Source organism: Amphiura filiformis, chromosome 11, assembly GCF_039555335.1.
Source record: "Amphiura filiformis chromosome 11, Afil_fr2py, whole genome shotgun sequence".
NCBI lineage: Eukaryota > Metazoa > Echinodermata > Ophiuroidea > Amphilepidida > Amphiuridae > Amphiura > Amphiura filiformis.
The window spans coordinates 67,159,579-67,303,757 of record NC_092638.1 but is presented as its reverse complement, the minus strand read 5'-3'; the positions used below and the strand labels follow the sequence as shown (position 1 = coordinate 67,303,757).

General features: G+C 37.4%; 4 protein-coding genes across 4 annotated transcripts; 2 read left to right on the top strand and 2 right to left on the bottom strand.

Annotated features, from left to right (window-relative positions):
• Nucleotides 1-19,483: 19,483 nt before the first annotated feature.
• Nucleotides 19,484-40,647, top strand: LOC140163880 (death-associated protein kinase dapk-1-like). The gene is made up of 10 exons (XM_072187195.1): nucleotides 19,484-19,579; nucleotides 19,923-19,973; nucleotides 28,424-28,627; nucleotides 35,826-35,937; nucleotides 36,172-36,332; nucleotides 37,023-37,202; nucleotides 37,473-38,612; nucleotides 38,765-38,807; nucleotides 39,025-39,407; nucleotides 39,937-40,647. The coding sequence occupies exons 1-10, from the start codon at nucleotides 19,484-19,486 to the stop codon at nucleotides 40,537-40,539; spliced, it is 2,973 nt and encodes a 990-aa protein (XP_072043296.1). The 3' UTR covers nucleotides 40,540-40,647.
• A 16,777-nt stretch (nucleotides 40,648-57,424) lies between these two features.
• Nucleotides 57,425-57,838, bottom strand: LOC140163879 (uncharacterized). The gene has a single exon (XM_072187194.1). The coding sequence runs from the start codon at nucleotides 57,836-57,838 to the stop codon at nucleotides 57,425-57,427; it is 414 nt and encodes a 137-aa protein (XP_072043295.1).
• An 8,211-nt stretch (nucleotides 57,839-66,049) lies between these two features.
• LOC140165176 (uncharacterized) lies at nucleotides 66,050-103,056 on the bottom strand. Its single transcript, XM_072188618.1, is given in 23 exon segments — nucleotides 66,050-69,334; nucleotides 70,834-71,581; nucleotides 76,106-76,481; nucleotides 77,390-77,857; nucleotides 80,192-80,260; nucleotides 80,541-80,896; nucleotides 82,249-82,471; nucleotides 83,283-83,386; nucleotides 84,894-85,042; nucleotides 85,570-85,724; nucleotides 85,726-85,772; nucleotides 86,955-87,117; nucleotides 88,646-88,862; nucleotides 89,830-89,942; nucleotides 90,847-90,958; nucleotides 93,205-93,395; nucleotides 94,266-94,358; nucleotides 94,966-95,091; nucleotides 98,005-98,170; nucleotides 99,273-99,398; nucleotides 100,819-101,003; nucleotides 102,086-102,252; nucleotides 102,991-103,056. Coding segments are annotated over 22 exon segments (4,374 nt in total). The 5' UTR covers nucleotides 102,146-102,252; nucleotides 102,991-103,056; the 3' UTR covers nucleotides 66,050-69,207.
• A 5,985-nt stretch (nucleotides 103,057-109,041) lies between these two features.
• Nucleotides 109,042-142,551, top strand: LOC140165175 (uncharacterized). The gene is given in 17 exon segments (XM_072188617.1): nucleotides 109,042-109,453; nucleotides 112,429-112,588; nucleotides 115,259-115,282; nucleotides 119,826-119,927; nucleotides 119,930-119,997; nucleotides 121,040-121,147; nucleotides 122,034-122,127; nucleotides 123,512-123,561; nucleotides 124,155-124,322; nucleotides 125,300-125,415; nucleotides 125,853-125,931; nucleotides 126,160-126,255; nucleotides 126,735-126,977; nucleotides 128,673-128,758; nucleotides 130,330-130,365; nucleotides 134,538-134,570; nucleotides 138,754-142,551. Coding segments are annotated over 16 exon segments (1,617 nt in total). The 5' UTR covers nucleotides 109,042-109,297; the 3' UTR covers nucleotides 134,569-134,570; nucleotides 138,754-142,551.
• Nucleotides 142,552-144,179: the final 1,628 nt, after the last annotated feature.

Sequence of the window (144,179 nt, the reverse complement as noted above, 5' to 3'; positions counted from 1 at the left end):
ACTTGTGTATTGGCTAAATTTACAATCCAGTACGACTGTTTTGATGACATATATTGCACGCCTAGGATGTCTTTAGGATCAATGCGCTTGGATGAAGCATTGACTGCGGCTAAAAGAGCGGATGCTACTTCACACTCGTTCGCCCGTATTGAGCGGTGAGATTCTATACGGATCCACAGCGATACGTCACGCAGATTGCCTGTTGTATCGGGTGCTTTGTTTATGTCACTGGTCGGCGCCATCTTTAAATACACAGGTTGAAACGTGATATGGCGTATAGAGAAACTTTGTAGAATGTTCACAAATAGGGTTAACTTACAGTTAATCAACGTGTCCAATTTGTTCTTGGATGTTAAATCCTTTAGATAGCAGCAGTAAAATTCACAAAAATAATATCACAATCAGTAAATTTCAAGAATTTCTATCCACAGGAAAAATCATACGTCTGAATAATGTGATGCGCCCTCAATTCCCCTCGATGACGTCCTTGGTATTTTTTCTGGACCCCTCACAACTTCGATTTATTCATCAACTACGTCAGCACCTATCACGATTCCATCAAATTCACCCATGAAATTTCCGACACCAGCCTATCCTTTTTGGACCTCAAGCTACACATACAAGGGGACTCTATCAACACCACACTCTGATTCTCATAACTTCCTCAGATTTGACTCCAGTCACCCACCAGCCTGTAAAAAATCCATCCCATACAGCCAACTTCTCAGGGCCAAACGCATCCGCAGTGAACAGAAAGACTTCGACAACGCTGCTGAAGATGGTTGGCTTCTTTGAGAAACGTGGTTACCCAGCAGACATCACTCAGTCTGCCTTCCAACGTGTTAAAGAAATTAATAGGAACCATGCTTTGCAGAAATCCGGGGAGAACAAATCCAATCGCACCCCTTTAGTTCTCACATATCACCCAAGAAACATCCCCATCCGTAACATTATCTTCAAAAATTTCAAGACTCTCCAATCTGGTCCCACCACGACGGAGATCTTCAAGGATCCGACCGTCACTGCTTTCAGAAGAGCTCGTAACATTTCGAACCATCTTGTTAGAGCATCTCATCCCCTCTCCCCAACACCGGACACTACCAGCATCGGCACATGTCGCTGCAACACTTGCAATTATGTCACCATGGAATCATACCATCAAATTCAGGGTCCCTCCGGACACTTCAACATAACCAACCATTTCACTTGTACTTCTTGTAATCTAGTTTATATCATTATCTGCACCCGTTGTAATATCCTCTATGTCGGGGAAACCTGCAGAAGACTCGCTGACCGCTTCACTGAACACCTGCGGTCAATCAAATGCAATTTTGATGGTTTTCCTGTAGCGCGGCATTTTAACCCCCCATGTACCATCAACGACATTAAGGTAACCGCTGCCATCAAAGCCAGCGGAAACAACAAGGAGCGCATCATGGCAGAACATAGCTCATTTTCAAGCTCGGCACTGGTCAGCCTGGTGGCTTAAACAGCAAAGGATGTTTTCTTCTCCTTTTTGCTTGGTTTGTTCTTTCTTTATCTCATTATGTTAGTGTTTGGTCATTACCAATGGGTTTTTTTTCTTCCCTTTGTTCATGGCCTCACACATTTTTTTGCTTGCTTCTGTAAAGTATCATTGCATTTACTCACACTTGTAAAAGGTTAGACCCGAAACGTCATGTAATTTAATGTATTTTACATTATTATCAGGCGCTGTGCCAAACATTGTATACCCAACTATCGACCATAAAATAACCAGCGTCAACTACTCAACGCATACCGGCACAAAACAAAATTTAAGTTAAAAAAACCACACCAGCCGGAGTTGCTTAGGCCGCGCTACTTAAAACGCGCAAATCGCGTGCGAAAACGCCACAATTGCTGACGCTCGGACCGCGCGCGCAAAAACCATAAATAAACGCCGACGCTCACAGGAATTAACTTTATTTTTAGAAGTTTGTTATTATACAAATACAACATGTTCCATTGAGGGAAGTATTCAAACTACTGGTCCCTCGGTGTTGGATGATTTGACTACTTCCACACGCGTCAGCGGAGGGAAGTAGTCAAATCATCCAACACCGAGGGACCAGTAGTTTGAATACTTCCCCGAAATGGAACACGTTGTATTTGTTTTACTATACCTCATAAATATTTTCACTATCATGGTAAATTCGTAAACAAAAGTCATAGCACACACCAGTCAACATGCCGACCGGCGTGGTAAATAAGCTTAATATTTTGCTTACCTGATATTATTGGAGGTTTTCTGTTCAATCAGTTTGCATTTTGAACTATATTATTCTAATTTTCTTTTTAACATTCCATAAATAACATTTTGTTTTATAAAACATCAAATTCGCGTGTTATTATCCATCGTTCATACATACTCGCTATATAACGGCGCGCGTGATTGGTCGAGAGCCGGGCATAAACAGCGTTTATGCCCGGTGGCCCGGATGTGCGATCTCGGGGTAAAGAAAACGAAGGAAATTCATCGTTTTTATGATGTTCCTTGTTATCTTTTGTCATTATTTTGATGAAATAAGAATCACAAAATGTTCTGGTATGTATGAACGGGGTTCATTCATATATTTTCATGACTAAACGGTTGTTTATGCCCTCGGGCCGCAAGCGGCCCCTCGGGCATAAACAACCGTTTAGTCATGAAAATATATGAATGAACCCCTAAGTAATCTCGGCAAACTAACTGCAGCCGACGCCATTTTCACGATAAACGCATCTGCAGAATCGCCGTTGTGTAGCATAATGCTACGTCTGAAATTTAGAAATTTGTTATTGATCACTCCCTGATGAGAGGAGGTGTAAAAACCTCCTCGAAACAATGTTGTAGGAGACATAATAAATTTGTGTAAACAATACCATGAACTTGTATTAGCATCTTTTACTTCTTGATCGCTCCTATTTATAATTATATAGTTGAGCACTATTTTTGAAGAAGATTCGACCTAAAGTATTTGTATAAAACGCTCCATCTGTATTGACGTCGAGCACTCTACCGAAGATTCTTCAACATGGATAGTACATCGTTCAACTACTCGATGAAGAACATTCCCTGTGCAAGCCAAGGAAACTATTTACGAAGACTGATTGAAAAAACTGAAACACTAATTCATAACATGCGCTGGAGAGCTTTCTTCTATCTGCACCCAGAAGTTAACGTGAGTACGAAGGAAACATACGGGTTTAACTCCAGTAAAACGCCTCCTGCCATAAACGAGATGCGTGCATTTCAAAACAGAATGACGCACTTAATCCAGAACATTGAATTCGATAATCCAATGACTTCCAGCAACAATTAAAGAATGACATCAAGCAGATCAACGAAGAGCCAAAGTTGATAATAAAAGCGGACAAAACTACGAACTTTTACAAAATGACACCGAACGACTACAAAACACTCGTTGATAAAAACATCCAGAAAGCGTATAAGAAAAGTTCAAGCGAACAAGTCAATCAAATAAACAGAGAAGCGAAGAAAATCGCCAAAGAACTCGACCGTTGCACAACGCGAATCTTTCATCACGCTAAAGGATCATAAACCCAACTTCGCAAACGCACCTACATGCCGTCTAATCAACCCCTGCAAGTCAGAACTAGGAAAGGTAAGCAAACTAATCACAAAGAGGATTGTCAAACAAACTGTGGAAGCAACTCAAGCAAATCTATGGAGAAACACCAATGCTGTGCTTAAATGGTTTAACGAAATCCCCGACAAACAAAACTCTGCGTTCATCTGTTTCGACATCGTCGAGCTTTATCATTCTATCACAGAGAAACTCTTAAACGACGCATTAGATTTTGCATCACAATTCGCGGAGATCACACCACTAGACAGGAGAACAATCATACGCCAAACAAACACTTCTCTTCAACCAAAATGCAGAACCATGGGTAAAAAAAATAACACACAATTTGATATCACCATGGGCTCATATGACGGAGCGGAATGCTGCGAATTACCCAGCAAACACAAAACGTTTTCGACATCATTCGCAAAAGGTTATAAAAGTTGTCAGAAAAAGTTTAAATGTCGGGTTATATAAAGGGTACATTAATGGTATAAAACGTTTTCATAACATTAAATAACATTTATTGGTAATTTACTGCACAGCAAACACAAATGTTTTACAGAAAACATTTAAATGTCGGGTTATATAAATGGTATTAAAACGTTTTAATAACATTCCAAAAACATTTTTGAAAACTTGGTACAAATCATTCTAAGCGGAATGTTATTTTGGGGTTGAAAAAATATTTTGCAAAAAATGTTTGCCCAAAATATTTACAATAACGTTTTTAAAATGTTTTCACGACCTTTATATACCCGACATTTAAATGTTATTAAAACGTTTTATAAAAAACATTTTAAGAACATTTCTGTGTTTGCTGGGTGCAAATACTTTAACATAATGTTATTCAAGTGTTGACAAAATATTTGGCCAAAAATGTTTGCAAAAATAGTTTACAATGACATTTCGAAAACGTTTTTTTAAATTGTTGTAGTGTGTTTTCATACAAAACGTTTTTTAAAACGATTTCATGACCTCTATATAACCCGACATTTTAATGTTATTAAAACGTTTTTACCTAAACCAAAAGCCAAAATATAACTTATTTAAAACGTTTTTTGTGTTTGCTGGGTAGTAGTAGTGTATCTGCTATCCCAACTTAAATCCCACTATGGCAGCGCAATTGGCTTATACAGAGACGATGGTCTGGCGGTATTCCACCAACCACCAAACACCGTGGAAAAAATCAAGAAGATATGTGAAATCTTCAAAGACAATGGACTGGGTATAACTAGAGAAGCAAATAAGAAAATCGTTAACTACAGAGTGTCCCAGAATGATTTATACCGTGTTTGAGAAAAAATATTAAAAATATATAGTCAACAGTGTATCTAATTTTAATAAGTGCAATACAATGACACACATGTCTCCTACTTATTCTGTGACTTTCATATAATAGCTTGATTCGTTTCGGCGTGACATTGATATTACTGAAAATGGATGAAAACGGCATGTGTGTAATTTACAGCGCAAATGCATCATAACACGTGGATCCTTTATCAACATCGTCCAGCGGGTTTGCACCGCTCAGTCCGACACGCCGCTAGTCCGACACGCCGCTAGTCCGAGAACGCAAATTCCCTATATACTTAGAGGTGCGTCAATATGACTTCAGATATTAAGGTTGAAAAACATACTTTTCATGCGATTTTGACCACAATTTTTACCAAAACATGTCAGAGGATATAACTTCCTCAAGGATCTTCCGCAGTAAATTTTAATCTTCTCCGTTACGTAGCTGTGGGTTTGCTAATATACCGTGGACATAAATACATGCTGTGACACTAAGAACGAACCGTCTCTATACTTTTATGACAAATCTATCTCTGCCGGCATTTCAAATGATGAAACTCACACGCCGCAATAATTGTCTACAAAACCGACGCCAAAGAAAGAATAGTATAAGGTCACCCGTGCGTAACAAATCCTTTATTCCATACAAGTATTGCTTCGTAACATCATAAATAATCGATAGATATCGACTTTTTAGCAGAAGTAGGAACAGGACACAACAAATATACCTGCATAACATTTTCCAAATAATTTTGTGCTGAACGGTTAGTAATTTTACAGGTTTTCAAAATAGGTTGTTTTGTCAAAACTTGGAATTCACCATTTTTACGCAATATCCTGTAACTTCTATTAGAAACGTCCAATTCCTAAAATCTAAAATTCCTAAGAAAGCTAAATATAAATTATGTAGATCTTAAAAATGAAAACAATACTACCAATAGTAAGGCTCTTCATACGTAGAAAAATTCAACTTTCCCGGTATAAATCACTCTGGGACACTCTGTACTTAGACGTTACACTTGATCTCAACCGCGAAACTCATAGGCCGTTCCTCAAACCAGGCAACGTACCCACATATGTCAACTTTAAAAAGTAGCCACCCACCGAGCGTCATCCGCGCAATACCCGAGGGAATTAACCGCAGGTTGTCTGATATTTCGTCCAACGAAAGAGAATTCAAAGAAACAACCCAAGTGTACCAGGATGCCTTGAAAAGAAGCGGATACGACGACAAGTTGGAATTTAAACCAAAAGCCGAGAAACCGAAAGCTCAAAACAGAAAAAGGAACATCACCTGGTTCAACCCACCCTTTGACTTCACCGTAAAAACAAACGTCGGTCGTCAGTTTCTGAAAATCGTGAACGAAAGCTTCCCAAAAGGCCACGTTCTCCAACAGATATTCAACAAGAATACACTTAAATTATCATACAGCTGCATGCCTAGCATTAAATCATCCATTGACGCTCATAACAAAAATATAACTAAAGTGCCAGAAACCGACGACAACGAGCCTTGCAATTGCCGAATAAAGAACGAGTGTCCGCTGGACGGGCAATGTAGAACACCAAATATCATATATCAGGCAACCGTAAAGACCAATCACAGTGACGAAACCTACGTGGGACTAAGCACAGATTTTAAGCTCAGATATGCAAACCACAATCAATCTTTCAAAAAATCGGCACAGAAGCGTCAAACTGAACTGTCTAAGTATATCTGGAATCTAAAGGACAAAGACACAAACTTCATTATTAAATGGAAACTACTGCGACAAGCCCGGCCATATTCTAACATCACCAGACTGCCATTAGTTGTATTTTGATAAGGAATTCCTTGTAACACACACAGAGCCTTCTTCACATGTAACCATCCCTCCTCCCAATTGTTGCCGCAAATGCGTGTGTTTTTGACCAAATTAACCTCGACACATTACACCTTGACGGTGCATATTAACCTTAGTGGTATTTGTCACACATAGGGCGATTCAGATAAATGCTGTAAGATTCTTCTGGATGCCGGTGCTGAAATCCATATTTTGCAAAGCAACCAAAAATATTGCATTACTCCATGGTCTAATAAATAACAAGTTTTCTTGTGACATACAGGGCAAGACTCCTTTACAAAGTGTCGGATGGAAGTGCTCCCAGATACTTCTGGATGCCACCGACAAAGTAAGTATCTCATACTTATACTTATATTTACTTTACTTATTTGCAAATTGTGTCCCTATTTTGGCAGATTAAGCCTAGCTTTGAAGTTCGTTTGCTTATAATAGGCGAAAAAAATAAGACTGATATAGAATGATGTATACGCTGTTGGGCGTAGCATTTACGATAGTGGTGCGTTGCGTAATTCGTGACTGGCGCACACTTATTTGAGTTGGGACTTTATTGACGTGCGCAATATTAAAAATCGAATAATGATTATAAGCCGAACAGACTCTCGTTGCATAGCAGATATAGGTATCTTCACACTATGGATTTGCCATCAAACTGCCACCCACAGGGTTAGACTCTGAGACAGACCAGAACAGAGAAGCACGTCGGAAGTTTCGGCAGATGTTCAAGTGAATGGCTTTCCCCGTTGCTGGCTGGTAGTCACCAAGTACTAATAATAATCACAACAAAAAAGTGCGATTTTAGTACTTCAATACAATTCTCAACACCGGAATTACCAAGATTATCAAACGCAATACTTATACTACAGGCTGATAACACAACCAAGAGGATTTTCCCTTGTCTCCTAAACGTGGAGACACCACAGTGGATGCATGGCGTGAAGAGCTACTACGCATGCCCAACGGAACTCCGTCGTCAAGACAATAAAATACAAAAGAAATTTCTCGACACTTTGTTACATGTTTCGTTGTTTTACGCCGAACAGTCGAAATCACGGGATTATCGAAATTCCGGGATTTTGGCGATAAACCTGCCAAAAACCCGGGATTTCGGCAGAAATTTGTTGCCGATTTCGGCAGCTCCGAAATCACAGGATTGCCACCTCAACCCTAATCCTAACCATAACTTACCCTTACACTAACCCTAACCTTACCTAAATCCTAACCCTAGCTCAAGCCCCAAAGAAATCCCTGGATTTAGGTATCCCGTGATTTTGGCATTACACATGCCCCGAATTGGAAACGGCCATTTTGTTACACCATGATGAATTGTTTCGCGATCGGGGCCGAGGGACTCATGCTAGAACTATTAGAGGCGTTTGTACTTTAGACTACCCAACACAGCATCTGTTTCAAACGACCATGTACGTCTCCACCTTTTTCCACATTTGGAAAGAAAGTGAAAAGAATCACTTTTATGTAAATGTTATTGTATGGGTCATAAACGGTAAATGTGTTTCCTAGCAGGTTGCCGTGAGCAGAGTTTCAGGTCCATACAGGAGAGCGAATTTACTAAACGATGACTACGGTTTGTTGGAAGCGGCATACGGTGGTAATGAAGATGAAGTTAGACAGTATGTAACACGAGGAGCCAATGTTAACGTGCAATGCATTTCGGTAAGCAAAATATTTTTTGTATGGAAGGAAGGTTTTTATTACAAACTCTAATGGTAACCCGCAGGTCAAATTGCTAGAATTGTACATTAAACACACCTAAACAGACACAATGCAATTTGCAGGCAGCAGCTTAATCAGCGCCAATATTGCAACATTGAAACAAACAACTGTACAAACATATTCCTAAAAAGTCTAAGCGTGTAAAAGCTGCACCAACACCTTGGTTAAACAAAGATATTAAGAAGAATATGCCAAAAAGGGATTATTTACATCGCAAAGCTGTGAGAAGTAATACTAGTTCTGATTGGGAAGAATATAAGCAGTGTAGAAATGAGGTTACATCAATGATTCGTAAAGCAAAAGAAACTTATTGTAAGCAAAGTGTGTCCCAAAATGCTGGTGATTCTAAGAAGATGTGGAAAGCGCTTAACGATATTTTGCCTCACAAAGCTTCTCCTAGTCCCTCATCAATTACTATTGATGACGAGGTGTGTACAAGTTTTAATGATATTGCTAATGGTTTTAATAAGTACTTTACAGGTGTTGCTGCTAAACTTGTTGATAGCAATGGTACTATTTACAATTATGATGAATCTGTGTATGTTCAAGATAAACCAATTGGCGATTGCTCTAAACCCGTACTTGATTTACCATCTATTTCAAGTGAATTTATTTGTAGAGAAATTGACCTCATGAGTGAGAAAAAGGCCACTGGTCTTGATGACATTGGTAGCAAAATTTTAAAATTGGCCAAACCTGCTATTTTGAGCAGCCTTGTGTATATTATGAATTTGTCTTTGAGAACAGGTGTGTTTCCCGATTTATGGAAAGAAGCTAAAGTAGTTCCTCTTCACAAAGGTGGTGATATGTCAATTAACAACTTCAGGCCAATTGCCATCCTTCCTGTCGTGAGCAAAATAATTGAAAAGGCTGTTCATAAACATTTGTATGATTATTTAAGTGAAAACAATACAAAGTACACAAAGATGGTCCACCAGAATTTAAAATTGTGATTGTGTGATTACTTTGTATGTGCATTTGTTGTGATATATTGTACCAATCATATTTTACTTTCAATTAAAGACTTAGATTTTGTTAGCTTAAACAAACAGTGCATTTGTGTTGCGCATTAGTGTGAATTTGGGTCTTATAATTATACTGACTACCTCATAATATCTGTTGGCTGACTTAGTGCGTTATTTGACTTCATCCGTCATTCCGGATAATGTTAAATGTTCGGCAAATGTTTTATCTATTCACAATGATCATTGAATTAAATTATATTATATTGTGGGGCCGTAGTGGTCAGCGGCAACCTGTATAGTGTGCTGAGGCTTGTTGATCAACGTCTAGGCATTGTGCCTGTGTGTAGTGCACTATAAATTACTGCGCCTTTTTTTCCCTTAAATTCCATCCTTTGGCCAGTAAGATAAGCTGAGTATATTTGATTATTTCGGTAAAATAATAAAGCAAAGAAAAGTTGTGCTTCTTACAACTAACGTTTCTTGTTGGCTATTTATTGGTCCGATAGCATTAGTTACATGTACATGGCAGATATTGATAATGGAGAGCGACCTTGGTGTTTTTCTATTCTCCCAGGGCCGGACTCCTTTACATCGTGCTGCATTCACTGGTTCAGGCAAATGCTGTAAAATACTTCTGAATGCTGGTGCTAGAGTCAATGTATTAGATGAGAATGTAAGTATATAAAATATTGTAATTTATCACCGGTTAAGTGGCATTTAGATGTTTTAATAACTAATTCTTCGGACCCACAAAACATAAATGGAATAATGTTACCAATTCATAGTCAGTGGGAATATTCTAGTTCGTAGACAAATAAAGTCTTTAGAAAATGCACGAGAACAGGTGTCGTCTATCAGGCCGTAGACGTCCCCCGTCATAATTAGTATTTATAACGCGTAACACTTCTCCTTCCGCTTCTGTTCCACTGCTTTCCCAGCATCGTGGATCTTTTTCCTCTAAGTGACACGGTCACTGGCTTTCCTCTCCCATGTTTCAACATCCGAGACAGCTGTCTTCAGATGATGCTTCAATAACATCTCTATACCAAATAATTGCACATTAGGAATACCTAAAACTTAAATAAGATCATGGGGATTACGCAGAACAGACCAGCTGTTAAAAAAGGGTTTAATTTGACAATTGAGGGGTCATATGAGCAGAGCAGCTGCTAAAAAGAAGATGATTCTAAATATTTCAAATAACAGATATTACGCTGAGCAGATCAGCCGCTACATAAAGTTTGAAATAACAGATAACAGTGAGGGAACAAACAACTTAACACAAGATATATTCGAAATGAAAAAAAAAAAAACTGGAAGGATAATGGTGGTAACTGAAATAATGTTTTAAAAGGTTAGTCACGTATGACATGATGCTATCCTGGAACCTTATTGTTATGCACCTGAAGTTCTTGAATTTTTCCTACATTTCTAAGGGTCATGACAGAACCATATTCAGCTGGCGGAAATCAGGTGGAGAACTTGTCTTTGTGGTAAAATCTCCTTCCGACTGTGGAGTGAATCCAGCTCAAGATCTGCTAGAGTTGGAGTAAGGTCATGAAGACATGTATGTACTCTTTGCCTTGGATGTGCTTACAAACATGCATCTGGATGTTCTCCATCTGAGTAAGGCTGTTGGTCCTAGCATGAATTTAGTTACATGTACATGGTAGATATTGATATTGATGAGCGACCTTGGTGTTTTTCTATTCTTCTAGGGCCAGACTGCTTTACATCGTGCGGCAATAAATGGTTCAGGCAAATGCTGCAATATACTTCTGAATGCTGGTGCTAGAGTCAATTTATTAGATGATAATGTAAGTATATAATATACTGTGATTTATCACCGGTTTAGTGGCATTTTTAAATGCTTTACATTTCGAAAAAATAACACATTTTTCGGACCTAAAAAACATGAATGTAATAATATTACCAAATCAAAATTTTGAATGGTACTTAAAGCAATAATGTGCGATTTGCTCACAGCGACGCCCTCAATTTCGCTCAAAATTGTGCTTTTGCACTATTGTAATGACCAACCTATGTACTTAAATACTTAAATACCATGTGAATGAGACTAAGCATGAGAGTTATTATAATAAACCCGGGATCCCTGTTTTATTCGCAAACCATCATAATATGAGATTATAATAATAATAATAATATTTATTTCTTATATAGCGCAATTACATCAAAAGAACTCAAGGCGCTTTACAAAACATGACATTAAAAGCACATACATTTGTAAAATATGAGAACAATATTTGAATTTACAATTTTAAAACATACAAATAGTTTGAGGAAACCAAAATATTAAAAACCAGTTTGAAAAAGACAAGCAAGATATTGCACAGCATGAGCCTAAAAAGGCAAGATCGAACAAAATGCAATTGACTGTGAAATATACATTATAAAACGACAAATAGCAAACAATACACACAATACATATTGCACAACATAAATGCAACAGCAAATTCGAGATCAAGAAAAACAAGAAGCCATGCAACATGCATTATGCAAAAATTAAATAAGAGAAATGTTACCGCAATACGCATTCACAAGTAAACACAGCGCACGGAAACAAAAAACCCTTGGAATGCGATTGCAATTACATTTCACAAAATCATACAACAAGATATATGAACAATATTTAAATTTACGATCTTACAATATATATATTGCACAGATTATCAAGCCCAAGCATCAAGCTCAGTTGAACAGAATCATTTAAACTATTCGTGCATTACCGCATATGCGGCTTTAGGTTATACCTATTTTATAAGTCCTTACGTAAAGCTATATTCTTTGGAAATTTCCCCACTATTTACGCATTGAAACTGAGTTGCAAAAAGACACTTGATATGTAAGGGTCGTATGATATATCATGTTCGCACTATATACCAACGTGGAAAATCCCATCAACTATAATTCACAGACTGTACTGATGCATAAAGTGACATTATTGGTGTACAGGAGCGCCGCCTTAATGCACCCAATCAAACTGAACAGCTATGGTCAGACTACAGAAACGGGGTACTTGTATATATCTCAGCTACATACAGGAGCCTGGGAAGTGTTGGATTACTCATGTCGAAACACATCTATATACAAGTGTCTGCAAAGTGTTCAAGTTATCAGCAGTACAATCCTAACAGCAATGTTCTTTGGAAATCCAGTGTTAACCATCGTGTATGCTCTATTAGAGTGCTCTCCCATCTCAGACAAAGGAGTTCTATTCTTCCCTGTTCGATCATTTGGATCAAGTCAAAAGACATAACATCCAACTAGTCCTTGGAGATTACAACACCAGAATTGAGCTTGATAACCACACTTCTCACCCAGCAGTCATAGGACGCAACTACTTATATGAAAACACCAATGATAATGGCGAATGTCTAGTCAACATGTGCGAAGAGTCCTGCACAAATGAGTTTGCTCCAAAGTAAGTCACTTTTCCAGACATGGCTTCACTCCACTGGCTTCACACACCAGCTTGACCACATCTTGATCAATAGTAAGTGGGTCAAGTCTCTGCAGAACTGCCTGCATTCAACTCTGTCTTACTTGACTCAGACCATCGCATTGTTACCAGTCTCGGCACCAGCAAAGGAAAGCCATGCAGGGGGCTAAAGTTCGACTTTAAAAATTTGCAATATCCTGCCATAAGAGAGAAGTATCTGCTGGTGTTATCCATCAAATTTGGAGCCCTGGAGAGTGCTAGCACTTCAACAGTTTCAGAACGGTATTTACTAATAATATGATACCTAACAGTCCTGATGAACTTATTCAAGTTGACCCTCAAGCTGTCAAGGGGGCATGACAGCTTGAAACCACCGTTAAAGAAGAGGCTTCAATTGTTGTTTGAACGCGCGGAATGCCAACACGGGTGTAGAATGAGACTATGGCACTTACAGATGACAGAGATGAGGCCAAAAAGAGGTATTACATACCAAAATCGCCCCAGCTGGACCATCTGAAGATAGCTGATGATGTATGAGACAACACTACTACATGGAAAATCATCCATAACCTCTCCGGAAAAGACAAAGTATTAGAGTTAAGAAGAGAGATGTAACGGTACTGGGCAGTGATACAGTGATACTACTGGCAGAATGAAGTGAATATTTCAGTGCCTTGCTAAGGAGTGGGTTCAAAACTCGACCGCCAGGATGGCGGTTGAACTGCGTGCCATTATTTAGAACAACAGAAACCGGCTTCAATCGGTCGGAGCCGTCCGAAATTGGCGGTCGACAACGATAATGACCTTCCATCGGAACTACTTTGCTGCAAAAGACTTGCCCATCTCCACTGATCCACCTTCAAGCGATGAGACAAGAAAAGTCATCATTGATTATGCAGATACTGCTAAAGCACTACAAGTAGGAGGTGATTAGATTTTAAATTTAAAAGTTCTGTTTTCAAGAAAGGTGATCCTTCTCTTATGACTAATTACCGGGGAATCACTCTTATGCCAATAGCTGCAAAAGACTGCTAACCAGAATTCGACCAGTTGTTGATCCAACATTGAGGAAAAACCAGCCCGGCTTCCGTCCAGGATGCAGCTGTGCATGGCAGATACGCATCCTTCGAAGGATTATGGAGGTATTTATAAACCACCAACTTCATCTTGCTGCCACTTTCATCGACTCCATCAATACAAAGTACATGATATCAAATTGTGATCCCCTACCCACACTTTAAGAACTTTCAAGTTTATGGCAGCCTAATCAAATATGTGTCCTACTTTAAATTATCTGAGATCCATAGTAGCATCTCGCACAAGTGATCTAAAACGACGCAAGGCACTGGCTAGAAGGCAGGAGGTGATACTTTCTGGAAGCTGGAACAGTTGTGGAGGAGCCCCTCTATACTTATCACCACTAAAGTGAGTTTGTGTGACACATCCTGTGTCATCATGGTCATGGGTCATGGGTTGTCTCTGCCGATATGCAAAGTATAATAATGCTTTTGCTACCTCCTGTTAACATATTAAGCGCACAGACTGTGTCACCAATGCATGTTTCAACCAGACCAAATAATATCTCTGGCCAAGGACCGCAAAAGTTGAAAGAAACTTTTTATTTTACTAACTATGTTTTTCAGTATTTCGTTTTACTAATTTGATATTAAAGTAATAGTTTTTAAAGTATTACAATTTATTGACGTAATTAATCTCGTTGTAGGGCGAATCTTCTCTTCACAAAGTATGCAGGCAATATGGCAACTTTGCGGATGTCGGAATGATAACTGCCTTCATTAAGGCAGGAGGTGATATTTTCATCAAAAACAAGGTACAGAATATACTATAATTGTACATTACATTACATTACATTACATTACATTACATTACATTACATTACATTACATTACATTACATTAAATTACAACCAGCATTATGCGCCGCTCTCATAATAGCATAAGGCTCAGAGCGTATACAAAATTTAGCACCCATGAATTAACTAAAGTCGTCCCTTCGCTCTTTGGATGTCATTGGGGTAAGATACCCGACAATATGTCCTCCATGGCTCCCCAGCTATCTGGGGAACGTGCATTATTATATCTTTACATCAAAAAGTGCAAAAGCCGATCAAATATCCATACATTCTCCTTTATAATTTTAATCTGTATATATTTCGCAATATTGTATATTATACAGCCTGTCTCAAAAAAAAGTGTGCAAGTAAAAAGCGCCCTCTCTGGCAATTAGAAAATACCGTTGTAAAATAATGCTTACATTAACGTCAAGGGTATTCTTAGCTCTCAAATGCCGTTTGTTCTGTTCAATTTGCTTGTTTTAATCTCGAGATATGTTTAATTAAAGACAAAAGGGTAAAATTAAAATTGTGCCACTTTTACTAGGGAAGAGGGCTTTACATGTAGTAGTGATAGCATCAAGTTTATCAAGAGTTCAAGGAATGATGAATCTCTTTTTCCACTTAAAAGAGATTAAAAGATAAATAAATATTTCACATTCTGGTGTAAAAAAAAGGATTTCACATTCTGCTGTTCTGCATGTGCATGTCAATGATTTTATCATGGTAAATACTGTTCTCTTAGTCACTTAAGGCATGTTAAAAGACAAACAAATATTGCGCACTTATGAATGTTATAGGTTAATGAACGCGTTATTACTTGTTGGGAGATATATTCGACAACATGATGCACGCATGCTGATGTTGATGCGTCTAATGCATGCGCCCCGAAAGGGGGAGTGCATTAGACGCATCAACATCAGCTATCATTGATTTACATGTACAGCTCTCTTCCTTAGTAAAAGTGGCACAATTGCGATTTTACCCTTTCGTTGTTAAATAAACATATCTCGAAATTGGAACAAGCAAGATGTAAGCATTATGTCACAACGGTATTTTCTAGTTGCCAAAGAGGGCGCTTTTCACTTGCACAATTTTTTTTTGAGACAGGCTGTAGTTTTAAATCGTCTCATTAAGTTGTGAGTTTAATATCATGTGTATTCTACATATGATTTACAATGTTGTTTTTAAAACTGAATTGTATTTTATATCTGTAGTTTAAAATGATCTTCCAGTCCTGGGAGTTTTTAATGTAGATCTTTTTAATTATATTTTCCTACTTTGTATTCGTGTGCAATACCTTTATTTATTAATCCATTAATCTATTGTGGGTGTGCATGAACATACGGATCAGTGGAAGAACAACTGGTATTAATGAATGAATGAATTGAAATCCAGGATTCGGTAGGGCTCCTTCATCACATGCTCTCATATAAGAAGGTCCAATGTCAATCTCCCACCCAAAGCCCCATTTTTAACATATTTCTCTCACCGAAAGACCCTTACTTTGAAAGTTCCAGCCTTATACATGTATTGAGTTCATATATCATCTGATTTCAACTTTACAAATAAAACCAATCCTTGTGTATTCAAATGCGGGACAACGATCTCATGGTATTTTTGAAAAATTATAATCAACATATATGTTACCAGATAAAAATAATTAAAACTTTTTAGAACAACTGTCACGCTGACACTGTACGATTAATGTCGGACACGTTTAACAGTTTATTCCTTCTTTTTTTTTGTTCTTTCTTTCTTGCCCTTTTCTTCTTTGTCGTTAATTCTTTCTTCATTTTTCTTTCATTTTTCTTTCTTCAATAATTTATGTTTATTTAGGATGGTTACACACCAGTAGATCGGCTTTTAAATCCAAGAATAAGAAGATTGGTCACGCAAGAATATGAGGTAAGATTCTTTAAATGAAAGAAAGACATGAAAAGCAAATGACACGACAAAATAAGTGAAATAAATCAAATTATTGAAATTAGTTGATTTACAAAATGTCATTTTTGGTGGGCCGCATGTACACCCTATAGAAGTATGTGCTTACTAACTAAATGGGCATATCTTGAAATGCCACGATGGTATACCCCGCCGAGTGGCGTCAAATGAAGGTGAAAAGGGTACAATACAATAAAAAAAAAACACATATGGTTCTACTCCTAATACTTTTACAGTTAAGTACATTTAACTACTCCCCTCCCATGGCAAAAGATGTAAATGAGTAAAGTAAGGAGAGTTAAGTCCTTCGGGTGTCTATGTATGCGTTGTATTGTGAAGTGGGCCATTAAAACAAAGTGACTATAGCCTGAACTTGTTCAGTTGACATGAGTCTTGGAATATAACAGTGGCCACAGATTAGTAGCATAATGTGATATTTGATACGCAAGTAATATCTCACATATTGGGGTAATATGCTGTATAGAATTTGTTCCTTTAATACTACTTCAGCTCTAAGTTGTCAGTTTGACGATTAATATTAGGAGCTATTAGGAAAATGATAAAATTGTAATTGATACTAATCAAGTTACTTAATATTAATGCTGTTCAATTTTAAATTAATAATTAAAAAAGAATAAGTGAAGTGTGCACTTATCTCGGTCCACCAGTTTGCGGTGCAATAACCGCTCTTGTTTGTAAACTTATTTGGAGCCACAGTGTTTCTATGCAGTAATGTCTTTGTTATTATGTGTTTCTGTAACTGGAATGTTAAAGGTGAACCTCATTGAAAATAAAGTTATATATCAATGGAAAGCTTGTGATGCCAGGAAGCAGAAAAGAATATTTTTTATTTGCCTAACGTACCAGGATAGACATAATCTCCATGCAAAGATTGGATATTGGCACCCCCCCCCCTAAATTACAAAACGAAATCGTTCAAATTGGGCGCTTTCGATGATGACGTCAGCACGGGGACACACAATTACTTCCGGGTTTGATTGTAAACACAATGTCCATGCATTACTGTGGCATGCATCGGGCCAATGCACGAACTCAGTCATTGTCAACTTACTTTACATGAAAAATATCTTCAATAAAATAAGAATAACATGAAGGAAACATCATGATCAAATCAAGAATGAAGTTCCTGGATAAGTGTGTGGATTAAAAAATGGGAAAAGTGCTGGCCGGGGTGATTTGGGATAGGCCAAGCCATCCACGATATGCAGGGAATATTACAGTAAAGCACGAAGAGCGAAGATTCGCCGAAGAACCGGAATGAAAACAGAAAAAAAAAAATAACTGCTAGTGCTACCAGTTCAGATCGTCACACCAAGTTGAGATGAACTTATCAGAATGAGAAAATGAAGGAATAAAATAAGGTACATGTACGGGATTTTTTAATTATTTCTTAACTTTACAACAGGTCATTTATGATAGGCGAACTCGTAGATACATACGGGGTAATGACTATGACTGAGTCTCAGTCGCCGAGTGTTCCGTATCCGCGACTGTACGTACTGTACTAGCAGACAAAATGACCGATTTGATATTCACATTCTGATATTTCCAACTTATTGCTACTTCATCAGCAAAATTTATACCTGTAAATGTTCCAAATATAAGGGACCGATTGATCAAATCTGCTGAAACACGGCGCAAACTTGTGCTACCGGAGAGACGAAGCGAGTCGCTGTGTTTGCCCACCTTGATCGGCGCGGCTGCCTGTAATTTCTTCAGCAGTAATTTACGCATAACGCATCGTGTTCGGTAATCCATAAAACATGAATGTTTCACTTTTTCAGTACACTGATTGTAGTATCATTAAAAGAATCGTGACACAAGTGACAATATTTTAATTTTATTCAGATTTCAGAATTCCATCAAATAACGGTCTACTAAGCCTAAATTGTATTTATTTTATAATAAAGTATCTGTTTCTTTCAATCGTGATTGTGTGGAAAGAATGTACCGGGAGAATGTATTACCGCAATGCGCTAAATATGAAAACCTTTATGGGCTGGATTTGATGAAATCGGCGGTTTTTTTTATTAATTTATATTTACTACAAGACGATATTTAAAAAAATCAGATATTTTAAAATGAATCAAGAATAGGGAATGTCACAAACAAGTTATTTAATTTGTTATTCGATCATGTTTATTCAGTCCATGACATGAACGGTATACGGTAGCAGCAATCATTTGCGCATGGAATTGACCCCAGCGCGAAATTCAAACTCAATTACCCAGTTATACCCAGCCAGTTATGACTAATTTTGTCAAAAATGTACGGAACATTTTCGTGTTGACAATAATTCTATTATTTCTAATATATATAGAAGGAATCAGCAACTTGAAGATTCCTCTCATTTCAAGCTCATTATTGTGAAAATCAGACTTGCCGGGCAGCTTGCAAAGTACAGGAAGCAAGTCTCGTTTACATGTTTCCGAGTAGGATCACGTGACGGCGAACCCTGAGCTTACGTCACGAGCATTCTCAAGGTCAAAGACGATTGATTTGGGTGCTTTTCGGGCGCATTAAAAACGACCAAAAATTCATTCATTTTTTTAATTTTTCAGCTTTATTGGCCATCAAAAAAATCGGAAAAAATTATTTTTAATATCCTGATATCATAAGCTTTCCATTGATATATAATTTTATTTTCAATGAGGTTCACCTTTAATGGGTAATTGATTTCAACATTTCAAGTGTATTTAAACCAATTACATATATACCAACTTTTATACCAAGCAATATTTTTTTCTTTTCAACAGAGAATATCAATCCAACGTAAACTAATGGCAAAGGGAAACCGCCCTGTTGATGTTGTTAAAGTTTTCCTCTGTGGGGATCCATCTGCTGGTAAAACCACAATTAAAAACACCCTTACCAAGGTGTGTTATTATGATTTGATTTATTATTTCATATATTTTCAAATATAATAAGAGCTTCTGTTAAGTTATTTATGCAGACGAAATAGACAATGGAATGCAAGTTATAGAATCAATTTATGTTGGTAGAGTTTAAAACTATACACACAACTAAAATTGTTCACTTACGTGAGCTTTCGACACGATAACTCTGTGTCTTTTTCAAACTGATGGAATTGGGTTATTGATCTTTGTTGTCACATGACAAGCTGGCGATGTCATGTGACAGATGAGATCAGGTTCGAAATTTTTTGTTTGAGAAATTTAAGAAGCTTTCATGACAACCTTGATTTTTTTCCACTTACAGAAACTGTCCATAGTTACACAAATCAAAGGCATTTTAGACAGTGCACAGAGGGTAAGATATTGTCATCTATAATTAATTACTGAGTTTAGCAAATTGGTGAGGCTAAAAACTTTTTACATTATTTTGGAAAACGGACTTTTGCGATGCGAAGAACAAGGTCGTGCGCACTTCAATAGAACGTCGAATTTGTCAAGATAAGCATATTCAGTGTTCAAAGGGTGACTGTTTTTATAGAGAACCTATTGTCAACAGGAACAGATGGTTAAGAAAATAAAATGGATGACTTTTCAGCAATGCAGGTGCAAGTCTGGTAAGGCAAAGGCCTACATTTATTCAACTATTGAAGGCCTACATTTACCCAACTAAGGAATTGTGTATTTAATTATAAACCCTGCTCAGACCCTGGGTCCAAGAGGGTTTGTCTGATATTTGGTCACTCATACAGGAGTAGCTGACAGGTAATCTGTGTCTGAAAAACAGCGGCTTTTTTCGACGGGAATAAGCAAACTATGATGCAATTTTATCAGTTTCGCCGTCGAGCAATGATTAAAGGAGGAAAGAGGAAAAGTGATCCCGCCCGGGAATCTGTGTCTGTGCAAAATGTTTAGGCCTATGTTGAACGAAAGTGTCCTACAAAATTGTAAATTTATTTTGATTGTTCTGAGACTGCACTTCAAATTGCCATGCATCAGGTGAAATTGCACCGCAACTTTCAATACTTTTAAATTAACTCAAACACTGAAGTTGCACCTGACCTTTTCAATTATAATTCTAAATGACAATATCCTCTCACCTCACTAATCACATTAAATAGAACATTAAAAAGAATTATACAAAATACCAGTACTGCAAAAGACAGTGACCGCGAAAGACGGTGACCGCGAAAGACAGGTGACTGCTAGTACTAATAAATGATATAATGCCATGTCATGTGTCCAATAGTATCAAACAGTATAGCCTATGCAATACTTCAGTCATATCATAGTCATCTAACATTTGTGATGTACCCTGTATAATCCTATGTCATGAGAAGTGTGAGACAAGGGGAAGTTACCTTTATAATCATGCAATAGTTTGTTTATTAAGATTTTTGTGGAAAACCCATATGATAGCAATAACAACATCATTTTCAGGACTATTTATGTCAAGCGGAAAACCCCTAGAGATTTTAAAACGAAATGACATGATGGGAAAGACCCACAGGAAGTGATGTAAGGTGAAATGTTAATGTCTATTATTAGAACATTGGGAAAATCCAAGATTTGCTACAAAACATCATGTTTACAATAATTCTAGGCAGACCTGTATCAATATGATTATAATGTGAATGAATGTAAGAGAGCAATGTCAACCAGTGAAAATCAGGATACTCAAAGAGTATTACTGAGTGTGGCTATGGAGATCATGAGGTTTCCTACAGTGCTATTTAAAACAGCCTCTGAGCGATGAAGATGGATGGATGTTTTCACCGACAAGCTGGAAGTATGGTTATTTCAAAGCTACGAAAATGGACCAAAGTAAGACATAGGGTCTTCTGCGGATTGTGTTGGACTTTATTGAAAAAAAAAAAAACTTGGTTAAATTTTATGATTGCCAAATCCATAAAATACTCACTAATTTTAGACTTTCGCCATCTCGGCTGATGGCTTCTTCAGAAATGACCATTGGGATCCACTTTTCCCGCGGTTTTGGCCGCTGCTTCCGGTGATTTTCTCATCTCTCGGAGGCTTGGTTCTTATAAGTGGATCGTATACATGGTCTAGAGAGTAGCTGCCGATGTCCCTGTTGACTGTTTTGTCCCCCCCGCCTTCTAATCCAAATCGCTTCTCTGATGAGTCTTGTTTGCTGGTTCCCGTCTTTTTCAAGTAGCTTAGGCTCCTCCCAATTGATGACATGGTTCTCAATTGCAATGTGGTCGGTTATGGCAGATTTGTTTAATTCCGAAGTTGATACAGTTCTATTTTTTCTGGTGTATTTTCTGTTTGCGACTTTTTCCGCATCTTTCTGGTGCTCTTTTAGTCTAACTCCGAAAGGACGACCTGTCTCACCAATGTACGACTTGTCGCACCCTTTGCAGCCTATCTCGTAGACCACCCCACTAGTCTTGATGGTATCCACTTTGTCCTTTGGGTGTACTAAAGGTCTTTTGAGTGTGTTGTGTGGTTTCATGGCTACTGATATTTTGTGCTTGCGAAATATTCTCTGCAGTTTTTCTGATAACCCTTCCACATATGGAATTACCACCATTCCTTTCGTTTCAGCCTCCTGTGTGGTGTTCTTCTGTTCTCCTTTGCTCTTTTCCAACTCCGCTTTGCCTTCAACCTGTTGTTTTTGCCTTGTCGAATGCCCACTTTGGATATCCACAATTGGTGACTGCCTTTTCGATTCTACTTTCTTCTTCCTTCTTATCTTCGTCCTCCATCACGATGGAATGCATTCTGTCAAGTAATGTTCTGATGACGCCTATTTTTTGATGAAGTGGGTGTTGTGAATCGAAATTCAAGTACTGGTCGGTATGTGTTTTCTTTCTATATACCAGAAGCTTAACTGTTCCATCTTCCTTTCTCACAATCAGTGTGTCCAGGAACGGGATCTTGCCATCGCACTCTTCCTCATAGGTAAACTTGATGTTTCCTGTCGTGTCTACCGTGTTTAGGTGCTCAGTTAGTTGTTCTGTAGTGTCTTTCTTTATAATTTCCAGGACATCATCGACGTAACGACGCACAGTGGGCCACGGCGGAATCAAAGTGTGCCAAAATTCAAAATAGGTGAAAGTGGAATTTCTAATTTTTTTCAGTCGTTTAAGAAAGAAAACATTCTGAAGTATATTGTTTGGCCCATAATTTATGTTTCGATGGATTCCATAAGTGTCGTTCAGTCATGAATTTGACCCAAAAGTGTAATATTTTCTCTTAAAATGGTAAAAGTGTGAATTTTGAAAACAACTAATGTAACGTTAGTAAATGAGAAACTGTTGTCTTGCAACTGTGCATATGTCATACCTAATAGTAGTCAAACCAAATCATTAAAGTCAAAATATAAATAATTGTATTAATCAGGAGAAATGAGGGGGCTAATTTGGTGAAATACGGTAAAAATGTGCATTTTTGGGAAAAAATAGAAATTTAGTTTGGATTCCTGTCGATTCCTGTACAAAGATTAATTTTATCATTTGCAGACAAGTCTTAGAACTATGTTGATGGCAATTTTGTTTGCAAATATTTGCCAGCCTGCATTCCAGGTTTCATCCAATGTACCCTATTTGCTCACTTATCAGCTGATTTTGATGGATAGCGTACGGGTTTATCGTGTCATGTGCATAGCGCCCTCATATTGCTTACATACCCTGGGGAATTTGCGGTTTTCACTACAACTATGCCCTAAGATCATTGATCAAGATAATTGAAGCAAAATAATATCATCATTATCAAGAACATTATTTATGCTGCTTAAATCCATCATACCATGTATGTATGTATGCTTTACGCATTAACCATAGAATTGAACTTCCAGATAGCATTTAAATAGGCCTATACATTCAATGTGAAAACTCTTTGCTAAAACACACACAGTTTGGATTAGTTTTGTGACTTTTTTAATCATGATAATGATATCATAAAACAATTTGATGAAAGTAGCTCGATATCACAGTTTTATGAAAAACCCTGAGCTTTGTGCTGTTATTAAGGACATGTGATAAAGTTGTGGTCGTTTCTTTTTTAAATTATGAATATCAGGGAATTAGAGTAGGCCTATTCTGACCTCATTAGCCTTTTGATTGAATCGTACATTCATGTATTATACATGCACATTTTTGTTCTGCTTTGAACATTCATATAAATTATATAATTTATGAAAGAAATTCAAGACACAAAAACCCCGTGGTCTGCCAATTTTAAACGTAACATCTAGATTTGGTATAACGTCTACTTAAAAAAAATCTAATTCACATTTCAGTATTGGGCATAGCGAACGACAAAATTACATGCCCTAACTGTATCATCGCTGATCATTTGTTTATACTGCAGAATTACAAATTGAATCATATTAGCCTACATCATTTTAGTGTCGTTTGTGATGGTGTTGAGGGTTAATAAGTTGTAATATCTGGGGTGGGGGTCTCCCATTGACGTATGTGCTTGCCTTTTGGGGTGCCTTTTCGCCAATTTTGGTAAAGCGATGGATGGGTTTTTACCACAGACGAAAGCGCCCAGTATCATTGTGTATTTTGAGAAACATATTGATAAAAGCACCCAATTTGGGCAAAATTTGTTGCATTTTCAAGGAAATTGGTATATTGATGGGTTGCAAAATAGGGCCAAAATTACGTTTAAAGACAATGGCGACGTTTTGAAGTCCGGCAGGAAGAATGGCATACAAATTTTGGAAGAGAAATCAACCCCCAACATTTATTTAGTTTGGCTGGTTGTTTGTTTCCTTATATGTGACCGTACAGCACGAATGAGCCGTAAATGTCCTCAATTGCATTCTGAGTTACAGTGTAAAATGGGCATGAAGGTCGCATTCATAGGTACCTCAATTTGGTGCTACGTGTACCTCATTTAATGAGATACACGTAGCACCAAATTGAAATACCTATGAATATGACCTTCATGCCCATTTTACACTGTAACTCAGAATACAATTGAGGACATTTACGGCTCATTCGTGCTGTACGGTCACATATTAAGGGTGGGTATGAGCGTTTGAACAGTATTTATTGTGGGACATTTGAGCACATCAGACCTATCGAATTGCATTCTGAATACGAAGAATGTCCTTCTGATATCAAATAATTTTGATTTTTGAAATTCGCAATGTAATACACATTTTATGGCAAATCATTAAAATTGATATTTTTGATATTTAACAGTACTCAAAGTTAACTTTATAAATCTGATGATTACTTAAAGTGTATGTAGGTGGGATGAAAAGCCGACGATCAATATATGGATATTTTTTTCCAAAAACACCAAACAAAATTAGGTCTTTTTGGGAAAAAATCCATATCTTCAATATGAAAGGTCAACATTTTCAATTGACCGTCGGCTTTTCCTCCCAGCTACATACACTTTAAGAATATATCATTAGATTTATATAATTTACTTCGAGGACTGTTATATATCAAAATTTGAAAAATATCAAATTTTTATAATTTGTCATAAAATTTGTATTATATTGTGATTTTCAAAAATGAAAATTATTTGATATCAGAAGACATGCTTCGTATTCAGAATGCAATTCGATAGGTCTGAGGTGCTCTCATGTCCCACAAAAATACTGTCGAAACTCAATAAACGCTCATTCTAGATCCCTTAAACAATTAAAATGTCAACGTTTTATTGATGTCATACGTACTAGAAAATGCCATTTTTAAGTCTAACATGCAAAGTCCAATTAAATTACCTTTATCAATTTCATTGTACCAGTCTTCAGTAATATTAATTAGAGCAGAACATGTAGAGTGAGATGGTCTGAAACCTGATTGATTAATATTGATTAGTCCATTATCATTTAAATAATTGTAAAATTGATCAAAAACTGCCTTTTCTGCGATCTTAGATATAACAACAAGAATTGAATTTGGCCTATAATTACTGGGGTCACTTGGATCCCCTGTCTTATACACAGGAATAACTTTAGCTCTTTTCCAGCAAGTGGGAAACTTACAGGTTGTGAAAGAATGATTAATTAGGTGAGTAATAATTGGTGTAATAATAGCAGCAGATAATTTCAACAATTTACATGGTATGTTGTGCAAACCAGTGGCTTTGTCATCAGATAACATTGTTAAGTGATTGAATACATACTCATAATTTACTTGGACAAAGTCAAATGAAGGACCATCAGTATTGTCTAGATTCTTGTATATGTTGTCCCAAAAATTATTATCATCTATTTCACTGGCAAGTTTTGGACCTATTTCTGAGAAGAATTTATTTAATTCATCTGCTTTATCTTTAGAATCAGTCACAGGACCATTTTTTGAATCAATGATGGGTATTTTAGTATCCTTATTTTTACTAGATGGAACAACATGTCTAAGATGCTGCCATGTCTTTTTAATGTCATTTTATGTTTATTGAAACCTTGTTTTAAAAACTCTTTCTTTCTATCCTTTATGGCTTTATTAGTATTATTTCTATTTTTAAAAAAAAGCAGCGCCAGGAGATAAATGTTTGGAGAAAGCAGCACCATTTTTGTGTGAGGATACGCAAGGATATTTATAAGTGCAAGTGTACAAAGGACTTCGCCGATTTTCGCAGGACAAGTGAATAAGGATATATATATTAGCCGTCCAGAACATTGCAAGAACTTTATAATCACCAACAAGAAGACTGCTGGCTAAGTACTGAGTAGTTAGAATAAAACTGTAATTGTGTGATTATATTGTGTATGCAATTGTTGTTATAATTACCAATCATATTTAACTTTCAATTAAAGACTTAGATTTTGTTAGCTTAATCAAACAGTGTATTTGTGTTGTGCATTCGTGTGAGTTCGGATAAAAGGTGATTTTGGCCTTGAGTCCAGTACGACTCGTAACACATTACTGCTTCCCTTCTTAAATGTGATGTTTTGATAGCATGACTATGTGCCCTTGCATATGTGTGGGCGTTGGGGTGTATGGGTGGAGGTCTAGCGTTTGTAATCACTTTCAAACGGGGACGTAGAGTAAGTGTGATAGATTTTAACCGGGAACCAAGGACAACAACGGCATGAGATCACATCACTTTATTATCAATATACACGGTGCAAGCTGATTCAAAAAGAAGTAAACTCATGTTTGAGGGGCTGTAACCATAGGCGTAGATCCCGGGGATAAATTCCCCCTCCCAATATTTGGCCAGGGGGATAGTCCATACAATCACCCTCCCCCCTGTTGACACCTGTATGTGGGTTTCTGACCAAATTAATCTCATATTTGGCCATTTTAGCCCCAAAATAGCAATAATTTTGCGCTTTGCGCGAATTTATTCCACTTGTGCATTATATTTCATCAGTTTAGCTTCAATGTGGCAAAAATTTCGCGCGCTTCCCGCGCATTTACACAATAAACTTATTCTGTCGCCAAAGGGTGCTGGCTTCACTATACTCCTCAATCTCCCATCCCCCAATGTAAAAAAGAAATCTACGCCACTGGCTGTAACTACAGATCTATGCGGAATCCGCAGTAAATGAAAATATCTTGGAAAAGAACAATTCTAAATGTCTCAAATAAGACAAGAATTGTTGTAATTCACAGCAAACCCAAGTTATATTTATTTAAATAAAACCGCCCATTTTTGTAGGCCTACCTACATGACCTAGGGTATTGATTGGTAAGGAATAAGGATATGACACCTCTGGATTATTTCTTATGGGGTTCCAGGTATATTATCAAGGCCAACAGCCAAGTCGTGAAGCATTAAAGGAACACTCCGGCAATCACAACATTATGCCTTATATGTTAGAAACACAATTATCAAGCACGAATCACATGGTTTTGTTTAAAACAAACTCATGACCATAAAAACGAATAAAAACAGCCGGCTCTCAACCCGCGATATTCAAAATTCCCGTGCCGAAATTGCCTGTGGCAATGACTTCATAGTTATTGTGCTCAATTGTCGTCAGACTTCATTGTGCAATGACGTCTCAGGTGTAGACTAAATCCTTCAGTCTTTCAACAACTACGCACGGTCATCGGGTTGTGATGTTGCTTGATAATTATTTTTCTAACATAGGCATAATGTTGTGATTGTCGGAGTGTTCTTTAAAGGCAGCGCATACAGAACGCAGTAACATGCCTTCGCCTCACGAGGAGCACAATCAATCACAGGAGGGAAAGGGCAAGGAGCTTTATAACTAAAAATCAGGTACAGTAATATCCACAATAGGTATATACATTCCAAGCGGAATCATCCTTTTTCAGCAATCGCTGAAACCTATATATGCAGTTCCGGGCGATCTGTAAAAAAGAGCGTGAGTTTAAATGACTATGAACTCGGGTCACCGAAACAAATGTTTATACCGTAAAAACTCGATAGTTAGTATATGTGCTTACTATCGAGCGCTTTTGAAAACAAGAAATTGTACCAAAGACCCGCGCTTTATCAACTTGGCTAATGAAGTTAAGACACACATTTGCCGGTTTACTTGTTCGTATTATAACTATGTGCATCGATTTTTTGCTCAAAACCCTTTACACTTTTGTGGCGGGGCTCTTCATGTTTACATGTTTTAAAAGCGCTCGATAGTAAGGACATATGCTAACTATCGAGTTTATACGGTATTGGTGTCAGACCTTTTATAATGATACAATAATTAGCCCGCCAATAATGTCTTGAATTTTAGCCTTTATTTGTTAAACTGCGATTTTTACTTTTGAGAAATTAATAAATTTATCGAAAAACTTGTCGGAAAACGCTATACTTTATTGCTCCCATTCCTTTACGTGTTAGACTATCGTGCCCTGGAAAAAAAATAACCCCCTATTTATAATTTTACATTTCAAACAGGAAGACGACGACGATGACTACGAATACGAACGTACACCAGGAATTGACGTCAGCAAAAAAACGGTGGAAGGTGCAGGATCATTTATCTTCTGGGACTGCGCTGGGCAGCTGGAATATTTTGTCACTCATGGCATGTTTATGGGCTCGGCGCAGTCCATATTCGTCGTGATGTACGATATTCCGGAATTGCTAGCTGGCAATATGGTAATATAGTGGTAGATCATGAGTAGTAATATAGCCTTTAGGGCCTACTTAATATTCATGAGGTCCAAGGTCAAAGGTCAACCGGAAGTGGTCAAAGGTCAACCGGAAATACCGCCATTTTGAAAGGTCAACGGAAGTGCCGCCATTTTGAAAATTCAAAAATAATTCCAAAAAAATTTCAAAAAAAAAAAAAATCAAAACAAAAATTTCAAAAAAAAATTTCACAAACAAAATTTCAAAAAAATTTTTGGCAAAAAATTTTCACAAAAAAAGGTTTTCCCCCAAAACAAAAACAAAAATACAAAAAAATTTCAAAACGTGAATTTTTTCCTAATTTAAAACGTATCTACCGTTCTATGGAACGTGTCGGGGAAATGACTCAGGGAAATGAGTCAATGAGCTGTGGAAATGAGTCGATGAGCATGTCAATGAGTAAAATGAGCAGGGAATGAGCAACAAAATGAGTCAATGGGTAGGATTAAGAACAAACGAGTATTTACTAGTCAAGTGATATAGAACCGAATAAACCGGTTAGAACCGGTTCTCCTCTCTCCTCCCACCACCACCAAATATACAAAAAAAAATGCACAAATGCGTCACGTTTAAAATCGGTGTTTCTAGGAAAAAAAAAAAAACCCTGAGGATAATTTTGGGTCAAAGGTCACTACCAGGTCAAAGTTCACTTTTTAAAAAATTTTGTAATTTTTTTTTTGGGGGGGAAACATTTTTTTGTGAAAATTTTTTGCCAAAAATTTTTTTTGCAATTTCTTTTGTGAATTTTTTTTTTGAATTTTTTTTGCAATTTTCTTTTGAATTTTTTTTTAATTTTCAAAATGGCGGTATTTCTGGTTGACCTTTCAAAATGGCGGCATTTCCGGTTGACCTTTCAAAATGGCGGCACTTCCGGTTGACCTTTCAAACTGGCGGTATTTCCGGTTGACCTTTGACCACTTCCGGTTGACCTTTGACATTGGTTGACCTTTGACCTCATGAATATTAAGTAGGCCCTAAAGGCTATATTACTACTATCATGTTCTTCATGATATATAAAAGAAAAGTATTTTGATATTTAACTACAATCCCGGTCATAATTGTTCGAACACTTTAAGGGGGCGCAGCACTAATTCAGCGCCCCATAGGATAACGTGTGATTTCGGCCTACTTCAAGTGCCATTTCTGGCGTCCCTGCAATACTTGGCAAAATAAATTTGGTATCAAATTAAAGCTCTGTTTCTCCAGATTCCAAAACTTTTGTCGGCATATATCGATGACCATTGACTTTTTTCGCTAATTTGCGGTGCAAAAAAAAAGAGCTAAAAATATACTAAACTCACCACTCACATTTCAAAATCGGGTTTTCTCTTAATCCGCCACAGAGAATTGCTTTTGAGATCAATTGTCCAGTTTTTATCTGCATGTTATCATTAAAGACACTTGTCGAATTCATATGAGCCGATATTGAGTGATTTAAAGTGAACATGTCGGTAGATATGGTCCCTACAATCTCATATTCACTATGGACTATATTAGCCGAATTTCGTTCTTACATAAAATGCGGAGTGATTTAGTGTTGCGCCCTCTTATAAGGTGTTAAAAGTTTTCAAAATCCACATTTATTACTCATTAAGTAAACTAGAGACAATTTGAAGCTCAACACCGAAGATTTCATGTCTCTGCGACATTCCGTTCAAGAGAAATGATGTTTTAAAGATCAGTGCCGAAATGCCGAAAATCGAATATTTCGACTTTTCCTCCAATATGCGAAAGTTTATACAAAACTCTCAAAATTAGTGACAGACGACAATTTGAGCACGTCTTTGAACCAAGATTAATTTCTTTTCTAGATTATCAGTGTTGCCATTTTCTTTTGGAAATCATTTATTACTGAGTCTCAAGTATAAATACCCCCCGTTCCAGTGGTAACAATTTCGATCTTTTTGCGTAGGCCTACTGAATATTCAGCAAAACGGCTTCATGCAGATTAACAATGTCTTTTAACCTTAAAATCCATTTATGAGCCTTTTTGAGGATTTTTGGACGCATTTCTAGACTTTGAAGGCGCCTACTCGGCCAATAAAATGTTTTTTCCAATAATTTTCATGAGGATGACTTTTTGTAATCTTTGTTTATCATCATGATGGAAATAGAACACATTTTGTGAAGCGCGTCTCTTATTTTGCGCGAAGAATGAAAAAGGAACGCGTTCATAATGACGGCCGTTACAAGGTGTTAAAAGTTTTCAAAATCCACATTTATTACTCATTAAGTAAACTAGAGACAATTTGAAGCTCAACACCGAAGATTTCATGTCTCTGCGACATTCCGTTCAAGAGAAATGATGTTTTAAAGATCAGTGCCGAAATGCCGAAAATCGAATATTTCGACTTTTCCTCCAATATGCGAAAGTTTATACAAAACTCTCAAAATTAGTGACAGACGACAATTTGAGCACGTCTTTGAACCAAGATTAATTTCTTTTCTAGATTATCAGTGTTGCCATTTTCTTTTGGAAATCATTTATTACTGAGTCTCAAGTATAAATACCCCCCCCGTTCCAGTGGTCACAATTTCGATCTTTTTGCGTAGGCCTACTGAATATTCAGCAAAACGGCTTCATGCAGATTAACAATGTCTTTTAACCTTAAAATCCATTTATGAGCCTTTTTGAGGATTTTTGGACGCATTTCTAGACTTTGAAGGCGCCTACTCGGCCAATAAAATGTTTTTTTCCAATAATTTTCATGAGGATGACTTTTTGTAATCTTTGTTTATCATCATGATGGAAATAGAACACATTTTGTGAAGCGCGTCTCTTATTTTGCGCGAAGAATGAAAAAGGAACGCGTTCATAATGACGGCCGTTACAAGGGGGCGCAGCACTAATTCAGCGCCCCATAGGATAACGTGTGATTTCGGCCTACTTCAAGTGCCATTTCTGGCGTCCCTGCAATACTTGGCAAAATAAATTTGGTATCAAATTAAAGCTCTGTTTCTCCAGATTCCAAAACTTTTGTCGGCATATATCGATGACCATTGACTTTTTTCGCTAATTTGCGGTGCAAAAAAACAGAGCTAAATATATACTAAACTCACCACTCACATTTCAAAATCGGGTTTTCTCTTAATCCGCCACAGAGAATTGCTTTTGAGATCAATTGTCCAGTTTTTATCTGCATGTTATCATTAAAGACACTTGTCGAATTCATATGAGCCGATATTGAGTGATTTAAAGTGAACATGTCGGTAGATATGGTCCCTACAATCTCATATTCACTATGGACTATATTAGCCGAATTTCGTTCTTACATAAAATGCGGAGTGATTTAGTGTTGCGCCCTAGGTGTTAAAAGTTTTCAAAATCCACATTTATTACTCATTAAGTAAACTAGAGACAATTTGAAGCTCAACACCGAAGATTTCATGTCTCTGCGACATTCCGTTCAAGAGAAATGATGTTTTAAAGATCGGTGCCGAAATGCCGAAAATCGAATATTTCGACTTTTCCTCCAATATGCGAAAGTTTATACAAAACTCTCAAAATTAGTGACAGACGACAATTTGAGCACGTCTTTGAACCAAGATTAATTTCTTTTCTAGATTATCAGTGTTGCCATTTTCTTTTGGAAATCATTTATTACTGAGTCTCAAGTATAAATACCCCCCCGTTCCAGTGGTAACAATTTCGATCTTTTTGCGTAGGCCTACTGAATATTCAGCAAAACGGCTTCATGCAGATTAACAATGTCTTTTAACCTTAAAATCCATTTATGAGCCTTTTTTTGATTTTTTGACGCATTTCTAGACTTTGAAGGCGCCTACTCGGCCAATAAAATGTTTTTTTTCCAATAATTTTCATGAGGATGACTTTTTGTAATCTTTGTTTATCATCATGATGGAAATAGAACACATTTTGTGAAGCGCGTCTCTTATTTTGCGCGAAGAATGAAAAAGGAACGCGTTCATAATGACGGTCGTTACAAGGGGGCGCAGCACTAATTCAGCGCCCCATAGGATAACATGTGATTTCGGCCTACTTCAAGTGCCATTTCTGGCGTCCCTGCAATACTTGGCAAAATAAATTTGGTATCAAATTAAAGCTCTGTTTCTCCAGATTCCAAAACTTTTGTCGGCATATATCGATGACCATTGACTTTTTTCGCTAATTTGCGGTGCAAAAAAAAAGAGCTAAAAATATACTAAACTCACCACTCACATTTCAAAATCGGGTTTTCTTAATCCGCCACAGAGAATTGCTTTTGAGATCAATTGTCCAGTTTTTATCTGCATGTTATCATTAAAGACACTTGTCGAATTCATATGAGCCGATATTGAGTGATTTAAAGTGAACATGTCGGTAGATATGGTCCCTACAATCTCATATTCACTATGGACTATATTAGCCGAATTTCGTTCTTACATAAAATGCGGAGTGATTTAGTGTTGCGCCCTCTTAACATGAGTACTTCAATTAATCCCCCCCCCCCTTCCCCAGATCAATGTTGGTATATAGTTGTTTTTTGTTTTTGGTCATGCATCCCTAGAGACATCCAACATTGATTGGTGGGGAAGGGGAGGGTTGTAGCAGAGGGCTGACAGTAAATTTCGCTGATCCCTCCTGTTCTTTTCTATGTCGATTTAACACACGATACTGGGCTGATAACATGGACCATTGACCCTTTTCAAATATTAGGGGAATGTATACTCCAGTTTCCCCTACCCACCCGGTTTTCATGACACGTGTAGGTGGTACTTTTTTTAACTAAAAAAACTCATTTAAAACTGAAGGCCTAATTGTTTTGGGACAAGTACTGCTCATGGTGCACATTGCAGTTTCTGAGATCACCGATCTTGCTTAGTAGGTTGGATTAGTAATTGATTTGACCAGGCAACATTATATACAACATGATGAACATATTGATTGTCTTCAACCATCTCCAGCATCAGAGGACAAATTGTCCTTTACAATAAAGATCGTACCGCTCTAGTAACATACTGCTACCAAAGTAACATCCATATTAGAAACATTCCTTTGAATCAACTGTGACTCATTAACCATTTATCCACTTAACACATGTTCAAGGTTTCATCCATGCCTTTCGTGGGGAACCAAACATCCAGGACATATCCTGGAACGGCAAAGTGATGCATACGCAAAATCGCTGTTCTGAATCGCTGTTGGTACCATTCCATCGGCCCTGCTAAAATTGAGAACATTAAAAATGATCAATCTTTGGAAATGTATATTATAGAAGTTAAAGCCATATTATAACATTTCTGTAAAAATAGATTGGTACTTATTTTCCATAAAATGTTATAAAAATAGCTTTTACAGTCAGATATGTCCCCTTTTAATCTTGAGCCGAACAAGTGAGGTAAAGCATAGAAAATTGGAATTTACTACTAGCGCCCATGCATGTTACTCCCGCGGTTGTAATACGTTACGATCCTCGGGGTGTGTGTGTGTGTGTATCCCGCACGCCGTGTACGTACTGTGCATACGTGTTCGACTAATATTTCCATCGTAATAATAAAACGCCGGTTCCATCGTTTTATTCAAAATCTCGGATTTTGACATAACTATAGCACCAAAAGTCTTGCATAGTATTTTTAGTACATTACAATCGTGTAAAAACCAGAATTTAAAAAAAATTTGAGGGCGTTCTCCTCAGCAAATGTTATAATATGGCTTTAATGTGCAATATTTTATTTACAATACTTTTATGTCCTAAAACAAATCATATAGCCATGAAAACTGGTATTTACAGCTACAGGGTGAGTCAAAAAAACTGCAATAGAGTAAAGAATCAATATTTATGTAAGAACCAAGTCGAACTTCCCCAATATGGAAAAATTTTATAAATGCTACTCAATGGCCACCTTCTGTGAAAATATGAAGTTGATCGCGACTACCGTTTAATTTTTATGAGTCCTTTTGTTGCGATACACAATTTCGTTATTTGTCCACGAGGTATCATGTATTTTGAATGAGAACACACAGTGCACGTTAAAGACAACAGATCTGAAACTGACTTTAACTTAAATAAGGTTGATTTTTGCGTTATTTTAATTTCTTTTTCTGTTTAAACAAACTTTCTAACCTCACTCGACTCCAACTCCAGTTTTCTTAATCCCAATATGTCCAACTTACTGGATATTTTGAAATTCACTCCACTTCAATTTGTGCGCATTTCATTTTGACATTTGAAAAACCCGCCTACAAATTTGTATCTTTTTAATAGAGAATAAACATCTTTAAAGTAAAGGTAAAATGAAAATAACAACAATTCTATTACCTCCACGACCCATTATTCAAAATCGCGCACTGTGATTTGTTGAAACGCGTCACGTGAGAGCCCATTATTCTGCAATAATGGGTCAAGCGCCGTAACACATTCTACGCACAGCATTACGCTTGGTTATGCGTGCAATATTTCCGCGATACGCGCTGTCACTTACGCGTACGCGCTCCACCTTGAAGTAAACAACTTGAAATATTTGTGCCAAAAAATGATATTTTCTCTTTAAATCGCACTATTTTCTGGTAACAGCTTACGGTAAATGCTAATTCCTTGTTTTTTTCACACCAGGTCACTGATGGATATACCATATATAAAATGTTTTAAAACCTAAAATGTTCAACTCGGTTCTTAAATAAAAATGGATTCTTTTCTCTATTACACTTTTTTGACTCACCCTGTATTTGGCTTTATGACAATGCCCAACCGCTGCACATAAAGTTGTATGCGGGGTCGAGTAGGCCTACGCATTCAAATAATGATAAACCATATAGCACATAATCATTAATTTTGGGTTTTTTATGCAGAAATTGCTCATCTTCCTATGGATATGGACTGTAAACTTTGCATATAAGCTATAAATAGTCATTTTCTGTCATATTTAAATTTGCAGATCTTTTTTTTTTTTTTTTTTGTCTTTGTACATTTTGTCAAATTTTGCTCAGCCTTGAAGCCATCTCCGATTTGGAAAAAAAATCTGGCTACTCCATTGACAATTCAACTTTACGGGATGCATACCAACTTGGAAATACTATACGTATAACCGACTTACCATTTAAAAAATGTTTAATTTATTTCCAAAACTTCCTTTTTATTGACTTTTTGACACGTTGGTATCTATACTTTCCATATTAATGTTTTATAACACCTTTTATAAATAGCTTACTATCTATGTGTTTCAGTCCACAAGGAAATTCTGGCTGCCGTTTATCAAAGCCACCAGGGAGCCAAACGAACCGTCTAAAATTATTCTTGTCGGAACACATCTGGACAAGATCCAGGACAAGAGAAGTGGTAAGAAGTTCGAATTAAAATGGATTATGATAAACCTTACGACAAAACATTTTTATTTCACACGAACAGCATAAATATTTACTTTTGTTACGCCTTGTCGCCGTTGTTGGGTAAAGTGTTACGATATCATGATATTAAAGATATTTCATGAGCACAACATCAGATAAATTATTTTACTTTATGAAGATCAACTGGTGACAATAATTATTCTTGGGTATTCAATAACTTTCGCAGCATTACAAGCAGCCAAGAAACTATTGAGGCAGTCACAGGACATGTTTTCTAGTAGTTTGACGATTGATGATGAATTGATCTTGGTGGACGCGAGAGACAAGACCTGTGGCGGAATGGAACAATTAAAATCTGCTCTAAAAAAACGAGGTCAAGAAATCATTGTAAGTTTGACATAAATTTTCTTTTTGGGACAGGAAGAGACTAATGTTGGTTTCATACTATCATGCTTGTCGCTGAGTGGCGCGACGCACGCGCATTGCAAACAAGTGGACACGATCAAGGCTTGTCAAGCACGTCGGTTGTCATCGCCAATTGGGGTTATCCTCGGTTGGGGTAAATGCGAGTGGGATGTGTATGGGGTGTGTTTGTGTGTGTAAGAGAAATACTACGCGGTTGAAAAATCAAGATCGGTGGAGTAAGCTCAGTAAACAATCTAGAAAATTCATTTACTCGTGTACGTTTCAGCAAACACTATTGCCTTTGTCAACACTTTTAAGTCAATTAAAATTGATGATGCGTGATTGCTATTGCCAACCGACGCTAGATATATCTCCAGCGCAGGTCTTGGTGTTGCCAGTTGATATTCTGTCTGGGTATTTTCTTGATCCCAGTTTTAGAAACTTGTTTGCTGAAATGTACGCATGTAATTTCATTTTCTGGATCAGATCCAACGAAATTTGTTTAGTGACAAACACTACATGTAACTCACAGCTGTGACCAAAACCAAAATATATAATTTCTTGTGTAATGCTGGTTGCAGCCTTATATAATTTCCAGTGAGATAATATAATAATTTGTGTGACTTCATTTGCTGATATCTATTTAGTTGTGGTCGTGTCATTAATTTCCAGGGGAAAGAAAAGCTGCCAAAACTTTGTGACAAGATGCAAAAGCTAATAAAGCCATGGCGTAAGGAACAGGTCCCAGTAATCGACTGGAATACATATAGGAAGAGAGTAAAAAAAAGTTATGAAGGAATGGACGAGGACACGCTGTGTGCAGTCACAACCTATATGCATAATATGGGGGATGTAAGTATTATTGTAGCTTAGTCAGGGACTGGGAAACTGATTACTACCCGCAAGCTACCAACAGGTGTAGGTGTATTATACACCTACACCTGTAATAGCATGGTAAAAAATGAGCGAGATGGTTTGCGCGCCTTTGCTAATTGTAGCTATTTGCTAATTGTAGTCCAATTGATGGCATCATTTTGTACATTATATTGGACTCTTATGTTGACTTAATATATATAAATTGTTTAAGTTTGATTTAATTATGTCGTATTTTTTCTTTTACAGGTTTACTGGGCAAAATTTGAGGGAAAACCTGATCAGATAATACTGAATACTCAATGGTTTACAACTGAAATCATCGGCATGGCTTTCGCAGGTGATCAATTTGCTGGTCAGTTGAAGACCTTGCTACCAAACCAGTCATTCTATTCACTAGCTGAACTTAGAGAGTTCTTCACAGACAAAATGAATACCACGCAGCTTCTAGATCTACTCAAACATATGGATCTCGTCCATGAAACGGAAGATGGAAGCTACCTTCTGCCAGGCAAGCTACCATTGAGCGGTAAAGAAGTAACATGGAATGCTCGGGAAATCCACGCGGTGAAAGGCATCAGCATCACATGCGCTGAAGAGATTGATATATTCAATCCAAGCGTGTTTCCGTGCATCCAGAAGAAGCTTCTGGACGAGCGAAAAGGATCTACTGTTGTATCTCGCACGGCCGTAAGGTGTACACTCGACGCAATGGACATTTTTGTTCAACTTGCAAAGCACAAAGAAGCAATTAATGTGGCTGTCATGTGTCAAGACGAAAGGTCGGTAGCAGCTGCACACACCGGTCTTCAACAAACCATCGAATTAATAGAAGCTGAGGTTTATTACAAATCTGTTGGAACCAATCTGCAAAAATGTTATATCAGTCACGCCGCCCTTCGCCAAAGTGAAAATCTTGAAGCTGTTTGGAGCTTTACAGAAGAAAGCCTTATAGCAGCCGAGGAAGCAGATGGTTTTGTAAGAAAGGATGCAAGTACCAGGCCTGAGAATATCGCTGATATCTTTATTCAAGGATATGACGCTACCATCTTAAGAATGGTGGGCCCCAAATGTCGCTACGCGTGGCTTCCAGTGGATGCAGCGAAGAGGTGTTTTAATCGCTTAGATGTCGTCCATAAATGGAGAGAAGACTACCGAAGCGTTGCCAGATTACTAGGCATCCCAGACTTTGAAATGGCGCAGATACTCGATCAAAGTAAAAGTCAGTGTCAATCTGTGACTATCAACCTCATCAAGGAATGGTGTGAGAAGAAAAAGAAGAAGATGACAGTTGGAATGTTGAGGACATTGGTGAGTCGTCTAAGTCTGGAAGATAATTCTGATGCATTGAAAGCCATTGACGAAGTGATTGAGGCTTATCCAGGAAAGGTAAGTAATACTTTCCATTCAAGCAATACGTTCCATTCAAGATTCTCCGCAATGCTAAAGTGAGAACAAAAAATACAGCGAAGGAAATCTTATTGTAAGCTATCTCCACACTGATTCAATCTTTTCCTTCGGATTTCATTCTTTCCTTTCAGAATATCAGGAGTGTTGACGAATCAGAAGTAGCAATTGACTTTGGTTAGTATAATAGATTTCATACTGTATATAGATATTTACACACTTCTATCTTTTTATTTCATCTCGTTGGACAAGTAAACTATGTTTGAAATACGATTTGATAAAAAAAATCTTGACAAACAATGAATTTACTTACAAGGGTAATATTACGTTATAGTGCAATACTTTGAATAGATTGGCTTCCTTATATTTCATTCTTCTATGTATCCTGCTCTAGGCATTTCAGACTACCTAGTGACATGGAGACGAGTTCTTAAACGTAATTGGGGCATCCTAGTGGCTGACGTAGATCCCAGCAATCTGACTTCACATCTTTTGTGTCTACCATTGAGAGATCGCAAACTCATGGAAAACACCGAGTCAAAAGATGTTAAACAGCGAATGGAGAATGTTGAGATGCTACTGCTATTTCTACTTCAAAGAGAAGAAGAAGACTGGCCAGCTGATCTCTTGACTGGTTTGAAAGAGACAGATCAAGCCCCTCTCGCTCAAACATTGCAGAATTCGTACCAGATTGTTGACATAGAAGAACGGAGGAATAGGGAAGAAAGAAAAAAGAAAAACCGACAAATGTCTACAATGGAATATGAGACATCAGAGGTGATTTTTACCTACGTTTTAGAGATTCTCCCTGAAGTTTACATAATTATACTTTCTCATATTTGGTGTGTGAGGTGCGTGGGATGTGGATGGTGTGTGCATGTGTGTGTGGTGTAATAGTCAGCGGCTCCAGGGATTTTGCCTCCAGTCCCCAAAACCACGACGATCATGACTTTGTAAAGAGATCTCATCCAAAGTAGTACGTATAATGCTGCATGAGGTTTGCACTCAAAGTTAACTATTTCAGAATATGTTTAATCAAAATATTTGTGTATATGGCAAAAACTCTATATAAGCGAAAGCGGGCTTTTAGTACATGCAATATTTAAAGTGTAATGAAAAATTCCTTCGCCATCAGCATTTGCGAACTGGGGGCTTGTCAACTAATGACAATTCCTTTAAGTAGCAAATAATGTGGCACTTTGTAAATTGTGCGCTGGATGCTTAAATGATCTCGGGAACGAAACTCTACATTATATTTTAGCATCAATATTACAAAGTATTGTTTTTCATTATTTGATTAAAACAGATTCTAGGAACAGCAGCGAGGACTACAAGGAAAATGACAGGAGGTACAGCAGCAGAAGGTGACATGTTGGCAACAACAAGAGGAAGAGCAGCAGCAGGAGCCACGTCGGCAATCGAAACAGGACCACCGGTTGTTTTATCAGCAACATCAACAGGTGCAACGGCAGCAAGCGGAGTCACATCACCAAGAATAGCTACTGCAGCACAAGGAGCTACGTTGACAACAACAACGCGAGCAACGGCAACAGTGGGAGCCACGTCGGCAACATCAACAGGTGCAACGGCATCAGTAGGAGCAACATCAGCAATAGTAGCTACACCATCACAAGGAGCTACATTGACAGCAACAACGGGAGCAACGGCAACAGTAGGAGCCACGTCGATAACATCAACAGGTGCAACGGCAGCAGTAGGAACATCATCAGCAATAGTATCTACGCCACCACAAGGAGCTACATTGACAACAACGGGAGCAACGGCAACAGTGGGAGCCACGTCGGTAACATCAACAGTTGCAACGGCAGCAGGAGGAACCACACCAGTAACAGGAGCTACCGCAGCAAAAGGAGCTACATTGACATCAAAGGAGCAACGGCAACAATAGGGGCCACGTCGGTAACATCAATAGGTGCGACGGCAGCAGGACGAACCACATCAGCAACAGGAGCTACGGTAGCACAAGGAGCTACATTGACAACAACGGGAGCAACGGCAACAGTGGGAGCCACGTCGGCAATATCAACAGTTGCAACGGCAGCAGGAGGAGCCACATTGGCAAAAGCAACAGGAGCTACGACAGCAAAAGGTACCAAATATCGTTATTCGGCAGAGTGACGAATGCGCATACATTTATGTGCATTACTTTTATGTTCTAAACAATTAAGCCATGAAAACGTTTATTTACAGAAATCCAAAAAATGGATACAGATATGGACTGTGATCTTGACATATAGGTTATAAATAATAATTTCTTGTCATATGAAACAAATCTGGTGGAAATCGTTTCTAAGATTTGAAAGCAGAAAACACAATCTTGGTCAATATTTGTGTGCATAATTTTCTTGGATTTTCCAGTTTCTCTAAGTAGTAGCATAAATAATAATTACTTGACGACCAAGTAAAATCAATACAATGTTAAAGTGATATGTTTGGCTTATACTATTTTTTAAATTGTATAACTGTTTTTACAACATGTATGTCCCTTTAATCCATTATGTCTCTTTCCTGTTTCAGATGTCCTTAGACCTGACAGCGCAAATTACGTAAAGGCGTGTGAAGCCATTCACGCTCTGTGCTACCAAAGTCTTGATACTATTCAAGAAAGTGTGAAAACATGGCACAAGACCATGAAGACTCAACAGCATCCAATGAAACCATGCCTTGGGACAGCCAAATGCCTACCAAACAAGAAACCAACACCAAAATCGGGAGCGTGCAAACCTTGCATTGATTGGACCAATGTTGTAGAAACCATGTGCTTTCCACCTGGAAAAGGCGGGGTCCAGTGGAGGAATGTGAATGTGCCGTTATTCCACGAATACCCTGTGGAAGTAGCCAAGGGTTTCATTTTCATTATACCCCATGGTCAGGTCTGTACGGCGTTTAATCATTTTGACATCGGAGGCATTCTGAAGCTGATGATGGCGTTTGGGAATTATCACAACAGGGACCAAGCGTGTTATGAAAAATTACAGAAGGTAGTCTTTTAAGTCTGTGTCAATTAAGAATTAAGATAAACATTACATTAAGAACATTAACGATTTTAAATTGTTCAAACAGTCTGTCAAACTGATTTTAGCTGATCAAGTGTCCATTTGATTTTTAGAGTTTGAGCTGGTCTCACATAACTGCTTTTTACGTCCTTCGTGCATTCGTTGTCTCTCAGAGGATGATTTAAGGAAGCCCCATCATGCACTGTAAAAGTGTTATCACTAGTGTTTCAACTGCCACTTTACTTTTCAAATCCCATTGAACTCTGTGAAAGAGATGTTGTTTTAGAATTGCCTGTGTGTCATTATTACGTGGTCGATTTCAGATCTAAAGTGATGTATGCATGAAGGATAATTCACGCCTTCTGTAGATAACATAAATTGTGAAATCGACCAACTTTTAGAAGGTGTTTTTATTGTAAATATATCTGTCCAAATTCAAATTTAACCATGCACGTGCGTATGCAGTGGGCGGGCAGTGGTGTCATGTTCACTCACACAGCTGTGCTAACCGCAAGACTTGCTGGGAAGTGCTTTTAAGAATCATCCTCTGGTTGTCTCTATTCTTGGATTCTGGGAAGTGCTTTTAAAAATCATCCTCTGGTTGTCTCTATTCTTGGATTCGTTGTCTCTATTCTTGTTTTTGTATGGCATTTTGTCCTATGTTTTCTCTTGCTTGTAAAGGACCCGAATGGAATTACGCTTTTTCCAAGGCTTTTTTGGCTTTTCTTGGTACTTGAGTTAATTTGTAATTTCGTTATACTTCATGTTCTGCAATTTTAATGTGGTAACTATAGTGTAGTTTGTATTTTCTATGTGATTCTTAAAGTACCAAATAAAATAAAATAAAATCGGGATCCCTTGAACTGAAGACTTAACTTACTATATCAACAAACAAACAAAATCTGTTTTCTGTAATCTAAGTATCCATTTGGGTACTAGTATATCAATGTTATTTAATAAATTAAATATTTGCATTTGGGAATAATGTACTTTTCTCAAATTGTTAGATACTGGATATCCGTAACAATCTGTCCCATAAGAAAGTGAAGGACAACATGTGCATCTCGGACCAGGAACTTAATACATGCTTCGATGCTATAGAGAATCTCGTCGTATCGTTAAGGGTTCACCAACCACATCTAAAGGCAGATGCTATCACATCATGCCTTAAAAATGTAAGACCATTTAAATTATGCACTTGTAAACGCATCCCAAAACGAAAGTATCAAGTTTGATTTTGGTCCATAAGTCAAAGATGGGGTCTTAAAAAAGATCTACCAAAACTAAGTTATAGATGACTTCATTCCGCTCAGTTTGATACCTCATTAGTCCAAATCGATGTAGAATTGATGACACAATGGCCTTTTAAATGCAATCACCTCAAGTTAAAAGGTTGCAGTAATACCCTATTTTTGGGATGCATTTATTTTCTTCTAATGTGTTGTTGTACCTGTCATTGCATTTATTTATGTCAAAACACTAGGAGCAGGGGCACAGTTCTTAAACCCCAATACATTTGTACATTCATTGAATGACCTTTGAAAATTTGGGTACAAAAACTCATACTCTGCAACTTGAGGTCAAATTTTGCACTATGATTATGTAATTGAGATTATTAGACTATGCCATTGGGATGAGGCTAATTGTGGTCCATAGTGTAAGCGATGAGCTAATCATTTCCACTGTTTATGTTTACTTGCTTGGTTTATTGTTATTAACGAGATTTAATGAGTACGTTTTACAAAGGTGATGTTGTTACTGCCCTCTTTACAACATAACTCAAGAACCGCAGCACCTATAGGCCTGTGATATTTGAATTCTTCTTCACTCTCGCTATGAAATGATCAATGCAATGTTGGCCAAAGCTCACTACTATTCGCCAGATGCCGTGAACTACCAAATTGCAACAGTTTAAAAATAGTTAGATTAGGTTATAAATCTTTGCAACTGGACTTTTTGTTGACTACAGTATCACGTCATATCTCCGACTCATCATCAGGCCTAGTGATGTGAATTGGCTCTGTGTTATTGTGTTAAAAATAGTTACTAACCTTAAAAAAGTGCAAAGTATTCGACCACAAATTATTGACAAAACAAGCAATAATCAGATAATTGTTTTCCCCTTTGTGACCTTTTATGCTCAGAACTCAACAAACAATCTAAGACCACTATACGGGGTGTACAACAAGTAATATTTATGCGTCTCACTTTGTAACCTCTGGTATAACAATGGCCCCATTTTGGTATAAAAATTTCGTTTTTGTGTTAAAATTTCGGATAAATCTGGGCCTTAGGTATAAAATGGGTAATATTTTCTTGGGGAAATTATGTTAAAATTTCGCATAAATCTAGGTCTTAGATATAAAATGGGTAATATTTTCTTGGGGAAATGGTGTTAAAATTTTGCATAAATCTGGGCCGTATGCACCAGAACCAAATTGGATCGATCTTTGGACGACCGTCGATGCTGCTTCGATGCTTGTAATTAATGGACTATCAACTAATTAATTAATTAATTAATTAATTTGTTAATAATAAGGATCGACCAAGAATCGGTGGTCGATCGAAAGAATGAACTAATTTGGTTCTATTGCCTTAGGTATAAAAATTTCGAATTCTGGGAGCACGTCGAAACAAATCTGACTTTAAAGAACCTTTGAGCGGTTTGTGATTTTGACCATGTGCAATATTTTGACATTGGCATATATGGAGTGCCCCATCCCATAATTAAAATTGTAAAAGCATGCAACCGTCTTTTGTACCACCCAAAAAGCGATAATCATCAAAGAACCAAGTACCAATAATGTGACAACTTTCAGCAGCATTTATAATCACCAATAATCACCGTTTGTTTGTAAATCTATACCAGATACGACGAACTGATGTCACAACCGCGATGTTGGATAGATCACTTGGTCGACTTTCCGATAGTTTGGAACAAGCATTAGATGAAGGATTGAAAGAGAGCGAGTCAAGGATAGTGAATGCTCTTTCTGACCAATTAGAGGAAATAAAGCAAGGAGTAACGACTATTCAGGAGATGTTAACGAAGATGTTAACAGGTTCACAATAACATACGAAAAGGTGATATTTATTGGAAAAACAATGCAAATGGATATATTAAGAAAATTGGTTTCTTTGCCGAGGTTGGTCCATACGGGTCACACGCTTAATTCCATGGAACATACATGGTCAAGACCTATGAAGAGGACGTTCTTGCAAACCCCAATTTGGTCGTCAAATTCCAGTGATACCAAAATAAGCAGAAACATTACCCACTTATTGCTCTTTATTTTAGAATCAAAATAAGCAAGTACAAACCTTTATTACACGTGTATGTCTTAAGCACTACTTGGATGTTATGTTTTCTTTTAATTCATTTTAAACTATATAGAATGCTAGGAGCAACAGGAAGGGCAGCGACATTCGGAGCCACGTCTGCAGCAGACACCAGGGCAACAAAAGGATCCAGATGGGCAACACAAGACAGAACTAAGACAGTAGAAAGAGCCAGCCAAACAAAAGCAGCAGGCAGCAGAAAGAGCCACGTCGGTGACAGTAATAGAAGAATTCACATGTGAACAGCAACAAGGGCAGCATAAGAATCTATAACGGTAACAGTAGCAAGAGCAACGGCGGCAGAACGATTCACATATACATTCATCGTGTTGTCTTATTTATTTGTTAATTCTAACAGAATCCATCTGAAACTAAACATCTACTTCTCTGGTTTATTTGCTCGAGTCAGGGTTTCACAAACACCTTGTGTTTCACTAAGCATTGAAATTTACTTCTTTTAGTACACGGTATAAATAATATGTCTAGGGACTTTCGTATACTGACTAATAGCAAAATATTATAAACTGTTCCTTTATAATCCCGTGGAGTGCCTCACGCGATTCGCCTAGTGATGAACATAGATTACTATGAACCGTTCCTTTACAATCCCGTGTAGTACCTCACGCGATTCGGCTAGTGATGAACGTAGATTACTATGAACCGTTCCTTTACAATCCCGAGTAGTACCTTACGCGATTCGCCTTGTGATGAACGTAGATTACTATGAACTGTTCCTTTACAATAGCGTGTAGTGCCTCACGCGATTCGCAGAGTGATGAACGTAGATTATTATCCCGTGTAGTTCCTCACGCGATTCGCCGAGTGATGAACGTAGATTACTATAAACCCCGTATAAAACGTTCCTTTATAATCTCGTGTAGTGCCTCGCGCGATTAGATAAGTGATGAACGTAGATTACTATAAACCGTTCCTTTATAAACACCAGATTAAAAAGGAACGGTTTATGGTAGGCCCTAATCTACGTTCAAGTGTAAGGGGTGCTCGCTTCAGGCCTTCCGGCTTTTGCATCTGTACTCTTGGTGTAAAGATGGTCCACTTGGGATGGAACATGTTAAAGATGACTCACTCTAACCATTTGACATTGTGCATGAAACGTGTCAAAGGTAAAGTCGTCGCGGTCAAAAGAGGTCATAATGAAGTCAAATTGTAAATGTTGTTTACCTTCGGCAGACTTGGCGAATGTGAATTTTCTATATGAAGAAGATATGGTCAAGACATGGTCAATGGAGATTAAAATACCGAATGAGTCATGGGTATTATGAAGCGCCAAGAGCAGATGTCTAAGCAAGAGCATAGGGGCACGCTATCATCCATTACCAAAGATGTCTCAGAAGAGCACCTACTTTCCTCCTTATATGGAATGGCAAAACAAGGTAGCTTCCTCGGATGGGAAACAGCCATGTACATGGACACAAGATGGAATGGTCTCCTCTACTCCTGGTCACCTGTGATGCTGAAATTTTACCTCAACTCAATCCAAGACACACTACCCTCACCTGCCAACTTGAAGACTTGGAACAAACACCCACTAGGTCAGTGTATTCTTTGTGGCTACAACTGCTGCACAATGCTGCATATATTCAACTGCTGCCGGTACTCTCTTAGAACAGGCCGTTACAACTGGAGACATGACATGGTACTCCGAGAGACAGTCCACCAACTAGTTCCTGCTGTTTTAAAAGCTAGATGTGGGACAGTAGGCGACGGAGATCAACAGAAAGTCACCGGCATTTCATTCAGAACTGAGACCGGAACTAAGTACAGAAATGTAGCATGGCACAGAACCCAGAAAGACAACATCATCCAAAGCTGTGAGGACTGGCAAGTAGTGTGGGATGAAGACAATCGCCCAGCTATGTTCCCTCCAGAGATATTGACAACATAGAAAAGGCCAGACATAACTGTCTACTCACCATCAGACAAGCAAGGCATCATATAATTGAACTCACAGTACCTGCTGAGGAGAACTTAGCACAGGCCAACCTAAGAAAGAAAATTAAGTATGAAGATCTAATCCAGGAAGGACAAGCAGCAGGATGGGAACTGAAATACTTCCCAGTAGAGGTGGGATCAAGAGGATTCACAAACAACCCACTTCGAACCTGCTTCAAGTTCTTTGTCCTAACAAACAAAGAAACCAAAAAGGCACTGGATACTGTGGCGAGAACAGCATTAAGAGCAACATACACTATATGGCTTGCACGCAACAACAGACACTTTGGAAACTGGGAATCGTCCGTATAATGCCACCACTCGACCTACCTGAAGTTGAATAAATGCCCAAGCTATACTTCCCTATATATGACCAGGATCATGTGACCAGCCTAACATAAAAAGCACAGAAAAAGGATGTAAATCAGCGGCATGGATGGCTTGCAGCATGTCAACTCTTACCAAGCTGTTCCAACTTCGAATCTTTGCTGTAACCGTGGAGTCAGTGCTGGTTTATGGATGTGAAGCTAGGACAATCACACCTAAACTTACGAAAGAGCTGGATGGCTGCTAAACCCGCATGCTAAGAACTGTTCTGAATGTGCATTGGAAGGAGCATATAACAAATGCAGACCTACATGGAGATCTTCCAAACACATGCCACGAGATCAGGTAAAGAAGAATCCTGTTTGCTGGCCATTGTTCCTGAAGTGAGTAGCCCGCATAAAAAATGGTAACGAAGCGCGAGAGGCGGAAACTTGGAAGACTCATCCTGACCTAAATACACATTCTGAAAGATGACACTAGACTGGAGACAGCAGACGTCAGGACTGCAATGGAGAACAGAAAATTGTGGAAAGCCATCACAGTTCGAGGACACTATTCGAATTAAGCAAGTAAGCAAGCTGAAATGAAGACACACGTAATAGAGTTGATATCGCAAAAGGTTTATCAAGAGTTTTCAGAAAGTACAAGCAAGAGAACCTCTGAAGTCTTTCATTATGGTGACCCGATGTTCAGTGAAATTAAGAGCAATAACTTCCGAAATGCCGATGTGAAGGTCAAGCCTAACGCAACGACAGGTAACACCACTCGAAAGTATGGTATGGAACTCTAAATGTACGCAGATGACACTCTCATTTATGCTTCCATCTGCCCAGCTACACCACCCAGTGGCGTTATTCATGCTGTTTGTAGAATTGCAGCTTCTATCGCAAACGTTCATGTCATGGTAGCCAATTATTGTCTCAAGTTGATTGTTGAATAAGGAGAAGACGGATGTGTTGATACTTGGATTTCGAGCACAACTTGCCAAGATTAATCTTTCCAGTGTGAATGTTGCTGGTGTTGATGTCACCATTAAATCAAAAATCTGGGTGTCATTTTTGACACTGGTATGACAATGTCGACTCAAGTACCTAGTGTGGTAAAAACTGTCAACTTTCATCTTGTGAACATTGGACGTGCGCCAAATGTTTTCACTGAAGATGCCACTAAAATGGCTATTCATTCATTGGTGACATCCCGCCTTGACTAATTCTATAGCCTGTTAGTCGGAATAAACAATAACCTGCAGAACAAGCTTCAAAATGTCCAGCGCACATCAACAAGTTAGACTCATTTTCAAGAACGCAAGTTTGATTCCATAACTTCAGAACTCAAAAATGAACTCCACTGGCGTCCTATCACACAACGCATTGATTACAAAATTCTGACACTTGTTTATACAGCACTTCACAAACAAACTCCATCTGACATCATTGATATGCTTCAAATTCGAGTTACTCAAAGGCAGCTTAGATCATCATGCTCAGATGGCACCTCTCTTGTTGAGCCCACAACTCAGCGCAGCGTGTTTCTTTTCGTGATCGAGCTTTTGCTGCATTATACTCCCAGATTGCTGAATAGACTCCCAGGTCAAATAAAAAATTGTACTTTTGAACAATTCAAGAAGCTCCAGGATCCTTATCAGCTGTAGTTTTTGAGCTGTGAGCGCCGTTGAACATTTTGTCATTTTTATGTAAGGACTTTGGGGCTGGACATAAATGCAACTGATTGATTGATTGATTGATTGATTGATTGATTGATTGATTGATTGATTGATTGATTGTACGGGGACATTATCGTGCATGTTGGCACCAATCACGTCTGAAATGGTTTCGATACTGATTCCATCACTACATGAATGGAAGCGATCATAACATCTGCAATGGTGAAGGCTCCGACTACTTAAGTTCATATCTCAGCAGTTTATACTGAATGAAAACCTCACGGCACTCTCCAACCGGCTAGACTGTGGATCCATTGATCTGACTCCAGGGGATCACTTTACCAAATGGCACTGTAGACACGTCTATATTGGCAGATAATATACATTTAAACAAGAATGGATCGAAATGGACGAAACTGTTAACAGAATTTGTAAATAGTTTAATAAAAAATTGTTCAGATCAGATATGAGAAATACCAGTGTCGGAAGTCACAAATCACCAACATATTAACGATGGTGTGTCTGAATTTGAAGTCATGTTTCTCAATATTGTAAATAGCCATTCTTCACTAAAGAGGAAACGGGTGCGTCATCCAAAAGTCCTCCCGCTGGCTGACGAAGGATATTCTCATAGAAATGCTCAAGCGCGATACGCTCAAAAAACGTACAAGTGCGACGAATTCTCTTCATATATGGAAGGATTTTCGCAATTTAAGAAACAAGGTTAATGGTCGAATGTAAGTGCATACGTGCTGGTGATAAGCAATTTCTGATGTTTTTTTAGACTTTTTTTCATATAATACCATTAACCTTTTTCTAAAACTTTAAACTGCCTTTCAGCACAAGTTCAACTAATCTTGAGTTTTCGATGTGTGACACACATTTTCATCAGATGAAATCCTGTGATGGATTTGCCCTTTTGTTGACAATTGGCGACTTTTGGTCGAACGAGGGCTTTGTATAAGGTTTGAATTGACTTGCCCACCTGATATAACACCCTCATTCGACCAAAAGTCGCCAATGGTCACCAAAAGGGCAAATCCATCACAGCATCATAGGACTGACTTCTTCTGATTAAATGTGTGTCACACATCGAAAATTCAAAGTTAGTTGATCCTGTGCTGAAAGTGAGTTTAAAGTTTTAGAAAAAGTAAAAACGGGTGCGTTAACATCAAAAGACTCAAAGAAGGTGTAGAGCAATATTAGACATACAGGGTGTCCCCAAAAAAAGAGGCCCCTCATTGCGCCCTCTTTTTTTCCTATTTCTGAAACGTTGATCAAATATATTTTGGTATGTAAAGAAACCTTAAGTTGTTAGCTTTAATAAACCAAAACAATTATATCAATCGGGTCACAACTTTTGAAGATATGTTCTTTTAAAGAAATGTACCCATTTTTCACTCTGTCCACAGAGAAGGTTTGGCTTCTTCACAGATTGAAAGGAGTACACATACCGTGCATGAATATCAAACATTCCTCAATGATAACTTTATGAAATAACTTTATTTATGGAATGGGCTTTACCGGTGGGTTCATGGGCAATGGATTTTGTTAATAGTGTCATTAATTTGTAGGTAAAATGGATACCGAATGGGACTTTTTTTGCTTTACTTGCGATTACTTATTTTTTCTTGGTTATTTATGCCTTTTTGTTTTATTATGTTTCTTACTTTCTTACTTTGTTGTTTCTTGTTTTCTTTTTTTATTTACAATATACGTCATTTCTCTTTTTAGGATAAAAGGTAGCCCTAACAGGCTGTTTGGTTTGTCTTTGGTTCTTCTCAAGTGAGTTTACTGTGCTGCTCTGCTCTCTACAGGTTTCAGCCCTGGTCCTCATTGCATCATGTGTTGCGTACCATCTTTGTGCGCCGGATACTTGCGAATGCATTCAGTAATACGTTTGCGAAGATCTTGGATTTTGCCACAAAGGAAAAAATCAAGTGGTGTGAGGTCTGGTGATCGTGCAGGCCACTCCACAGCATGAGCCATCCCATTCACTATGTTTGCTATCCGTGGACAGAGTGAAAAACGGGCACTTTTATTCAAAAGGGCATATCTTCAAAAGTTGTGAGCCGATTGAAATAATTGTTTTGGTTTATTAAAGCTAACGATTAAAGGTTTCTTTAAATACCAAAATATATTTAATCAACTTTTCAGAAATAGGAGAAAAAGAGGGCGCAATGAGGGGCCTCTTTTTTTTGGGACACCCTGTATTATAACATAGCTGATAAAATCCCGTGTGTTAATGTGAATGCCAATTATTCGGAGGCTCAAGAATGTAAAGTTAACTTTTACTTCAAATGTGTCGATGTAGAATTTTTAAATTCTAAAATTTGAAAATTTAATAAGAAGGCAACAGATGTTGATTAAATCACATCAAAGTTGTAGAAATTGTGTGCCAATGTGATTGTTGCACCTTTAATGTACCTCTCTCTTATTACAGGTTTATATCCAAATCAATGGAAGGAAGCCAGAATATGTCCAATTTTTTAAAGATGGTGAATTTGAGAAAACTAGAAAACAAATGTGTATCATACATGCCGGGTATATACATACATGCTGGATTTCACATGCTCAATAGACACGAAGAGGGTGAATTTGGGATCAACTTTTATACATAATTCGTTATGAATTCGGCAGAGTGACGAATCGAGAATTTTGAGCAAATTGAGTTTTTGTGTGCTTATGATTATGTTTCATGTTATCTTTTATTTCCACCAAAAATTAATGGTAAATCTTACTCACCGACGTAGTCATTGAAATTTTGATTTGGACGAATCGCGCCTAAGTGCGATAAATGAATTCGGCAGAGAGACGAATCGTATACTTATCTGTACAAATCATGTTGATTTATAGTGTTGTATAGCGGCAAATCCCGAATTTTCTATATCACATGTCCTATACTAATATATTTGGTACCAACATATAGCTGTAGGTATCTTCTATCCAGTGATACAAAAATAAGTACAAACATTCCCCACATGATATTGCTGTGGTTTAATAATGTGAGTGCGTGCCCGTTAAATTTGTAAATCATACACAAAATATAGGCCAATATTGTTATTTTTGCTTTAAAATCCTCGAGTATTTGCTAAATATTACAGGGATGGCTATTTATAACTTAATAGCAAGTTAAGTCTACATACCCTTAGGACAACCAGTAATTTCTACACAAAAGCCCCAAATCAAGAAATGCGTGCTATGGTTTACACGTTGTTGAATGCGTATTCGCCCTCTCTCTGCGCAGTGGTAGAGACATTTTGGATACAGCATAAAGCCGAATAGTTGTTAAAACGCGTTTTGAGAGATATATCGATTATTTCAGAACATGCAAGTATTGCCAATAATTCGTGTACATTCACTTCTATAATATACATTTCAAGTGAGTGCTCACGAATGTTCAAAATTTTTAGAAGGACCAATGGAATGGTACCAAGATTTTCAAACGCCGTTTACTCAACACAGCAATTTTGCGTATTCGGCACTCTGCCGTGTTCATAACGAAATTATTATGATAATAGCCCTATCTATATGCAACAATTTCCCATGATTGACTCAATTTGGTCAAAGTATGGACTTGGGCGGGTTTTGTATTCATGTATTCAATTACTGCCTATTTCTATTTTGTCTAAAATAATTAAGCGACCGTATTCGATCAATTGAATCCCTTCCTTGATTCACAGTCCATGTCACATGATAGCCAATCAGGGTTTAGGCCAAAGTTCTCAACATCACCTGCTCTGTTGGATATTACTGAAGAATGGCTGAATGATATTGACAAAGGTGAATGATTATGTGATGCGATCAAGCAAAATCAGTCTCGGAAAACTCAGAAATATTGACTTAGTGATATAGCCAAACGAAGGAAATATTTCCTTTTGATTTCTTTTATTTTGGAAACTCTTTAATTGCTCATATCTTTGGAACTGGTTGTTCAATTGCAATGGGGTTTTCTGCCAAATGCAGCTTTGTAAATGTTTTTACTATCTTATAATAATCTGAAACTTAAATATTTCCGAGTTGCGACTGATTTTGCTTGATCGCATCACATATTGGTATGGTATTGTTGGGTTTACATAAAACATTTGATACAGTCAATCACGCTATTAATTAATTGGTTTAAGAGGTATTAAAATGACAGAAACCATGTTACTACCACCAATAGTGTGAGATCTGACGAGTAAAATGTATATGCGGTATCCCGCAAGGGTCTATCTTAGGGCCATAGTTTCAGTTATTTTGTATATTAATGATCTTCTTAACTATGCCTTTTGTGGTAAGGTCAATATGTAAGCTGAATACAGCAATATTCGTCTAGTGTAAATGTCTTTGTTAGTACAACTAATGGTACTAGGAAATGTTGATAATTGGTTATCCAAGAATAAATCAAGTCTTGATGTAGATAAAACCCAATTTTATGCTCATTGGAACTCGTCAAAAACTTGCATGCGTATCTGATCAAGAACTTAATATTGATATCAAGGGTACTCGTATCAAAAGAGCTAATCATTGTAAACACTTAGGTGTTGTAGTACGTAGGCTAGATGAAAAACTACCCTGGAGCAACCATGTTGAACATGTAAGGAAAAAGGTATTAACAGAACTAAACTATTTAAGCAAACCCGCATAAAATTATTGGTACCCATCAATTATGATGTTTATTGAAAAGACTGGATCTTCCTAATGCAACATTGGATACTCTTGATATGGTCAGAAAGTATAGTTTATGACTTGTTGTACAATTAATGTACAAAGTATTTGGATCTTATGTTGAATCTTGATGTGTCAGACTCATCCATTATCAATGAAAACTAATGGGTACCAATCATTTTGATACAGCCTGTATGTAATCCCTACACACACTCAAATAACTCAATCAATGCTCTACATGACTATAATAACTTGCTCCTCATTTTGATTATTGCAATGTTGTTTGGGAGATGTAATAAAATTCTCAACAATAAGCTTCAGCTTCAGTGCAGCAAAAATAATAACTGATCCAAATCGTTATGGGTCAAGTACACAGGCTTTAATAAATGATCTAAACTGGAAAAACCTTGATGATAAATTGTACATCATTGAGGCAGTTACTAAATTCCTCAGAAAAGTTTGGAAACTTTCCAAAACGGCTATATATCAGAAATATTTGAAATCTATTTCCATATTATTTCATATTAATACAAACATGCTTCTTTTCTGTTAAAAATGACACCAAATTTGTGACCGTAACTTATTCCATGGTTGAGTAACTGGAAAGACATTAAGGTCTCAAAAAATGTGCCAAATCTGCCATTGTCTGCGCCATTTGTATCAGTAAACATGAGTAAGGAATATCACACTGTTTCATTTAAACAATTGCCACTTACCTAAAACCAGTAACGAGTAGAGAGCCCATACGTGTTCACAACAGCATGACATCTTCTTCTCACGCTTCTTATTAAACCTGGCCACACGCTCCTGAGGGATGGCATTCCACTCTTCAAGTAAGATCTGTCTTAAACCAGCCAAGGTGGTTTGATCTGTCACTCTGGTGCGCACAGCCCGACCAATTAAGTTGGGGTCCCAGAGATGTTCTATAGGATAAGTCGGGGTTATTGGCTGGCCTCTCCATTCTTTGAATTCCTTCTTCTTGCAGGAAGTCATTTACAACTCTTTCCCTGTGTGGTCGAGCGTTATCATCTTGTAGAACAGCGTTCGGTCTAAGGTTTGGCAGAAATGGGACTGCGACTGGCTGAAGGATGTCATCTCGATACTTTATTGCATTGGGATTTCCGTTGACTACTACCAGTCTGGTCTTTCCTGTCATCGATATTCCCGCCCATATCATCACGCTTCCACCACCATAGGCTGTTACTTAGTCAATGCAGCAATATGTAAAACGTTCGCCACGTCTTCTCCACACTCTCACTCGGCCATCCAGCTTCCTCAAAGTTCCAACCGCGGTGTTGACAGCACCAGCGAAGACGGACAAGACGATGAGGTGGAGTCATTTTAGGATTCCTGGCAGGCTTGCGAGCTCGGAGATCAGATTCATGAAACCTATTGCGAATAGTCTGGTTGCGTGCCTTGCTTACCAAGCTTTGGTACTTATAGTCTACGGTTTCGAGGTACTGCCAGCCTTATGAACCGGTCTTCTGCAGCCGTTGATTTTCTTGGGCGGCCACTTCTGGGTCTGTCTTTGATATTTCCGGTCTGCCGTAACTTGGCTTTTAGCTTGGAGATCATGCTGCGGGAAACTCCAAAAGTTGCCGCAACTTGATTCTGACCAATAGTTCGAGCCTTATCCAGATCTGATAATCGAACCATGGTTGATTAGAACTTTCTTGGTTAGCAAATGTTCTCAGTACAGATCCAAATAAGTAAACTTAGGTACTCACTAGAAATATTTCGATTCCTATCAGGAATCTTGTTCACTCTGGTTTGGTGAGTGGTGGTGTTTCTAGTTGTTATCGGCAATCTTTGTGACTGATCTTGATGACGTCACATGGGTTGCTTGCCGATTGATGATCTGATCGTAGATTCGATCAATTCTGTACGCACCCTCGTCCTTGTTCATGGTGGTGTTGCCTCTGCTTCTAATCCAGATGGCCTCTTTGAGCCAACGGGTTGTTTTGTTAGCCTCTTGGTCGATGACTTTGGCCTCCTCCCACCCAATCCCGTGATTATTTGTTGCTGTGTGTTCAGCTATGGCTGATTTGTAAGTTTCTGTGGTTGACGCTTTCCTCTGTGCTCTGGTGAAAGTTTTCTCACTAGCTTTATCTGCTTCCGACTTATGTTCTTTTAGCCTGGTAGACAAAAGGCGACCTGTTTCCCCTATATATGTTTTGGGCAGCTCTTACACGAAATTTCATAAACCGCCTCGGCTGTCTGGAGCGGCTCTCGCTTGTCCTTAGGGTGTACAAGAGCCTTGCGGATGGTGGAATGTGGTTTTAACGATGTTGCGAAACAATGTTTTTTTGAAAATTCTTGATACCCGTTCAGATAGGCCCTGGTAGACAAAAGGCGACCTGTTTCCCCTATATATGTTTTTGGGCAGCTCTTACACGAAATTTCATAAACCGCCTCGGCTGCCTGGAGCGGCTCTCGCTTGTCCTTTTGGGTGTACAAGAGCCGTTCAGATAGGCCTTCTACATATGGAAGCACAACGAGGCCTTTACTTTTGTCTTTACTGTCGCTAGGTTTGGTTTTCTTTGTAAAGAAACTGAACAAAAAGGTGTTGTTCAACGATGTATTTAATATAAAATAATTCACTGACGTTTCGTACAAAAGTACTTTATCAAAGTGATGAAATAGAGAATGTCTGCGAGCGCGGAAAACAAATATGAGAAACGCGATGTTAAAAGGTGCGTACTAGAAATGGCGCAACACGCAAATTAAAGCAGCGCGAGCATACGCGATCGCAGACAAACTCTAGATATTAAATGAAATGCAAAGAAAGAGGAAGAGAGAGAGATGAAAATGAAGGAAGAAAGTAAAGAATGAAAAAGAAAGAGAAAAGAAAGAAAGGAGGAAAGAAAAGAAAAAAAAAGAGAAGAAAGAAATAAAGAAAGGAAAGAATGAAAGTAGGCCTATGAAAGAAAGAAAATAAGATAAGAAAGAAAGAAAGAAAGAAAGAAAGAAAAAGAAAGAAAGAAAGAAAGGAGGAAAAGGAAAAGAGAAGAAAGAAATAAAGAAAGGAAAAGAACTAAAAAGGAAAGGAAATAAAGAAAGTTTAGTTTTCTCATTTTCTTTCTTTCCTTTCTTCTTTCTTTCTCTCCTTCTTCCTTTTCTTCTTTCTTTCTTTCATCCTTTCTTTCGTTTTTCTTTCTTTCTTTCAAAGGCCTACTTTCTTTATTTCCTTTCCTTTTTAGTTCTTTTTCCTTTCTTTATTTCTTTCTTCTCTTTTCCTTTTCCTCCCTTTCTTTCTTTCTTTCTTTTTCTTTCTTTCTTTCTTATCTTATTTTCTTTCTTTCATTGGCCTACTTTCATTCTTTCCTTTTCTTTTTTCTTTCTTTATTTCTTTCTTCTCTTTTTCCTTCCTTTCTTTCCTCCTTTCTTTCTTTCTTTTCTCTTTCTTTTTCATTCTTTACTTTCTTCCTTCATTTTCATCTCTCTCTCTTCCTCTTTCTTTGCATTTCATTTAATATCTAGAGTTTGTCTGCGATCGCGTATGCTCGAGCTGCTTTAATTTGCGTGTTGCGCCATTTCTAGTACGCACCTTTTAACATCGCGTTTCTCATATTTGTTTTCCGCGCTCGCAGACATTCTCTATTTCATCACTTTGATAAAGTACTTTTGTACGAAACGTCAGTGAATTATTTTATATTAAATACATCGTTGAACAACACCTTTTTGTTCAGTTTCTTTACAATTTTTACCATGCGATGTAACGTGGGACTCTTAACGTTTTTGGTTTTCTTTGGCTTTGGGAGATCTTTTTCCCCGACAACTTTCTTGATTGACCACTGAGGGTAACCACATTGACTAAGTACCTGCTCTATATGGCTCTTTTCTTTCTAGCGATCAGTTTCTTCAGAAACAATTATTGCATCTTTCCTATCAATGAGGGTCCTCACGATACCTAATTTATGGTGTAACGGATGGGGCGATTGGAATTGCAAGTACTGGTCCGTGTGCGTTGGTTGTCTATAAATGCACAATTTGAAGGACCCGCCATCTTTCTTGGTAATTAAGGTGTCTAAGAAAGGGATACTATTGTCCGATTCTTCTTCATACGTAAATTTTATTTTATTTGTAGGATCAACTTGGTTCAAATGTGTAGTCAGATTCTCCGCTTTTCCTTTCTTGATCACCTCTACATATCTCTTCCAGACTCTGGGTTTGCAGTTGTCGGAAGCTGTGGTTATGGCTTCATTCTCGAACCATTCCATGAATAGATTGGCCGCTATGGGACTTAGAGGACTGCCCATTGCATTACCTTTCTTTTGCTGGACAATTTTACCTTTTGATGTGAAATAAGTGGTGGTGAGAATTAATTCAATTAACTCCATCAAGTCGTCGACGCTGAGGAGAGTCCTTTTTTTCAAATATTTCTAGTGAGTACATAAGTTTACTTATTTGGATCTGTACTGAGAACATTTGCTAACCAGTGATTTATGAACGATCCTGATGAATTTGTTCAGAGTAGAACTTTCTTGCAAATGACCACCATGAAGAGGTGACCAGCAAGAGAAATTGAATTGCTTTGGTCCATTTCGATCCACCTGTACAACTTTTCATTCATTCTTTTATTCATGCATTAACCCACTCATTCATTCATTCATTCAAATCAATGAGAGATGAGCGCAGACATTCGGTCATTTCAAATATTGAGTTTTAGTTTTGGTCACGTGGTTTCCTATTATCCTGCCTAATGTGCATATCGCATGACGGAAGATCAATATGATAGGAAGCTGGTTTAAATTGACTTTTATTCAATTTGTTTATTAATGAGAAATGAGAAGAGTTAAAGGGCGAGGGAGAAGAGAGAGAGAGAGAGAGAGAGGAGAGAGGGAAAAGAGGGGCGTGTGTGTGTGGGGGGGTGTGCGTAGGCTGATGGCTAATTTGCCTATTATTATCAAAACAGTGGGCAATTATTTGGTCATTGTTTCCTTTTGTTGTGGATTATCAGAGGTTGCCAGATGTACAAAATTTAAGGAAGCATGTATTCAACATTAGATTTTACAACTTTTTTGAGACATTCCGGGGGAAGATACGGTACTTGTATCTAGGTGTAATATAAGCAATAAAATGCATTTTTTTAAATGGTCATTACTTTCTTTTGTCATGGTAGGGCAGTGTGTGGGGGTGTAAAGCTTCCAGCATACTTTCCTGCCGCTTGCCGCTGCGGCAAGCGGCAGGGCGTTTCAACCAATGACAAGCCTTGATTGTGTTTGTTTGTCTGCAATACGCGTGCGCCACGCCGCTCAGCGGCAAGCGGCAGGGTAGTATGAAACCAGCATAAGGGGAGGGAGAATGAGAAACAGGGGTAGAGAGCATTGGAAGTTGGAAGGAAAAGGAGGGGGAGAGGAGAGCTCAATAGTGGAGTGGAATAGTGGGGGAGAGTCGATATCGAGTGTGGGGAGGCGGGAGAGGAGGTTATATAGCTGGTGAGAGGGGAACCTAGTTAAAGAGGTATGGGTTGTGCTTTCCGGGGACAATAAACTACATTTCGTACAAACAAAGCCCCTTCCCCCTCAATATACGTGCATGATTTCTAGGCCTTGTAGAACTCGGGGTGTAATTATACGATGATATGAATGTATGCCACCTACGACAGAGAGTATCAACTACCGCCCGTGGTGATAGATATCCGATAATAATTAAATCAGCACAATAGGCCATTATATACCCTACACTGTGTCCTCCCAGTACAATAGTGTTATGATTGCAGACCAGATCTGCTCCACTTTTTAATCCCTTGATTTTGGTTTCTGAACAAATGAGAAACCAAAACTTATAATTTGAAATGAGGGAGTGGTCAGTTTGGCACATTTTCTTTAAGACCTGTCTTTCAAAGAAAGTTAAAATTATACTCAGCCGTGGAATTATGTTATCGTCACAAATGAGGTGTCATTGTTGACATGAAACAATGTTTTCACTGATATGGAGATAGATTTTAAAAATTTCTGATACACAGCCGTTTTTGAAATTTTCTTAACATTTTTGAGGAGTTTATGTTTACGATTGTAAATGAACTGGTTCAAATGTTTGCCAAGAAAGACGGTATGTCACGAGGGATGGTAATGATCTGTTCATGGATAAACAAAATCCTGATATAAAACTAAGGAATTATCTTGATACACATCTTAAAAGTACTGATGATCTCATCTGATTTAAACATCGCTACCAATCAATTTGTTAAGTTAATTTTGTTAAGGATGATGTGCAACATGTGTAATGTGTTAACAAATTTGTATACTTTCGTGCAATTTCAGCCGTACTTATTAATACTATAGCTTGTTTGTACAAAGTTTTACTTTGAAATTAACTATTTTGTACATATCTTTGAACAGGTCCATTAGGAATGTTGATTTCAACTGTGAAATTTGTTCGTTGTGAACAATTCCTACTAAAAACGAAGGTGATTTACTCACGTTTTAGTGACGCAAACCACTAGTGCAGTGGTGAAACGTCACTAAAACTTGAGTAAGTCACCTTCGTTTTTAGTTTGAATTGTTCACAATGTTCAAAATTTACAGTGTTTTTACAGTCTTGTATTTTATGATCAATGATCATAGTGATTATTCTTACTGAGTTGTTTTAGATTTTATATGTTTGTTAACATTTATTCACTTTTTTCTGGACAGGGGCTGTGCAATAATTATGAGCCCTGGGGGAGGGTAAAATTGGGGGGAGGTTGGCGAGGGGGGGCAAACAAGTTTTTGCCAGCCTAGGGGGTGGCGTGGGGCAAGCGATTTTTGGCACATATTCACGGGGCGCTTTTTAGATATACGAGCTTATTGATTGAATTTGGTCTAAGGAGTGTGAAAATAATATTTTCATTTTTACTAAATTGCATATTTTCATTAATTGTAGTTTATCTGTTTATGTACAGTAGTATACAGGTCTGTAGGGACGTTTTTGAATATTCATGAATATTAATGAGGTATGCGTGGCCAATTAGCATATATGAGTATCAATGGGGCGTGGCTAATTAGCATATATGAATATTAATGAGGTGAGCGTGGCTAATTGTTCAAAAAAATTCAAAAACAAATTTTAAAACAAATTTTAAAAACAAATTTAAACTAGATATATTGCATCCTTAAAAGGCTGCGAAGTCTAGCCGTGACCTTGAAATGACCTCTGATGACCTTGAAATGACCTTCAACACGTTTTGCATCATATCCACATAACATATACTAATTTTCATTCAAATTGAACAAACTTTGCTATTTGACCCTTTTGACCTTTGGTTGACCTCTGGTGACCTTGAAATGACCTCCACAATATTTAGCATCATATCAAGATCACATATACTAATTTTCATTTAAATTGGACAAACTTTAGAATTTTACCCTTTTGACCCCAAAACAGACCCTCCTCCATGTTTAAGCCAAATCTGATTACAATCGTATATGAACATAATGCTAGAGCCCTTTTGGCATTATTCTTATGATCACAGCACTTAATATGCAGAAAATATTGAATTTTAAAGTGATTTTCAGTAATCAACAATTTTTGTCCCCTGTATGACCTTGAACTCAAAATCTGTGAGGACCCCATAGACACCAGATAATGTCAATGAATATGTGTCAGTCGCATCTCCGCACCATAGAATCTGTAGGAAAAGAAGCATTTTGAAGGTATTTGGTTATGTACCGAAATACCCCTTAATGACCTTTTGACCCCAAATCTGTGAGGACCCCATAGGCCCGGCTATAGCCAAGGTCAATGTATAAATCTCATTACTGTACCACGTAATCTGTAGGAGAAGAAGCATTTTTGGTAAACATCACATTTTTAGCCAAAATTACTCATGCGTGACGTTTGACCCCAAATGGGTCATGTCAAATTTAAAGGCTGGGGTAGTGGAGCTTGTGCCCAAGTTTGGTCATAATCGGTCAAATAATGAAGGAGCTAGAGCAAATTAGGTTAAATGTTGACAGAAGAAGAAGAAGAAAGAAATCGCCCAAAAACAGGAGTCTAGCCGCCGCTCGGCTAGACTAAAAAATCAAAAACAAAAACAAAATTTCAAAAAAAAAAATTCAAGAGGACATGGCTTAATATTAGTATAGATAAATATGAATAAGCGAATGTGAATAAAACACCATTTTGAATCTTTTTACCTTTATTAAAAGAAATTTTCCTGCTCAATGACTCATTTCAGTGCTCATTTACTCCTTTAGATGCGACTCATTCTTTACTTATTTACATGCTCGTTGACTCACTTCACTGCTCATCGACTTATTTTACATGTTCATTGACTCATTTCACTGCTCATTCGCTCATTTCCCTGCTCACTTTACATGCTCATTGACTCATGTCCCTGCTCATTGACTCATCTTACATGCTCATTGACTCATTTCCATGCTCATTTGCTTATTTCAATGCTCATTTTACTGCGCATTGACTCATTTCCATGCTCATTCACTCATTTTACATGCTAATTGACTCATTTCACTGCTAATTGACTCATTTCACTGCTCATTGACTCATTTCCCTGCTCATTCGCTCATTTCCCTGCTCATTCACTCATTTTACATGCTAATTGACTCATTTCCATGCTCTTTCGTTCATTTCACTGCTAATTGACTCATTTCACTGCTCATTTACTCATTTCACTGCTCACGGACTCATTTCCCTTAATGAAGGTAAAAACAAGAAAATTTGACTTCATGATTCAAAATGGCAGTATTTCATACATCCATACCAAAAGGATGCACTTGTCGTCTGCTACCTGTGTTTCATATCACATAATAACTGGAAGTAAATACCAGACTCATTTCAAGTGGAGGTCACTTCAAATCATCCGCAAGTCACATGGCTTATTAATACAAAGAACATTACATAACCATGTTACTTGGGGATGATTTGAAGTGACCTCCACTTGAGATAAGTCTGGTATTTATTCCTAGCTAGTATGTGAAATGAGGCACATGTAGCAGCTGACAAGTGCATCATTTTGATATGGATGTACACCTATACTAATTAGCCACATCCTTGTGATTTTTTTTTTAACATTTTTTTTTTTTTGAATTTTTTTTTCTGAAATTTTTTGAACGATAAGCCACATCAACCTCTAAAATAGTCATATATGCTAATTAGCCATGTCCTCATTAATATTCATACAGTGTACAAATTATTGCCGGGGAAAAATGTCCAAATAGCGTGCCAAAAATTGCTTGCCGCCCCTCTCGGCCTGCCAAAAAATCTTTGCCCCTCCCACAAGTTATCGTAAGTTGTTTTAAAGCGGTCGCAAGAGAGCATGACCTAGTGGTGTTTACACACAAATATTGTCACAAATAAAGCTGACACACAACACACAAGAGGAATAGCATTGGTTCTATAAAAGAGATCCAAAAGCTGTCACTTTCACCTCACATGAATGATTTTTCTTGATGAAGTTTTGAGAAAACCATCAAAACTTGGTTGTGAGATGAAATATTATTGGCCTAACCTCAAGAACAGCAAGACCTATGGAAATATAAATGCAATTATTGACTTCCAATTGTCTATCTTTTTCACCCATCCGGTCAACATTTGTATAAGGTTTTAAAATAGTGAAATTTTAATGTGTTTATGGCTCCTGCCATATGGCTTGCCTTAAGGGTAGACGAGGTATTGTTGGTCGAAGCAACCTAAAAATCGATTTTCGTTATCTAGATCCATATATTATTGAAAATTAACACCTTCATGTTTTGCAAAAGTTCATTCTACAAATCGTATACTCTGCAAACGTGCTTAATTTATTGTTGTTAATTAGTTATGTACGTTTTACAAAAGTGTTGTTGTTTCAGCCCTCTTCACAACGTAACTCAAGAACCGCAGCACCTATAAAAGTGTATCTGTGATATTTTAATTCTTCTACATGCTCGCTATGAATTGAGCAATGCAATTTTTTACTGCCAAAGCTCACTACCATTAAATAAGATGATGTGAACTACCAAATCACAACAGTTTAAAATAATTAATAACCTTAAGCGAATATGTAAACAATTCTTATCAAACCGATTTTAATCTGTTTGTTAAGAATTGTTTACATACATTTAAAAAAAAATTAATCTGAATTAAATCTTAAAGATTGAAATTCAAATCAACTAATCCATGCCACGATTTGAAATTTCTTACTCTAATTTAAAACATGATGCTGGGTAACATTATTTATATAGCAACATGGATGCAGGGGCGTAGCCAGCTTTTTTGATCAGAGGGGGCAAAATAAAATTTCAGGGGCACAGCTGAAAAAAATGGCAGTTGCAACATGTTTTTGAGCTCCCCAAAATTTTGAATTTGACACTATTTTTGCCCATGATCGAGATGAAAATGGTTATATTGTGACAATGTGCGCAAAAATTTTGCATTTTACACTATTTTGGCCCATGAATGGGGTGAATTTTGATGGAAAAAGGGCTCCTTGCCCTTGCCCTTTTTCTTTTCCTTTGCCCTTTGGTCAGAGGGCAGGCACTTTTTCTTTCATTTTTTATCAGGGGCAGTTTGCCCCCCCCCTACATCCCCCTGCATCCCCCCTGGCTACACTACTGCATGGATGTTGATACGTCCTATGAGTTTTCTATTGATTTTCTGTGATACCTATAACCAAGGTACAGAAATGTCCCAGATAGACGTTATTTTATTACAAAAAGAGTATGAACTGACCTTGTGTACTTTTGTTAATATGTGGACAAAATACATTGAAAATGAATATGATAATATTTTTGTATCTATTTTGTATATTAGTTGTATATATTTGAGAAATTATGATATGGGCATGTGACGTCTTAGCACTCTGGGCCATCGCATTACAAAGTAATGCTGGGCAGAAGTTACAATGGTTAGAGAGGTGTTCATAAATAGCTTGGTTGGGTGGACAATATGAGGGGGATCCATGATCCAGGCGCCGAGTGGCATGATAGAGCCGGCAACTTGTAAAATTCCCCGGCCGTATGGCATTTTCCATATACTCGGTTAGTTTTGTGGTGTTCATTATCGAACCCCAACGGTTTTAGCTTGTATTTATATTATTTATTAACATAGGTCTATTTGGTTGTGATATTTCAGCGTTTTAAAATTTCAAAATAATCCTATCAATTACACGGTTGACGATGAAAATTTACTGAATTTAGAGAATGCACAGCGACCACCACCTGCCATGATCCAAAAGAGGGATCAAAATGGAAGAAGGGGATACTTTTATACATAAAATCATGTGAGAATTCATAGAGGGACACAAAAATGGACCAAAGAAAAAGGAAATCGCATTTTTAGACCTTGTTAACGTTATTAAAGGGCAAGTTGGATCAAAACAAATTTGGTAAAAAGGCTCAAACGTTTCCAACACCCCAACAAATTATTTGTGAACACTCCCTGGCCTATCAATTTCTGTTAACTTCTATTATGGCTTCCATTACAAAGCCAAACTTGCCTTAAATGCCTATGCAGTATGCATGCGCTAGAGAGCCAGAAGTTTATTTATCGAAGTACAGTACTTCTGGAAAGAAAAAAGCAAGGTACACCAACTTGGCGTGGGGAACAAGTAAAATACAGACTAGACAGTATTTTACTTGTTCCCCCCATGTCAAGTTGGTGTACCTTGCTTTTTTCTTTCCAGTTGTTCATATATTCAAGGTATCCTCGTGTATCATTTATTGATCCTTGATGTGTTTTGTGTCCTCGTCCGTTGGATTCACCATTACCTACTTTTACAGTACTTCCTCAATTTATATTATTATTTTGTATTACAATGAAATAAACAAACTTCAGGTATCATAAATATGAAATACAGTGTTTGTGTCAGTCTCTTGTATCTTTCTGTCAGGCTTCACCAATATTTGTCTGGGTTTGGCCCTACTAGGACGGTAGGACCATAGTGTTTCTACTAGGAACCATCCTAGTGTGTTTCCAAATGAGAATTAACCCATGGCACCCACGGCCCATCCCCACTCAAAATATGTCCTTTACCGACGGCAGTCACTTGCCGTGCCCTGTAATGAAGTTGCCGTCGATGCCCCAGCCCTGCAACTTATAATCATCTATCAGATTATTTGTGTGTGTTTTCTTCGCTTTTGAGAATTTGCCTTGGTGCCCTTCTCAAATTTGCCTCAAAATCCAAGGCAATTATCAACTTGCCCTAAAAAAGCTGCTGTGCCCCTTCAGATCCTTAATTCAAGGGCTGTTCACAGGACACCTTTTTTTGTTCCTCACTTGTCTTTGAGTGTGCTATTGCAGGTGAAATCCATACACACCCTGTTGTAGACATGACATTAATTTCCTACACAGGCGCTGTAGATTTCAAATAAAGACACCCTTTATAAATCCAAAAAAATTTTTAAATTTTATTCAGGTAACCCCACTTGAAATTCACACTCCCAAGGGGGATAAAAAAGCAAAAATCTTGATTTATTTTTCACTTGATTTTTGTTCCTTTAGGGAAGTATTGTGACAGGACTGCAGGGTTAAAAAATGAAGCAAGACTGCAATTACTTTAACTGTTCATGTTTATTATGCAAACATGAAAAAAAAAGTATGAGGTGTTTATAAATATATTTTAACAACTTTGAACATGATACAAATGTGACATGATATGATCCATTTGACCAACCTGCTCAAAAGACTAGAGGCAATTGTGAAAATTGGGCTATTCCAGTTGAAATCCATACACCCCGTATGGAAGTCATAATCCTAACCCTCCAAACAGGGGAGGTAGATTTCAAATGGAGCCACTCAATCAGGCAACCCCATTTGAAATTTATAGGGGGTGTATGGATTTCAACTGGAATAGCCCAATTGAGCTATATTAGGCTATTCCAGTTGAAATCTATACACCCCCTATGAAAGACATGACCTTAATCTTCCACATAAGGAGTATGAATTTCAAATAGGCTTACTGGAATCATTGACTCCTTTTGAAATATACACCCCTCTGTGGGAGATGAAAGTCACATTTTCAATAGAGGGTGTATGGATTTCAACTGGAATAGCCCCTTGGATCAGATCATGTCAGCAATAGCCACTTCTGTTGGCTTCACACACAGTAAATATTAAGGCCAATAACAAAAGTTTGTCTCAACATCACACATGCATAGCATCTGAAATTCACATTTGTGATGCGATCAAGCAAAATCAGTAGGAACTCGGAAATATTGATTTTGAGATATAGCCAAACAAAGGAAAAATTTCCTTTTGTTTCCTATTGTTTGGGAAACTCTTCAGTTGCTCATACCTTTGGAACTGGTTGTTCAATTTAAATAGGGTTTTCTGCAAAATGCAGCTTAGTAAATGTTTTTTACTATCATATAAGAAACTGAAAATTTATTATTGGCGAGTTCCGACTGATTTTGCTTGATCGCATCACATTAAAGTGCATTTCATTTTTTGTTTTTTAATGTTTCTGGCTTTGTTTTGATAAATAATATGCACACTACTTAGTACTTAGGTTTCAGGCAAAAGTTGAAAAGACAAAATAATATTTGTGGCCTCATTTTTTTAAGTTACTAAATAAACAATGATCTACATAATAAAGTACTAAGCTACTTTCTTCATCTTTCATCTTTTCATGTTTTTCCCACAAAATGATAAAATAAGTTATCATATGATAATTATGCTCCATTTTATTTTGAGTTGACCTATTAAGGTAAAATGAAAGAAAATATCCATATCTTTCCAGCTCCATGATTGTGAAAACATGTATCAGCAAATGTGATTGGCTTATTTAATCTCAGGATCCAAGGATTTTAAAAAATCTCAAGTTTGGGAATAGCCCAATTTGGCCTCACACATGAGCATATTGTGTTTGGAATCTTACACTTTTTTGGTTGAAAATGACTGAAATTATTTCAACTGTTGAATTTGGTATGAATTTCAAATGGATTAGCAACTTGTTATCATAAACTCATTGGTACAAATGGCCTGCCTCTAAAGAATTCTTTTGATTGGTTACTCAAAATTATTATGCCATATAATGAACCAATCACAGACAAGATAAGAAGGGTAAGGAGACCTGAAGTGATCTGAAAGCTCTATTTTGATTGATTACTCAGATGGATGTATCATGTATTGAGCCAATCAGAGACATGGTAAGAAAAGTCAGTAGAGCTGAAGGGGATTAAGCTTAATATTACTAAGAGATCTAAAAGCTACATGGGATATTACCAACACAAAACAAAAGAACAAACTGAATATCATAAACAAATATAAAATTAAAAGTCTAATCTCTACTGAACTGAACAATATTGAACTTGCTACTTTGTATACCATATGCGGATTCTTAGGAATGCATTAACGATCAGGTTTTATGGAAATTTTCAGAATTTCATTTTTATCTGTAACTTTTAATGAAACAAAGACAGGCATTTTTGCAAAGAAATATCACATGGAATACAACTTGTATAGGAAAAATAAACCCAATTTTTGAGCAAATTTTTTACACAACCATAATAGGTTACCACCCAGTCCAAATCAAAGCTGACAAAATACTCTGTTTTTTAAATGATGCTTCATGGGCAAAATATCCCACAATTCCTAAAAATGAAAAAAAAAAACAGTAGATTTTGACTAATTCAGTCCATATTTTAAAATGAAGTCCAAAATAGTGACTAGAATTTTGGCTCTAAATCAACAATATGTGGTTTTTATAATTAGTTACTGTGTTTTGGGACTTTGGGACATTATTAGCAAATTACGAAGACACAGTACCTTGAAATGATAGTTAACCTGATTTGTCAATCTTGAATAGGCACTATAAATCATCTGCAGTGCACAAAATAATACAAGTCCTCTGGCCAACAGTCTGTGAAAATCACAGCAAGGCTACTGATACTGCAGGCCTGTGAAATAGACACTAAATCATCTGCAGTGCATTAACTTCCATAACATTGCATCGACCCTTGACATCTGTCATGTCCTTCTCAGCTGAGCTTTGGATACAAAGTTCTATTTAACCTGTTTAGTCAGATTGAGTACATGTAGATACCAAGCCCTTAAGGTGGTACTACACCCCTTGATAAATTTGTGACTATTTTTGCATTTTCTCCAAAAATAATAACACACTGGTAACAAAAGTTTTGTGTATTATAGGGGCAAAGAATCCAGTTACTACACTGGAATATCAGTGACTCAAGACAAGCGATGCGTTATTTGTGATAAGAAAAGGGTACCACTAGAATGTACAAAATGTACCTCATTTCTCAACATATTTAATGAATCACTTGTCTTGAATCACTGACATTTCAGTGAAGTAATTGGATTCCTTGCCCCTATTAATATACATAAGTTTTGTTACCAGTGTGTAGTTATTTTTTTGAGAAAAATGCAAAATTAATCACAAAATTGATCAGGGGTGTAGTACCATCTTAAATCATCAAACCTTTTAATGACCTTTGACATCTGCCAATCATCTTCTGTCAAAGTTATCATATAAACAGGTTTAACCTGAGACATCATGTAACCTGTAACCCTTAAATTCTCTAGCTTTGTATCGACCTTTTACATTCATCAAATCCTTAGCATTTGCAGAGATTTTGGTAGAAACTGAGAATTCTTATTTGTAGGGTTAACTTGATGTAAATCTTGTGATATCAAGTCACATGTGACCTCTAACCTCTTACTGACTGACTTCTGACATCTGTTAAGCGTCTTCTCATTTACTAAGCTTTTGGTACAAGTTCAGAGTTCTCATTTGTAGTGCCTTATCTGTTTTATTAATCTTTAGCGCTCGTAGGAAACATTCCAAGGCTTTGGCTTCATCTCCATTGCTTAAGTGTATTCTGAAAACAAGAAAAAGAACAATTTTGATTGGTTACAAAACGGGTATATCATGTATTAAGGGTATACGAAGTATTGTTGGTCGAAGCAGCCAAAAAAAATTATTTTCATGATCTGAATCAATATATTATTGAAAAATAACGCTTTGACGTTTTGCAGAAGTTCATTCTACAAATCATATACTTTGAAAACTTTATTGTTTCTCACTTTTGTTTCTCACGCTTTTCTAGCAACGAGCCAGAAGGCTTTTCCAAAGCGTACATGGTAATTATAGCATACATTTGACAGGCGTAGCACACACAGATTGCACTTTGCGGGTAGGACCTCGTTTTGCGAAGTCTGTGCGAACGGGGAATTGATGATCAATCCAGGTCACAATTATGGCTTAGTTTATATTCACACACTCCTAGATAGTGATAACCAATCAGAACAAATGTTATACGAGGTGTGCATGGCGCACTCTCCTCAACTGTTGAAACTGTGGACAACTATGAAATTCAGTTGAATTTTACAATTTAGCCGCTAAGTATTGAAAGCTTTTTCTATGAATTTTGGATGAAAATTGTTGCAGCGGGAATGGAAAAAACTGTTGAATATGGTTGGGATTCAACAATGCCTGTAGGTCAAACAAATTTTTGCCAGCTTTTAATTTTGTTTTTCTCCAAGCAACTATGTAAAGAGTGAAAATAAAATTGTTGTGAATATTCTGCTATTCCAGTTGGAACTCCATACACCTGTGAAAGACATTACCTTAATCATCCACACAGGGGTGTAGATTTCAAAAAGAGTCACCCATTCAGGTAATCTCACTTGAAACTCCCAGTGTGGAAGATTGTAAGGTCATATTCCATAGGGGGTGTACTGATTTCAACTAGATAACCCATTTTGGAGCAGACGACACTGAATGGGTGATTCCATTTGATATTAACACTCCCTGTGTGGACGATAAGGTCATGTCTTCCATAGGGGTGTATGGATTTCAACTGAAATATCCCATTTTAGAGCAGACAACACTGAATGGGTGATTCCATTTGATATTAACACTCCCTGTGTGGACGATAAGGTCATGTCTTCCATAGGGGTGTATGGATTTCAACTGAAATATCCCATTTTAGAGCAGACAACACTGAATGGATGATTCCATTTGATATTAACACTCCCTGTGTGGATGATAAGGTCATGTCTTCCATAAGGGATGACATGAATTTCAACAATGATGTATGAATTTCAACAATGATGTATGAATTTCAACTGGAATAGCCCATTTTGGAGCAGACAACATTAAATGAGTGATTCCATTTGAATTCAAACTCCCTGTGTGCAAGATAAAGGTCATGTCTTCCATAGGGGGTGTATGGATTTCAACTGAAATAACCCATTTTGGAGCAGACAACACTGAATGGGTGATTCCATTTGAAATTCACACTCCCTGTGAGGAAGCTTAATGTCATGTCATCCATAGAGGGTGTATGGATTTCAAATGGAATAGCAGTATACTTACTGTCCTTTCTTGACAAGCTGGGAGTACTCATCGTCACCATCATCATCCTCTTCTTCATCATCACCTTCTTCTTCTTCTTCATCAACATAATCTTCATCCTCCTCCTCCTCTTGGTAAGAATCCTCCTCTGAACTCAAAGTCATGCTCTGTTCATCCTCCTCCGCTCTGTTTTCCTCAATCTCCTCATCTTGATAGTCCTCCACATCTTCACCATGTCCTTTTGATCCCTCTGCATCATCCATTTCATCACTATCCTCCTCGCCATTTTCTTCCACATCATCTTGGCTGTCCTCGATTGTCATGTCTGCTCCTGCACTATGTCCATGTGTTTTTTCTTCCAATCCCTCTCCATCATCAGTTTCATCACTATACACACTCCCATCTATTGTTGCGTCACGTTCCAAATCAACCTCTTCATTAAAGTCTTCTTCATTCTTTGACCACGCCACGGTGTCATTTGCTTCCAAGTCTGTCTGTTTTTCATCGCAATCTCTTGCGCTCGCTAATCTTTGAGCACCAACATGTTTAGACAAGGCACTGGAAGAATCATCAAATTTGTACTGCAGCATCTCCCGTGGCGTGGGGATTTTCACAGAGCTGTCATCAACTGAATATGTTGGCATTTTTCTGCGTGAGTCTGTTAGGTAGGAGCCATGTACCGATTCAATTATTCCTGTTGGTTCTTTCTCAATGCTGTCATCACTTGCTTCATCTTCTGATTCCCCAATGACTAGGTCTTCTGATTCATCTAAAAAAACGGACAACATTTTCTTTTAAAAATTCAGAAATTTAAGAAATGTAAATTTTCATGACCATATTTGGAATCAGCATGAGAAATGCATTAAAATGAGTACAAACAAGCCTAGTTTTGGTTCAGTGGTTCTTGAGATAGCTCTTGATATTTTGGGCAAAAATAATAACCCACAAATATGTTAAAATGAAGAAATTTCTTATGTATTTTATTATATAAGTTACCAACAACCGCAGACATGCAAACTTTGAAATCCAGATTTCCGTACTCAGAAGAACAAAAATCCGGATTTTGCACCCTAAAACCGTATTTTTTAAATATGTACCTTTTGCATACCTGCCAACCCCAGAAACCCCAATAGTAGATCACATAATTGCGAAGGAGCACTTGTGCGACCAAGCATGTAACGGCCGGGGTCCAGGGGCCCACCTTACGAATTTGCAATCAAATTTGGCAATACCAAAGAACCATTCCATCAAAGTAATAAATCAATACAGAAAGATGCTTCCTTTACGAGTTATCACTCATTGAAAGTACTACTTTGCTATACTTTACATGGAAAGCAGCTTAAAGTCATCATATTTCCTTAATTACATGACTGATCAAGCTGATTTTCGGATATACGAGGGGCAGTCAGTATGTTTTAAGAGTGGACTCGTGACGTCATTTGTGGATTGTTTTCATGGCATTTCTCAATGATTACATAAACACTGTACCTTTGTCTTTCAAACAACACATGCAAAAATTATATCATACACATGATTACGTAACAGCATTAGCATAAAATCAATATACTAGGGACACTGCCAAATCACGCAAAAAGGCGGGCCTTTTAAATTACAGCAAAGACACATGTTTACAATGTCCGAGAACAGAAAAAGTACAAGGGGCATAAGGCTAGTTTTTGGCAGGAATAAACACTAGGTCCTCAGTTTGCAGTTGGTAAAATATGAAACTTGTCATTAAACTGTGGTGGAAATGGGACGTCTGGAAACTTCAACAACTTTAGGGCTTGAATGGAAGCAAAATTATTCTGCAAAAATGGCGTTAATGAAAAAGCAGTTATTTCAAATGACATTAATTATCTCCAAAATGAAACAGACTAAAATATAATGACTGGTCACGTGTGAGAGCTAGTACTCAGTGCGATGATAACTGGTGCAAATCAAACAATAATCTCGCATGCGTGGGTAGGATGACCGATACAACATGGTGGAAATGCACAAAAATGGCAAAATTCCATGTAAATAGTGCCCAAAATATTACAAAATGCTATGAAAATTTTAATTTAAATATTTATGTGAATTTTTATGGATGATCTCAACCTGAAATGAACAGAAGTTTTAAAAATAAATTTCTTATTAAAACGATGGCCTCTCTCTCTGTACCACTACTTTTTGTATAAATGTAACAATGGTAGAATAACAGTTATATTTTAATCACGGATTCAAATATTTTCTAGGGAGACTCACGTTTTAATTTTTGGAGATTAGTCAACAGAACTGGCCAAAAAAATTTAATTTCCACGTTTGCTATTTTTTTCAATATCAAGATTTGTATAGAAAGAAAAGCCTTGTTTTTGTCAAAAATAAGACATATTTGACCATGCATTTTAAACAAACTAAAACCTTTACAGCCCAACAAACATGGTTTAATGAACTGGTAGTTTGTGTTCTATTACTGTTCCAAAAGGCAGCATTCTCCATTCTTTAATTCCCGAGAAAATGTAAAAAATACAACAATACCTCATTTCAGCCTCTTATTTCCCTTATCAAAAACGACTCAATTTCACCAGTGACTCTAGACCATTGATTTTATGCTAATGCTGTTACGTAATCATGTGTGTGATATAATTTTTGCATGTGTTGTTTGAAAGACAAAGGTACAGTGTTTATGTAATCATTGAGAAATGCCATGAAAACAATCCACATATGACGTCACGAGTCCACTCTTAAAACATACTGACTGCCCCTCGTATGTGATGCACAGTTGAAAATTAATTATTAAAAGATTTGGTGACCTCAGTCGACCTTTGACCTTATATGTGTCCTTTGACCTCACGAAATTGGATAACGTATGTAGACCAAACAAATTGATATATTTCTGGAAACATGGTTGGGTTTTGTTACTTCTAATGTTGTTAGAAGCATGCTTTGTTAACACTTTCCAGTTCAGAAAATCATTGATCATCATCATCATCATCATCATCATGTTTTCAAAAAAAAAAATAAACAGTTTAATGCCAATGTCAATTAGAAGACTCTACTTGGTATAGCAGTTGTCTATGCATGGTTAAAGAAAAATATTAAAAATATTAATGTGCCACTGGGTGCACCATTGAGAAAACAAAGTCGGAAAGCATGAAGCTTCTTGCAGGTTTATTCTTTTGCAGACCTAAATAGTTAACTAAATACCTCCAGAAGACATAGCATGTTTAGCAGTTATTATTATTTCGAAAACCATCTTGTTGGCCTATAAATATTTCTTTAAAATGTGCATTCATGGTGCGAAAGTCGGAAGTAAAAGGAGGTCGGAAACCTTGTAGGCTTGTTCTTTTGCACCAATAGAGCTAAATAGTTAACTAAATACCTTCAGAAGACATAGCATTAGGTGGTTAATAAAAAATATAAATGTGCATGAAAAATCTGCAAGTCAGAAGAAAATTATTTCGGAAACCATCTTGTAGGCCTATTAAATAATTTCTTTAATGTGCATGCATGGTGCGAAAGTCAGAAGTAAAAGGAGGTTGGAAACCTTCTTGTATGCTTATTCTTTTGCACCAAAAGAGCTCAATAGTTAACTAAATACTTTCAGAAGACATAGCATTAGGTGGTTAAGAAAAAATATTAATGTGCATGAAAAATCTGCAAGTCAGAAGAAAACTATTTCGAAACCATCTTGTAGGCCTATTAAATATTTCTTTAATGTGCATGCATGATGCGAAAGTCGGAAGTAAAAGGAGGTCGGAAACCTTCTTGTATGCTTATTCTTTTGCACCAAAAGAGCTCAATAGTTAACTAAATACTTTCAGAAGACATAGCATTAGGTGGTTAAGAAAAAATATTAATGTGCATGAAAAATCTGCAAGTCAGAAGAAAACTATTTCGAAACCATCTTGTAGGCCTATTAAATATTTCTTTAATGTGCATGCATGATGCGAAAGTCGGAAGTAAAAGGAGGTCGGAAACCTTCTTGTATGCTTATTCTTTTGCACCAAAAGAGCTCAATAGTTAACTAAATACTTTCAGAAGACATAGCATTAGGTGGTTAAGAAAAAATATTAATGTGCATGAAAAATCTGCAAGTCAGAAGAAAACTATTTCGGAAACCATCTTGTAGGCCTATTAAATATTTCTTTAATGTGCATGCATGATGCGAAAGTCGGAAGTAAAAGGAGGTCGGAAACCTTCTTGTATGCTTATTCTTTTGCACCAAAAGAGCTAAATACCTTCAGAAGACATTTCATTAGGTGGTTAATAACAAATATTAATGTGAATGAAAAATCAGAAGAAAATTATTTCGGAAAGCATCTTGTAGGCCTATTAAATAATAATTTTTTAATGTGCATGCATCATCGAAAGTCGAGAGAAAAACGATCCAGGCAACCAATTTAACAGACCAAGAAAGTGGTCAAATGATACCAGTAATTCAGTCGGTAGTCTAATCTTGCAGCTGTTTATTTTTTAGACACAACATTTTATTATTTTGGTCAAAATTCTGGAATAGTTCCGTATTTTTTGGGGGGTGACCATACTACCGTATTTTTCATGTTTTACCATACAAAATACGGTGAAACCGTACTAGTTGGCATGTCTGCAACCGTGAATTTAACCTCACAAAATTGTCAGTGATACTTGAAACCGCAAAAATATCTGCACGCAAAAATATTGGCGTATACAGTAGTAACTGGTACCTAAATTTTCTTACAGTCTGTACGTGATGAATCCGACAAATTGGTTTATTTTATGTCAACATTGGGATCTCATTATTGTGGCATGTCAACACCAACAACATAATCCATTCTTTTTACCTTGTGTTTTTTGTTTATTTGTGCATTTTAGCCACTCTATAACTTTGAACAGATTTTTAGCTCTCATACTGTGAAAGTTGACATATCTTGCTATCAGAAGATATCTTAACACTTCCCACAATGCATTTCTTCCCTGTACTGATTTATTTTTCAGTGCAACATGGGTTGTTAGGTTACCGACAAAAATACCTCAATTATAATGAAGGACAGAGATAAAAAGACTAATTCACGTCTGAAATTCTGACAATTAGACAGGAAATGCCGCAATGCGCATTGACGTCAGACGCGAACTAGTCTTTTTTATCCGTCTTTCATTATAACAGAGCTCATCCAATCTTGCAATTGAGGTATTTCTACATGTAGTCACTATCGACCCATATTGCACTAAACACCAATCAGTACAGGGAAGAAAAACATTATGGGAAGTGTAAGATATCTTCTCTGTCCCACTACAGTATATTCATACAACTATAAGAAGTCCAGTTTCTCACCTAAGTCTTGTACGCGCAGTGCCCTACTTTTCCCACCTCCACATCTCCATGGCAACGACTCATCCCCATCCTCTTCATCCTCCACATACTTCCGTTTCTCATCACTGGATGACATACTTTCATCTGATTTCCTCTTCTTTCTAGTCTCTGACTCGTCACTGAATACTGACACATCTGTCATAGGGCTTTCCTCTACCAAGACTTTGTGTCTCTCAAGATGAGGGCTTGAGACAGAGCCTACAGAATCGTTCATTGTGCTTAGAAGGGATGAAGGATGGCGCTTTTTAGCTTTGGATTCAGCGAAAGGTGATGGAGCTGCACTGCTAGATGATTTTCTTGCATTTTTCTTTGGCGTGGGGATGTGGAGATCCAGATCCTGTAAAAAAAAAAGAATTATACCATGTATCAGTCTTAGCCAGAAGTCAGAAACCACCCGTCCAAGCAGATAACAAAATTTGACCCTGAAATAGAAAACAACTTGTCTATACCCATGGAAGGGTCATTTGGGTCAAATATGTCCTGATTTGGCCTTTACATGTCATTCTGAATTAATCTCAAGTTCATATAACCTTAAAATCATCTGTTTTAGAGCTATCATATCTGTAAAATCCATTAAATCCACCCGTCTAAAATTAGATTAGACCGTCTTAAAGACAGGGTGGACGCATGGCTGGCTAAGACCTTGCCATGTATATACACGAATCCGACTTGACACATTTCAACACCTACATCATAGCCATAGCTGGGGGCCATCCATCCATTTTACGCGACGCCAGTATCACAGGCGTGCAGCGTTTACCACTCTGGTGACGTGGCACAAGTGCTACACACTCCGATGTGCTCACGATAGTGGCCCCCAGCTATGGCCAACTTAATCCTGACCATCGCTTGGCTCGTCGGATTCGTCTATACTATGATCAGCTCGTAATAGAGAAGAATTATTAGGCATTATATGTTCAGGGCAGCTATTGCAGATAGGGCCTTCTGGCACTAACTCCTCCAAACTAATTACATAGCTGCCAGGTGTCATAAATTTAAATTTTGTATAATATAGAATGCAGAAATTATGAAATTGCTATAGCCCAGCTATTACAGATAGGATGTTCTGGCACTAATCCATCGATATGTGATTATGCATATTGCACTACTTTATGTTCACATTTTTTGTGGATTTTTTTTGGGGGAGGGATTCACACCGATCGGAATGGTGGCCAGAGATCCTATTTCATCTTGAGAATGAATTTGTGGTTCTAGAAATTGTAATCAGTAAAATAACCAACTCACGTCACACACATCAAGTGTGTCAGCCTTAGCCAAGTCTTCCATTGACAAATTAACAAGATCATCTTCTAGCTTCATGGCTTTCATGGACACATTCATTACATCTTCTTCTGGCAATTCACCCCGATTGATGCTGGTCTCCAAACTCTGGTCAGCAACCTCAACCTCCTCCATGGAGCTTTCTTCTACATCTTGATTATCTACACTTGTCTCTAGAGATTGATCAGCAACCTCCACTTCTTCTGTGGAGCTCTCTGTCTCCGCAATGTCTCTATTGTGGAGACTGTAGTCTCCATTGTGATGACTTTTGTCTCCATTGTGGAGACTAGTTTCCAGTGACTCATCCGTCACTTCAACATCTTCTAAGGAGCTCTCTGATTTGTTCAAGGTTGGATGGCAGGCACTTGTTTCAAGTGATTGGTCTGCAACTTCAACTTCTTCCAGTGAGCTCTCAACTTGGTTTGGACTCTCCTTAGAAATAAAACAAAAGAGAAAAATATGGTAAGAGTGTGTGTTGAGAGAGAGAGGTAGGTATGAGAGAGTGGGGGTGATAACAAGAGGGAGACAGAGAAATCTAGAGGGACTGAAACAGAGGAAGAGTGAAAGAAATGGGGGAGAGATAGTGGGAGAGGGGCAAGGGGTGAAAGGAGAGAGAAAGAGATTGAGAGTAAGGGGAGAGATGGAGGGGTGAGTGAGGAAGAGGAGAGATGGAGGGGGAGAGTGAGATAGGGAGAGAGAGAGAGGGTGGGAGGTTGAGGGGAGAGATAGAGGGGTGGAAGGGTGAGGGGAGAGAGAGTGAGAGGGAGAATGTGAGGGAGAGAAACAGAGAGAAAAACAGTGCGAGTGATAGAGTGGGGAGAAAAAGAGAGACGTGGGCATTTCAATGATAATGTGTGGAGATGGGGGCTAAATAAATCAAAAATTCATCATTGGACCGGTTCATAGCATGATTGTATCATAATTGCCGATGAAAATGAACTGTGTTCTGTGTGTACAAAATTTGTTGTTGTATCATGTTTACTCAATACTCAATTAATGGATTTGGTAATTGCCGTGGTGTGTGTGTATAACCAAAAGTGAACACAAAATCACGAGCTGCTGACCATGTGAACGCTCTCATCATTCCGATTTACAATACCGTCATAATCGAGAAATTACAATACGATGACGAAACAATACTAGTGTGGACTGTAACTGGGTCTTTGTCTACATTTAATATTATTTTAACGACTCCTTTAGCTTGACCACATCACAAATAGTTTTAGAAGAGAATATCAGGCCTGTGAAAAGGCTTTCAAAAAAAGAAGCGGAAAATTTACCAACCAGTGGGTTTCGAAAAAAATCGGAAAATTTACCTACCAAACTACAGTACAAATTCAATACTATTCCGCTGCGATTTCACCAGCAATAAATTGAAGAATATAAGCTTCCATTTCATGGCCTAAATGTGAGTGTCGCTCGACAAAATTACATTTTATGCTAGCCATGATGTATCTTCTCTTAATTCCATATAACTTTTATGAAATCAAATGTGAAACTTCCGATGGATGGTTCGGATTGAAAATCGCTTACGAACAATCACATATTTCGTATTTCCCCACAGGTACCACGACAACATTTTTAACTCATTCCGATGGGCGCAGTTCCCAAACAAACATATTACACAATGAGTAAGAACGAGGAATCAAAGAATATCGCGATGATGTTATGACCTGCGTTTCATGACCCGGGTATGGGCCGGGTTCATGACCTTTCAAGCATCGTTAATCTCATTTCCCAGTTGTTTTTATTGCGACACACATGTAATGCTATCAGAAGTACACAGACACACTTTTGATTTTTGAAAAGCGGAAATTGAAATCGGTCAGAAAAATGAAAAAAGCGGATTTCCGCTCTGTAGCGGAGATTTCACAGGCCTGGAATATGTCAACCTCAATATATTTTTTAAGTGCAATCTGGGATTATATGACATCAATCTAGATGATTATGTAGTTTTTAATGGTATTAACAAAAACCTTCCCACCACCAGATTTTCCTCTGATCCTCTGTTGCTGATAAATCAGTTTTCTAAAACAGAGTGCCACAAGATGGGGTTTTTCAGCGTATGGTGCCCATTTGGAACCAGCTCCCTAGTATTATCAGATGCACAAATTCTGTTGCTTCATTTAAGCAATAAGTTTTGGAGTTTTACCACTCCAATTTTGCTCTCAAGTTTGATGCAACTTGTGTTCGCACTTGGACCTCTTTTTGTAATTGTCCAAATTGCAGGCAAACGTAACTTATCCTGCATTTTACCCCCTCTAATTTATTTTTACCTTCCCTTCTTTTTGGATTTGGTGAGGTGGTCTTAGAGGTGCCTGGCACCTGTTCGCTCCAGCCATTCACTGGAGTTTTTAAGAAAATTTTGTTCCTTTTATGATATTGTGTAATTTTTGATGTAACTTATGTGCAATATGTGACATGATCAAGGGGGATAAGTCACATGTCAGCCCTGGATGAAAATGAGTTTTACACATTTTTCTAAAGAGGACATTAAGAGCTTTTAGAAACTGAAAACCCCATGTTGATACGACTTTTCTTTGTGAAGTTATGTCAATTTATCAATCGCTGAAAACAATATAAAACAAAAGAATTTAAACACTTTCTTTGCCAATATCTCAAAATCAATATTAGCGACATCCGACTCATTTCCCTTGATCGTGTCACATATTATATTTTGTAATTCTGTGCCAGTGATAAAGTGTAATAAATAAATAAAATAAATGAATAAAAAAAAATATAATGTTTTGCCCTGAATGCCTATACCTCACTGTCTTCAGCCAATACGTCTTCAAGAAAACTGCTCTCATTCAAGTTGGATTGGTCCTGCTCTTCCTGGCAAACATAAAAAACAACTAGATTAGTAAATTATGTGGTGTGTATAATGTGGCCACTCCAGGTTCTAGCATCACAATGCTGGTCTCGGGGGAAATAGAAATTGGGGAAAACAAAACCCGAATATCCCTTGTTTTTTTTCTTTTAATTTTCCCATATATGCAGAGTTCAATTTACCTAATTTTGCATCACAAAATACTCCTCATTTTTGATTAATTGCGACTCAATTCTATAACTCAAAGTATAACAATGTGATGTAAATATTTAGCATTTTGCTTACCTCACGCATCAGCATTTGTTCTTGTTGTAACTGCTGCTGTTGCTGAAACTGCTGTTGTTGCTGTAACTGCTGTTGTTGCTGTAACTGCTGCTGTTGCTGTAACTGCTGTTGTTGCTGTAACTGCTGCTGTTGCTGTAACTGCTGCTGCTGTTGCCGTGCTTTGTTCTCTTCCATTAGCCGCATATTGAGCTCAATTTCTTCCTGTGATAAATTACTAATCATATCTTGTAGGAAGCTATCATGGTTGCTCACATCAGTGGCAGAGTTGCTCTCATTAATTGAACTACTTCTGGGTCCAGAGTTGTTTTGTTCTTCAAAACTGTCTTCATATTCATCAAGGTCAACTACTTCTGGGGCTGGAAGGGTGAAATCAGATAAATTAAAGCATGTCAATTCCTGTTCATAATATTCAAGATTTATTATTCTCTCTCAATTTGAACTACTTCTGGGTCTGGAGTTGTTCTGTTCTTCAAAACTGTCTTCGTATTCATCAAGGTCAACTACTTCAGGTGCTGGAAGCACAGCAGCTGAAGGGAGTATCCCATTATGCTTTGCGGTTCCATAATAGAATTGACTGTGCTATAGAAAATGTACACAAAATCCCTCACTTCAACTTTAAATAACTTGTTTAAATCAGGGAAGCTTAGACTTTTGTTTGCAAAAATCTGACCCCTAAAGTATTGTGAAACTATCCATAGCTCTCAATATCTAAGCGGCTCTTGTTTATATTTTGTATACATTTGCTATGGGGCATGCAGATATACTGCAATGCATGATGGGATACTCCTTTCAGCTGCTGTGTGCTAGAAGGGTGAAATCAGATAAATGACATGTAACATTTTGCTTTCAAAATGCTAGACACTTAGAGATGAAATCAAAACTCGACCGTCGGTTGACCGGTTTTGATTTTATCCCTTAGTAGCATGTCTATCGTGTGTATTAAGAGCTTCTTAAGATTTTGCTCCACTGAAATCATTTGCGAATGTTATGTAATCTATTTGCTTTGTGCACAAAAATTTAATGTAGTGACAACTCTGGGTGCAATTCGCCGATCACACAGTCATCACAAAACAAGTTTCTACCTGCAAAGTGCATGCTGTGCAAACACCAAACGCATGCTGTGCAAACACCCAACGCATGCTTTAATTACTGCCTACATTACGCTTTGCAAAACCTTCTGGTGCGACTCCATTTCTTGTGGTCCATGAGCATGGTTGTGGGTCAAAATCTGCACCTTAACCTTCTCCACACAGGTAGACTACAGACGACAAATTCCAAATTGTCATTAATAATTCAAAAATTTCATAATTGTACAGTTTCATAACCATATGTGGAATCAGTATGAAAAATTCATTAAAATGAGTACAAACAAGCCCAGTATTGGATCAGGGATTCTTGCGAAAACTTGCGAGGACTTTTAATGATGAAGCCTATAGATGAGTTGACTTGTGACGTCATTGCCTGGCAGTATGAGCGCGCATCATCACAATTTCCATTGTTTTTATGCCTGGCAGTACAATGCGTGCACATCATATTTTGTTCAGGGCCTGTGGTTTTAAAACTCCTGCCACATCACAATAAGACTATGTGAACAGTGTAGTGGTTGTATGCAGTTCACTCAAACATATCAATATACCAGTCCCTTGCCTTTGTTGATAAACACTGAGGTCAACTCATCTATAGCCAGCACACAGAACTTTAAGCTTACCATTAGGAGGTGGAATGTATCCATGATCATTCCATCTTGGTCTCTGCTGAGGTAGATCAACATCATGGCCTTGTTTAGCTGCTGCCTGCATCAACTGCTCTCTGTCTGTGTACAGGGTATGTCTCTTATTGCTGCCATCATCACCTGCGTCTTCTCTCTGATTTTCTCTCAATTTGTTGGTCAGCGCAGACTCTGCTGCTACAAGTTCCTTAGCTCTGTTTACCTGGAGAGTTGGGAGGGAAACAGACAGAAATAGTCATAATTTTATTTGTACTTTGTTTAACTCATAATAGGCAAAATTATTCGGCTTTTGTTACTGCACACCCCAACTTACGCTTGAGTTAAATTACAGTCAACAGCCTTGTTAAGGTGGAATATGAGGATATTTCTTGAAATTAGTAACTGCTCTGATAATGTTTTATATTAATTGAGTAAGGCAAAGTACACTGACTAGTATGCCTTTTGTTTGAAGTAAATCGGCTATACAATTTTCATAAAATAATTTATATTTTCTTTGTATCTTATTGTTTTTATCAATAATCAATGTAGTTTATGAGATAAAATGGCTGAAAAGGCTCATTAATACTAACTTTTTACCAATATTTTCTCAAAATCAATGCATAAATGTTCATTGTACTTTTATTTTGAATGTTTTCTAGTAGTATCTTTGAAAAGACCGGTATTCAATCTATGATTGCAGACATACACAGGTGATGAGTACAACCTGCTTGTAGTGCAGCATATATTCAAAATTGTTTAAACCTATTGCTATGGTAGTTAATCCAATTTATTACGTCACTTCGCCAGCATATTCCACATACCCTTTGTTGTATGCTCCATGGTCTACAACAGCTTCCTTGGAAAACAACAAAATATCAAGAGCCACTGAACCAATACTAGGTTTGTTTGTACTCATTTTAATGCATTTTTCATGGTGATTCCAAATATGGTCATGAAATTTCTTGAATTTTGAAAAAAATTGAAACTTGTTGTCTGCAGTCGACACCCACGTGGAGGGAGTTAATTCCACATACCCTTTGTTGTATATAGTCTTCTGCCTCTTCTATATCGTCTGCTCCGTGGTCTACAACAGCTTCCTTGGAGAACATCAAATCATGGTCACTGATCCCAAAGATTTATGTGCAGTGCAAAAAAAATTGGATGATAATTTGAAAGTCATTTTACAGGCAAAATAAATTGCAATTTTGACATGAAAAAATAGGGCTTTTCATACAAAAAGCAATTTATTCAGGAGTTTTCTATTTTACTTATGACATAACCACGCATGAGACTCCTAAAAAATTGAAAAAAGAAAACCAACAAACTGAAAATGTGTATGAAATTAGGCAAAAAGTACCGAAAACAGGCTGAAATTAAATAAAGAAATTTGACTTTAAAAAAAATGAATTCAGTTTTAAAACTGAAAATTGTTCTCAATTGCCTGCATATCAAGAGAACAGTTTAGAGCCAAAATCTAAATTCCATGACTTTTCCATGATTTTTGTCATTTTTTTAATTCTCTGGAATTCTGTGACCTAAAACACCATTCAAAGTCTTGTCATGAATATTGTCAATTTTTAAAATTACCCATTGTCATAGAAATTTGTCAATTTTATACTTTATATGACAAAATGTCTGTGACCAAAATCAAAGTTTCAAACTATGTTTTTGTGACGAATGAATAGCGTGGCCATTAACACACAAGTACACTTATTGATGTTTATATCTCAAAGCATAACTGTTTTATTTCTGAAGATAAAGCTTTACACATTTCGATGGCGTATTTAAAATCTTCTTCGAACACCTCAGTGAGGTGTTTACTGAGTCAAGTTGTAGATTAGACTGAAGAGAAGAGGAATATCTCTCCATATACATACAAATGAAGGAACAATCAGATAATTAATCTTATCCAATAGGAAGCTTCTTAACAGTGATTGGTACTAAACTTTCCTGACCAATCACAAACTTCCAAGTAGGTTTAGATATCAACTTTTAACCAATCATATGGCTGGTATGATTCAGATCACCAATAAAGTGGGTGGTGTCCCTTGAGCCTATCTGAATCTTGGAAAGGGGAAAGCTTGGCCAAGAAGAGGACTAATTACTAATATTTGGACATGTTATTTCCTTGGCCAAAACTACATTTATGATTAGTTAGTCAGATTAGCCAGAAATCAGGATCGAAATGACCATTACTTTTGAACATACCATCTGTCGTGGCGGACATGGTCATTTTAGGAATGTATCTCCTCACTTTAATGTGTGAGAAGTTCCACTTTCTCACCCCTGAATTTTAACTCTGTACAAGGGTGAGCTTTTTAACTTTCTCTTTGAATCCTTTTATATTATATATTTATAATTGAAACAAAAATCTACTTTAAACATGAACACATTATAGAGAGTTAACAAGATATAAGTAACGTATATAGTTATTTCCTCAATTAGGGATCATACTATGTCACAGTTTTATCAAATTTGATATTGTACAATGGGCTTCAATATAAGAACTCAAGAACCAATACTGGGCTTGTTTGTACTCATTTTAATGAATTTTTCATGCCGATTCCAAATATGGTAATGAAAATTTACAATATCAAGATAATTTGTGAGAGTGTTAAAATCCCATGCGAATCCTGCAAACTTACCAAGTGAGTACAAGAAGGCAATGTGTTCATCTAGTTCAACATCAGTTTTTCTCTGTGCAGCGTGCATCTGCTCCAGCTGCCGTTGTGTTGTTGAAGACTTGGGGTTATCTAAAGTAAACAACTCTTTCAATTCTCCTTTGGTGAAATACCTGGTGGAAAGGATAGGGAATAAAAGATTATTTTGCCATATCACTAGGGATTATTATGAAGGGCAGCTAGAACGAGTTGGTTTTATGAATTAGTCATGAAATAATAATCAAATGGGCTTATTTATGATTGTTGATCATTGGTAGAGTCAATAGATAAAAAATATTTTAAACAGGAATCTCTGGAAGTTTCAAGTCTTGATTAAAGTCTGCACCCACCTGTATTGATTTCTGTATGGGTTCTTAGCTGCAGCAGTCTGGGAAATTTTACATTATGCAAATATGATGTTTCATTCAGGCTCTTAGAAAATTATAAGGGATCAAAATTTTAATATCAAGAGCCTAATATAGGGCCCGTAAATATACAATATTTGTGAGGGGCCCACAAAATTTGTCAGGGTCTTGAAAGTGCTGGCTTATTTCAACCCCTGTTCTACACTCAATAGGGCCCTTAAATATTTGTGAGGACCCACAAAATTTGTCAGGGCCTTGAAAGTGCTGGCTTATTTCAACCCCTGTTCTACACTCACCTGTATGGATTCTTAGCAGCAGCAGTGCATCCAACTGTCTGTTTGTTGATAGATTCTTTGAAGATCTGCCGTCTATAGATCTTCTCTTCCACCGCATCAGCATACGTAATCAGCCGGTGAGCGACAACAGATTCTTTCTGACCGATCCTGTAGATCGCGATCTACTGCCTGGTTGTCTGTAGCTGGGTTCCAGCTTGGATCAACTGTAACCATGGCAACAACAAGGCAGAATTAAGTATCAGTACAATAAAAATATAATGGGATTATGAGTTCAGCGTGCTATGAATAGGCTTGAACATGCAAAGTCCCAAGTTTAAAGACATTTTCTTAAAATATCAAATGCCATCTTAGGAACCACTGAACCAATACTGGGCTTGTTTGTACTCATTTTTATGCATTTTTCATGCTGATTCCAAATATGGTCATGAATATTCACAATTTTGAAATTTCTGAATTTTTGTAATTTGTTTGAAATTTGTTATGTCTTTAGCAATGACTTCAGTTCACATCCCCTAGGGAGATAGCACTACATATTTGAGAGGTCAAGAGATCAATTGATAGACGACAGACCAGGGATTCTCCAGTAGATTTGCTCACGAGCCACAGAGGGCCAAAATTATTAGTGTTTGAGGGCCAAATACACCTTAGTTTGCTATGTTTACTGTACATTTCTGAGCTGTTCAAGGGCCAACCACAATTGGTCAGTGGGCCGGATCTGGTTCATATGCTGCCTATTGAAAACCCTTGCAATAGATCAACTGCTGCGCTCATTCGTCAACCTTCTGGATTGATGACTGAGCAAATTACATGAAAAAAAAGTGACAGACTTTTGCAACCAATTTCTGGTTGCACCGAGACTGCGCAGTTGTGTCAAAATTGAACTTTTCACTGAGTTTGTTTGTTGTTTTTAGAACTTCAGAGCATGATCTTGTCACAGCGGTGCGGTACAGCAACATAGTACACAGGCACCGCTAGTCAGTCGCACTATAGCCCACAACCAAAGTCGCATTGAATATTTTCAAAAGTCCACCACGATGTGAAGTTATTCAGTCGTCACTATGATTACGAAGCATAACACAGTACATGCGCAGCGTTGACGGCTGATGGAATTAGTCTATGCGATCCACCACAAAATGGGCTGTAATGTCTGCATATTCACTTTTTGAGATATTGAACAGGCACCTTTTCCTCAAAATAAGTTTAAAATTGATATATTACATGTCCCTGTTGCTTGTTTGCAAAGAAGTAAAGAACCAGTAAAAAAGTTGGAAAATTCTTAGTTTTCTACTTTTTTTTAGAGGTACAATGGACCATAATCTCAACACAAGCTTTGCCGACATTATGACAGCCCACTTGTGGTGGACGATCACATATTGCCTACTTACATATGACCACCCTGTCTGCACCAGTCAATGTTAGACCTACTCCCCCAACTTGAGTAGTGAGAAGAAAGACAGTATAAGAGCGGTTCTTCTGGAAACTATTAATCCTTTGCTGCCGGTCATCCAATTTAGAAATTGTGCCGTCTAGCCGAAGAAACTTGTAATTCTGTTATAAAATAAAGCAATAAGAGACTGCTGAAGTTGGTGCTACATTTATTATTTCCTCTGCCTCAAACAAAGTTCACTTCCCAACTTCACCTTCCCCTGAGGTTTTCTATACTCTGATCAGCTCGTAATAGGCGGGACTCATAACATCATGGATTGATATAGAATGGTGTACAAACAGCTTGGCGCACTACCTTGGCGATTAACGCTTTGCCTATTGCTTGACTGACGCGCGCTTTTGTGAATTTACGCAGGCGCATGTTGGGACTTTATTGACACATGCAGTAACAAAAACCAAATAATTTTTGCCCATTACAAACTGATCATAGTACATCTAATCATGATCGGGCTATTCCAGTTAAATCCTAGATCTATTCTTAGGTGAAGTTTATCCAGACAATTCACCTAGGATCTAAGCAAGACATAATTTAATTATCTTCACCTGGACTTTCATGTCTACTTTAATAGGCTGCTCGGACATTCCTCACATAGCCTGGTCTGGAGTTTTCTCGTACTTTCTGGATTTTGTTGGATTCTAGTGATATTAATTGTTGACACTTACATCACTAGTACAGGAACCTATATGTTGATATTTTTTATTGGGTGTGTTAATAAATAGGAGATTTATGTTGAAGAAACAGGTAAGCCAATGAATTCCAGAGGTCAAGATTTTTTCAAACACATTATTTGCTGGTTTGTCATAATATTTAGTGTACATATTCGTACACTTCTTACCTAGGGTTGGGTGTTTGAAATTACATTAGCTATTTGTAATCTCTACACAATCAGTAAATATTCACAGGCACATTCACTCGGCTGAGACACAGTGGCGGCGCCTGGGGGATGAACAAATGTCCCCTGTCAGAACTCTTGACCTGACAGTTAACACCAAAAATTACGAAAATTTCCACTTTCTGCAGTAATTTTGCTTAAAATTTGTTGATTTTACCAGCCCAAACTTCACATTCCCCAAAAACAATTCCTGGTGTAGCCACTGCCGAGACAACCAACGCTCTGGAGATCATGAACTTTGCCTGGCTAACAGTTGTTGTTCTTGACTATGTAATAATACGGTGGTCTGCATTTGAAGCCTACATAACATAGCGCATGCATCATGAAATCTGGAGTTGATGCAAATTTTATGGTAAAATTGGTCATACCTAGAAAGGATCAAGTCAAATTGAGAAAAATTCTAGATATGACTTGTACTACTCCCAGACAAACGAGAACCTAGACCAATAACTTTGACTCGCGTGAGTGAAGCTGACACTGCTTAGCAAACGAATTTGACAAGGACGCATACCGGACGCAAACAAGCAGACATGTTTGTGTCTATGGAACATGTTGCATTTGACGCGGCGGCGATAACGGCGCAGTAATCACGCAAACGATCGTGTCAAACATGTATGCGATATTTCTCCGAGCCTAGTAACCTCGTCAATATCACCTTGGATACGGGGCTTCACCTCCCGCTGTGGTAAAGGATGGGCAGTAATAGGTCTAGGTGGTATGTCTATGGTACTACTTACATCACTCTTTAGTAGCTTCTCAATGATATCCAACATCTTCCTAGACTGACTGAAGACCAGTGTCCTGTGACCATCCATGGAGAGTTTCTTCAGCAGGTCCATCAGAGTCTGAAGCTTCCCTGACTCTGATAGCAGCTCCCCATTGGTCATGTGATGGATCTTATCGGCAGCGCTTCTTTTGTGAAGTGTCTCATCTTCTTCATCGTAAATTTCTGCGCTGTGATGACAAATATTGCAAATTGATATATCTCAGTTGCAATACTCGAACCATTGTAAGCTAAATAACCAAATGCCTACCTACCTAAGTTTTCAACATTGTTATTGAATGATATTAAAAAGATTTATACCCTGTATGTAGCGCAACATTTAAACGTTTTTGTTTGCTGGGTGCTCACCCGTGTCTTCAGCTAGCTTCAGTTCTTAATTATGTCCTCTATTTGAATTCAAAAATCTGTGTAAGTTCTGAGGTGATTACATGTGGGGGTGTTTATGCGAGTGTGTGTGTGTCTGTGCACCCCGTACATTTAGGGATTCAACCATGTTTCACTGTTGCTCATCACCATTTAACCACACAGACGCGCCAGAGGGAAGTTGTTAAACGGTGACAAACAATGGTGAAACATGATTGAATCCTTTTCAACAACCAAAACAAGCTAACTCACTTGGTTATTTTATGAGAAATGTTAGTTAAGTCATTGCTACTTAAACTTACAAGAAGATCAGTGATTTCTCTGTTGATATCAGCAATAAAACTACAGAATAAAACGGCAATGTTTAGTTGCTACTTCCAAAATACTGAACTCAACACGTAACCATGTATAGATGATGTGACTTCTGACGTCAATGCCTGGCAGTATGCGTGCGCATCGTATTTTGTTCAGGGCTCGTGTTTTTAAAACTCCCGCCACATCACAATAAGACTATTAAACAGTGTAGTGGTTGCATGGGGTTCATTCAAGCATAAAGATGATACCAGTCCCTTGCCTTTGTTGATAAACATTGAGGTCACCTCATCTATACGCACACAGGTTTCAGGCATTACCAATTATATGTGTTTACGCATAACACGTATGTGCGCTGTGTACGCGTATACACTACTGTAAAGTGTGGATTCATCACAGATTAACAACGGTTGGCTCCTGTACAAAGTTATAGAAAGAGTTGTTGAACTCTGTGTCACCTACCCTGTGTCCATTCCAAGTTGCATACACGCCCTCAATGACAAAAGACGCAAGTGATCGCAGAGTTTCTTGAGGACTGTCAGCTCCACTAGTGGTGACCTGCTTGTCATCAGTAACTAGTACAAAAATAAATATAGGGAGAATGTAACAACTATTTTGATTGGCTACAAAGAGGACTATATCGTATCTCGAGCCAATCAGAGATGTGGTAAGAATAGTCAGTAGGGGTGAAGGGGATTAAGCTCTAAAGTGCTTTGAAATCTAAAAGCTCCATCTTGATTGGTTACTGAGATGTTTATATCATGTGATTAACCAATCTAAGAAAGTCTAAGAGAGTTTAAGGATTGACAGCTCAACTAGCTGTGACCTGGGCCTGTGGGCCATATGGAAGAACAGAGATAGGGATACTTAAATTACCCTCTGAATATGGACCCAGGGTAAAGAAGATATTACAAAAATTGGTGTGCAATCCCCGATACTCAAGCGATCTGGCAGAAAAATTTTGGGTCAACAATTCACAATTTTAGTTGGCAAAAAAATATTTCTCTCATCCAAAAAGACCATACACTCCGGATCCCCTAGTCTGACCGGTCTAGCAAAGGCCCAATTATTCCCTACTGGGTATCCTAGCAACCTAATGAGACCATCTGGCTGATAAAGGTCATATTTGACAATCTGCTATGTTCAGGCTATGTATTGTGGGATACGGTGAAAATCTCCTTTGTGGTATTTAACAGAAAACATGGGTCAACCTTATTCAGAGTTGCTAAAAAATTTCAGCCCAAATCACGGGTCAAATAATCGAAAAGTCACCCAATTTGTCTCTTAACCATTAGTTTCTATAGGGTAGGAAACTATAGGAAGTCGCAGGAGCCAATGTTGAAAAGTGGCCCAATTTTTTTCTTGACCATTGGTTTCTATGGGACAGGAAATTGTCAAAAAGTTGCAGGAAAAATCTTCAAAACTCACCCAATTGGGCTACCAAATCACAGGTATGGCAACCCTGACCTTATTACCTACCTCTTTGACTTGATCTAAATCCAGGAAGTCTTTGTAGATTTTAATCTGCTTGTCCGTTAGGAAACACCAAATCACAAAGTCATTCTTTCTTGTCAGCGTTGGAAACGAAATACTGGACAAGGGACAAAATAAACAAAATATCAAAAACAAAAACTGCACCAAAACAAAAACAGGTAATAGGGTGCTCACTTTCACAGGGGTGTGATTCAAAGCTTGTGAAATATCCAGGAAGTAGTAGAAAATCCTGAAAAACAGTGTGAAATTGGGCTGGAAGTCAATAAAGTTGCATAAATTTTGGCCACAAAAAATCCAGGAAATCTAGATAAATCCTGAAGAATCACACCCTGCTTTCAATAGTGCACAGATTCTAGTCCAGCTGAAAATCATACACTCCTTTGGAAGACATGACCTTATCTCCCACACAGGGAGTGTGAATTTCAAATGGGGTTACCTGTATACATATTTAATTGTGTTTTTTTTTTATCCAAAGTGTCCGTATCTCATAATGTCAATTATACCTTTCAAGGAAAAAAGCATGGTATACCAATTTGATGTGTGGAAACAAGTAGCACAGATAAAATTCCATCTTAATTTAATAGTATGTCTCAAAGCCCTTCCCAAGTTGAAAAACTGATGGGGAATGCGTTTTTGTTTTGTTTTTTTACTTTGTTTTTTATCTGTTGGACAAGCTTTTTGACAACAATAGACCACCTTTTCATCTCTCAAGGAGGTTTCACTGTGGTCAAGAATGTTATTCAGGGGTGTGATTGGTGCTTTAAGAAAAAAAACCCAAGGCAATGAAGCGGAGCGAGCGAAGCCAGCGGAGCTATCGCCTGTTGCGGCCGGTGGGGGTTTGAGGGGGCAAAGGCCCCCCGAAGCAAGAGGGGTTTTACACACTTGAGGAGGCGAAGCCCCCCCACGAAGCCAGAGGGGTTTTACACACTTGAGCACCACTGGAGATGCAATTTCATGGGGTAAAATGAGAAATTGTTAAAATACATCACTTTATAGTATAAAAACATTTATTATCTGTGAATACATACTTCCACCATCCTCGTATTTCAGCATACAGTCACACCACTGGCATTTACAGTAGCCGCGTTTGTTGACTTTCTTAAAATAATCCCTAAAATAAGCTTTCTTGGTGCTCCAGACACCGACCAAGTCAGCAATGTCTTGCTCTTCCTCCAGCCAACTAAATTTCCAAGCATTTTTGAGACCTTCATCCACAGAGAGATCCCCGTCTCTGTCAATATATTGATCCATTATTTGCATGCAATTCTTTCACATGGGCGATCTCAATCAAACATGGCCGGCAGTTTTCGCGATCGCGGAAATACGCACTAGAAAGACACGGGATTATGAACTTCGCACGTGCAAACGGAGATGATATCGTGACACATAGCCTCGTTACCAAGTTTGATTAGCCAAAGGACATGCTGCGATCATCATGCACCACAGTAACGGGGCACCGCGGCGCATACGGCCGGCGAAAGCTGCAAATGAGATTATTTTGCGAGCAAAACTAACAAAAAATTCTTTAAAAAGATCGTCGCGGCAGATTATTTTCTTGATTTTCCAGGGGAATTTCCGGATTTTTCAATTCCCAAAATACAAAAAATCAAGAAATCCGGAAAAATCACACCCCTGGTTATTGAGATTTACGATTTAGGCTATTTAGGTGGATTTGGGGAAAAAGTTACTCAATCCTGCGGAAATAACTTGAAAAAAGCGGGAGATTTTACTAACGCACGCGGGGGCTTTGATACAAACTATTAAATTAAGATGGCCTAAATGTGGTCACTCTTTCTTATTTCACTAAACTTGAGTTTTGAGTAGAGTTGAGTCATCAAGTTTTGAGTCATCAGGGGTTCAAGACTTGAGTCAAGTTGAGTAATTGGAGTCGCGTGACACAAGTTATAAAAGTTTGAGCTCTAGTAATTTTGGATTTGAGACGCAAGGTAAAGGAGACGATCCTGCATAAACAGTGATCTGAGTGCCCATCTCTCTTTCATTGGCGATTGGGCCAGACTCCTCCATGTAATGTTGCTATGGGGGATCGCTACACCTCCTCTACAGCGAGTCTGTTACCTTCCCAGCATTTAAGAATGCCGGTACCCATTTAAACACCTGGGTGGAAGGGAGTAATCGAGATAAAGTGCCTTACTCAAGGGCACAACACGATGAAGCGTCGCCGGGGCTCGAACCCACAACCTTACGATTATGAGTTAGTGCCCGTTCCGCTAGGCCACCGTGCTCCCAGAGACGCAAGTCAAGTCCTAACTAGTTGAATTTTGAGTCCGAACAAGTCGAGTCTTGAGTCCTAACAAGTCACATCGAGTCGTTACTTCTACTCACACTTTCTTTGAAGTGCCAGGTTGGTTCTCCAGGTCATTGTCCTCTTGGTCCTCTCCTTTTGTCTTCTTTGACTGTTCTAACACATCTGCCTTGGTCCTGCGTAGGAAGTATGGTGCAATGAGTTGTCGCAGACTTTCTGCCATCTGATTGCCAAGGAGCTTCTCACTTGAGGTGGCATCTTTCTCCCTTGACTGTGTTATAAGAAATACACCCAAAAGTAATAGAAATACACCCAAATGTGTCAGGAATACACCCAAAGGTAACAGAAATACACCTAAAAGTGTCAGGAATACACCCAAATGTATTAGAAATACACCCAAATGTATTAGAAATACACCCAAATGTATTAGAAATACACCCAAATGTATTAGAAATACACCCAAATGTATTATAAATGCACCCAAATGCATTAGAAATACACACAAATGTATTAGAAATACACCCAAATGTATTAGAAATACACCCAAATGTATTAGAAATACACACATTTTTCTCCCTTGGCTGTTAAAAGCAGATTGTTGAGTGAGTGCAATGGGCTATTCCAGTTGAAATCCGTACATCCCTATGGAAGATATGAAATTAATCTGCCACACAGGGGGTGTACAATGATATCAACTAATGTACCAAACAATAGGTCGAGGCTTTCGAACAGTTTTTGTCCTCCAAGGCAGTATTGTACAGAGTACCGCTGGCCTGGTTGCAATGTTTTCATTATTCTGGTGTGTATAGGGGGTGTCAGTGCTTCTCAGCTGCCAGTTCCTGATTGTTGCAAAATGGAAATATGGTGTGCCTTGGGCCAGCAAAGTGGCAAAGTGTGCCGAGGCTTGTGGATATATGCCTGTCCATAGCACACTATAATTAATTACACTTTTTTCCCTCTTGCCTCAAATAGAAACCAATTTACTGAATGATCCCTTGTTCTCTCATATAAAGTGAGGACTGACCCAACCAGTAGCAAAAATCCCCATACTGAACCTTCAAAATTGTAAAAATATGTCCCTGTCCGATTACTGGTCGAGTCTGAGAAAGTCAGGGCTTCAGGGTTCTACTAGCTTACTTACTCTTGTGATGGGTCCCGCATACTCCATTTGAAACGTCTTCTGTGTTCCTAATAATGTGCCTTGTGTGACAAAGTCAAACAGGAACCAGAATTCCTGTAGAAATCAAAAACAGAAATATGTTTACAATGCTATAATCAGAATCTCATCAACTGCTCTTTTGCTAGTTGGATTCCATGGGATTTCCTTTTTTTTTTACATCTCAAGTACAGAATTTTGCGCACTAACTAATATGCTTTTATTTCACACAAAAAACTGTTTATTCGGTGTTGATGGTAAAAATACAACAAGTTGGAGTTTTAAAATGATTCAGTTCACATTATACACTTTCATTATTTTCAAAATCTACATGTAACCTTTCTTGGTACACCCAGTACAGCTTCTACATATTTAAGCTCAATACTTTTCAGCTGTACAGCTAATTCTTACCATATTGCTGATTGGCTCAATAAATCATATATTATCCATCTTGCAACCAATCAGCATGTAGTACTCATGGGGTTAACCTGCTACCATTCTTACCACGTTTCTGATTGGCTCAATAAATCATAATAGTCTTCTTGCAACCAATCAGCAGGTAGTACTCATGGTGTGAACCTACCACCATTCTTACCATGTTTCTGATTGGCTTAATAAATCATAATAGCCTTCTTGCAACCAATCAGCAGGTAGTTTACATGGGGTTAAATATTTGCCAACTTACTTTGAGGTTGTTCTGTATGGGTGTCCCTGACAATATAAATCTGTGCTTAGATGCCACTGCATGACACGCCTTGGTCGTCTTACTGGGATTCTTAATCTTATGACCTTCATCTAGGATTGTGTAGTCCTGTCAAATAAAAATTAAATGATTTATTTATTAATAGAGATGGGCTATAGAGGGTCATATCTTCAGAACCTGCAAGGTATTCCTTAATGAGCTATTCCAGTTGACATTCATATACTGGTGGTGAGCCCTATGGAAGATATGAAATGACCTGAGCTGCTATGTGAACTAAAGATTGATTTATTAAATAGAGATATGGGCTATAGATGGTCATATCTTCAGAACCTGACAGGTACCCCTTAATGGGCTATTCCAGTTGACATTCATATACTGGCAGTGAGCCCTATGGAATATATGAAATGACCTGAGCTGCTATGTGAACTAAAGATTGATTTATTAAATAGAGATATGGGCTATAGATGGTCATATCTTCAGAACCTGACAGGTACCCCTTAATGGGCTATTCCAGTTGACATTCATATACTGGCAGTGAGCCCTATGGAAGATATGAAATGACCTGAGCTGCTATGTGAACTAAAGATTGATTTATTAAATAGAGATATGGGCTATAGATGGTCATATCTTCAGAACCTGACAGGTACCCCTTAATGGGCTATTCCAGTTGACATTCATATACTGGCAGTGAGCCCTATGGAATATATGAAATGACCTGAGCTGCTATGTGAACTAAAGATTGATTTATTAAATAGAGATATGGGCTATAGATGGTCATATCTTCAGAACCTGACAGGTACCCCTTAATGGGCTATTCCAGTTGACATTCATATACTGGCAGTGAGCCCTATGGAATATATGAAATGACCTGAGCTGCTATGTGAACTAAAGATTGATTTATTAAATAGAGATGGGCTATAGAGGGTCATATCTTCAGAACCTGCCAGGTATTCCTTAATGGGCTATTCCAGTTGACATTCATATACTGGCAGTGAGCCCTATGGAATATATGAAATGACCTGAGCTGCTATGTGAACTAAAGATTGATTTATTAAATAGAGATGGGCTATAGAGGGTCATATCTTCAGAACCTGCCAGGTATTCCTTAATGGGCTATTCCAGTTGACATTCATATACTGGCAGTGAGCCCTATGGAATATATGAAATGACCTGAGCTGCTATGTGAACTAAAGATGTGATTTATTAAATAGAGATGGGCTATAGAGGGTCATATCTTCAGAACCTGCCAGGTATTCCTTAATGGGCTATTCAGTTGACATTCATATACTGGCAGTGAGCCCTATGGAATATATGAAATGACCTGAGCTGCTATGTGAACAAAAGATTGATTTATTAAATAGAGATGGGCTATAGAGGGTCATATCTTCAGAACCTGCCAGGTATTCCTTAATGGGCTATTCCAGTTGACATTCATATACTGGTGGTGAGCCCTATGGAATATATGAAATGACCTGAGCTGCTATGTGAACTAAAGATTGATTTATTAAATAGAGATGGGCTATAGAGGGTCATATCTTCAGAACCTGCCAGGTATTCCTTAATGGGCTATTCCAGTTGACATTCATATACTGGCAGTGAGCCCTATGGAATATATGAAATGACCTGAGCTGCTATGTGAACTAAAGATTGATTTATTAAATAGAGATGGGCTATAGAGGGTCATATCTTCCAACCTACAAGGTACCCTTTCATGGGCTATTCCTGTTGAAATTTGTTCACTGGTGACCCCTATGGAAGATATGAGCTGAGCTGCTATGTGAACTAAAGATTGATTTATTAAATAAAGATGGGCTAGAGGGTCATATCTTCAGAACCTGCCAGGTATTCCTTAATGTTCTATTCCAGTTGACACTCATACACTGGTGACCCCCTATGGAAAACATGACCTGAGCTGCAATGTGAACCACTGACTGTACCATGTGTATTACTCATATCATAATACTCTGTAGTCTGTAGTGTGATTTCTAAGTTTAATCAAGATTACACTATTTATCAGAGAACTTCAGCACTGTTTTGCCATTGTTACGCTGTAACTTACGCACATATACTGCGTAAACAAGGATGTGGGGTTCTGATTGAATCATATCATGAAATACCTGATTCGCTTGGATTCCCTGAACAAACCGTAATCGTTACACGCTATTGGATAGTGACACTTCGGGCTCATTTCATTCACACCGCTTAGCGGTGTGTGCCCCACTTGTGGCGCACAGCAGGGGTCCAAGTAGCGCGACCTCACTTTGAAAAACAATCAAACTCATAAAAGTTTTAATAGCTGCAACCAGTATAATACAGGTCTGTAATACACTTGTGATTCAATAGAATTACTTTCATTTGAGTTCATTTATTATTTTGAAGTATATTATGACGGTTCAACTTTGAAAACTTGTACAAAAACATGCCATGAGACCCCTTCCAGAAAGCAAAAATCCAAGAGCGTCCCGGTATCTGCCCCCTGCACCACAAGCGAAGCTTTGCGCCTGGACCCACATGTTACACGCTGCAGTCGCATTTGATTGTTAGTGGTACTTCAGCTTCATTTCATTTCAGGCAGTGACACTTCAGAATATCCATTTGAGAAAGAGTGCTAGAGCACGTCACCGGTACTCCACCATTTCCCTGGACTGGATTACAATCATCACACATAATATCTTACTCCCTGCCATCTCTTGAACCAAGGGCTTCCCATTGGGTGACAACCAGGGTTGTAGCCACAGTGGTCGGCAGTAACCAGTACTCAGTCTGACCGACCGGCACTCAAGGGAATTATAGGTCTTGCCGACCAGCACTAAAATGACAAATTGTCCTCAAAACAGCTGTCAAATGCCATTACTGTCAAGTAATTGGCATTCTGATTCAATTTTCTCTTAATTTTAGCCGGCACTAAAATTTGGCTAGCTACAACCCTGGTGACAACTAATCCATAGATGGTCATAAGAACTCCTCCATGTTGCTGGATCTTTGATTCTTTACTACTTTAACATCACATTAATATCTTACCCATATGAACTCCCTGCCATCTCTTGAACCAAGTGCTTCCCAGTTGGTGACCACTAACCCATAGCTGGTCATAAGAACTCCTCCGTGACGCTGGATCTTTGCTAGGTTACGAAGTCGTTCCCGTTTGTTGCCAGAGTGAAAGGACTCTACTCGCATCCCAGGAGCCCTGATTTAAAAAAAAATTTAAACAGTGATTTATAGCACACTATGCACAGGCAAATACCCTCAACCATCTGACATAATATCTTAACTATTTTTCAAATTCCTTTTCCAAATTACCGTACTCATAACACCATCTGGTAGTATTTATGTAGCTCTTGATTGATTATTGAGTACTTTTAAGTCTAATCCCTTATAAATCCTACTGAATATTCTTACCATGACTGAGCTCAGAGAAGATAGCTTACACCCTGTGTGGAAGACTAAGGTCATGTCTTCCAGATTTCAAATCATTGGACCATTGAATAGACAAAAACTTACTTCTTTTTCCATGACCTTAATAATTGGATAGCAAACAGTCACTACAGAGAACATACAGGACCGTTGTTTGCAAACTATAACATCTTAACTATCGAAGATATGTACACACTAGATTTGGGTACATTCATGTACAAGTATTCTATTAATGAACTCCCTCTTATATTTAATAATTATGTTTCCAAACGCTCTGATGTACATAACTACAAGACAAGACATGTAAACGACTTAAATTTGACTAAAAACAAAAAAGTTTTTTCTGATCACGCAATCCGCACTAAAGGCCCCATCCTTTGGAATTCACTAGGTATTTTTGTGAAAAACTCCAGATCTATTAAACATTTCCGTTATCAATTAAAAGAAATGTTAATCTCAAAATATACTTAATATATTATCTTTGAGCACCGTCCTTGTCTTGTCTTTTGGTTAGTGATTCCTTTTTTATGTGATGTTTGATTGATTTTTTTTGTATAAATGTTATTTGTAACTTTATAATTTCTAGGGGGAGGCGATATATCTGGCCTTATTGGCCTTCTAGCCTCTTCCTCCATAATGTGTTGTTTTCTGTAAATTTTTAATTTGATTGTTTTTGTGAATGTCAGTTTTTTATGGAAATAAATGAATATGAAATGAAATATATGAAATAAATCTCACTCTGGCATAAATATTTTGCCATTTTTTGAATTCCTTTTCTCAATTATTCACCCACTGGACTGATACCACTGAACCAATACTAGGCTTGTTTGTACTCATTTTAATGCATTTTTCATGCCGAATCCATGACTTCTTACCATTTTTCAAACTCCTTCTCCCAGTTAATCATGACAGCCACTGGTAGTATCAGCAATACAGAATGCACCTCATCCATATCAAACAAGCCACTAAGAAATGCTATCACCTGAATGGTCTTGCCAAGGCTGAAAATAATATATGATTGCTTAATTGCGTCATATAATCATAATTTGAGTTTCGAATCAAATCTAATTAAATTATAGCACACACAATTCCACCCTGCTGGCTGCTCAATGTGTACAAAGAAATGACACATGTTGTACAAATTACAACCTTACATGCAGTGGCATAGCTAGGGGAGGTAATTAAGGAAGGCACCAGGGCTACAAAATCTATGGCATCGTGGTCGCAGAAAAAATCAAGACAGGAAAAATATTTCATTAAACCTTAATCTTTCAATACCATTTTTCTGCAGCTTTGAAAATTTTCTGGGAACAAAATCACTTTAAAAAAATTGTATTTCAGGGACTGTCTTTTGAAGTTTGCATGAGAGGGGAGCATTAAATAGCTCTTCTGGAACCTTCAAGGAGAGCTGTTTAGAACATTTACAATAGAATGTAAGGAGAGATGGTCAACTAAGGAGAACTAAAAATCACTCTCCTATATCAGATTTAGAGAATTGCTCTTGTTCTTCTCAAAAGGCAGTCCCTGATATTTCTGTGACCTTTGATGAAAACTGATAAATAAAACTAAACGCCTGTGACAGTGAATGTTATGTAAACAAAATAAATGTGATGCCTTGTTGCTACTCTATCTTAGTGCTTTACTTTGATCCACAAGTCTGTTGATGAGGCTATACAAGTTTGACAGCTGTCAGTTGGATATAAATACACACAATGGGTTATTCCATTTAAAATCCATATTCCCCTGTGGAAGATTTATCTAATGTCTTCCAGAGGGAGTATGAATTTCAAATAGTATAGACATTTGGGTAACTTCCATTTGAAATACTCACTCCAGTTGTGGAAGATAGCTAGATAGGTAAAGCCATAGTACAGGGGGAATATGGGTTTCAAAATGATTAACCCTGACCAATTACATTTGAAAATCATACTCCCCCTGTGGAAAATATTTTCAAAATCTTCCACAGGGGTAGTGTGGATTTTAAATGGAATAGCCCAATACGAGTACACATTGTAAATGAGTGAGGAATACACCCAAATGTATTAGGAATACACCCAAATGTATTAGGAATACACCCAAATGTATTGGGAATACACCCAAATGTATTAGGAATACACCCAAATGTATTAGGAATACACCCAAATGTATTAGGAATACACCCAGATGTATTAGGAATACACCCAAATGTATTAGGAATACACCCAAATGTATTAGGAATACACTCAAATGTATTTGGAAAACTCCCAAATGTATTAGAAATACACCCAAATGTCAGGAATACATCCAAATGTATTAGGAATACACCCAAATATATAACAAATACACCCAAATGTATAACACACCCAAATGTATCAGAAATAAACCCAAATGTGTTGGGAATACACCCAAATGTATCAGAAATACACCCAAATGTAGACATACCCCATATCGTCTCCAAGGATTCCACCTTTTTGCTTCCTGTGTAGTCTCCAGAACCACAACATAGCGTCCCGCTGATGGGGATACATCTGATTGTACACGTCCTTATACACTGAAAATCCTTTGCCAACGTGTATCATCCCTGAATCTTCTTCAGAGTCCTCCGATCCATGTTCCTCAAGATAGGCCTGCAAGAAAAGTACCGAACTGTTTACACAAAATTTGTATTTTTCTTTTTGTCTATGCATGTTTCTTGCTCTTTTCATGTTTTCTATTGAAACCAACCACAAATGTACACAGCATATGTGACTGGACACTACGAATCAGCCGTAAACTCAATTTTGTTTTATTTCGTGTTTAGAAAATATATATCATAAGCTTTAAAATAATATATCATTTGACTTCAAACGATATCCTGAGGCGGGGTTTTGGTTGGTTGAACTCTGCTCCTTCAACAAAATGGTACCCTTTTCGGTTCTATATGTGTCTCTTTTTCCACTTTGCTGGTAATAAAGTCATAATTGGTGGTCATTTCAAATCATCCCCGAGTCAACGAGGTACAGGAATGTCCTCTCATTGTTAATTGTTGGTTATACATACCCAGCCAAAACAATGCAATTTATAACGCACCACTTGAACAGGATTTAGCCAAAGCAAACAAAGACTAGAGCTATTTAATGATTTTATATGTAGAAGATTATCATCCTCTTCAGCAATAGGATTATTGATTGGTTTAAATGCTATCAAATGAGAAACATGACGCGCCTAATTGAGACACCTATGAATACGACTTGCGGCACATTTTACACTGTATCTCAGAATACAATTTGCCGAGTTTACGGCTCATTCGTAGTGTCCACTCACATATGAGTGTTAAAATTAATACACATTCAAAAATCCCCACAACATAAAAAAGAATTCAAGGCACTTTAGTGATTCCAATGGGTTAACTGAATGGGCTTGAAACCTACATTAACCAATCAGAAAGGCAATAATACCCATGGGGTAAACAACTCACTTGTAACTTTACAATTCTCCTTGCTATCTTCTCTGTCTTGTGTATTTTAGCTGCTTTCATGTAGCATTCCAAAGCCTCTCTAGGCTGGCCCTCCTCAGCTGCCTTCCTGGCATTTTTGCATAAGAATACACCCAAATGTATCATGAATACACCCAAATGTATTAAGAATACACCCAAATGTGACAGGAATACACCAATTGTATTAGAAAAACAGACATCTTTTTCACTTGACCACACCCAGATGCAACTCACTTGTAACTTTGCAATCCTCCTTGCTATCTTCTCTGTCTTGTGTATTTTAGCTGCTTTCATGTAGCATTCCAAAGCCTCTCTAGGCTGGCCCTCCTCTGCTGCCTTCCTCGCATTTTTGCATAGTTTATTGAAATTAATCTGATCATCACGACTTGGTATCTCGTTACCTGCAAAGGTCAATCAATATTCACCAAGAAAACACAAAGAAATTATGGTACCGTACACTGAAAATTGCTGAGATCTAAAAGCTCTAATTTGATTGGGTACTCAGGTGATTATGTCATGTATTTAACCAATCATGGGCTTTGTAAGAAAGGCAGTACTTAGCATACCAACGACTCTCTACGTTGGACCATTTTGCTGACTTGCGTTATTATTACTTGATATGGTCATCTCCTGGAGTTTCTGCCTACTCCCCTCAATATTCAATACAACCCTCGAATTAAAGATCTTAAGGGGCACAGCAACTTTTTTAGGGAATAGGGCAAGTTGATAATTGCCTTGGATTTTCACTGAAAAGACAAGGCAGCACAGCAGTTTGTAATATTTCAAGAGAGCATCATGGCAACTGTTGAAAATTTGAGAAGAGCATCAAGGCAATTTCTCAAAAGTGGAGAAAACACACACAGACATAAATAGATACTTTTATAATAAAGAGGCAGAGACGGCACAGACGGCAACTTCATTAGAGGGCACGGCAAGTGACTGCCTTGGGTAAAGGACATATTTTGAGGGCATTACGGCAGTGGGGATGGATGGGCACCCACGGCAAAATGCCATGGGTGCCGTGGGTTAATTCGAGGGCTGATTCAATAGACTTACCATTTTGTTGACTTGCGTTATTATTACTTGATATGGTGATCTCTTGGAGTCTGGCTACTCCCTTCAATATCCAATAGACTTACCATTTTGTTGACTTGCATTATTACTTGATATGGTGATCTCCTTGAGTCTCTGTCTACTCCCTTCAATATCCAATAGACTTACCATTTTGTTGACTTGCGTTATTACTTGATATGGTGATCTCCTGGAGTCTGTCTACTCCCTTCAATATCCAATAGACTTACCATTTTGTTGACTTGTGTTATTACTTGATATGGTGATCTCCTGGAGTCTGTCTACTCCCTTCAATATCCAATAGACTTACCATTTTGTTGACTTGTGTTATTACTTGATATGGTGATCTCCTGGAGTCTGTCTACTCCCTTCAATATCCAATAGACTTACCATTTTGCTGACTTGTGTTATTATTACTTGATATGGTGATCTCCTTGAGTCTCTGTCTACTCCCTTCAATATCCAATAGACTTACCATTTTGTTGACTTGCGTTATTACTTGATATGGTGATCTCCTGGAGTCTGTCTACTCCCTTCAATATCCAATAGACTTACCATTTTGTTGACTTGTGTTATTATTACTTGATATGGTGATCTCCTGGAGTCTCTCTACTCCTTCAATATCCAATAGACTTACCATTTTGTTGACTTGTGTTATTACTTGATATGGTGATCTCCTGGAGTCTGTCTACTCCCTTCAATATCCAATAGACTTACCATTTTGTTGACTTGTTGTGTTATTACTTGATATGGTGATCTCCTGGAGTCTCTGTCTACTCCCTTCAATATCCAATAGACTTACCATTTTGTTGACTTGTGTTATTACTTGATATGGTGATCTCCTGGAGTCTGTCTACTCCCTTCAATATCCAATAGACTTACCATTTTGTTGACTTGTGTTATTATTACTTGATATGGTGATCTCCTGGAGTCTGTCTACTCCCTTCAATATCCAATAGACTTACCATTTTGTTGACTTGTGTTATTACTTGATATGGTGATCTCCTGGAGTCTGTCTACTCCTTCAATATCCAATAGACTTATCATTTTGTTGACTTGCATTATTACTTGATATGGTGATCTCCTGGAGTCTGTCTACTCCCTTCAATATCCAATAGACTTACCATTTTGTTGACTTGTTGTGTTATTACTTGATATGGTGATCTCCTGGAGTCTCTGCCTACTCCCCTCAATATCCATGATGGAAAATAACAATACTCTATGCAAGCCCCTGCATTAAAAAAATAATTAAACAAAATTTCAATTTCTAACCTTGATGTACATTGTAAAAAAATTGGAAAAGAAAAATTTGAAAGAAAATATTGTGCAAAAATTTTTCCCAGCAAGTGCACTGCCTAAAATTCACATAATACTGAAAACCAAGGAACTGGACTTAATCAGTCGCAGTGCTATGGGGAGGGGGGTGATACTCATCAACGTCCCAGGTGGGGTCACACGATGAGGATTTGGGTTGTGCGCTTCCAAGGGAGGGGGGTGGGGTGATACTCATCAACGCCCCAGGTGGGGTCACACAATGAGGATTTGGGTTGTGCGCTTCCAACAGGTAGTGTGCATATTGGATGACGGAAGAAATATTCATTACCAGGACTGAAGCGATGTGGCCATTTCTATGTTTGTACCGGGCAAGTACCGGACATTTTTCAACACAGAGATTACTACAAATTCGTCCAAAGGTAAGCAAAGGGTTGGGGATCGCATTTTTAACTTTGACTAAACTGTTTCGGAGTTAAGGGTCGCTAAAAGTAGACTATTTCGGGGGCTGTATTTTGTTGTGCATGTCACATTTTGGTACAATTACCGAATAGGGTGCAACTTGCTAGACTTGAGTCCAGTCCTCGTTTACGGAGTTTAGGGTTAGGGTTTAGGGTTGGGGAGGGTACAAAATGGGTATGGCAGTCTTGTAATAAGACTAGTAGAGTTGCACCCTATTCGGCAAACGCTCCCACATTTTGAACAATGAGTGAAAAACGACAACATTCGCTGGTGATTTATAAGGACGCTTTTGTATACCGCCCGTTCATGGAAGAACAGGCGGTATACAAGTAGACCGACATTTGCCTAGCCCGAAACATCATGGCCCTGTTCCTTCCTCACTAGGGCCATGAGTGCCATACGTAAGTTAAAACGGGGCACTGTGAACTCACGTCGCAGTGATGACGTCACACTGACGGCATCTATTTATAGGAAGAATTCAAAACACGGCGATGATAACAGTCACAAGTCTGGTCTTTTACATCCTCAAATGTGCTCAAAAATTACGAACATGCAACAAATATGTTTTGTTTTTAAAAGTCTCATCTTCATGTGAGGAATGGTAGGAAGTGGTATTTATGAGAAAAAGTGGTATTTTATGTGTACCCTGGACCAGCTATGCTCAGGAATCTCAGACCTTCGTACGGAGAAGGACAGTGGAAATCGAAGTGATGGAGTCTCGGAGGTGTGATTACCTCGTCCTCTGCTAACATTTGCCCATAACTTTGCTGATATTTGAGCTACAGACATGGTTGACCTAGTCACGATTATCGCACTTTCAGTTTCCCACACGTTTGAACGGGAATTGGATTGCGTACTTTTTCGATGTCTAGTGAGCAAATTTTTCAATATTTTGAGAAAATGATGTCAAATTTTCTATTCTGTATTGTTTGGTAATAATGTCTTTTGCCAATAGTATGTTTAAAGTTGTAATTTTGTGTTTTTGATCGCAAAGATCGGATATTTTCGTTCGATTCAATTCTGAACCCTTCGCAAAGGTGCCGATTTCGCAGAACTTTGACGATAATTTTGCCTTTTGGACACTAAAATGCTTTCGATCCTTAATTTTGTTTCAACCGAGTCTTAAATTAGCAAGCACAATACGGTTGGTACCACTTTTATATATACATTGATGAAATTTTAAAGATTTTTTTCAAGTTTCTAACCGGGCGCAAATCGTTAAGTGTGTATTTCCTTGACATCCAAAATGGCGTATTAAAGCCAGTCCTCAATATACATAGGTACGGCGTATATAGGACTGGCAAGCGAGTCTAGGTTGACCCCTCATTTTTGAAGTTAAATAATCACCTTTTTAAACAAAATAATTTCCATGTGAAAAAACCTACATGAAAATTTTGTGATCATGCCTATAGATTTAACCATATTTAACCATGATTAAACTTTGATGCTTTTTGCCTCGCTTGGCCATAACAAACTTATTTTCGCCCTCTCGCTTTCAATGTTCAATTTTTGTACTGAATCGTTCAAGCATGCTCAACAAATTTATCAATGTAAGCGCCTCTGGCCCCAGTAGAAGTAAAAACGGATACTATGGCCAGAGTTCATGAGTTCTAGGACTAAGCACATAGAGTCATGAACAGAGTTGATGACGAATTCGTGTTGGTGCCGAATTCGGCAGTCACTCTGTTTTGTCTTTAACCAATTTTTGGAATCAATTTTTCGTATTTATTTGAATTTTGTAAGGAGTTCAAAATGAACATTCAAATAATTTAAATCTAAGCATTTCATATCCAAGATGATTCCCCAGTCTTACCTTTATCTTCAGTGTAAGGAACGCCTTTCTTTTTGATAAAAATATTACTTTTAAAACCGCGGTGAAATATCTCGGTAAACAAGGTATGGGCAAATCGATATAAAAATGATAAAATTAGTATCAATACCGCCCACCAACAATGGGCTATTCCAGAAAATAGGTGCACACCCCCTATAGAGGAGTAAATTTTCAATCAAAGAAATGTCCGGATTTCCAAGTCTGCTTTGTGATAACGACTGGAATTCCAGTTGCAAATGTTAACTGGAAAAAGCTTGGAAATCCTATCAAATGCAGGAAAAATCACGGAAATGTTGAAAATGAGCTCTCAAATTGAGGATTTCTGATTTTGAACTATTTTTCTGCCGGATTTTTTTGCCTTTGGGTACTTTAAAAGTCTGGATTTCCAACAGCCACGACTGGACAAAAAGTCCGGATATCCGAACTCCTCTATAGGGGGTGTGCATCTATTTTCTGGAATAGCCCAATAGCCGAATGAGCACAGACGTTAAAAGTAAACTCATGCTTGAACTTTTGTATTGTTGTCTTCTCTGTCTTTATGTTTATGTTTTACAGTTGTAAGTTTCAACAAATTATTCCCAATTTTCTAGCCTTTTTAAGTTTGGTTAAAATTAAAAGGGCATTTCGTGATCCACAGCATCATCCCCCACTTTTCTCAAAAAAGTTGCGGATTTTTACCACTGGAAACCTCTCTGCATAATGTAGGCCTACAAAATATTTCTTGTAGATTAATTCGTTTAGCAAAAATATCGTGAAATTTGAATTACGTTCTGGTAGGCCTATACCAGAATGAAATTACAACACATTGCCCCGGGGCCACGGGGGGGGGGACTCCAATAAGAAATGGATATAGGTGATAGGGCTGGCACTTCCGCACTAAAGGGGCATTCGGTGAGAGCAAAATGTAAAAAATATGGGGTCATTGGGTGAGAGCATGATTTTTGGCATTCGCTGAGAGCAAAATGTAAAAAATATGGGGTAATTGGGTGAGAACATGACCTTTTTAAAATGGAATCTTTGGGTGAGAGCCGAAACAGCGCCACAGAAACCTTGAACATCGAATTTCTAGTTCTAAATGGCTTCAAATTTCTTTGTTTTTTCAAAATAAGTAACAAAATCAGTGATATATGAAAATTGCTGTTAAGGGTCTTTGGGTGACAGATCAAATGGAAAAATAAGGGGTCTTCGGGTGACTGAAAGACGGCACAAGTTTTGGGAATAGGCTAGGCCTAAGCTTTTTTCGTGGATATCTACTGAAAAATGTCATTATGCATAAGATGCCTAGGATCACGAAATACTCCTTTAAGTTTAAAAGTGCATATAAAATTGCAGAAAAAAAAAGACAAATTGGGTACCCGTATATAAGCATTTTAAGAAATTTTTCATTTGATATCTCAGAAGAGTGAATATCAATTTATATTTATTCAGTAGGCCTAGGCCTATTCATATTTTTTACCTTCTAAATTCACTATACTCCCATACTTATTTTATGCTACATATACGCCTGACGCCTGTGTGTGCTAATCTCCTATGTTCCATTCCATTGTTTTAGGCTGTACAGTGTACACTTTTTATGTGGGAGAGTGCTCTGATCTACCAAATCGCAGTAGTTTGAAATAGTTGATAATCTTAAAAGAGCTATATCTTCCAAAGTTGTGAGCCGATATTGAAAATATTTTTTCGGTTTATTAAAGCTAAAGATTAAAGGTTTCTTTAAATTTCTTTACATACCGGTACCAAAATATATTTGATCAGCTATTCTGCCCCGGGCTATTCTGAAAAAAAAAAAAAAGAGGATGCAATGAGGATTCTGTGATTTTTGTGACACCCTGTACTATTATATTTGTATAGTTGGGACGAGATAGATAAAACTCTCAGTTTTTTTTGTCACCGTAATTTTGTCGACCAATGGCGACCATTATCAAACCTCTCTTTTTCCATTATTATGTTTATTATTTCATTTATTTATTTATTTATTTATTTATTTATTTATTTATTTATTTATTTATTTATTTATTTATTTATTTATTTATTTATTTATTTATTTATTTATTTATTTATTTATTTATTTATTTATTTATTTATTTATTTATTTATTCATTTATTTATTTATCATTTCATTTATTTTATTTTATTTTTTTTATTTTTTTTATTTGATTTTTTCATTTATTTTTTCATTTATTTTTATTTTAATACTTTTTTTTTTCATTTATTTTTTTTTCTCTTGATAATTTTTTGAATCAGTCCCTAATGGGGGCTGAAATCCAGCCCCTCTCCAAGTGTTTGTGAACGGTCCCTAAATATTCCCGGGGATAAAAGGGCACCATTGTAATTGGGCACCAACTTCAATCAATCAATTAGCGACAGGTGCATTAACCGCATCCCCTTGTCAGTAGTGCAAAGACCCGTTACATCACAAACGCACACGTTTCCCTGTGCCAATACGTTGCGACTAACGTGTGCAGCATAGCAACTATATACAATTCGCCAGGCAAGGTTTAATAATCTGCAACTTAGAGCCCAATTAGACGTTTTTTGAAGATTTTAAGCGCAACGTTTTTGACAATATTTCGGTCTCTTTGTCTCATAGAAACAAATTATTGATCAAGTTAATAACACTTATAACCTCTGCTATTTTCAAGTTATTTATTTCCTATATTTCTTATTTGAACAGAATAAAGAAAAAATTAGGCGACTCTGCATGATACGACCCCTGGTTTGGGCTGGATATATCTAGCAACTCCGGTAATCCATCTATGGTGAACGAAAAGTGAGAAATCGAAAGTGAAAAGTAATTTTTCGTTTTGATAATGTCGGATGACAAGGAGAATTCCGAGGAACAGGGAACGGACAAGGTTGAGAGTGGACTAGAGAAGAACAACAATGAGAAAAATGCCAATAAAACTAGTGGCAGTCGGGCGCCTAGCAGAGCGAAAAGCAGAGGCAGTATTGGAGACCAGAGGAAGGTGATTTTTTAAGCTTAACAAAATTTGTACAATGAATAATTAAATAATACTAGCCTATTATTTATTGTAGTGCGGGCAGGTTATTAAAAATGAATGCGTATTACAAAAATAATGCACGTCCGCTGATGTTGATGCGTCTATTAAATGCATGAGATGAGCCCCGAAGCGAAAGGGGGAGTTCATTAGACGCATCAGCATCACTCAGCGCAAGTGCATTATTTTGTCTAATTTCTCGAGCAACAAGTAATACGCATTCATTAACCTATTTCATGTACATGAGAAAAAAAAACTTGTGATATTTGCTGTTTTTATAACAAAATTATCACTAAAGATATTGGAAAATACTAACCAATATATAAATGCATCAACCCGCCCGAAAAATGAATCAACTACTACGCGACGGGAACATGTGCGAACTGCGAAAGCACTGCGCGTAGTAAACGGAGTGTACATTGTACACAATCAGTGCATGGTTTGGATTTTTCTAACGCTTGCTCCGATTGGTTCTCGCTATCTAAGAGTGTATGAATAATACATAGTACACTACAGTATAAAGTGTTAATAATTTGTACAAACAGGGCATAATCAGTGTGTCATTGTTTATGCAAAGCCGTAATGGGTATAACTATATTTTATACAAACCATGTCCATGTCTCTTATTCACATCTAGCCAAGCCAATATGAAACGAGTCCCCTGACCATGTAAATTCAGAGTTCACCGTTTCAGCTGCGACTCCTATCCTACTACTATCGCTTCAACAAGGAAACCCGCTTCACGAACCTACATCACTGTACACCACTTGAAATAAACTCTAAAGACTAAAATATCCCTAAAAAACTTTGTCATTCCTCAAAACAACATGTACGGTACCATAACTTGAAATGTGAAATTAGTTTTACAAATAATTGAAATCCTATAGTGGAGATTTCAATTGAATGAACACAGCCTGACATAGTGTGACGATTTTTTGTGTGCACTGCGTGATGTACGCCAGTGTGTGCGACTGTGTGGGCGTAACGCCACTAAGGCTGGCATTTTCGGGCGGGCATGCGGTACCCGCCGAGATTACATTACCGGGCAGCAAAATACTGGTACCGAAATTTATAAAAAAAAAAAATTCAAGATGTTTTGTATTTTTAATATGAAAATTGATAATTTGTATTCATGTCATACTCTATTAATGATTTCAAAATGCATTCAAATTCAATGCATTTTGAAATCATTAATTAATAGAGTATGACATGAATACAAATTATCAATTTTCATATTAAAATACAAAACATCTTGAAAGTTATTTTTTTTTAGGTCAACCATGAATGATCCTAGCATTTAGGTCTAGGTCCACAGGGGCGGATACAGGATTTCGAGAAAGGGGGCACACTCCTTAAAATAAACATGAAATGTAAGAAATGGACCTTGGCGTGCATCCCGGAGGCGCTTCTTGCTGACGCTTGAGAATGTCTGAAGGGGATGTGCCCCCTCAGAAGTGAGAAACTTTTGGAAAATGAAGACCCAAGTGAAGCCATTTGGTGGACCATTTTGTCAACATTATTGTGTAAAATTTTAGTTTGAAAAGCCTAAAATTTGCAAAAAGACGACCCAATTGAAGCCATTAAATGGACAAATTTTGACCTCTTTTGTAAAATTATTGCTTTATACCTATGTACCCATAACGTTGCGCGACATGGGTGGGGGGTGTCTGAGGGGGATGCCCCCTCAGAAATGAGAAACATTTGCAAAATAAAAACCTAATTGAAGCCATTTGGTGGACCATTTTGGCACTATTATGGTGTAAAATTTGAGTTTGAAAAAGCCGAAAATATAAAATTTATGAAATGACAGGCCAATGAAGCCACCTTTTTTCACTGTTATGTATAAATTCAGAGTGCTGGGTGTGAAATACAGAAGCGAAAACGGGCAGTTGTTTATATAGGCAGGGGGTGTCTGATGTTCCCCCTCCGAAATTTGGAAATTTTGCAAAGTGAAGTGAAGGTCCAATTGAAGCCATTTGGTGCATCTGTTTTACACTATACATATACGAGAGTATATCATTGCTTTTAAAACAAAACAGGGCCCGAACTCAATTTGTAAAATGTTACATTGACACTTTAATAGGCCCTAGGCCTAAGACTCGGAGATTCGCAATTTAAAGCATGCATGGATCGAAGTCAGCATGGAGTCCGTATCAATACTGACTTTGGTGATCCGACCTATTAGTATTCCCGCTAGTATTATAGGGCCTACTTTTGATAGACCAGACTGTGAGCTACTGTGCGGTTTATTTGGCATGGACCTACTAATTACGTGCAATTTAACTTTTCCCCTTCTCCTTTTCTCTTCTCTTTTCTCCTTTTTTCCTCTTTCTCTTCTCTTCTCTCTTTTTCCTCTTTTTTTTTTTTTTGAGGGGGCTGAATCCAGCGCCTGGAGAGTGCCACCCGGTGTATGATACTCACTACAGATTTATTAGGCTATAGGCCCGAAGATTTTCTTTCTTTCTTTTACGTTGTTCCGTTTTCTTTTTCTTTCTTTTCTTTTCTCCCTTTCTTTTCTTTTCCTCTTTTCTTTCCCTCCTTCTCTTCTCTTTCTTTTCTTCTTTTTTATTTTTGGGATCCGCCAAAGGGGGGGTGCACGGGCGGCTGTGCCCCCCCCTCTAAATCAGCGCATGTAGGTCCACCGACACTACAAAACTGAAAAAATAAAAAACTGAAAAAAAATGTAAATTTTTTTTTTTTTTTTTTTTTTAATTTCGAAAAATGCGCCGGGTACCCGGGTACAAAATTACCTGAAAATGCCAGGCCTAAATGCAACTATTATGCGGAAATGAATCCAGTCATGCCAATGCACTCGTGATTGGTTTAGTATTGATTTCATGAAAATGTACAATTCCGAAATTTTTGAATTTTGAAAAAACAAAAATCATAATTTTGCAGTTGACACACACTTGAGGTGATAATTGTTATATGTTTGCACATAGATGGTGAGTCGTGCAGGAAGCCACATGTCATCCCGACCAGACAGTATTATGGATGGACTTATCAATAGAGATGTTGGCGCTGATGATGATAGGCCAGGCTCTGCACATACTATCAGTAGCGAGACTACTGGAGGCTGGGATACGGACTTAGAGATAGATGGTAATATGATGTGGTATTTCTGATACATTTGGGTGTATTTCTGATACATTTGGGTGTATTTTTGATACATTTGGGTGTATTTTTGATACATTAAGGTGTATTTCTGATACATTTGGGTGTATTTCTGTAACATTTGGGTGTATTTCTGTTACATTTGGGTGAATTTCTGATACATTTGGGTTAATTTCTGATACATTTGGGTGTATTTCTGATACATTTGGGTGTATTTCTGATACATTTGGGTGTATTTCTGTTACATGTGAGTGTATTTCTGATACATTTGGGTGTATTTCTGATACATTTGGGTGTATATCTGATACATTTGGGTGTATTTCTGCTACATTTGGGTGTATTTCTGCTACATTTGGGGTGTATTCTTCTACATTTGGGTGTATTTCTGATACATTTGGGTGTATTTCTGATACATATACATTTGGGTGTAAAGCAGCTTTTTGTGATCAATCGTGATATAGTGTGTACGATCCATGTATCAAAACTGAAAAAAGTTGTTTGTGTTTTTTTTTTTTTTTTTTAAAAGGTTGATTCCAAGATATGCCACGCCTCATTTTAAAAAAAATCATAATGAAATTAATACATGTACCCTAAGGCTAAAGCCACGATTTTTCTGTGTTACAAAATTTAAATTCTGTGTTACAAATTGGATGATTCCGTGATTTTCCGTTTTACATTATAAAGCACTGAAAAGTGAATACAATCATGTTTTTAAAAGTGTAATTTGTCTTATGTAATTATATATATCTTTTTACTGTAGTCACCCCTCAACATCCCCATTAAAATTAAGCAGCATCAATTGTCTTGTGTGTACTTCCAATAGTTGTATCGGCCAGAATCTTGCATCTTATAGGCCTAGAATAAATGCTAGAATGGTTGTTTAATGGTTGATTACTGCTAAATTATCACTTTTCTTTGTTTTCTTTTGCAAATCAACACAAAAGTTAGACATTTTAGACAGTTTTTCACTATTTTCATGTGAGCAAACCCCAAATTCCGTGAATTTTTCTGTTTTTCCCTATCACAGAGAAATCGTGGCTTTAATGTACCCCCTATCCAAGACATGGCCTTAATCTCCCAAACAGAGCTAAACAGGGAGTGTGAATTTCAAATAAAGCTACCTGAATTGGTGACTCCATTTGATATCTACACACCTTGTGTGGGAGATTATTTAAATGTCATATCTTCCATAGGGGGCGTATGGATTTCAACTGGAATAACCCATTTTGGAGCAGACAACACTGAATGGGTGGCTCCATTGAAATTCACACTCCCTGTGTGGAAGATAAAGGTCATGTCTTCCATAGGGAGTGTATGAATTTCAACTGGAATAGCCCATTTTGGAACAGACAACACTGAATGGGTGATTCCATTTGAAATTCACACTCCCTGTGTGGACGATAAGGTCATGTCTTCCATAGGGGGTGTATGAATTTCAACTGGAATAACCCATTTCGGAGCAGACGACACTGAATAAGTGATTCCATTTGAAATTTACACCCCCTGTGTGGAAGCTTAATGTCATGTCTTCCATAGAGGGTGTATGGATTTCAACTGGAATAGCTGAAAGCATGCCAAGCCAGATAGTATTTTCATGCTTGCATCATCATTCTCTTTTTCTTCATTGAAGAGATCATTGCTGTCAATCTTCTTTTACTAGGATATTAAAACTGATAAGTGCTTCATTTCAAGTTATCATTTTCCATATCAAATAACATACTTTAAGCAGTTTCTTAGCTAGCTGCTCTCCAGGGAGTGTGCTTCGGGACGGGCAAAATTAATGCCTTTGACAGATGCTACATTACTACACTGGGTTTCAGAGAATCAAATGACAGGCAAACCCATAGAGCCTTATTTTATTAAGCTCCATGGGCAAACCTCAATTTCTAGCTAAGACCCTGCTTTCAAGTTTCTGTTTTTGAATTCTAATACTTCTCCTAGGTTCCAGGGTTTTCATGGGTGCCATAATAATCCCATTGTTCGCTGAAAGGAAAATTTTGAAAGCTATAGAAGAATTTCTATGTTGCATTTGCCCGATTTCTGTTGGCGGGGAGTATGGGTAAACTACCTGCATGAAATTTGGGCTAGTCCAGTTGATATCCATACACCTCCAATCCAATGGAACACACCACCTTATCTTTCACTCATGAAGTGTGAATTTCAAATGCGGTTAACCTGAATGGAGGACCCTATTCAAAATCTATAGTGTGTAGAAGATTAAGGTCATGTCTTCTATAGGGGTGTATGGATTTCAATTGGAATAGCCAAATCTACATGTCTCTTTCATTTCTAATTAATTATTCCCTATACTGGTTTATACTCAGGGTTTGTAAGTTGCAAACACTTGGCTGTGATATGCCCAAACATCCCACCAAACATTTTACATGAGTTTGTCACCTTTTGTGTCTCACACTCACAGTCACACCTTTTTTAAGCTTATTTATGTGTTCCAAGCTTGAAAAGTTATCATCATGTAGAGGTACACCTACTGCTATGAGCCGGTATGTCAATTTTTAAAGTTACCGAAGAAGAAGATTTTTAAAGAAGCATCTTCAAATCCTGAGTATGAATCATAATTTAATCTTCATGATACATTGATTTTTTTCTCTCATTATGTTTTGAATTCTTTTCCATGCATGCCTTAATCATATTCTACAGCTACTGTGATTGCATTACGAAGAAGTAAGGAGTCATTTCATTTCACTTTCAACACATTATTCTGTTACATTTGGGCGTATGATACATTTGGGTGTATTTCTGATAAATTTGGGTGTACATACCTAATACATCTTGGTGTATTTCTAATACATTTGGGTGTAATTCATAATACATTAGGCATATTTCTGATACATTTGGGTGTATTTCTGATACCTTTGGGTGTATCTCTGTTACATTTGGGTGTAATTCTGATACATTTGGGTGTATTTCTGATACATTTGGGTGTATTTCTGATACATTTGGGTGTATTTATAATACATTTGGGTGTATTTCTGATACATTTGGGTGTATAATTCCTAATACATTTGTATGTGTTTTTAATACATTTGGGTGTATTGACATGTAAATCTCAGATAACTACACATTTCACATAAAGTATTTGCCCCCTTCATTGTGAGAAATAATTCAAAATCTTTTTAATTTTTTAACCGAATATCAAAAAAGAAATCTTGTGGTTTGTTCTGCTAATGTTGCTGGCTCAATAGCCTAACATTTGTTGTTACCACGGTGATCTTTTGAATGAAAATAATGCAGATTCAAAAGTTCCACCTCAACCCATTAAAATTTTCAAGTGCTTTTGTTGTTAGAATGCCTGGTTATCACTCTTCAAGTTCATTGTGGGTCATCCTTGACCGAAACTACCAAAGGGAATGTAATGGTAGACTGGCTTTAGTCGCTTTTTAGTGCGACTTTTGAATCTGCATCTTTCATTCAAAGAGTCCCCAGTCACCATGTGGCTACAAATTTTGAGCAATCCTGACAAAATAGGTATCAAAATTTTGCAGAATTAAAATGAGTTTCTTTTTGTTATTCAAATTTTAAAAAAAATTAACCCTAGATTTTGAGTTATTGTGTTATTTTTATAACCTTTACAATTATTTTTTGTTTCTATATGCTCTATATGACAGCATGTCAAGGGGCATAACTGTCAAGTGACATGTGTGCAATATACATGTATGATTGTATGTAGAATGATGTCAAGTGACATTTAATGCAGAGGGCCTTCTTTCATTTTCAAAATATAGATATTTAGCTATATTTTTCTTATTTCGTCGGGTTCATCACATACTGGTCTATCTTGAATTTTTGACTTTTTTGAGAAAATTGGTATATAATTCTTTTTTACGGAGCTCTTCCAATACAACAAATTACAGACCTCAATTTTTCCTAGATAATTAGTTACAAATTTTAAATTTAAACTATCTATGATATTTTCAAAATACGTATTTTCACATACTGATCTATCTCGAAAAAAACACGCATTTCTAGAAAATACATAATTGAAAATATTAAGTATTAAGTTTACCTTTCTATAATTTAATTAGACTATAAACTTTCATGAAAGTGGTTTTAAATTAAAGCATATACTTAACAGATTTATTTAAGTGGAATCTTTAATTATATTTACGTATGTAATATTGCTTAAAACTACACTTTAGTTCTGTATGTGAAATCGTTAATTTCCCGATATCGTATTGAAAGTGCATTACATACTGGTCTATCTCGAGATAGACCAGTATGTGATGCATCTAAAGTCACGTCTTTGTCATGATTGTTCTCGAAATCGAGATAGCCCCCAAGATAGACCAGTATGAAACGCACTTTAAATACGATATCGGAAATTAACTATTTCACATACAGAACTACAACTTTAGTGTAGTTTTAAGCAATATTGCATACGTAAATATAATTAAAGATTCCACTTAAATAAATCTGTTAAGGGATCTAAAATGAGCGTTTATTAGCGTTTTACGACAGTATTTTTTGTGGGACATGAGAGCACCTCAGACCTATCGAATTGCATTCTGAATACTGAAGCATGTCTTTCTGATATCAAATAATTTTCATTTTTTGAAAATCACAATATAATACAAATTTTATGACAAATTATAAAATTTGATATTTTTCAAATTTTGATATATAACAGTCCTCGAAGTAAATTATATAAATCTAATGTTATATTCTTAAAGTGTATGTAGCAGGGAGGAAAAGCCGACGGTCAATTGAAAATTTTGACATTTCATATTGAAGATATGGATTTTTAAACAAAAAAAAACTAATTTTTTTTTTTGGTGTTTTGGGGAAAAAATCCATATCTTCAATACTGAAAGTCAAAATTTTCAATTGATCGTCGGCTTTTCATACCTACATACACGTTAAGTATAAATCATCAGATTTCTAAAGTTTACTTCAAGTACTGTTAAATATCAAAAATATCAATTTTTAATGATTTGCCATAAAATGTGTATTAAATTGCGAATTTCAAAAAATCTAAATTATTTGATATCAGAATGACATTCTTCGTATTCAGAATGCAATTCGATATGTCTGATGTGCTCTGATGTCCCAAAATAAATACTGTCCAAACGTTCATACCCCAGCCCTTAAGTATATGCTTTAATTTAAAACCACTTTCATGAAAATCCATAGTCTAATAAAATTATAGAAAGGTTAAATTCATACGAAGATTTTCAATTGCGATTTTCTCGAAATGCGTGTTTTTCAAGATAGACCAGTATGTGATGCGACCGACGATTTGTTTGTATACACCTCACTGCACAAAATCTTGTAGTTATAGAATGTATGCAATAAACCAACTGGAACAGTATAACTATTGAAATGGCAGCCATGTTGGGAGACACATGACAGAGGGACAGGTCTCTAGTTCAATTCCAAAACCATTCACCATTTGCCTGCACTTGTTTTATTGTATCATGCAAATTACCCCATTGTACCTTGCGGAGGCCAGAATTTTATTTGAATGAGGATGACTCTGTCATGAGTGATGTCGTTTGCATCCGGGGGGGGGGTACTCAGTACAAATGACCATACAGGGACGTGCCGCAAATATGGGTAGCATTTTCAGCCTTTTGGTATATCAATGACCCCTTTTTCAAAGTCTATTTTGGTATATGAATGGGTCCTTTTTTCAAAATTTTCTCAATTTTTTCGGAAAACACCCCAATTTTTCCTTAATCTAGCCAAAATTGTCAAAATTTTCCCGAAATTTTGGGAAAATTTGTAAAAACTAAGACAATTTGGGTTCAATTCGGCCGAAAATTTTGACTTCTGGTATATCAATGGGTCCAAATTTCTTGAAAAATTGGTATATTTATGGGTCCACTTTCAAATTCTCAGCGGCATGTCCCTACCAAAACCAAACTTGAGTACCCCCCCGAGTTTGCATACTCTCTATATAGGCACCATTTTGTACTTTATCACCAAACACAATGTAGTTATAGCAACATTGGGTTATTCCTGTTCAAATACACACACCTCAGTCTTATAGGAAAACATGACCTTATATAATGTGAATTTCAAATGAGATTGTGGTCATGTCTTCCATAGGAGTTGTATGGATTTCAACTGGAATAGCCCATATTGTATCTGCACACACCATTCCAGCACAAACCTAATATTATGCATGGTATAGTAAAACAACATCAAATAATACTATAATAATTATGTTTGTGGTATGATATTGGTTGTGTCACTTGTGTGTGGGGTGTGTTTATGGGGTGGGGGAGGGAGTAGGTGTGGGTTGGTGGTAGTGTGTTTGTAAACACTGGCGAACAAGGACACACATGAGAAATATCTGTGCAACAGTGGATGCACAGGAACGGTAGATGGCTGTTCCTAGACATTGTATCTGGACGTTAAACGTCGTTAAGAAAGTAAAAATAACAGCAGTTTGCCTCTGAATGGAAATCCATACTTGGAAAGTAAAAACTTATCCACATCCATGGTAAGGTGAACAAACTCAAACATGGTTGGATAGTACAAACTCATCATGTTTTTCACATCCTTGTTCCAAGTGGTTCCACACACATGTAGGGTTGTGTGTGGAAGGGGTGGATAAGGGTGGGGTGTGTTATTGTAGGTGGTGTTATGTGCTGGGGTGCTCATGTGTGTTTGAGGCACAGGTGTTTATATGAGAGAGAGAGGGAGTTTCTTGTAATTTATTTTTAGATCTTACCAGTCCTTTTTGCAAATTTCAAAATATTTAGGGGTTCATTCATATATTTTCATGACTAAACGGTTGTTTATGCCCGAGGGGCCGCTTGCTTTTCATGATTTTCCTTCATTTTTCCTACCCGGCGATCGCACATCCGGGACACCGGGCATAAACGCTGTTTATGCCCGGCTCTCGACCAATCACGTGCGCCGTTATATAGCGTGTGTGTGTATGAACTCTCAATCTTTTATGAACATGGTTTTCTTTGACTCAGTACATAAATTCCTCCCCATTCACAGCGGTACATTTGGGTGCATTTCTAATACATGTGGGTGTATTCCTTATACATTTGGGTGTATTCCTAATACTGGGTACATTCCTAATACATGTGGGTATATTCCTTATACATTTGGGTGTATTTCTAATGCATTTGGGTGTATTCCTATACATTTAGGTGTATTCCTAATACATTTGGGTGCATTCCTAATACATTTGGGTATATTCCTAATAGATTTGGGCATATTTCTAATGCATTTGGGTGTATTTCTACAGAGGTGCGTGAAGACTATGATGCAACAGGCAGGACCACCTACAAGGAAGCGTGTCGTCTCAACGGCGTCATCCCGGTGTCATATTTCTTACGTCATATTGGAGATTCGAACTTGTAATGAAGCACCATGGACTCGGACCCGCTGGAGCTAAAGCCATTGCAATTGCACTTGTGGTAAGTTTTATGGTCATATATTAGCCTGGGTGCACGCCCAGGGGGATCACTCCCTATCTGGAATGGCATGGATGTGCCTCGTTAAAAGTAGGGGGCAACTAAAAAGGGGGGCCTTTGGGGTAACAAACTGCCAAATGCAGGTCATTGGGTACAGGATTGCCAAAAGGGGGGTCATTGAGTACAAACTGCAAAAAAAAGCAACTGGATGACTGATGGACTTCAGAATCAGAAATCCCATTATGTCTCTTGAGAACAAATATCACCTGAAAATGGTGGGTCATTTGGGTACTTGACATTTCATCACTCAAGGACCCCAAATTATTAGCAAACTCATGTGCTTGTCTCCCATAGACCCCTCATTTCTCCTTGGAACTTGCATCCAAAGACCCCTCGTTTCTCCTTGGAACTGTCACCAAAAGACCCCTTATTTCTCCTTGGAACTTTCACCCAAAGACCCCTTATTTCTACTTGGAACTGTCACACACAAGGCCCCTTATTTCTACTTGGAACTGTCAATTAAAAGACCCCTTATTTCTACTTGGAACTGTCACCCAACGACCCCTTTTTTCAACTTGGAACTGTCACCCAAAGACCCCTTCTTTCTTCTTGGAACTGTCACCCAAAGACCACTTACTTTTCCTTGGAAGTGTCACACAAAGACCCCTTATTTCTACTTGGAAGTGTCACCCAAAGACCCCGGGCCAAAGACCGCTTCTTTCTGCTTAGAGCTGTTGCCCAAAGACCCCATCTTTATCCTTGGAACTGTCACCCAAAACTCAAATGACAAATTCCATTCAGCACTGATTTTATTACTTGTTTTAGTAATTTAAGTCATTGGGCTATTCCAGTTGAAATCCAGACACCTCATATATAAGATATGATTTTAATCTCCCACAAAGGGGGTACAGGTTTCAAATGGAATCACCCATTCAGGTAACCCATTTGAAATTTACACCCCCTGTGTGGGAGATTAAGGTCATGTCTTTCATAGGGGGTGTATGGACTTTAACTGGAATAGCCTAATTGTGGTCATTCTTTTCAGACAAATACTACAATTTGCAAGCTTAATCTGAGTGATAATTGGTTGGATGCTGAAGGGGGTATTGCAATAGCTGATATGCTGAGGGAAAACTGCTATATAACAGACTTGGTAAGTTTAATATACTGAATAGGGTGTTCTTATATTGGCCCCTTCATACCATTGATAGCGTGGGCTACACAATCATCATCACTTTTAGTTTTCCGCTTCGCTAATTCCGGCCTGATTGGAGTTAACCAAGCCAAAACGCCATTAACAGCTGGTAGGGGTCAAAAATAAGAAAACTCTTATTCAATCTAATTCAATCTGGATGAATTTGCTAGTATGAAAACCAACACAAAGAGAGATAGATAGGCCTATGGCGAAAAGCCTATTAATATTGAGAAAATCATGTGCTTTTTGGAATTCAAATTTAGAATTCAGATACATTTATAGACAATTGAAAAAAAAAGTTTCCTAATAATCAAATGGGGCAAGGTGACACAGTATAGGCTGTGCCTTCGATTGCAAGTTTGAGCCCTGGCAGTGGCGGTGCCATCGTGTTGTGCACTTGGGTAAGGCACTTTACCTCACTTGCCTCTCTCTACCCAGAGGCGAAATGGGGAGCTGTTATGAATACTGCCATTGAATGCCGTCCAAAGGTATGATCATGCCTTATACCTCGGGCATTGTATGGCATCATGACATATTTTGGCGACAGCACAATAAATGTAAAGTGCTTTGATACATGTGAAAGCTGTGTATAAATGACAACATTTATTTTTTTATTAGGGTTTGTATTTATTTCTAACAGTTTGAAACTTTTGTTACCAATTTCCTAAATCCGGACCAGTTCCAGGGGACAGCTTTCACAACATGTTTCTTTTTTGCCTTGTATTCAAACTTGTTGGTTATATGTGATTATACAGTATACACCTTCCAAATAAGATAACATTTAACTTATTTTAAACAAACCACAGTCCAACAGTAGTTTTAATGTTTATTTTATTTTGACCAGGACCTATCAGAGAATAAACTTAATAACAGTGGAGCCAAGGCTGTATGTGATATGCTGCAACAAAACAACACACTCACACATCTGACTCTAGCAGGTAAGATGAAAGATTTAATGGAAACAAGTTTTTGTTAATTCTTTGAACAAGTTCATTTGGAATGGTAGATTGGACTGTTAACATGGTTCGTTTTGACTAAATGATGTTGACTACTCACATTACCAAATTTTGCCTTGCTACAGTTGCATATTTTAGTTACTCAGGTCAAATCTATCTCAATGTTTCGGCCATGGGTAGTCCCCTCAACCCCCTCACTTGCAACATCTTTATGGAGTGGCTTGAGCAGAAAGCTATTTCCACAGCTCCGGAAAGCTGTCGCCCCATCTCTGGAAGAGATATGTTGACGATGTTTTGGAAATAGTATGCAAAAGACAAGTAGACAAATCTAACTGATCATTTAAACACCATTGATCCCACCAATAGTGTCAAATTCACCTATGAATAAGAGCAAGAGGGCTCTATTCCCTTCCTTGATACTCTTATCACGTACAGAAAACCTGACGGTTCAGTGAAACTTAGCATCTATAGAAAGAAAACACACACTGATCAATATTTTCAGTTTTCCTCCCACCATCCATTACATCAAAAGTTAAGAGTGGTCAGAACTCTGTTAGATCGGAGCAATGCTTTAGTCACAGAGGAAGCGGACAAGCAAAAAGAGGAGAAAAGTATTTGCAAAGCCTTATCTTGTTACGGATACCCCGATTGGTCAATCAAGAAAGTAAAACAAGACAGAGCTACTCCTAAAAAAAGCCTACCTCTAAGCAAAAAAAATGATGGTGAAAAGTCAAAAGGCATGGTTGTAGTTCTTTATATAGAGGGCCTTACTGAGCAAGTTTCACAAGTTTTTAAAAAGCATGGCTTCGCAACTGCTATGAAACCACACTGTACAATATGCAGCATGGTCGTTCATCCCAAGGACAAACTTCTCCCTCAACAAAAAATTTATGAAATCCCCTGCAGAGACTGTGCAGGTACATTATATCGGAGAAAACGGTCTTCTATGTTGACTGTAAGCTAGCTTAAGCTCCTCTCTCGGAGATCTCTTGAGCAAGCTTTCTGCTCCACTTGACAGTCAGATAACACACACACTATATGTTAGTCCAGCAAAATACCACAGTTCGTTGATGGAGATATTTCAGTCTGCCGCTTCCTGAGTCGACAGCACAATCTATTAGCTCTACTACTGCCTTTGGCATATTTTATTATCTCCAACACAAGAACCGCAAACCAAAGTTTGAAGACTTCAATTATGGTAACTTTTGTACCACTACTGGCTCACATAAATTTCACAGAGTTCCCTCATAGAATTTCAATCTCCTCTCTTGATCATTTCCTATCCAGGCTTTATATATCATTTCTTACCATTCTAGAATAATCTAAACTAACCAGAAACACTACCTCTTTTTGTTCCATTTAATAGGAAATGGCTTTGAAGACAAGAGTGCAGAATATTTTGCAGAAGTTATTTTGGTAAGTGCATATTTTATGACAGATTCATTTTTTTGCGTAAGACATGTGAGCTAGTGGATTATATCAGTGACATTATTTTGCCTGTGTGTTCTTTTCTACCCATAAAACTGTCAGAAAAGATGAAAGTGCTAAGTCTTAGCACGAAACTGTCATTGAGGTACATAACATCAACCCAAATTTTGGATTTGTACCAAGAATCTCTGAATTATCTGTTTTATTGACAATCCTGATCAACTTGTTTGCGGAAAGATGGCTTATAAGGCAAAAAAAAGGTTTGTCTCAAAGCGCACGAGTGGTTTGAAAACAAAATTAATGCGAAATGCGATTTTTGACTTGGTATTTGTATGGTATTTTGAGAAATTTCGCCATTTTTTTCGGATAAAAATGGAAAAAAATGTCCTTTTTAGAAACATGTAAAACTCATTTTTGATAAGGATCAAGATGTGACTCGTTCCCCTTGATCATGTCACAGATATACTACTATGGTCAGATATTGTACTTTTGTCGCTGCAATATTACAAATGCGCGCGCAAGCTTTGAGACAAACTTTTTTGTGCCTAATAACCCTTTTGCTTGTTTTTTTATTTTCTCAGAATAACAATAAGCTAGACTACTTAAACATAAGTCACAATGACTTCAGTGAGGCCGCTGGAGAGATCCTAGGACCAGCTATTGCAGAAAACATCACATTAAAACATCTGGATCTAAGTTGGAATCATATCAGAAGAAAAGGGGCATTATCACTAGCTAAAGGAGTCATGGTAGGTAGTATGATAGTGTCATATATATATATAGAGAGAGGAGAGATCCTAGGACCAGCTATTGCAGAAAACATCACATTAAAACATCTGGATCTAAGTTGGAACCATATCAGAAGAAAAGGGGCATTATCACTAGCTAAAGGAGTCATGGTAGGTAGTATGACAGTGTCATATATATATATAGAGAGAGAGAGATCCTAGGACCAGCTATTGCAGAAAACATTACATTGAAATATCTGGATCTAAGTTGGAATCATATCAGAAGAAAAGGGGCATTATCACTAGCTAAAGGAGTCATGGTAGGTAGTATGACAGTGTCATATATATATAGAGAGAGAGAGATCCTAGGACCAGCTATTGCAGAAAACATTACATTAAAACATCTGGATCTAAGTTGGAACCATATCAGAAGAAAAGGGGCATTATCACTAGCTAAAGGAGTCATGGTAGGTCGTACTGTATAGGGAGAAATTTTTGTACAGTTTTATTTTCGCGGTTATTTGAAGAACCGCAAATTTAAAAGCCTATGCCAATATTTTTTACCCATACGCTTTACTGTGTAACTATATGTAATTGCAAATACAAGAAACTGCAGAAATGCTTTGAACACCTCAAATCGCAAAAAATTAATATCGCAAAAATATTATGCTTTTGGGAAATATGGGCTATTCCAGTTGAAATCCATACACCCCCTATGGAAGACATGAACTTACCTCCCACACAGGGAGTATGTATTTCAAATTGAGTTACCTGAGTCAGTAAATCCATTTGAAATCTACACCTCCTGTGTGGTAGATTAATTGCAATAGACCAATATGTGAGTGAGTTTGTGATTTAGAAATTGAATGAGTGAGTGAGCCAGTGATTGAATGAATTGATTTATCAATTCATTAATTGAATGTTTGATTCATTTAATGAACACTTTATTTGATTCATCTTTATTATCTATGTACCCTCCTTTTTTCCTCCTTGCCCAGAATAATATTGGATTAAGGAAGTTGGATTTGTCTTGGAATGGGTTTGGTAACGAGGGAGCTGAAGCACTTGGAGAAGCATTCAAATTCAATAGTTCCTTGGAAGAACTGGATATGACGTAAGTTCAGTCTGGAGGGTGGGGGGGGGGGGGGTAGTCACAAATATAAGGTATACGGGAATTTTACACTATAATGGGTCGCTTTTTGCAAGAAATTCCTAACCCCCCTTACTCACAAAAAATATTGCATTCCCACCTAAAATCACCCATTACCCCCAGTGTAAATAATGGCTTCTCCCTAAGTTAAGATATACTGTATTCTGCCCCACAATTTAAATGCATGCTAGTAAATTGTGAGATAGAGGATAATTGTGATTATTTTGTCATTGTATTTAAATCGCCCCATGGTGGAGGCATCCCAATCGATACCGTGCATCAAAAACAGTGGCGTTTCTAGTTGTTAATCATTTGATGAATTTTTATGATATAGAAGTAAAGATTGATAATAATATTATAAAGATAATTTCTTACAGATGTATTTGCTATTTTCCCTCCAGAAATAACAGAATCTCAGCTGAAGGTGCTGTACTCTTAGGCAAAGGAATTATGGTCAATGAATCACTGAAAACAATTAAGGTAAGAACTACTCCCCATTCCAGAAAAATGCAGCACTAATTTTTTTCGATTAAAATAATATTATCCTGTTTTGCCAAATGAAACATAGCTAAATCCTAATCCTTGGGTTCTTGTCAGTTATGCTCCATGGCTAATAGCGTCATTGTACAGGGCATTATAGGAAGTCTTGATTCTCCTCTTTTTCTGTGGTTTTAACTTTTTTCGCTCATGATTTGTGTTGTTTCTTAGATGGCCAAAAACCCTATGCAGACTGCAGGAGGATATGCCATACTCAAAGCTGTGAAAGAAAACACAAATAGTGCAATTGATGAACTGGACTTTTCTGTAAGTATAAAAAACAATAGCTGAGGTCTCTAGTTTAAAGTCAGTAAAATCATTGAAACAGAAGTAATAGGAATTAAATTGTTTATGTTAACACAAAATGTCAAGGCCTTGAAGTTTAGTTTGTGTTGTAATACATTCCAGCTACGGTGACACCTTGTGACGTCACGCTGGACAAATTCTGTTCACTGTCAGAGGAGGTTTGTTGGTGTAAATGCAATGGAACATATAAATATGTAATCAATATAGCATTGATTTGCTAAGAATTGTACAGTGTACCTTTCTTCAAATCACTCTAATACCACTTTGAAAGTGCGAGAGGTGTCATTGAAGTTACGTTGGAGCAGATAATGACAGGAATGTACAGAGCCCCCAAAGTGACATTGTGGCTTTTGTTCATTTTGAACAATTCCAACTAAAACGAAGGTGATTTATTCACGTTTTAGTGACGTTTCACCACAGTATCCAATTGATTTTTACAGACAATCCAAGTCAACAAAGACTTTGAAGAACTCTTCAATGAAACAAAGGAAACCAGACCAAACTTGAAGGTCAAACATGGCGGCATGCAAGAAGAGGTCAAACCTAAGAAACAACTCAATCCTATGGTCAAATTACAGCGCTTTATACAGAAAAACAACTTGAGGCTTGTTGACTTCTTCAATGACTTTGATACAGATGGCAGTATGAGTGTGACGTATGATGAATTTGAAATAGGTCTAAAGGTAAGATTGATGCAAGGAGGTAAACTACTTTTCTCATCACTGTTATAAAGTGTTAGGTAAGAAGTCGAAGCTGCAATATAAAGAAGCATAAATGAAGACTTGTTGACTTCTTCAATGACTTTGATACAGACGGCAGTATGAGTGTGAAGTATAATGAATTTGAAATAGGTCTTAAGGTAAGATTGATGCAAGGAGCCAAACCAAACATCTACCAAAAAGTAAATACCCTCCTTTATTTTGAGACAAAGCTCAAATTCTATGCATCAGATTTAAAAACTGAAATAGCAAAAACAAACCCATGTTGATTCTGCAAATTTTGATACCTCATTTGTCTAGATAGCTCAAAATTTGTAGCCATGGTGACTCCTTGAATGAAAAAGATGCATTTTCAAAAGTTGCAATAAAAGCTACTGAAGTCAAAATTTGCAAAACAAAACTGGGTTTCCTTTTGTTATTTCAGTTTTAAAATTTGATGCATAGATTTTGAGTTATTATCTCATAATAAAGGGGGGGGGGGGGGGTAAATTGCTGCGATGTTTTATATAGAAGTATAACTGAAGGTTTATTGACTTCTTCAATGACTTTGATAGAGAAGGCAGTATGAGTGTGACTTATGATTAATTTGAAATAAGACTTAAAAGATATATAGATGCAAGGGGGCAAACTACATTCTCATCACCATAAAAGTTATTCCTCCTTTTGCCACTTGTGGGTACAAATTGATTTGTGTGTACATGTGGCGGACACCACGTTCAGAGGTCAATGCATTATGTAAAGTTCTGTTATCGTGTGTTGGCACAGTCTTTTTGCATTTGTGCTGGAGGAAAAGAATCACTAAGGACCCAAAAATAGGCAGTAAACCTACAAGATGACGGACATGTGACAGCATAGGAATAAACTCTCTTATAAGTGTTTGGACCAGGTAAAAAGTATAAGGGTCAATTCAACATGGATGGCAGAGTCGGTGTAACCTATGATGAATTTGAAATAGCACTTTAAGTAATTGGTGCAAGGAGCCAAAGCAACATAGCTTCTCAACCTAGTGAAGATATCTTACCCTTCCCAGAATCGTTTGCTACATTATGCTTCACCTCATTATAGCAAAGGACACTCTTATTACTTACGTTTCACCACTATAGTGGTTTCATCAGACTGGCAATTCGTCACATCAGACTGTTTCCTTTTATGGGCAACAGGAACCACTGTAGAGGGTGTGATGAGTTGGTCAAAGATGTTGAGTGTGTAGGCCCAATTTGTCACAACGTACAGGAAATTGAAATGGAAGAAATGCATTGTGTGAAGTGTAAGATATCTTCTCTGTCTTCCCCTCTTCCCCGGTCAGGCCTAATTAGCTTTCCTTTACAATATGCGGATTTAGGGTTGCTCTACCGGAAGTCAATTTGTGCCAAAATTCCTTCCCACAATGCAATAAGCGTTTTAGATACAGTTCGGAGGTTAATCAATATTCTTTGTTATGCAATACGCATATTGCATTGTGGGAAGGAATTTCGGCACAAATAATTGACTTCCGGTAGAGAAACCCTAAATCCGTGTATTTACATGTCTTTTACTAAAGATATCATAATGTCACATAACATTATAATTTCGTACAACTGTATTTGCTATCTTCACTGCAGTAATAACCGATTGGAATGAGGGATGAAATTAATAATAAATACTGATCATTTGTTTCAGAATTCTGGTATAGACTTATCAGATGATGAGATCCAGTATTTAATTAGTCAATTAGACAGTGACGGGGATGGAGAGATTAATTACAGGTGAGTGAGTGATGCTAATTATTACATTATTATGGCTTTTTTTTCTTATTCTCAGGTTAACTTGCTGAAAGACATTTATAAAGACTGAAATAATAGTGGAAAGGAAGTTCACAGAGCAAATAGGAAAGAATCAACTTCAGAACAACACATATCAGCCATTACAGACCATGCACGTAGCTCAAGAGAATCATACCATTTAATTTGAATTAAAACCAAGATAATAATTTCCATCTTGGGTATTGATATGGTTTTTTATTTAGCGACAAATCCCATACGACCTCCTTTGTAATATCATGATATCATGATATTAAACAATGAGGGGATCACCATTATAGGATTTTTTCCCAAAGTGGTATTTGCTATTTGCCAGGGTTATGATTATTTTTAAACAGAAAACCTGAAGATAATGTGTAAAGTTAAAATAGCAAAAGACAACTTGCATGAATTTAAAGGTGGATGACCTGATTAACAGTTACTTCACCCCATCATAATGCAGACTTTGGCACTGGATGAAACTTAACATGAACCAGTGAAATTTTAAGCCTGAATTATGTTTTTCTGTAGGCAGTATGAACAAAAATATGGTAGTTTGGTGGTGTACCAATGCAGATTTAGGGGGCACGGGGGCGAAGCAGTACAGGCTCTTCCTCGTAATCGGAGGGTTGCAAGTTTAAGCCCCTGCAGTGCCATCGTGTTGTGCACTTGGGCAAGGCGCTTTACCTCACTTGCCTCTCTCTACTCAGGGGTGAAATGGGGAGCTGTTTGGAATATTATCTATTGAGGGCCACCCAATGGTATGAGCATGCCTTGGGCATTGTATGGCAGCTGACATTCTAATGACAGCGGAATAGATGTAAAGCGCTTTGATACATGTGAAAGGTGCTCTATAAATGCCAACATTTATTTTACTTTTATTTACGACAGTCATGTACTGTTCTATGGGCCATTGTGTACACAGTTTTGCTTTTATCCCAACCATGGGAGCAATTTAAACTCAAAACTTGGAATAATATTTTGGTGTGTGACTGGTAGAACACATTATCTGTTACAATCAGACCATCCACCTTTAAAGACTAACGTCTCACTAATATTAAACAAAATAACACAATGTACTAAAATTTGTTTGGCTTATAATAGGCGAAAATTATTCAGTCCCAACTTACACTTGTGTAAATTTACATAAGCGTGCGCCAGTCATGCATTATGCAACGCACAAGTAGCGTAAGTGCTGTGCCCAACTGCGTGCAGGCCATTCTATATCAATACACAATGTTATGAGTCTAATTTTTTTCGCCTATTATAAGCCAAACAAACTTTAGAATGGTAAATCATGTTACTCACATACGAGTGGATATTCGTAGTGGTAGATAAAATGCTTAAAGAGTTTAACTTCAACACTACACGTTCCAGGTGAGCTAAAAAATTAAAGCTAACATAAACTAAAAAATAACATTATAATTGTAATCAGTATATATATTATAATACACCTCATAACATGATGGTAATCCATCTGTCAATATGTTTGTCTAATCTGTTTGTTTGTCTGTCCATCATACATTCCACTGTTATAGTGAGGTTTACGGTATTTATCAGAGATTGGATGAACGGTCAGTATTGGGATATTCCAGTTGCAATCCATACACCCCTTATGGAAGAAAGGACCCTAATCTTCCACACAGGGAGTGTGAATTTCAAATGGGATCACCAGAATGAGTGACTCCATTTGAAATCTACACCCCCTGTGTGGGAGATTAAGGTCCTGTCTTCCATAGGGGGTGTATGGGTTTCAACTGGAATTGCCCATTTCTAGATAGATGTGTCGCAGTGATCACTTTAAAAATGCTGATTGTACTTTGTCAATTGAGCTATTCCAGTTGAAATCCATACACCCCCTATGGAAGACAAGAACTTAATCTCCCACACAGGGAGTGTAGATTTTAAATGGAGTCACCCATTCAGGTGATCCCATTTGAAATTCACACCCCTGTGTGGAAGATTGAGGCATGTCTTCCATAGGGATGTGTGGATTTCATCTGGAATAGATATTGACTGCTCAGTGCCAGAAGTGGGTAAGTGCAATAGCTGCCCTGTGAAAATTTGGCAATGTACACAGTATATTGTACTCATCTACACATAGCAGCTACACATGGCAGCTATTGCACTTACCCACTTCTGGCACTGAGCAGTTGATATACCGCATTGCCATGGTAGAATTTGTATTATCTATAGTATTGGTGTGACTTTTGTATCATTATTGTTATGCATTAAGACCATAGGATTGCCATAATGTGCCTATTTACCTGTTTTTTTTTTTCCTTAAACTGGGTGATTGAAAGTCAGAATAGATATCATGTGCCACGGAGCAAGACACTTCTCCCAGGTCGTTAGTGATGAACTACATACATTTGGCCGAAACACATAGCAAAAGTCTTTTCTGACTTAAGTCCACGAGATAAGATTTTTAACATGATTGCGTGCCAGTACAAAGTTTTTTTCACCACAATATTCTAACTCTAAGAGATGTGTTGGGAATGTCAAAATGCAAACGCCATATGTCATTGAGTGTTAGACCATTATGGCTCTTATAGTACATGTGGCAATCCAATTGGTCTAAATTTAATTTGTTTATGTTGAAAAAAGCATGTAATAGTATTATTTGTAATGCATGATTAAATTTAATTGTAGTATATAATGACCCATATAACCCTAACCCTATTTGATTTTCACCCTTAGTGATGTGGCAGTGGCATCAGTGCGCATTTCTTTGGGTGCAGCTTCAAATAGCTAGCGTTTGCTCAAAGTGCTGGCGTATGCACACACACGCTTTTACACTGTGAAGATGCTGCCTCAACGCATTGACGTCACTGCCACATCGTAAAGTATTGCTTTATTAAGTTAGGGGCAGTGTTTGATGGCATGAGTTATTGTACCATTTGTTGCATGCTTTATTTGTAACTTGATCCATAGTTCAGCTCAGCAGTAATGTTTGTTCCTCTCATATTATTAAGTATTGCTTTAGCCACTAATGTTAGGGACAGTGTTTGATGGCATGATTACAACATTTTTGCATGCTTTGTAACTTCACTGTCACCACCCCATAGATTACTAGGTATTACATTGCTAGGGGCAGTGTCTGATGGCATGAGTTATTACAATATTTTTGCATGCTTTGTAACTATACCCATATTGCAGCATAGCACTTGTGCTCCTGACACCACCCCCATAGATTACTAGGCATTACATTTTCCCGCTTTTAATGGACCCGATGGTAAGTAAGCTCCCTGATTGAAGGTATATATATTATCAACAAAGATCAGGAAAAAATGAATAAAAATAAAGACAGTCATCAGATTAATAATATTTGTTTAAATCTAGTCAAGTTTTTGCTATCTGTTTCAATGAAGAAAGGCAAACCAGAAAGGCAACTGTCAAATCTTTTATTTTTATTTTTTCCTGATCTGTTTCAGCGTTTATTAGCCAGCTTTAGCCTATCATCGTAATGCTGCTCATTGCCCATGGGTTCTCAAAATTCTAATTCCTTATCTATCACCACTTGCTGACCATACCACAGAAGAGTTATCATTAGCCTAGTGCTGTTTATAGGTCTAAAGACCACTCGATGCCAGTCAGAGCTTTAGCCTATCATCGTATTCGTAATGCTGCAGATTGCTCATGTTGGGTTCTCAAAATCCTGATTCTCTGTCTCTCACCACCTGCTGAGGAGTCAGCATTAACCTGGTGCTATTGTACTTGAAATATGTCCTATTGCACATGTAGGTTTAACAGCACTAAATACCAGACAAAATTGGAGTTAAAAACATCAGTTTAGGAGCAACCCAGCTCTTAGCAATAGCTATGATGGCTGGAATCAGCCCCTTGCCTAATCCATCTGTCTCAGAAAAAAACAATAGATTGACCATAATATTTTGATAACTCTACAAAAAAATCCTTAGAAAAAACCAAATTTGATACGATCAAGCAATTTGTTACTAATTGATGTTCATTTTGTGTCATGCTAAATTGTTTCAAGTTCATCATAGAAATGTTCTTGTGTTGATTCATTAACAGTTGCAATTAACCATCTTAAGTTCAAACCCATTATAACTCTTCCATAGAATTTATAGGTTTGGTCTCGCAATGGCTTAAAGGACAAACAAAAAGTTTTTTGTATGAGCAAAGTGTCCAACTTGATAGTGTCAAAAATTTTGATAATACTTACCTTCAGTCTGTTCTTGGTCAGTTGAGATCTCAGTAAAGGTGGTGAGAACTAGGATAAGGCCATCTTAATTAAATCCTGTGTCTCAAAGCTGCCGCGTGCGTTAGTAAAATTGTGCGCATAGTCCTCTTTAAAAATCTAAAAATTCTATTTTTTGAATCTCGTTTTATTTTGTTTAACACAAAGGCGAAAATAAAACTCAAAATTCGTATTTGATTTCAAGTTTTTTATTTTTTTCGCAAACTTTGGACACAAAATTAAAAAAAAAAAAGGAATAATAGTTTGTAGCAGTGACTTTTTATCTGCTATTCCAACATTTGCAACATTGGGTATTTTTTGCACAAAATGCTTGTCCGAAATCCTGTACTGACACATAAAAATATTAAAATTAAAAAAAAATACAGTAAAAAACACCGCATTAGGTTTTCAATTTCTCACAAGCTTTGAGACACAGGATTTAATTAATAGGCCTATATGGCCTAACATGAACCCAGCAGTATAATCCTTAACTAACTTGCATGCTGCATGGTTTGCTTCCCCATACTATTTTGATAAACATAAACACCTTTTGCATGCTTAACACTACTCTTATTTCAGTTCAACAGCAGTGCTGATTTGGCTCCTTTACCAAGCAATGCTTTTGCCTCTAATGCTAGGGGCACTACATGATGGCATGAGTAAATTTGTTTTATGCTAATCTTTAACTGCATGCTATCATTATTACTTCATATATAATATATACTCTGTACCAAACAAATCTGGATGAGTACAACATATGAAGCCTTTCATAGTGTTGGGAATTTCTTTCCCTATAAAGAGAACAATGGGATTAGTGTTGTTTCACTTATGGAGAGCTCAGCTTCCCTCCTATTCAAAATTGTCAAGTTGAGAAATTTTATAAGGAGACATTTGCAAATGTAGATTTCAGTTTAATATCGTTGGGCAGGAATAACTTCCTATGTGTCATTGGCTCCTGAACAGGTTAAGCAAAACCTCTTATGTAACCTCTTAGCAGCTTTGTTTTAAACATGTTCAAGGGCCACAAGTATGCAGGGGGTTTTCCTGTCCAACAGCGTTTAATAAAATCTTTGCTATACACACACATTGTGAGGATCCAGGCTTGTCAGCATCCAGATATTTTTGGCAGAGAGTATAGTTAACTAGGCATATTAATTTGCTTCCTGATTCTGTGACAAATTAAGCTCATTGCAAATGTTAACCCCTGGACACTACTGGTCATCTGACAGCATTTCTGATTGGTTGATAACTTGAAATGCTCATTTCAATTGCCAATTATGACTAGGCTTTTATTTATGGTCAAACTTGCATTTGCATATGATCTTATTAATACCCTCCTTGATTGGTTCAAAATTGGACACAATATCCATTTTGACCAATCGGCAGGTAGTTCTCATGGGGTTAACTCATGAATAGAGATGATGGAAACTATACTCTTTTACTATTTATAATCAGGTGGTACTTTATTTTAACCCATGATTTGCTGTGCAGCTATTTACTTTTGATCTATTTCTTTTCATGCTTACATTAACATGATATCATCAGTGAGCTTTATCTTGGTTATGCTAAGAAATAAAGGTATGTATTAATACGTGTCAGGTGATTGAATTGTGCTTAACAAACTACATAGGTCTGCACTGAGTAGGATTCTGGCACAGTAGCTTGTATTTGACAAAGAAGTAAGATGGAAAAGAGAGAGTGAGATAAACCAGGATATAGTATATGGTTTGGGAAGGGATGTGCCTCAGAGAATTAGGAAAGAAGTCGACCCATATTTATACCAATTTTTCAAGACAATTTGGGCCAATGATACCTCAGGCCCAGATTTTAGCCAACATTAACACAATTTCACAAAGTTTGAACTCCAGGTACTATTGGTGAAATCGCGGTACTCTTTCAAAATTGAAAAAATTGCAAAATGACTAAGAAAAGGCCGGGCTATTGTTAAAAAAGAGAGATGGCAAAGCTTTCTAAAGTCAGAAAGAGAGGGGAGCGGAGGGCAATGCAAGAGAGAGGGGGCAGGGAGTGAGAGACAGGAGAAACATAGAGAGCGGGAGAAGACAGGAATTTTGTAACCGCACTTTAAAATTCATGCACATTGTTCATAGATGTTACCCTCATGTGAACAAAATAAAGTTCTCTTCTCCAAGAGTTAGCCCCTGCTCATTCACATACATATTACTCACTGACCTATTCTGTAAATCCCATAAGCCTTTGCGAGTAGACCCCGAGATGTCGTCATTTGGCGTCACTTTGATGTGCCTATCATTTAGCAAACGTTGTTACTGCGCATTTCAAAGCTGTGAAGTGCGCATTAACGATGTGCTCATTGGCGTGACAACATAACAGGTCTACCCGCAAAGGCTTACAGGATTTACCAAAAAGGTCAGTAGTCAGTACAGAGTACCAATTTTAATCCATACACTCCCTTTGAAAGATGTGACCTTAATATTCCACACAGGGGGTGTATATTTCAAATGGTGTTGCCCATTCAGGTAACCCCATTGAAATTCACACTTCCTGTGTAGGAGATTAAAGTCATGTCTTCCATAGGGGGTGTATGGAATTCAATTGGAATAGCCCCTAGTAGTGTTTCTAGATATAAACAGCATGCTTTTAATGATATTCTCTAAGTGTAGAAATATCACCTTGTGATAAGCACTTTTTGTATAAAAAAAATTAAAAAAATAAATTTCGGATTTATATAGCGCCTTTTTCCAGCTAGATCTTAAAGGATTCAAAGCGCTGTAATTTTGCTGCCATGGTGAATCATCACAATCAGATCGCATCATCTAGGCCAGTTGCAGCCGAACCTCAGGCGCAGACCTATCCGCAGTTAGATTGTAACATCCAAATATCCTTGCAGCTCCCCAAATTCCATTGGCTCATTTTGTTACCACAGTATAGGAGATAAATAGAACATGTTCATCAGAATATAGATCAGACTTTATAATGATATAAGTTTGGTCTCACAAATTTGCACAATGTTGAAATTTGAAATTTAATTAGAAGGGAAACTCAATGAAACTTTACTTTCAGCATGGCATCCTACTAATATTGGTATATTCCAATTGAAATTCAAGTACACCCCTTATGGAAGACATGATATTAATCCCCCACACAGGGGGTGAAGTCTAAGATATCAAATGGAGCCACCCATTCAGGAAATCCCATCTAAAATTCACACTCCTTGTGTAGGAGATTAAGGTCAAGTCTTCCATACACTAGTGGAAATAGAATTCTTTCAAACTGAAGAGAATTGGATGAAACTATGAGAATTCATTTCTATGAAAGTTTCTCATCCAAATGAATGAGAGATACTAATTAAATTGTCAACACATTGTATTATCGTGTTAAATCTTCTCATTTAAGGGCTGGGGTATGAGCGTTTGGACAGTATTTATTGTGGGACATTAGAGCACATCAGACATATCGAATTGCATTCTGAATACGAAGAATGTCATTCTGATATCAAATAATTTTGATTTTTGAAATTCGCAATTTAATACACATTTTATGGCAAATCATTAAAATTGATATTTTTGATATTTAACAGTACTTGAAGTAAACTTTATAAATCTGATGATTTATACTTAAAGTGTATGTAGGTGGGATGAAAAGCCGACGATCAATTGAAAATTTTGACCTTTCGTATAAAATAGGTCTTTTTGGGAAAAAAATCCATATCTTCAATATGAAAGGTCAAAATTTTCAATTGACCGTCTGCTTTTCCTCCCTGCTACTTACACTTTAAGAATATGTCATTAGATTTATATAATTTACTTCGAGGACTGTATTATATCAAAAATTTGCAAAATATCAAATTTTTATAATTTGTCATAAAATTTGTATTATATTGTGATTTTCAAAAATGAAAATTATTTGATATCAGAAAGACATGCTTCGTATTCAGAATGCAATTCGATAGGTCTGAGGTGCTCTCATGTCCCACAAAAAAATACTGTCGAAACGCAATAAACGCTCATTTTAGATCCCTTAAAACATTGTGACAGGTTGTTGACATGTTAATCAGTATTTATCATTCATTTGGTTGAGAAAGTTTCATAGAAATGAGACAATGTTCAATTCTCATAGTTTTGTCCAATTCTCATCGGTTTGAAAGAATTCCCATTTTAAATTTCCACTACAGTTTGTCCACTCTGAAGTACAAAGTGACAATGCGCGCGTATACAGTGCGTAGTGCAGCGTCTCTGCTGCAGGTGTGCGTGCCTTCAAAGTCGGCACAATGTGTGCATCCGCGTCAGTACTTTCTACTTCAGAGTAGATCAACGTACACGTACTGGAATAACCCATTGCACTCTTCATTGCACTATTTCTTGAATTGCTAATTTGTCATGTGACCAAAGGAAATGAGTTGAACCTCTTATTTGCTAGTTTTAAAATGAAACAATCAAAAAGCCATAAAAGGTGGCTTATTTCTTATACCGTACTACATGAATTTTTAGAAACAATGTGTGCTTTATTTTTTGGAAATTATGTACATGTATAAACACATGTGCACTTATCTTTAGAATTTCATTAGCATTAAATTGGGCAAGTTTATAGGAGGATTGATAATCATGAGAGGTGACTTATTTTCATTGATCACATGACTGATTACATGATTGATCACATGACTAATATCATAGATTAAGTGTAGAACACTTGTAATGAAGATCATGTAGTCGATCCAGGCACTCTGTGTGTTGATGAGTACCCATGGCTCCATCTCTTGTTTGTGCAAACTGATGATTTTATGCAAATTAAAAAAATATAAGGTGGAAGCGTGGGTAACTAAAGATGTTAAAACTGAGTTTGGTAAGTATTTTGACAATGTCTAAACATTTAAAGGTCATCAGTTGTACTATTCCAGTTGAAACACATCACCCCATGGAAGACATGACCTTAATCTTCCACACACATGTAAATTTCAAATTGGGTTACCTGAATGGGTGACTCTTTTTGAAATCTACACCCATATGGCAGATTATGGTCATGTCTTCAATATGGGGTGTATTAATTTCAACTGTAATTGCCCATTTTGTCATTTATCTCAAACCCTCACAGTAGTTGTGTGAATATTGACAACTTACACACATCCACTCCCACAAATTACATACATCCACCCATATGCACCCTACACACACCTAACTTGTAATGTGTCCACAGAATGGTGATGTGTATGTTGCAAAATAGTCAAAAATGTCCACTGACTTGGTGTTTAACATAGCTTTGCTCCACAGCCAACCTATTCACAAAAATCACCTAAATTTAACGACATCTTTTCCTAAATGCGCCTAATTTAAAGCAATGGTCTTCAATGAAAACCCACCCATCGATATACCAAAATCGCTGAAAAGGTACCCCAAAACGGTGGCACATACCCATTTACCTTCGACCATGGAGAACTCCCCTCCCCTGGGCCACAGACCCTAGAAAGAACAGGACACAGACCCTAGAAAGAACAGGCCACATAGCCTAGGAAGAGCTGCGAGGGTTTGCGAGTTAGTGCTGATTGTAGTATGATTGTAGACATATGTCATACTATATGTTACTCCCTGGGTAAGGTCCTCAGACAGGGGGTATAGGTCCTAAGGAAAACCAATGCTTTCAAGTTTGGATCCTCCAACATTCTAACAAAACCACTAAATGCACAACTTTACACATACCCACCCCCACACACCAATGCACACCCCACCCATCCCACCCCACACACTCAACACATTCTTACAGTTGATCATATATTTTGTTTTCATATCAGTGCCTTGGTTCTTGGTGGTAGTCCTCAAGCTTCATAGGAATAGGCCATCCACCTTGCATCCGAATATGCTGTCAGTGAGAGGAGAGATGTCCCAATGACTCACACATCCAAGTCATCACTGAATGGGTTTTGTTGGGTATAACTTCAGGCCATCTACTGGACTTGACTGTTGCAGTCTAGTGAGTCTGGTCTTATCCATCAGAAAGGAGATCTTATTCGTCCAATCATCAATCAATAGATCTTTATTCAAGTGGTATCCATTAAATTTGCTATAGATAGAGATGTGTCAGGTGAATAACTTATCCGTCCAATCACTGAATACATCTTGTTCATTCAAGTGGTAGACCTATCTAGAATAGCTACCAGTGAAAGAGAAGATGTATCTGAAGCGTACAAATGCAAAAACTGCTTTATCCATTTGTGCCAAAGTACATTAGAAAGTATGTAATGTTTTATTATCATACTTGACTAAAGTAGTTTAAAAATCTAAATAGGGTGGCAACTAAAAGCTAGCATTATAGGGCAGATGTTGGTGGCCTTAACACAAAAAAGGTCTGGGTTTAATGACATCACCAAACTTGGATGTATTATTTTTTAAGGATTTTTTTAAGAATTTCCCTTAGATCAGACAGTGTGTTTAGTGATTTCCTTGCATGGCAGTTGGGTGTGACTGAGGAGACTCAGGTGTACATGTAAGGAGCCAGTCAGCCCCATAAGTTATGAGAATATGTAAGTTAGGGTAGTGACATCCCAGCAAACACCAAACATTTTCATAACATTTTTTAAAAGTTGCCAGAAAACACTTAAAAGCCAAGTTATATAAAAATAGAAAATATTTTAATAGAATTTACAAAACATTGTAAAATAGAGTGTAATGTTGACGAAGGAATATTTGCATTTTTTTTTTCAATAATATTTGACAAATATTTTTTGATATAGAATGTTTTAAAAAACGTTTTCCCAATCTTTTGATAACCAATATTTCAAGTTATTTAAATATTTCAGAACTTTTGGAAAATTCAACAAAAAAATGTTTCAAAAGATAATTTGTGTTTGCTGGGATACATGTACATGACATGGTACATTGGTAGTCCTTTCTTCATATGTGGAAATAAGTTAGAGATACTGAAATACTTCCAATTATAGTGTACAATAACGTTATGGAAGGTGTATTTTGTTGGTGCATATCGTTATCCGTCCATTTTTATAACCAACATGATTATAGCTTTATCCGTCCATATTTATAACAAGCTATGTAAAAAATTATTGTAGCCTATAATCCGTCCATTTTATAACAAGCTATGTAAAAAATGATTATATCAAAGACAGCTAAAAAGACTAGTTTACATTTAACATCATCTGTCAATCAAACTGGGGCACAGTTTGTTGATGATTGTTGTGATGATTGTGTTTCTGAATGTGGGGGTAAAACAATGTGCCTTATGGTTACTTTTACACCTTCAAATATACAAACAGTCTCAAAAGTTAGGTCTTAGTAATAGGAAACTTCCATTCCTGAAGGCATCATGTCAACAATGTCTAGAAAAGTTCCTATTTGCATTGTAAAAGTACCGTAATTTTTCTCCATTGTCTGCGAATCCATTTCTATGATCGGCAACGGATGAATCAACTTCCTTTTAAGCACTACTAATCAATCAAAGGTCAGGGGAAGATTGACAGTGATGTCAGATGCAAACTAGTCTTTTTATTTCTGTCCCATATTATGGATTTATCCGTCCATGTTTATATGTGACGTGTCATGTCAAAAGGAGACACTTTTGGGCAGGACCGTAAATGGAGAAATAGCCAAATATCTGCCCGGGTGTGATTTTTTCACAATTTGGGTTTGTTGCGAATTTGTGATGTTATAATTGTTAAAAATATTGTCTGATAGTTTCAGACCGGAATATAACTGGCATCTTGTATTTTTTGAGACCTTTTTCAAGGTAATTCCTACTCTCAACATTGTCAATTATATCTTTAAAGGTCGATATCTTAATTTCCAATTTAATAATACCATAACTTACGAACTCAATATCTTCGCTAGGAATATCCGATTTCATTGGGGGAAAACAGCGTTGTGGAGCAAAATATCTCTATATTTAAGATATGTAAAAACCTCAAAATTGATAACCTGCCCAAAAGTGTCTCCTTTTGACATGACACGTCACATATCCAGATGTAGAAAGTGATGAATGGTGTCAATCTTGTAACCGCGTTGGCACTGATGCCTTTCTTAAAGTGTCTCTGATTGGTTAAATACATGATGTAACCATCTGAGTAACCAATCAAAATACAGCTTCTAGATCTCTGAGCAATTTTAAGCTATAGGCCTACTCTTCTTCAGCCCTACTGAGTACTGATTGTTCTTCTCAAATCTTTGATTGGCTGAATAATATGGCCCTCTATGTAATTAACCAATCAAAATAGTTCTTCTAAGAGGCCAATAATATGGCTGGTACATAGTGCATGCCCATAGGGTTCAACTGAGAGGCTCAATCTTGTTTCTTTAAATATCCTTTTATGTGTTCCATAAACTTAGACACAAAGTTTAAGATCAAAAGTATAACATGTTGTGAAAGAAATCTTTTCTCCTATTGTTAAAACTTACAGGTTTCTAGATGTAGAATTTGAAAACCTGTATCAAAATCTATTCAATTTTGATCTACATATTTTCAAATTAAGCTCTACAATGTCAGGCATCACTTGCTGTCAGGGGCGTAGCCAGCTTTCTTGGTCGGGGGGCACAGACCAATTGCAGTTGCATCATACATACATATACCGGTTTTGTTTTTAAGAGAAACTGTACATGTCTTCAAGCTTCAAAAAAGGCTTTACTAGAACGATGTGCATGCGTAACGTGCAAACTTTTTGTATTTCACTCTATTTTCACCTATGATCTGGATGAAAAGGGCTTTATTGTGACAATGTGCATGCTACAATAATTTTGGCCCATGATCAGGGTGAATTTTCCTTTGCCGTCCAAATTTTCCATCATTTTTGTCAGAGGGGCACTTTTTTTCCATTTTTTGTCGGGGATGGGGGGGGATGGAACAGCAAAATTGTGTAAATATTTCTATTTTTTAAGTGTGCTATAATTGAAATGCTTTCCAATGGCAATAGCCCCTTTAGCCCTTATATGAAATAGTAATGGGCTATTCCAGTTGAAATCCATACACCACATATGGAAGACATGACCTTAATCTTCCCACAGGGCATGTAAATTTCAAGTGGGGTTACTTGAATTTTAACTCCATTTGAAGTCTACACCCCCTGTGTGGGAGATTAAGGTCATGTCTTGGTATAGATTTAACATGGAACAGCCCATTTGAGTACCAAACTCCATTCCAAGATTTTTACACAATCTGATCCAATCAAACCACAGTCTGCAATAACAAAAATGGATATATAACATTTTCGTAACTTTGCAACCAAGTATGCCTTGGACTTGGGGTTTTCAGTAAGCTTGGGTATTGAACAATATTGAGTAATCGCAATAATTTAATTTTCAAAATTTCCTACTTTGGTTTGAGTGGATCAGATTGCGTTGCATGTCGTTATGAGTTCAGCAGTTTGAAAAACTCATAACAATATTAATTATCAAATAGACAATTCTACGGAATTTGTGACTGTAAAAATTACCATAATTGCCAATTTCACAAATTCTGTATTTTGTTCCTGTATCATATTTTTTAGTATAATTATTTGCCTCAAGTAAAAATAAAAATGTAGAAATTGTAATTTAAACAGATTCACCTAATAAAGTGAATGTAAAAAGTCAAAATCTCTATTAGTTTTTTGTTTTTCTTCATATCGTGATCACATCATACTTACTGTACATGATTTTCATGTTCAATTGTGCAATTTAAAGGAGTATTTTGTGGTCCTAGTGTCCTCTTTTTATGACATTTTTCAGTAGATATATACGAAAAAAATCTAATTTCTAAAATTACAGTTGATTCCAATTTTGCAAGTTGTGCATGATTATGAGTATTACACTGCCCCTAGGCCATTATTCGCTGGCGAAGTGCCATAATAAATTGGATTAACTACCATAGCAATAGGTGAAAACAATTTTGAATATATCGCCCTGCACTACAAGCAGGTTGCACTCATCACCTGTGTATGTCTGCATTCATAAACTGGCCTCAAAAAGAAACTTATTTTTCATCAGGTCATATCTTAAAATCCTGTCCATAAAAATGAACAAAAATTACACATTAGGATTACTTCAATACTATATACTCTAAACACATGTCAGTAACCAAGCAGTTGTCACGGAACAGCTTCCTGGACCACATTCACATGGCTGCTTCTGCTTTTCACACACTTTCTTCAAGAAACAGGTCTTGTTCCACAATATTCCATTTACTCACAGATTTCTTGTGTTGGGTGCCAATTATTGGGCTGTGAATGTGGTCCAGGAAGCTGTTCCATGTCAGTCATTTTGCTATTGTATCAGTTGGACAACTATTTAGTTACTGAACAGTGTTTAGAGTAGAGTATTGAAGTAATCCTGTGTTCTATTTTTGTTCATTTTTATGGACAGAAATTTAAGATATGACCTTGTGAAAAATTATAAGTTTCTTTTTGAGGCCAGTTTAGTATTGAATACAATACCACTCTTCAGTGATACTAATCTTACAGTTGCAAATGATCAGCATGATATGGTTCAAATAATGCAGAGGTACCGCATGACAAATGGTAATGGTTCATACAGTGCAGCACGATATAATCAAAAAATTGTTTTCACCTATTGCTATGGTAGTTAATCCGATTATTACGTCACTTCGCCAGCAAATTGTAATTTCGTTCTGGTATTCATTACATATTATTTGTGTCCAACAAGGTCACATGAAGAGGACCAAGGGTTACATCTGTTGGTAACACATGTCAATCAGGAAATGTTGAGTCTAACTTTACCACTGTAGGCCATTTAGGACCTTGTTGGTCAGAAAAAATATTGAAATCTTCATGTTTAAATTTGACATGAAATGAACGACCGCTGATGTGAATAATGACAATTGTTGATCCCCTTCAAATGTATGAAAAAAGAATAAATTCAATGAGAGCCGAATGGATACTGACTGAATACAAGGCAATTCAACTATTGCCTCAAACTGGCAATAGACATGAAAGGAAGTATTACTAGCTTTACGCAATGTAATATGACTGGTTCAATTCCCATTCATGCATGCTGCCAGATCAAGGCTCTCCTTCCATATGGAGGAACAGTGCAATGAGTGAATAAGATTTTTCTGCAACTTTAAAATTGGGTTATGCTTTCGAGTCATTCAGTAGTATAAAATAGACAATAATATGAATCAAATTCTGGACTCGCCAACGATTTTTAGTAACATTCACCATGTCAGACTGTACAGAGACTTGACTAATGGTTTGGTCATCTGATGGTAAGCGATGAGGAA

What these genes read in the sequence shown, in the direction of transcription:
- LOC140163880 (XM_072187195.1), top strand. Translation starts at nt 19,484, where the DNA reads ATGGCAAAGGGAAACCGCCCTGTTGATGTTGTTAAAGTTTTCCTCTGT. An exon ending in AACGAGGTCAAGAAATCATT is followed by an intron (nt 36,333 to 37,022) that starts GTAAGTTTGACA and finishes ATTAATTTCCAG; the next exon opens with GGGAAAGAAAAGCTGCCAAA. An exon ending in TGGAATATGAGACATCAGAG is followed by an intron (nt 39,408 to 39,936) that starts GTGATTTTTACC and finishes TGATTAAAACAG; the next exon opens with ATTCTAGGAACAGCAGCGAG.
- LOC140163879 (XM_072187194.1), bottom strand. Translation starts at nt 57,838, where the DNA reads ATGGGCAGTCCTCTAAGTCCCATAGCGGCCAATCTATTCATGGAATGG.